A 133699-nucleotide genomic window follows, 5' to 3' on the forward strand; every position below is an offset into this window, starting at 1 on the left:
TGTATATGTGAGGAGGAGAAAGAAGAATTTGTTGTATCTGAAAAAGAAGAAGAGGAGAGAGGACGATAATGACGCTGGTGAAAGCTCACTTTACACACATAGCTGGAGCAGATTTCACATGACAATTCATTTATTGGGTTACGGACATTTTGAAATGACGCAGGTGACAATCAGAATACATTACTGACTCCATATAAAAATGTGCATAATCTCCCGAACCAATTGCCTCCTGTGAGACTCTTTTGTGATGCTGATTACTGAGGATTTGCAGCAGGTAATCAGTGATCTGCGTTGGATTATATTTTCAAACTAACCTCTCTGACCCCGCCGGCAGCAGCAGGGGGATGAGGGAGGGATAGGAAGAAGCATGTGAGAGAGAGAGAGAAAGAGAGGAAGAGGGAGAGATGAGTGAGGAAAAAGTCTGGATTAGAAGCTGCCAGTTGGATACTTGGGCAGCTAATGGTGTTACTTCCTGTCTTGCTGAGTGAGGGTGTGTGTCCAAATTAGGTTCATTCACACTTCCGTGGCTGCACAATCCGTTTTTAACTGATGGTGTAGTTACACTTTCACAAAGAGAGTCTCCTCTCAGCATGTGTGTGTGTGTGTGTGAGTATGTGTGTGTCTAAGTAAGTCATCATCATATTGATCGAGAGCACAAAGCTGCCCAGGAGCTACAGATCGAAAGGAAAGTAACACACACATTAACACATACAGTAGAGGACAGTAGAAACACACACACACACACACACACACACTGTGAAGCACTGCTGACGCGCTGTGTGCTCCCTCATACATAAAACGACTCCTGTTACAGGGAAAAGGCTTGAAGCTGCTTTCTCATAATGATACATCAAAGCAATAGTAATATAGTAATACGTGTGTAATTTGAGCGAGTGATGACTGACGTGTCTATTCCTAAAAGCCCACCAGGTTATTCATATTCACAGTCTGATGTATTTTTATTAAGACCAGTTATAGCTGCTGCTGCCCCTTGTGATTATTGTTAATATTGGTTTTGATCTCATTGGTAAATTGTCTTTTCTCTTTTCTATAGAGAGGTCAGAGGTCAGACTCAGCTGCAGAACAGCAATAATGCAGCTTAGTGAAAGTTCAATGACAGGGACAATCATTCAGGATCACTGTTCAGATTTTTCTTAAATTCACTTTTTTAATAACTCTTTAAATCCTTCTTTCATCCTTCTGTCTCTCATGACTGAAGCAGTGAGAGATCCAACAGCTACGTCTAATCTGTACTCTACAAACTTCAGGTATGAATCAAATACGACGTACTATATAGTTAATGCATGATATCCAGTTTGCACAATGCAGTGTGTATTCTGTGTTTTGTCAGTTTCTGAGTGTGCTAAGAATAAGTGTTTGATTTAAATACTGAAAATACACATTTGAATTTGAATTTCCAGATACAAGCTGCTGCTCCTCCTGCTTCATTGTTTGTCATATGATGATGATGATGATGATGAGGATGAGGAAGCATCTTCTGACCAGATCATTTCCATGATTACGTGAATATGATGTTTTTTCCAACTGATTCAAGTACTTTTAGACTACATATGCTTACATTTAACTACTTTCACTCATCCTCCAACTGATATTTATTCCTGCAGTGTGGAAAAGGCTTTGAAACAGCATTATTTCACTACAGTTACTGTAATTTCCTAATAATTTCACAGGAAGATTCCTGGAAAGAAGGATTTAATCTGGTGCTAATTGTATGAAAAATAAAGATGGTGTTCTAAGATAAGTCCTTTAGTTACACTTTAGTTGGTTGCATTTGTAAGACGTTTATTATCAGATGAACTTCCTTGAAAGACAAGATAAATTTGCATGCAGTGCGCACACTAAAATACTGTGCTGTAAGTGTGTAGTTTAAACACCGCAGACATAGCTAGTGTCTTGCTCAGTGGCACTTCAGTAAAAAGTGTGCCTTGCAGCTTGAACCCAGTTTCTCTGTCTCTGAACAAAGAGTGTGAAGGCAAAGCTGAGCCTTACATCTCTAGTCTGTCAAATTCAATAGACTCTAAACACATTATACAGTAAAAAATGTTAAATAATAGACGCTTCTCATTACAAATGAATGGGAGGCAAGTGACCAAAAAGAACTCTGAACATCACATCCATGACAAATGAACCAAAAGCAGGAATGAAAATGTTGCACCGATATGAAGTTTTGAAAGGAAAAGAAAAGTCACGGTACACAAACATTCTCTTTATCACAAAGAAAACAACACCAGACGAGGTTCAGCTCCTTCAGGAGGCTGTGCAAATTTATTACTGAATGTTCAGTCTTATACTAAGTAATTATGAAGTAACAATGAAATATTACATCTGGATCATTGTATAGTATTCCCTTTATATCCGACAATCATATACTGTACATATACAGCATCAGCAAAATATCTACGTATCTTGTCTAATGTATGTCGCATGCTGTCTTCTAGTCTCTCACTATCTGAAGTATACAAACAAACACGGCTGCTGCTTTTAATTAATTTAACTAATCCAAAAGTAAAAGATGGTCTCATTATTGGGGGGGAACTGGAGGGAAGAAAACAGGGCATTGGGGTAGAGAGGGAAAGCGAAAGAGAGGGAGAGAAGACATGACAGCCAGAAGCCTCAGGGTGGGCCTGAGGGAGACTAGTCGCACCAAATGTCTATTAAGCGTCAAGTCAAGGAGTGTTTGTATGTGTAATGCTGAAGTGAATGTTGTGTCAAATGGTAGGCTGCTGTGTTTGTGTCAGAGTATGATAGCGTGCACGTCTGTTTAAATGTGTGTTTTCAACATAAACAGGACAGAAATAACAGAGGTTAAAGCTCACGGCAGACAAGAAATAACCTCCGGGCTCCATTCTGGTGGAAGGAAAGTAGCTAACGGCGTTAGCTCTTACTGTCTGCCAAAGAAGCAGAGGCCAAAGTCTGAGCGTGTAATGTAGGAAACAAAACTGTCATGGTTAAAAATGGAAGTTAACATGATATCCAATTATGTTTCTAGGGACTATACTTGCTTTTTGAGAGATTTACCTCTCTTGTACAAAATCTGACAACAGCACTGACTCCAGGGTTAGGACCTTTGTGACTGTTGAATAGCACAAGGTGTACAAGCTGATGCTTTTTAGTATGTAGTATGTTAAGTAATGCTAGGTTGTCACAGATGAAGAGCATCATCCCAAAACCTTTTAGAAATCCAAATGTAGCATTGTTCTTTTAATGTATGGCAAGTAGCGCTGAAAATAAAATACACGTTTTCATCATTTGAGAAACATTAATTGATGTTTTCTACTTAGGGGCAGTGCAGCAAGCTGTAAACACAATACTGACAATTTCACCGCTTAAAAAGTTAAAGGACCACTTTAATTAACTTAATTTTTTTTATCTCTAGCTATTCTAATGAGGGATATAGTGTGAAAAACAACAGTAGTTGTTGCAGATGTTCTGTGTCTCTGGGGAGCAGTGGCTAAGTCTGTTGGTCTTCCAGCACCAGTGCCGTCATTTGACATGTAAAGTGACGTAGTTGGGGGCAAGAAAGAACTACAGGCTTCTTCAGCTTGGATGGTGCCTTCAAGGACAGTTAAAGGTGGGTCTCCCAAAACACTACCCTACCATAGGCAGCAATAGGGAAAAGCAACCCTAAAATATACTATTAAATACTTTAAAATATCAGCATATTTGGAAGAAAACTTGTTATCTGGCATGAGGCCGAATATCGCGCTGTGGAATCAGACACAATAGAGTGTGGAGGAGAAAGCGACCACTGGAGCTATAGTACAGCGGCAGCCAAAGGAGAGGCGCTGCAGCCAGGGGGGCTTTGCAACATCGACCGGGGAGGATCGTCAGAGATAATGGAGACAGAACTGAAAACTCCGTGCTGCAACAAACTTCGCAGTGCTTTGGTAAACCTGACTTTGTTTTCTGACAAAATATTATATCTGACTTTGCCAACTCTGAATACAGAACAGCACATCAGCAACTGTGTTACCTGTAACTTTTGCAGCTGCTTTCAGCTTCAGCATTTAATTCCTGATTCCTTGTCATCCAAAACAATAAAAGAAACTGTTTGCTTACAGTTTTTCACCCCTTCGTCCACGATTGTTTCCCAAACCACGCTGAAATGAGGACGGCAGACTCAGAGGTTTTTTGACTGTCCACTGGCAGCTCTAGCAGTATTCTGGCTTATGTGCAACTCTCTGTAAGTTTGCAATGATCCACATTACTAATTCCAGCACACCGTTTGTTTTTGATCCTTGCACACCACCAGTATGATATAACCAGACTCGATGAGGAGAAATGTTTTGTAAATGAAAATAAGCCTCAGTAAAGAGATATAATACTTTGACTCTGCTAACCAGCTGCTCTGGTGGGAAACATACTCGCCCCCTGCGTTCCGTAAACACACAACCAGTAGTGGATTGGACGGGACCACACGCAATGCATTCTGGTTATTGTAGGATTCCCCCTTAAGAGCGAAATGGGGAACCTACAGCCTTTTTCTTAGTTTTCTGTAGTCATAGGGCACCAATTTAAAAAATTATTGCACATTTCTACTACATAGGTGACCTAGTTTTAAGAAATCATCATATTCACAGTGGTGAATTTTACCTTTAAAAACATGTTAGCAAACAGTTGCCTACTTACAAATCCAGTAGACACAGCGTAACAATAGCGTTCATTTGGAGTTGTGTTTTTGGTCATTTGACAAGGCTCCACATTTTGGTCTCTGCCAACTCCTGAGAAAAATATTTGGCTTTATAGCTGCCCAGCACTTCACTACATGTTCACCAGCTAATTGCTAATTTTGTGTGGGCAGGTAGCGTACAGTGGGTTTAATAAAACTGTAAACAAACTGGAAGAGAGCAGTGAGAGTGAACCAAACCAGTAAAATTGCGGGCCACAAAACCAAAACAATGAGCTGAAAGACACTAAAACACTGAGGGGAACTGCAGAGTCGGGTGATAATTCTCTGTGGGTTCATCACAACCAGTGACCCCTTTCATATTACATGGAGTAATTTGATCCATTGGTGATATAAAAATATTGATTAGTGCAGTTTTACGTCTGATGTTAATCAACAGCTGAATTTTTTTTTTTTTTAAAAAGAACTTAATGAAACAAGCTGCACTGAAGGTCTCACAGGAAATGACATACCATGCCATTGAAAGTAATTTCAAATTCAAGTACTTTTGTGTATTTTACAAATCAAACTAGTCGTTATATCTTACTAACAATCCAGTATTAGAACAGCACTTTCAGATTTTATCACTACTTTATAGTCTCAGAGCTAACAGCTGCATGCTGATCCATCTGGTGTCAGTTAAACACCACTGCAGTCCTTTAACAATGAAAACATATTAGAGTGATTCAATCAAGACAGACAGTATCTATTGTACATAATAATACATGTAATTTAATCCAGCAGTTCCACCTGTAAACTTTGTTTTCTTTTGTCTCTCCTGGTATATACTGTAAATTTAAAATAAAAGCCACTGGCAGCGACCTACAACCAACATGTATTTCTACAGTAGAGTTAAGCGTTTACAGAACGAGGTTAAAGACTAAAAAACAGACTTGAAATATTTGAAGTCATTTCGGTATGTTCCACATGTATTTTTATATTGCTTTTTTTCCTTTTAGAAATGTATATATTAGATATTTTTCTCACATTTTTTGGCTTGATTACACTTTTCCTGACATGAATGCCTGTGGTATTAGTCTGAAACTGTGATGCACACTACAGTATATATAACTGTTCAGTGATTACACTACAAGTTTTATCTACATGTGCCAATTCTTGCATGACTTTGTTGAATTTGTTTCTAAAGTTCTTACATTTTGGTAACAATTTATTTATAAAAAATGTATCTGAGAAACAGGCTTAAGTCAGGTTTTGACATTAGTTAAGCTGTTAAAAGGTCTATGTGATGTAATGTCTTTTAACATGCAGTATCATCACAGGCTTTTCTTAATGCAGATAAAGTACCAACAAGTACAACGAAAACCTTCCTTGTGTCTTGTCAAATATCCAAAATGTGCTCAATGACTCTTTTTACACAACCTCGTAAAAAATAAACATCTATTGTAACAGAAAGTAAAAATCACTGGAAAGTGGTTGTATTGATGTCCATATCACAGGAACAAAAGATTTTTACAAGCAACAAAACAACGAGAGCGATAAAAGTGCATTTAAACATGAAAAGACAGTGGGAAGGGGTTATCGTAAAATCTCATACTGAACTGAAAAGAGACATTTTACCTCAAAAATAAAAATGAAAAACTCTTTGAGTACCAAATAGTAATGTACAAATCATATTTAAGGCGACAGAGAATGTGACTCTGAATACTTGCCACAGGACTTGGAATGGCTTGGACCGACGTGACCCTAAAAGCAGACCGCCTGTAAGGAATGTATCAACTATTTTTCTTTGAAAAATAACCTTTTGATTTGGGAAGACTGGAGCCCGCTGTATAAAGTAAATACTCTGACTTTATAACCCACTGTATACATTAGTGTCCAAAACAAATTGGCTGAGCATATACATTTACATACTGTGCTGTATGCAGTGTGGACAGCCAGAGGTGAACAAGCTGGCAATCTTCTCGGCCCACAACTGTTAAATTACCAGAGATCAAGAGGTCAGTGTATTCATTTGAAGAAAGTGCTGACCCCAGTGGGTGTATGTTGTTGTTGCTGCTGTCCTACTAATGACATAGTAGTTAAACAAACAGTGTCATTACTGTCTCTGGCTACAAGTTGCTGTCTTTATGGTGTCATTATGACAGGTTTGACTTTCATTAAAATTTCAGGAACATTAAAAAAAAAACAACTTAAAAACATGCACCTACTGAATTTGTAATGGAGACCTGATGTATGAAAACCTTTTACACTTTGCTAGTTGTTAAAGCAGCCTGAACTTTCACTTTCCTCCATCAATAAAAACTTAAATAACCACAAAAGAAAAAGTTGTTAAAATTCCATTTAAATAGGTGATAGTTTACAAAGGGTGTGTGTGTGTGTGTGTGTGTGTGAAAGGGGATAATCAGACAGACAGGCAGCCAGTGCTCATTGAAGGAGGGAGGTGGGAAAGGACAAGATCGGACTCACTGAATCTCAACTTAAAACTTAAAACTCTCGCTTCCTCATCCTCAACCTTCCTCGCCTTCTCCTATCCTCCATCTCTCTTCAGCACTTGTGGTCAGTAGTAAAATTCACATAAAACTAAAACATATACACAGAATACATATACACAGAGTGCCATCATTTTACCCCTCAAAGTGGACAAGACAGAAAAAAGAACATTTTGCTGTTAAGATCGAAAACAAAAAAATATCTCCAATAATGGATGACAGAAATAAATATAGCAGAACAGGAAGCAAAAACACAGATTTAAAGTACCGCTTAGTTTGTGCACCACTATCCCTCTTTCAGTATTTGGTTTGAATGGACACACCGAGGGAACCAGTGTGGGATATTTTCAAGGGTATACGCACCATAAAACATGATTTACAAAAGTTGCTCCTATGTTTGTTGATAACTCTAAAAACAACAGGACTAAACTACTGTTTTTCACATTATGACCCCAAACAGCAAGGAGAGGTAACTCTTTGAATTTTAAAGCTTCATCAGAAAGACTTTAGCAGACCTACAGCTCTGTGTTCATCTGAGTGGTCACTTTCTGAGCTCTGCCATGATTTTTTTTAAGCACATTATCTAAGACTAAAACAATAATAATTTGGTTAAATTGAGCAAATCAAATTCATAGTGCAGCTTTAAGTCTTAATCACAGGACTGTCTCTTACAGTGGCTTTGCTATTTAAACATATGATGTTCTCTTTTCTCCAGGCTGCCAAAGTGGCAAACTAACAACACCAACACACATGGACACACACAAAACACACACACTGAGCAGACTCTTTCCATTTAGTAAGAAGTATTACTGTCCCCAAAAGCAGATGTCTCATCAAGAGATTATGTTCTAGCCACACACTCACAAATACCCCTGCAGAGTTCGGTAATCTCTGATATTTGTAAAATTACTGCGGTTCCTCTCTGAAGTGTGTGTTTGTGAGTGTGTGCACTCTGTTTTTTTTTTAAACAGGGAGTAGATTGAATGGGATGGGGATTTTGAAGACTTTTGGCCTCTTAACCAATAAACTGTGACTGTGTATATGTGCTGTGTGTCGATAGAACGCATCATTAGATAATGCAGTGTCAAGTGTGTGTGTGTGTGTGTAAGAGAGATATATGCTTACACATACATTTAAAAAAGTGAGTGTTACATCACTACCTCCCTCCCCTTCTTTGACACTCAAACACACACACACACACACAGTTACACACTAGTTTCTAGCCAGATGGACGTCTGCTGACCGCCCCTCAACCAACCTTGACTGGATTTTGATTGGAGGTTAAAGGCCAGAGACTTTATTCAGAACAAGGGTGCAAATCCTGGCGAGACAGGTGTCTGTGTGTCTGTGTGTGTGTGTGTGTGTGTGTGTGTGTGTATGTGTGTTGGAGTACAGTGTAATAGGATAATCAGGCTAGATGATTGGACAGCTCAAAGCATATATTAAAAAAACAGCTAAGGCTGCAACACCACCTGCTGGTCAGCTACTGCAATTACAGCTAAAACTTAAGATTTTCAATATTTTCTAATACTCAACCCTTTTTTTCTTAATAATGCTCAAGTCTGTAAACTACCCTTCTTCTCTCTGGTTCTCATTATGAATGTGGATAAGAGTTGTGGCTTATATGTGCAGCACACAGACATTTCCACAGGTCATATGTTCATTATGAAGCAATGTAATTGCTCAACTGTTGTGTAAGCTACGAATAAAATATCGAAATTTGGTGAGAATTACTTTTGAAGTAGCTCAAACTCTACATATCTGCACAGCTGAAAGCTCTCAAAAAAGTTAAAAAAAAAAAGAGGTTAAAGTTGCTGTGAACAAAAAGATTTAACAATAACAGTGTTAGCATAAAGCTCATAGTGTGGTAAAGCTGTAGCAGAAGCTTACTGACCAGACAAAAATGGAAATGATGCAAAGAAAACAGTATGACATGACATTAAAAGCAGGACAAAGAGACAAGAAAATGTAAAAAATAAAAATAAAAAACAAGTTTGGTTGTGATTCTTATGAAATCTTCAAACAAAATGCATGACGTGTCATCTGACAAAAACACATCAGTGGCAAAATAAAAAATAATATAGCTCTGTAGACAAGAACACAGTCTGTAATAAAAAAAAAAGAATAAAATTAGTAAATAATTAATATCATTACTATCCCACATTGTAATCATTATAGACCCCAGTTGAATGTATGTATTTTCCTTTTTACAAGTAATTATTCTAACTGAACGACATCTCCCCCTCCGACAGGACAGGGGTGGCGGACGAGGACGTGGAATCGGCCAATGAGGCAGTGCTATTGTCCAGGCTCCTATTCCAGGTGCTTCGATTGGGCGTTGACGGGTAGGAGGGTGTGGAGCAGTTGGAGGGCGGGCCCGAGCCAGAGCTGGGGCTACTATGATTAGACAAAGATGAGAACAGGGCGTCCTTTCGGAGACCTTTGTTTTGGAGCTCCGACTGCAGGTGCTGGCAGATTTCCTCCGGTAGTCGCTTAGACTCCTCGTCCAGTTCCCTCTCCAACTGAGACTGGAGCTGGATAAGAAACACCAGGAAAATATCAGAAAATGTGCCAGGAATACTTTTAGGAAATACTGTTTCTATGTTTTCTAAGCAGGAGTTAGATGAGAAGACTGATACCACTCTCATGGCTGTGCGTTAAATATGCTGCTAGAGCCAGGAGGTGATTAGCTTAGCTTAGCATAAAGAATGGAAGCGGGGGAAACCGATAGCCTAGATGTCTCCAAAGCTCAAAACTATGCCTACCAGCAGCTCTAGAGCTCACTCTTTATATCTTGTTTGCTTAGTCCTTAAAAAAAACAAAACAGAAAAGCAGCCAAGATGACTATTTCTGGTTTTATGGGGAGTTATGTGTTGTAACAATTTCTTGGCAAACAGCAGAAGTAGCTCATCCGAGTCTTCGCAAGAGAGTCTTTAGAGTCTTCGCAACTTCCTCTAAAACCACAAACTGTATGGATTAAACAAACAAGATGAAGCAAGAAGCTTTAGAGGTGTTTGAACTTTGAACAGAGCCAGGTTAGCCGTTTCCCTCTGCTTCCAGTATATATGCTAAGCTACGCTAACTGCCTCCTGGCTCCAGCTACATATAAGTACAGATGTGAGAGCAACATCAGTCTTCTCATGTCGTTCTTGGATGGAAAATGAAAAGATGTTGATATTGTCACATAAAAACCCTATCTACCCTGTTTCCTAGTTCTCCTCACTATCAAAACTGTCCAAAAGAAGCCAAAATGCCCTGTCCTTTATCAATATAGTAAATTGAATTTACAATTTGATGCATTTAAATATGATTTAATGGTAGCTTAACCTCAACCCCTAACTCCTAACCCTTAACCCGAATTACATGAATTCAACTAGAGTCAAAAGCTAAGATGAGCAGCTGAGATCTGCTAAGCTAGTTAGCTTCTCCGTCATGCTTGGATTTAGCTGCTTTCTCATTTAGTTATGTGGAATAACAAACCAAATTACCAAGATGTCAGTTCATCAAGATATTTTTCATGTATAGGTTGGGACAGAGAGCAAAAGTATGATGGTTCTGTGTCGTAGGGCAGACTGGAGTACAACAAAACTGCTTCTGCTCTTAAATGGGTTCAAAAATGACAGGACTTCAATGTGTGAATGTGTTTTTCCTCACCAGTGGAAATTCCTCATCTATGTGTTGCAACACCTCCCGCTGCCTCAGCATCAGCTTATCCTGTCTCCTGGTCTGAGCCTCCTCCAGCTGCAGTGAGACAGGTGGGAAGGGAGGAAGATTTAAGAAAAAAAGGAGAATATCAGGAAAATTTGGGGGGTGGTAGGTGGGAAGGGATAGAAATAAGGAGGGATAGAGAGGATAAAAAGTGTAAGAGGGAGAATTAAGGGTTTTAGAGGAAACAAGTAAATAAAGAAAGTACAAGGATTGAAGGAGGGAAGGATGGCAACAGAGGATTAGGAGAGATAGGCAAATAAGGCAAGGGAAGGGAAAAGAAGATAATGTGGGAGAAGAGTTGATGACGATGGCAGAAAAATATACTATGAAGTAGATAAATGGACATTCTCAAGGACTGTTGGAGATAAGTGTGTGCGAGTGTGTGCAAGTGGGTACTTACCCTTCGGATTAAGGTGACAGAATCCTGAATATGTTTCCTGTTGATGTCATTCAGTTCGCTGCAGAGAGAGATAGAAATAGAAAGAGCAAGAGGGAGGGAGATTTAAGAAAAAAAAAGGTCAAAAGTCAAATGAAATATGAATCAAAATAAAGCCTGATTGCCCAAATATCCAACAATCATCTTGAATTCCACTCAAACACACAAATAAAACAGAAACCCCTTTATTACGTTTCAGCCTTGTCTTTGTCACGGCTCTTGGCTTCACTGATGCTGTTCTGCCGCTTCCTGTCTAGGATTTTCTGGAGCTCTTTCTTCTCCCTGCAGACACAGTTGCACAACCAATATTAGATCCAAACAATGGTTGTTGAAAGCAATTTCACATGTTTGTGAATGTTTAAAAAAAAAAAAAGCCTAAATGCTTCTGGGAGTCAAAAGTTACTTTAAAGAAAACAGATATTACAGCTAAAACTAACACTCACAATACTGCAATAACAACTAAAAGTTAAAACAGGATGTGCCACTTTTCACAGTGACTTCTGGGTCCGAGTTCCTCCTGTCCCAGCCAAGGTGAACAGCAGCACTTACTTCTCGCACGTCTCCCTGAGCTTCTTGAGCTGAGCTGCTTGGCATTCATGGGCCGTCTCCTTTAACTTCTGGAAGGCCTAAAAACACAGCGCAGCAGACGACGGCTTGTCAGACGACTGTGCTGCGTACCACCCTCCATGATGCTAACACAAAGTGCCAGTTTCTTAGAGGTCAGTTAGTAATGAGCGTGAGTGTGTGTATTTAAGAATTCATAGCAGGAAAACAATGTGATCGTGTGTCACCTTGAGTATGTATGAGTGTGTAAGGATAGGTTAGTGCAGAAGGTGCACTGATTCATACACAGGACTATGTGTGTGTGTGTGTTCTTGTTACCTCTTGCAGATGTGTTTGTTGCTTCTCTCTTTCCAGCGCGTGTTGCTGTTGTCGGAGCTTCAGCAGCTCTTGCATCTGCCATTCCCTCAGCTGGACCACCTGCTTCTCAAGCTCCTGATCCAACGCCGTCAACTCCTGCTGCATCGGCTCCGGAGGCTCGCTGAACACACACACACACACACACACATACATACACAAAACAACATAAACAATGAGTCCAGGTTCAGTCATCTGCAACCGTAATGTCCTCGAAGTTTAACGGGGACCATCTCTCTGTCATCCTCTGCTTCTGACTTGCGTTTACAGTTCCCTACTTTCATGTGTTCACACACTCAGTTCCATCTTTCTATCTTTACATCATCAGTCTATACAGATATTTTGTCACATATTTTCATTTCCCCCCTCCTCCTTCATTTATGAGGTTTGAAATTTCCTTACTTTTTCTTGATGCTACGTTTGAGGTGTTTCTCCATCTGACTGCGCCTCCTCTGGGTGTCAGATTGAAGCTGACTGTTCCGACTCTTCTGCTCCTTACTCAGATTCCACACCTGACACACACACACACACACACACACACACACACACACATATTCAGATGTACACAAGCCCAAACTAATTTCAAAATGCCGAAGAAGAGGTTTTTTTTGCAACTAATGCCAAAATATTTGACTTACACATCCAGTTTTATGCAGAGCTGCAGAAGTTCTAAATGTTGACTAAACAGTAAAGAATTAAACACATGTGGGCATCAATCTGTCAGTGTGTACCTTCTTGAGGTGTTTCTTATGCAGATCTTTGAGTTCTTTGCCATGTTTCTTCAGAAGCTTCAAATAGTTTTTCTGCTGCCTCAACTCCTCTATAGACTGGACCTGTATGTCTGAGAGACAGACAGACACAAAGACAGAGAGTTATGGCAATAAAGTATTTATGGAAGGGAAGAGGAGAGAGAGGAAAGACAATTATGAAAGAATGTGTTCCAACAGATTTCTACCTGTGTAAATCCCCCTACCCACTTTTAGCTCGTCAAATTGAAAAAAAATGAGCAATGAAAAGGAATTCTGTTCATGAAGCTTCGTGTGACACATAAATGATACAGAGAACATTTCTGTGTGGAAATGGATGCACTGGGATGACCTTACCTCCCAGAACTGTGGCTATGAGGTCCTCCTTCTGACTTTGTGCTACACATACACACACACACAGAAATACAAGAGGAGAAGTAGACAAGACAATATGTGTGAAATGGATGATGGGAAAACAAATCAGACACAGAAAGCAGAAAACACATTATGCCCAAAACAACCAAAAAAACAATGTACATGGCTTTAGTGCAGGTTTAACACCAAATGATTTTGTACTGAAAAGAACCATATTTTTCTTAAATTGGGTGAGCTAATAATTTTTTTTTTTTAATTTTAAAAACCTGCATCGTCACCGAACCTGAAAGTTTAAATTCATGCAAAGTTGACATTTTGGAGATTAATGGTTTGGTTTTAATGGTTGGCACAGTTAAGAAATGTTGTTTCTGGAATTTTCTGGAAGTGAAAAGATCTTAAAAATGCTGCTTGCAGTTTAAAAACACTGCACTAATTTATTGCACTAAACTAGAGTATAATGGATAATTGTGCATTGCAGACACACACGTGCACACATTACAACATTAGCATAAAGTGGAGGATAGTGGAGTCTAAATCCACCTAAATTCAGATTACTAACATTTTTTCTTCTCCTTTTTATTTACCTTTTATGCTGGTAAATTAACAGTATTAATTGCCGAGAGTGATATCAAACAAACATACTTCCAGGGAAAAAGATAATTAATACTGAACACATCACACTTTGCTATTTGTATGTGATTTCAGTGCTGCAAAAGCTCATTAAATAGAAAGTAGACAAAACGGTGCCTCTCCTGGTTTGCATTTAATTGACATGTTGAGACAACATTTGTGTCCGTGTGTATATCATGTGCGGATGTCTCTACCCGGTATAGGTACGTTGATGATGTCAGAGGCATCTTCCAATGAGCAGGGAGGGACGTTGTGAAAGGGGGAGGGGAGTCGACCTCCCGGAATGGCGTCACTCTCTCTCCTGGGCTCTCCCTCTTTGGGCTGTTCGGGGACATGCTGGATAAAAGATGAGACATGTTGTGACCTCTCTGATACAGTAACAGGAGATTTTTTGCTCTTTTGTTGATTCAACATGCATTTGTGTCTCACCTCACTGTTGTCCTCAATGAGAACAGCCAGCTGTGTCTCTCTCTTATCCAACTGACTGACGTGTTTAATGGGGTTGGTCAGGGCCTCTGCGTACTCTGAGAATACACACACACACACACACACAAATAAAAACAGAGTCCCTTGTCATGGAGTTTGTATAATTTCAATTTTGAATCTCAGTCTCAATCTCAAACAGTCCAAGTCAAATCTTCATGAGCAAAGTTCAAGTCAAGACGCAACTTCTTCAGGTCTCAGAATACCATATCATTTAATGGCCAGTATTCTAACATTTTCCTTTCAAAGTTGTGTTAATGGTGTCTTTTACATTGCTGAGACAAAATCCTTTTGATTAATATCTTGCGGCAGTCAGGTCTTAGTTTTTGTGAATTAAATTCAACTACAAGTCTAAGTCTCAAGTGTAAGGTATGAAATATGGGATTGTGGGTTGTGTTGTGCACAGCACTGTTGCTCATCTGAGGTTCTTACCCTGGTGTTCATTAGGGATGTAGTCCTGAGCCTCAGTGCACACCAGCAGAGAGGACAGCAGGAGAGGCTGGTTTAACTCATTCTTCAGGTTGATGTAGTGGTAGCCTAGAAGGAAAGAAGGAACACATAAATAAGCAGCTACTGTCCGAGGACTTCTTCAACCCACAGAATACAAATTCTCTGAATGATTTCAGTTAAGCTAGTGTGTGTTTAAGTTTCTTTTCATCTGTGTACTGACCAGGTCTAATGGCAGACACGGGGAGGATACGGTGTCCGATAAACTTCCCGTTTTCCTCAAACACTGCTATCCTTAGAGAGGCCAGTGTAGGGAGGACCACCTGGAGAGGGAGAGAGAGAGAGAGAAGTTTAGGAGGAATGATGCAAAGAGGACCGAAGAGGGAGGTTGAGAGAAAGAAAGAATGTGTGCACAAGTTACCTTATTGAAGACATACATCTCATCATCCCACACGGGGTCCAGCGAGTTCCCATTGGACGTTTTGGTTCTATACTTCCGTTTTGTATCTACAGGAAGTCCAAACATGTCCACTTCCACATACACGCCCACCTTCTTATCTGTCAGGAACTGGCCTGAGATCACCTGGTGGACGTTAACATATACATGGTCATTATAGATACTCTAAGAAAGATCTAGATGCCCAAACAATGAAAACATACAATACGTTAGCTTACAGAAGTTATGTTAATCACACAGTTAAACACAACAACCTGCGTTGTCCATACCCTAATTTTGACAGTATTGGCGACTATTCCATCCACGATGTTCTCCGTGAACGGGTCAAAGTGTTTGTCTATCCTTCTCATGAACTCCGGTTTCAGCAGGTAGCCACTGCGGCCGTTATACTCAAACACTCCCATGTTCAGCTGCATAGGGAGGTCTGAGAGGAAAGAGGGATGAGAAATAGACAGAGGGGTGGGATGAGATGGAGAAATAACGGGAAAAAGGGCGGCACAGACGGATTTAGAGGGATAAAGACTGAGATGCTTTAACTTGGCTCTAACTGAATGCTGAATTATTTATTAAGCTGGGGAGACTCTTACTTTATCATCTATACTGTCTCACTTGCCAGCATCAGGAAGCCAAACTTTAAATTTTTAAAGACATTATTTGTGTTTCTGGGAATTCAATTGAAAACCTAATTTAAAAGCACTAAAAAAAATGAAAATAATGAAACAAAAACTGGCAAAACAACCCTATTTATCATTTTGCAGAACGTGGGAAAGAGAGAGATGCATTGCATGGTGAAAAAAAACAATACTTCAGAAAACTGTGTTCAATTTATATATTTTTAAAGACTTAAATTGGTTATTTGAGGTTCTCTGGATGCTTCATACTTTATAGACCTTAGTTACATCCCATGTTAAGCCATCTGAGGCTGAAATAACAGGGCTTACCGAGGCTCTGGAAGTTTAGTGCCACCATCTGGCAGCCAACGTTCCAGAAGAGCTGAGGCATGTAGTTGGAGCTGTCCACCCTCGTTCCTTTAGGGTAGATTCGGCTCAGCTGATTCTTATTGTACCTGGAGGAGTCCTGTTAAGCATTTAACACTGTATACTGTATATGTGGCATATGTCTGCTCTGACCCTTTCTTATATGTTGTGATTTTCCAAAATCATGCTCTTATGTGCACACTGAGATTTAAGGTGAGCACAGAGAGACTCACAGTGAAGGTCAAACATCTAAAAGAAGTAACAAAAGGCAAAAACACATTTTTGAGAGGAGGAGGACTTTAAGTTCATCCTGAACTGTATTCCTCTAAAGAAGCTCAAGTTTTCAAGGGATGACAAAGCTTCCAAGGATACTCGACAAACTCGATAGGGGAGCTCTTTAGCGTGTCCACGCCTTTTGTTTCCACAAATGACGACATCTCAAAGAACTTCTTCCTCTCTGGTGGACAGAAAGACAGAAAACGACTCAGACAGATTGTAAATGTTACAAAAAAATGACAAAGAGTGACAAAAAAAAAGTACAGGAATGAAGATAATCCATGTGCGACATGTCTGTGACAAGACATCATTAACCATAAATGAGTCCACACAGCTAGTCTGTCATCCTAATGAGCAACATAAGTTATTAAACCCAACAAGGCTTGTCCACCTCCCCCCCCCCCCACACACACATTTTCTCTCTCTTCTCTGTACACAGAGTCAAGGCTTCTTCCTGTCTATGTCTCTCTCTTTATCGCTCACACACACACACACTTACTGTTTGCCACCTCGAAGCTCTTAAATTTGACAGGTTCGATGTAGTTGACGAGAGTCGACATCTCCTCTGTGGCATTCACTTCACTGCTGGCTGTACCCTGAGAGAAGCAGATACCACTAATCCATTAATCAGCCCGTCAGCCGGTCAAACACCCCACCAGTCTCTGCCCCGGATGACTCTTACCTCGTCAGAGTTTGGCTTTTTCAGTTCGGTCGATGGCTCATCATCTTCGTCCTCCTCGCTCTCTCCCTCACCTCCTGGAAGGATGGAATAAAAACACTAGTTATACAAAACCTGCTGGCCTGTGCACCACATTGACAGCTCTTCTAATGAATTAATCCATATCTCATTTGTACTCCAACCCACCGATGGACTTGCGGGGCTCTGAATCTTTGACCATCCTCTCAGCCAGCTTCTCCTCTCCGTTGGACAGGAGCTGGCTTCCCTCGCCGTCTGTCAGAGGGCACTCTACACGGACAAAATCTTATCTTAGTGTGTCTATGTCAAGTAAAATGTCAGTATCAATCTTACTTTTTGTTATTTTTGTCAATTCTCTTCTAAAAACAATGCTTTCTGCATATCGGCGTTGTCTTTGCGTACCGTTGTTGGGCGACGACTGCTCCTCCAGCTCCCTGCGTCGAATGCTGCCGCCACTGGAGGGCCTGTGATGGTGCTTCTTCTTGTTTTTGATGAGAATCTTCCCCAGCATTTCCTGCGGCGAGGGAAGCGCCTGCCCTGGGATTAGCTGTAGCCACATACAAGACACAATGGAAAACTCAGTCAAAGTTGAGGAATTTGAACAAGAGCAGAATAAAGCAGATCTTTGCACTGACAGAGAAAATGACATTAAAAATGTTATCTCACCTAAATGGTGTATTTTTGGTTTGTTTTAAGCAAATATAGCATTTCTAGCAATCTCAATGCTAGATTAACTTAAATGTGGTTGGAAGGATAAGCAGGACTAGAACAGAAACTAATCTCCAACCAGCAATGGAAAAGAAAACCAGGGATGTGACAAGGATATTACAAATCATCGGAAAGAACAGATCAAGGGATGAAAGAAAAAAATGTGGAAAAAAGGACACATCCCTTAATGTAGTTTCTGAGATGAATAACAGGACCAGGACTGATCATGAGGCGCTCAGAACAAGGTCACAGTAGATTGTGCAGTCTGGCAGCCACAACATATTATCAGAACTTAGCCCATACTGTTTCAATGTCACAGGAGTCACAGGGCCAACTGCAGTGTTTCATAACTTTAGCCCTCAAAGCAGTCTGAATCAACAACGGCTTTGCAATCTTATAACTACGGATGGTTGTCTTTTTGAAAGATGTCATTCTCTGCCCTGCGATTTACACTCCAACTGACTCATCCATGTAGTTCAAGTCGACCTCTTCATTACATAGGTCAAAGCTAGAATTGTTGTATTTTTAAGCTGCATTACGTATAAAGACATGAATAAATGGTTGCATTGGATTCTCAAAATATTTCTCCCTTGTGTCTGAGCTCCTAAACATATATAAATATATGTTTCATTCATGAGCACTTTCTCTGGAAACACTGCTTTATAATACAGTTATGAATTCTTGGGAAAACACTTGACTTGAAAAATATATAAATTTAATCAGTGTGGTGGGAACACAGATGATTATCTCTGTTTCTCTATTTGAAAAGCTTCTGAAAAACCACAGTGTTCCTCTTTCACATGTAATTATATACGAAATCATTGCACAAAATGTTTGTGTAATCAAGTGTGGTGCCATGAGCTTTGGTTTAAGTCATGAGTCCAAGACCATAGTTGTGAAAACAGAGAGGTTTATGAGGCCAGGAAAAGTGTGTCATGAGTTAAGTTTTCGTACCAAATCATCAGAAATCATGAGCTGATCTGCATATAACAAGCTGTTTGATCATATTTGATGGTTTTTAATGCGATTACCTCCATGACTGCAGGGTAAAAAGATATTAGTGTGTTGTTATTTTTCCTTAAGCAACGAGACATCATTTTCAAAACAGACTTTGAAACAGTGTCGTATGTAAAAGTGTCAAACAGTGTACATATATATATTCAAAAGAATACTCAAAGTTATTAGTATAACACATTGATGAAGTTCATGTCAGAGATCAGTATTACCGGATATTTCTCCAGTGGATCAATGAGCAGCGCGTCTCCAAATATGGTCCTGCAGTACTCCGCCATCTTGGCTTGCTGCTTGGCCCTGACAGAAAAAAATAGGTTTACGTTAACCTTCAATAAAAACCCACCATGCCATCTCACACAGTACATCATCAACTGCCATTTTAACAGCACGTCTCAGTGAATATTCTACTAGAGTAATAATCTTTTTTCATTTGAATAGATGTCTTTGGAGTCACTATCTATCACCAAATGAGGTAACAGAAGAGTGATTGAGCCTATGGTCCACTGATGAAAGCCCTTTGCATTTGCACTATTACGAACTGGGTGTCAGTAGCGACATTCTCTGGAAAAATGAAGGGAAGTGAGGTCCAAAAACACACCTGCAATTACAGCTTATCACCACAGAGAACAAAATGGAGATCTTCAAGATTGTTACTTTAAAGAACAGAATTTTGGTCTTGTCTGGTTGTAAATACAGCAGACTAAAGCAAGAGGACCAATTAACTAAAATACATCAAGACTGAGACAAACAAGTTTATTTAAATCCACAAACTGCTGAAAAAACTCACTACACATATTGACACAACTTACGAATCTACGTGGTTTTCGAAGGACAGGATGACAGGGTACGGCGAGGTCTTGAAAGCGCTCTCTGCTATCGCTTCAATCACCTCCTGCAGTCACAATAAAGAGAGAGATGATTAAAAAGAGCTCCACTGAATGAAATCTCTACGTACATGCTGTCGTATTGTAACAAACTTTCCCTTGAAACAAAAAATTCAGAGGAATGTGCCTGGGTCATTGAATGAGCAACAATATGGATTCCCAAACACACCTTGAAAGATATCTCAGTGGTCATGGTGAACCCATGGGTGATGTAAGGCTCCTCGTCTGGCGGTCGGCCCTTCCAGCAGTCCAGCTCGACACAGCGACAGCCGGTCAGCAGCACCTGCCTGTACATCTCTACTGAAGACAGACCTGTCAGCTGACCAACTGAAGATAGACAGACACACAGCAGGAGGGAGGGAGAGATTAATTCAGATCTAAAAGTTAGACACTATTGAAATATTGAACTTAAAAACCTTTGGTAAAAAAGAAATTGATGTGTGGTGTGAGTGTGTTTGTACCTGTGAGGTATGTGTTGTGTGAGGAGTTGATAAAGTAGTGAGACAGCGGTTGGTTCATATCGTCGATGATATCCAGCCTCTCTGGAGGTGTGATGCCGTTTTCCTCTCCTCCCAGATACCGACTGAAAGCCTGCAAACTGATCTGGTCTGCAGGAGAGACAGAGAGGGACGGATGTGTTCACTTTCATCATAAAAAGTCAAACTTGTTCTTAATGTTCAGTTTAAATGTCCGACAGGTGCTATATCAAATTTACATGATCTGCTATAACTGACCCAAAGAGCAAAAGGCTCCTGTTTTTGAGACAGGAGTCACACTGTGGGCGGGATAGTGGATCATCTTACAGATTTTGGTTTAACAGTGTCCTAGCGGAGCAGTGCATTGTCACCAAGGCTCTGCTTGTTCCCCCGTTTCATACATATTATCCACGGATGACCACAGAAAAACATTGAGGGACATTTCATCCGATTTGCGAATGATTCCCACATTATGGATGCAATCTGAATATTCTCAGTCCATGGCCAAGGATTTTGGAAGTCAAAAGTCAAGGAAACTAATTATACCTGTAAACCTATAAATATCTGAGTGCTGCTATTACTCATAAACCTCAAGTTGGGAGAAACAGATATTATCTAGAAGAGGGTAAACCAATCTGAGCCCTCAACATTTTATCTAGCAAAATTACAGCATCTCTTTTGTGGCAATTAGTCTGCAAATCAAATTTCCTTTATGTGTGATGTATGGAGATGAAATTTAAATCAGAAAACAAGAGGAAACGTCCTAAATGAAGATACTCATAAATAATATATATTCATCCTATTGCAATTTTAGAATCAATTCCAGTTAATAAAAAAAAAAACTGTAAGCAACACACACACTGAGCCACTCACCTCTCTCCAGCTGGCTGGTGTTGGTCTCATATTTCTCCATGATCTGTCGGACCTGCTCTCTTTTCAGCGGAGGGTACAGCACCTCGTTCAGTCTGGAGTCTCGCTGCCTGCGGTTGATGAAGTCCATGAGCTGGTCCAAAGAGATGAACGGCTTCCTCTTGGACCCACTGAGGAGAGGAGAGAAGCAATTTAAAAAAAAAAAAAAAAAAAGGGTAACCTCTTCAGCATATTGCCAGAATGACTCGGATCCTAAAAACATAACTAGAGCATAATTATGAAAGCAGCAACTCCTTGCTTTATGAAAGTATTATTTATGCATTTCTCATATACCTTTCTTCAAAGATGCTTTGTATCTCAGGCCGGAGACTGAGAGTGTCAAGAAACTTCTGGAAGGCCTCCCATGTGAAATCATCTGGCTTTATTCCCTCTGACTGCAAAAAGAGAGCAAGAGGTTAAAATGAAAGACAAAGAAGGAAGAAAAGAACAAAACGAAGGATGTGAGGAAAAGTTTAACACATGTAAATGTTGGGACAACTGGGTATTAGAAGGATCAAACATGCCAGTGTGTCAGTAAAATCCATTTTTTCTCTACAACTGATCCCACAAACATCCTGCTTTGTTGTTGAATTTCCTCAACAACTAAGTGGATGAAATGACTGCTATTTCCTGCCTCCTTTATAAGCTTTTTGCTTACTGAATTTGTTAAAATGACAGATTTAGATTGTCTGTGGTGAAGTGAAGAGGTCGACACAGTGACAGAGCGGCTTGGTGGTTACAGAGACAGTTTGATCCTGTTAACAGTCAAGTCAGCCTCTCAGCAGCCATCTGCCTCCAGCAGCACACTAATACACAACTTACAAACCCATAAGCTGTCAAAAAAACACAAGACATCTTTATACTTGTTTCTTAAATACTGTAAGCCCTATAGCCTGAAGATAAATGTGCTTAATAAAGCACCGCATAACATTGATGACACTGTCAGTTGTGTCTTTTTCCACTATGTGTTCTTCTTCTGTCTAACCAGCTGGAGGCACCAGAGTACAGCAATACAGAGAGAAATGCTGACAGTGCAGTTTGCACAATCTAGTCTCTTAATTCAAAAAGCAAAGTCTTGTGACTCCAAACTGATTTTTAGGAAAGATAACACTCACTAATCAAGACACAAGAGACCTTGTTTTACCTACCAAACCACAACCCTGCGGTACCTTAAAATGCAGATACAAGCAAAGATACTGACAATATAATAGATAAAAACACATGACTAGTACCTCTACTGGACTCCCAGGTTTGAAAGAATGAATGAAGACATGACTTTTAGTGTTTTAATAACTTTTACTCTTTCTGGGAAGCTACAGCATCAGGAAAAATCCAGTGACTCTAAAGATGTTGTAGCTAAAACCTATAAACTAAAATGAAATTCAGCTCACCTTACACTGCAAAGAGAGTCACTCTGAGCAATAACATTTAAAGGGCCACAATTCATAGTTTTGTTTTTATTTTACTGCTTCTGAGAGCTACATTTTCACATAAAAAAACCAAACAAAAAAACCCAATGTTGACAGTTAATTAAACCTGGACAAATAAAACTATCTGCATGGTTAGATACTACTAGAGATAAATTACAACAGTGGTTCCTGTCGTTTATTGTCTGCTGTCCCCCAACATCTTCATTGACCCCACCATACAGTTCAAATTAGGACAGAACGATTTTGAAAAAAATATCTAATTGCAATTATTTTGACTGATATTGCAATTGCAATACGGTTTGCAATACTAGCAGGAATGATCATTTTTACATCTTTATTCTCATTTTCTTTGAAAAACATATCAAAATGATTAATGTGTGATTTCTGCAGGGATCTGTACCAAACAAAGATGTTTTCTTAAGTCAGTAGAATATGATGTGACATCTCATCAGCACCATAATATTTTATTTAAAATGGTATTTTGACACACATTTTGCCTTTAACAAATATTATGTCTCCTGAGATTTGAAAATTGCAGTTGTCCATATAGTGATTTCTACAAAATTTTAATGTTGACCGCTACTCCCAATGTGTTCATTTTAATTACATCAACACTACATAAAAGTGGATATTGTTACAATATTTCTTTCATACAAATGATTTTTTTTTAAAGATATGTTTTTGAGCTTATTTTTTTGCCTGTATTTGACAGTTGACAGTGGAGAAGCAGACAGGAAACGGGGGAGAGAGAGGGGCATGACATGCAACAAGGGTCCCCAGGCGGATTCAGCCAGAGACATTGTGGTTATGTGGCATGCGCTGTAACCAGTCAGCTACCACAGCGCTCCTTTCATACAAATGAATTGTCAGTGTGTAGGTCAACCAACTATTTCTACTGTTTATCTATTACTTTTAGACAGTTATTTCAACTGTTTATCCGTTACTCTTAGAAAATATTTTCAACTGTTTATCTGTTACTTTTAGATATTTATTGCAACTGTCATAATTTCAACTGTTTAACCATTACTTTTAGATAGTTATTACAACTGTTTAACCATTACTTTTAGATAGTTATTGCAACTGTCATAATTTCAAATGTTTATCCATTAGTCTTAGATAATAATTTCAAATGTTTCTCAATTACTTTTAGATAGTTATTGCAACTGCTTATCCATTACTTTTAGATAGTTATTGCAACTGCTTATCCATTACCTTTAGATAGTTATTGCAACTGCTTATCCATTACTTTTAGATAGTTATTGCAACTGCTTATCCATTACCTTTAGATAGTTATTGCAACTGCTTATCCATTACTTTTAGATAGTTATTGCAACTGCTTATCCATTACCTTTAGATAGTTATTGCAACTGCTTATCCATTACCTTTAGATAGTTATTGCAACTGCTTATCCATTACTTTTAGATAGTTATTGCAACTGCTTATCCATTACCTTTAGATAGTTATTGCAACTGCTTATCCATTACCTTTAGATAGTTATTGCAACTGCTTATCCATTACTTTTAGATAGTTATTGCAACTGCTTATCCATTACTTTTAGATAGTTATTGCAACTGTCATAATATCAACTGTTTATCCATTATTTTTAGATAGTTATTGCAACTGTTTATCCATTACTTTTAGATAGTTATTGCAACTGTCATAATATCAACTGTTTATCCATTATTTTTAGCTGGTTATTTCAACTGTTTATCCATTATTTTTAGCTGGTTATTTCAACTGTTTATCCATTATTTTTAGATATTTATTGCAACTGTCATAATTTCAAATGTTTATCCATTACTCTTAGATAATATTTTCAACTGTTTATCCATTACTTTTGGCTAACTATTTCATCATTAAGTTACATTTATTAGCTAACTATTTAACTAAACTATTTAAAATTTTCTTTTAGCTCACAATTTCAATTTCTCTGCTCACTTGCTGACTAGTTTTCATGATGTCTCAGCAGCAACGTATGGCTTTAAAGGAATAATTTTACATTTTGACTTTTTTGTGGATAGTTAGATGAGAGGATTGATGCCATTCTCATGTACATACGGTACATATGAAGCTACAGCCAGCAGCCAGTTAATTAGCTTAGCACAAAGCCTGGAAACAGAGGGAAACGGCCAGCCTCCCTCTGTCCAAAGGTAACAAAGTCTGCCTAGCAGCACTGCTAAAGCTTACTAATTAACACATTGTATCTCCTTTGTTTAATCCATTCAAAACCAAAACAGAAAAACTTATACTGTAGCTCTTACTGGCAGTTAATTAAAAGTGTAAATTATCATACTATCCTATCAGTAGTTTCTTCCCTTCCTAGCACTGAAGAAGCATGCAAAGAATGCAGTGTAACACCCTGGGGAGAGAGACTGATCTGCAACTTTTTAAACCTGTTGTTGTCGTGTATGAACACATATCTTGAGTAGCCCTGTGGTCAGTGACTGCTTTTGATGATTACCTTGTTAACGACGAGGCCACACTGCTCTAGAGCCGTCTCCACTCTCTTTTTATCTGAAAACATCTTGAGAATACTGAAAGAGAGAGAGAGTTTGGTGAGATAACAGTCATTGTTCAAAGGCATTTTATCACCATGCAACATTTGCAGAGTCTGAAAGGATCAGATTTACATGAGTGACAGGGCAGACCAAAAGGGGGTCAAACATCAACAGTGAGCAAAGATAAACTAGACAAGACACAAGAAAGTGAAAGAGAGACAGAGAAGAGGAAAAGAAAGAAGAAGTGGCTTTTAAAATCCTGCACAGAGTTTAAAAAGTGGCTGGTGTGTGTTTCTCACTTCTTCACTGGAATCTTCCCGTCCTGATTCACCTGCAACTTTAACTTAGTGTACCTGTGAAAGACAAAGAGATAAAGAAGGAGGGAGGCTTTAAAAATAATGACCTAAAATCTGCAGCTGCCTAACGTCAAGATAAGACACACAAGTTCTTACGCTTTGAGGAGGAAGGTATTCCGCGATGAATTCTGGGAAAGTATGTTTGTGGCCAAAGTGAACAGCTCATCTGTCCAAATCTGGAAATACACACACAGACAAGAACGAGAGAATAAAACAGACTTGTTTGACTGTTCATCTGATATCAAAACTAAGTGAAACAGTTTCTATATACAATATACAGCGCACACACACAAACACACACAGAGGAAATAATCCCTTCTTTCAACTCCTAAATACACACATGCACATGCCTCTATGTCAACATCATAAAGTAAGTAATCAAGAATATGGCCTGAGGGAGAAAAGGAAGGCAGGACAGAACCAAAGATAGACAGTATGAAGAAAGAGAAAAGGACATTTGCAAGTATAAGTAATTTGAGTGTGTACAGATTATGGGATGACGGTGGTAGTGATCTCCATGGTTACCTTGGCTGTGTCTTCCTGCATAGCCTGGAAGTTGAGGAAGGAGATGTTGACCAGGTCGTTTCCATGGACAACGGTTACCAGCTTCCCTTCTACACTTTCAGCCTTACCGCAACCGAGTACATCCCGCACCTTGGGGTCCTGCCACACACGCACACACAAACACACACTTTTATACTTGTGTACTCTTAAGGACATTTTATTACATTCAATATGAGCACAACAGAAACAATACATTGACCCAAACTCTGCTTTGACTCTACAAACTAAACGTCATTCCCACTCTTTGTCCAGCTCTCCGTCTCCTGAGAACAGTAAATGTGATGCGTGTGGTGTAGCACTCTGATCTAATTAACTAAAAGACTCTTTCCTCCTTTTTAGACTTCTGTCGCTCTCTCATCCACCAACTCTCTCTAACACTCAATGTCTAGCTCTCCATCACTCGCTCTCTCCATCATTTCAATTAAATTAATTCATTTGGATGACTGTTGATGGAGAAAGATATTGCCAAACAAGTGCACAAAATGTACATTATCAGAACACAGGAAGTAAGTTTAAGGGGTTGGTTCATCTAAATTACAAAACACTTTATCATTGCGTTTCTAGTGGTTTCTGACCAGGCAGATCATTCTGGTTTGATTTGTCTCCATCACAATACAATAATGGAGAATGACATTTCATGTGGTGCTCAAAGCATCAAGAAAATGTAATTTAAAGAAACTAAAGAGAAAAGTGTCTTCCCAGAAACAGTGTGTTCTTTACTAAAGATAATACAAAGGGAATTTGTTGGCAAACAGTTGTTTGCTTACACATCCAGCAGGTGCAAAGCAACTCCCGATTCCCAACATTAGCATTCATTGGGAGTCATGTTTTCTGGCCAACTGAATGTGGTTTAGTTCTGTTTTTGGTCTCCACCAGTTCCTGAGGGAAATATCTGGCTTTTGCAGCTAAATGCTCCACTGTATTTACTAGCTAGTTGGTAACTTTGTCTGCTGTTTGCTAAAAACAGTGTCAGCCGTGGGACTGAACCAAAACAGTTAAGTTACGGGTCATACGACCAAATTCATGGGTGAATGACTAATAAATAAAAGACGCTCAAATGCTCTGTAGAGCTGAGGCTGCAATCAGGTGATAATTATAAATGGGTTCAACACTTAAGGTGATCACTTTCACATTATACACACTCATTTGATCCACTGTTAATATAGAAATATTGATTATAGCAGCTTTAAAATGAAATTCTCAATGCTGTGAGCAACACAAAGTTGTATTGGGATGGAGGCAGAAATCTAAGACGTATCTCACAATATGGGCAGATAAAACTAAAACTATCTGCATGACTAGATTCCACTATGGTGAGAAGTTGTTTTTTTTTTTTAAATTTAGATGTCCTGTCCCTTTAAGCACTCAAACCACTCTAATAAGGTGATTGTTTTTGTCATTGCTCTCCTGAACGCCACACAGCCATCAGTTTAAAGTCACATTTCATCACATAACAGTTCAAAAAACGACCCACCCCCTGATTTCACACTGTCACTACATAATATTCCTGGTTTTTTTTGTTACATAATGACTCAAGTTTTATTGAAGGAAAGGCATCTACTTTTAGGCAAACCCACCCATGTGTGAACCGTTTGCCACTCATATCAGGCTTCATGTTAGAGTCTCTAGCTACCAGATCTAGGCTCTTACACAACAACTTCCTTGCCAACAGTCACTGGTTATATCACTTCCTGTCTGACAGTCCATCTGTCAGCAGGCTCATTAGCACTCTGTCACCTTTGCACCCTCAGCTGAGAGAAGAAACATACACGTTCAGTACACGCACACATCTTTTGGTGACAGTAACACTTGAGCATCACATCTCAGGTCAGAGGAGACGGTGATCAACAGCAGGAGGTGACAGCGTCTTCCTAAATTTCAATTCAGTTCAATTGAAAAGGGCTTCACATACGTTTACATTGCACAATAAATGCACAAAAACAGAAGAATTGTGATTTTGCTGTTAAAAAACATATACGGATAAGATAACTTAAAATAAAATAGAAAAGTGTAAACATTGCAACATTTTTTTAAATAAATGTATCTGAAGATATGAGTACTGTATGTGTGTACAGTCAGGTGATTGACAATTGTGGTTCTCTCTCTCTCACACACAAACACACACATATACACACACACACACACACACACACACACACACATACACACACACATACACATTACCAACCTTTGGTAGCTTTGCATATTTTCCTGTTCGGGTGTCCCTGATGGTGCTGATGTCCAGAATCTCTACCTCCTAAAAGAGAGACAGATGTCAGAGGACTCGTGTCAGCAGCTAACATCACTTGTTGAGTAGTGAATATACAGGACAGAAATTCAACATTAATCAGTAACTGCTGCCTATATAATCTTATTATTTTGAAATATTCTTCAGTATCACTGTTGTAAATCAGGGAAAAAGGAAGCAGCAATTATGAAATGTTTATGAAGAAAAGTGAACAGGAAATGTATAGTTTAACTGATAACAGGGGCAAACATGTTCATGCGCCATGGTGGCGTCACCATCCAGTTTAATACATTTTCTGCTGTTTGCATTTAATGTAACAAGCCGTAAATAGAAATACCGAGGGAACAAAAGTATTCTTTTAGATGGATGAGGAACAAGAAGAAAACATTAAGGTCGGTGTAGAAATTAATTCCTCAGGCTAAAAGCTTCTGCTCTGTCTAGCCTTTCTCCTCCTTCCATTAAATCTTCTTTTATTTATCTTTATCAGACTCCCCTGCTTCTCTGGACATAAAACACAACCGGCTGACATACAAACTCTGTGTGTGTCTTTATGTGAGTACTGTGGAAAACAGACTGAGAGAAACAGTTGATATTTAGGGAGAACTTTTGAACAAGCACACAGACATAACGTTCACGGATCTTTGTGTTACAGCATCAAAAATGCAAATCTGCTCTACACACCCTCATCTATGCACAAACACGCATGCAAAACAAGCAAAACACACACACACACACACACACACACAGATGGATGACGTAGAGGAGACTGTCGTCTGGAAGTAGAGAAGAAGCAAGGGACGGGAATGGGAGGGATGGAGGGAGGGAGTGTGTGGTCATAAACCCAGCCATAAACACAGAGGAGCACACACTGTAAATATTTGTTTAGCGCTTCACTCATTCCCTTAGCTTTCTTACTTCATTCATGTCACTCATCCCACATCTGCAGCTTAATGTGGCACTTAATGAATATTTTAGGTCATACTATATATTTTTCTTCCTCCATTTTAAGTTGATTCACTAATGAAAAAACATCTAATGTTTACGTCTCTCTTCCTGTTATTCCCTGTCTGCAACTGTTTGTCAGTTTGTAAAAGGTCTCCTAGTCTGTGTTTTTCTCATGTTTGACTCATATTTTCTCTCCAAAAACAACAGGAAAGAAAGAAAAACTCACTATCCTGGGGTTTGGTATAAAAACTCACATCCTCCTCATTCCTTCTTTCGTTATTTCACTCTAGCTGTGATGTCGTCACCCTGCAGGCTGGCTGTCCGTTCCCCTGGGATAGGCTGCGAGTAAAAAAGGTCAAAAGTGTTCTACCAATAGGATTAAACTCTGTCTTAAACTTTGTCCTCTGATTGGCCTGTGGAGAATAACTTACTTCCTGGGGGAATAAACTGCTTCTGGGTCTGTAGGACGCACACACGCACAACCTCCTCCTCTCCCACAGGCCGTGGTTTCATTCTGCCATTGCCATGGTGACTCCTTGGAGACCACAGTAATGAGACTACAACTTTGTCTGCCGCCTGTGTGTGTGTGTGTGTGTGTGTGTGTGTGTGTCTCTGACAGTTAACATTTTCTAACTGAGACTACACACACACACACACACAAATGCAGCAATATGCACACAGGCATATCCTCGACATGCAGGTTTCAACTTGTGAAACATCCTGACCTGTTGAGCAAGACAGGGTGTGTGTGTATGTGTGTGTGTGTGTGTGCATGTGGAAAAGGCTTTTAAGTCGGTGCACATTAGATGCATGTGACACGGAAGCGTGAGCGATTTTTCACGGGCGAATCTTCACTCAGGACGAGTACAAATGCATTAGCATGTGATCAGAAAAGTGTGAGAAGTGATACGTGTGTGTTTTTGCCCATAGTTGTGTATCTAAGCACACGACAGGGTGCATGTGTCCGTGTGAAGGTCGGTCATCTCCGAGAGCACATTCCTAACATATTCCGGCCTTCTGCTCAGTTAGCGTGTGTGTATGTGTGTGTTTGAGTGTGTAATATTTAGCTAGTCATGGCAGCTGTACCGGTCCGCTCATCTCTCAATGCTAGGCCCAAACACAGCTCACTCCATTTATCACTTCAGACTCAGCTGCAGGCTCATTATTGCTCCAAATTACTCTGGGTGAGAGTTTTCCAGGAGTCATGTTGTGATAAACTGCTATAATTTACTTTAATTTACTGTTTTTGGTGGACTGAAGAACTTTCCCTCAGCCTGCCGTGGGTGCTTCTGCCATAGTTAGTCACTTCCTACATTTCCCAGAATGCACTCCCACAACCCTTTTAGTAATTGCCGTGAACTTGCTGCACTTGGCTCTAAAAACTGTATTTTAGCTACCTGCCCATGTAATCCACCCTTCGCTCACAACAAAGCATGTCTTACTGCAATGCATTCTGGTCTATTGAGCCATAAAGAAACTCGTCGTTCTCCTTCTTCCAAGGAAGACATACCGAAACCGCCACTGTTAATGTTTTAGATCTTCTTTAATCAACCGCAGATGCACTATTGCAGCCAAATAGTGGTATATTATATAATCTGATGAAACTTTCACTATTTATTTAGTTAAGCTTTATGCAATTCAGGGTAAAGATTCAGCTACTAAATGGACCTTATGGCGAGTTTGTTTTCTCAGCTGCTCTTTCCCAGATCAAGAATAAGCTGTGAATCTCAGCTTTTAAGTCAATATGGACAAGAAGTCTATAAGTGCTCAGAACAAATGGAATGACAATGGAAATTTGAAGACCCATGACAACTGGGCGAAGTCCAGCTACTGAAGAAGATCATGTGATATGATCGAAACGCTCCAGAACAGCTACTAACTAAATGGACCTTGTGGGAAGACTGTTTTCACATCTGCTGATTCCAAGGTCAACTTTAAAAAGACATTTCCAGGAATTAGTGTCACTCGCTGCTATGTTTGACTGCAAACTAGACAGCTTCAATCTTAAAACTCCACATCAGCACTATATGTTGTCCATCATAGAATGTACTTTTATACTGTGATATTATACATTTTGTGGAGCAGCAGCACATGTAATAACAAGATGGGAGTGTTTGTTTTTTGGCTAATCCACTCAATTAATTAATTACCTGACATATAAAGGTAATTAATCACAGAGTATGTTTACATGTACACTAGTACCTCAGTTTTGAGTCTTATTGTGGTTTTGGCTGTACTTGAGATGTGATGTTTACATCATTGACCTGGTTATTAAGATCTCTGTACATATGATTCTGACATTATCCAGGTTTCTGATCATCTGGTTTGTCTTTGACTCCTCAACATTTGTGCAAATCACTTATTTCTGCACTGAAGGAGGTACTTCAAAAGAGGATGAACCCTGTTTCTAGCCTTCATGCTAAGCTAACCGCTGGCTGCAGACTTACATTTCCCTGACTGATATGAGTGGTATCGATCTTCTCATCAGTAACTTCTTACAGTGCAGCTTTTCATTTTGTTTTGTTACTCCTGAGTTCATAAGTGTTTCTTGATCCAACAGCATTTATTAGGTCAGTCTATATTTAGGCACTAAATACCAGAACAGTGAATGTTTGTGCACTTTGATTAGTTCATCATACACTTTCACATACACTCCTTTCCTTCCTTCATTTCTTTGATTGACTCCCACTTCCCCTCCTCCCTCTTGCCCCTGCAACTCTCCTCCATTCATTTTCTCCAGATTGGTGAAATATGAAAGGGCAACAAAACAATCAGGAGAGCGCCACTCCTTTCCTCTGACGCTCTTATGTATGCGTCTGAAAGATCACCGCAGCTAAATATGTCTCAAATGACCAATCACGGCTCCTATCAAATGGCACAGGATGACGGCATATAGGAAACTGATCCTCCTGAACACACACACACACACACACACATGCATATACACACTAACGAGCACAGTGCCAGGACAGCATACGTCTCCACCCTCTGCCGCCTGGCTGTGACCCAACAGGCCAATCAGTGCTAAGAAATCAGGAGAGAGGAGAGGAGCTGAGTGGACAGAAGATGAAATTAAAGAACAGAAACAGTGTAGAAGTAAAATAAAGAGAACTTCAAACTGTTTTATGGCTGCGATGGGAAAGTTGACAAGGTGTTTAGAGAAAGAGAGGGAAGGGGGCACTTAATATCGCTGTGAAGCATAAGACAGCTCTATAACTGTCTCTATCTCTGTGTCACCTCGTAATATTTCCTCTTGTGTATATCAATAGGATCTCACTCTGCCCCTCATTCAGGTGTTTTGTATTTCTGTGGTCTGGAGAGGGAGAAAATGGGGAGAGTAAACAGGAGGGGGACTACATTACCATTCACATTTTAGCCACTTAGCCAAAACTCTGATCTGTAATCGGAGAAATATTAGAATCTCTAAAGAAGAAGAAGAGATGATGGATAGACTGAGAACAATAAAACATCAAAGAGAAATGAAGTCCATCTGAACGCAAAGGGAGGGAGGAAAAACATCATTTATGAGACGGAAAAGCAAAAACAAATTGGAGCATCAAGAGAACGCACACACACATAAATAAAGCAGTCATACCAAATGTCTCGAAGCGCTTATAAATAAAGGCTGGAATGGACCAAACACACTAGCACGCATGAAAACTCACACATAACAAAAATAGTTGCAGCGATCATAAATCTTTCACAAAACACAAACACACATAGATCAGCGGGAGTGAACTTCCAACACAAACCCACATGTGCAGCCGCCCGCAGCACACTAACACACACACACAGAAACACACACGGAAAGACAAAACATGAAACGTAACACAAGAAGGCAGTGGAGTTGTTTAAAGGAATGGTTCAACATTTTGGGAGTATGTTTATTCGCTTTCTTTCCTACAGTGAGGTGAGAAAATTGATAACTCTGAATGTCTGAACCTTAAATATGAAGCTGGAGCTAGCATAAATACTGGAAGCGTCACCTGCTAATTGCCTCACGGTTCCTCAATTGTCGTTCTTACACTTCAGTATTTGTGCGGATTAAATAAACAAGATATAACCTGGTAAATAGTGAGCTTTAGCAGTGCTGGTATGCAGATTTATTTACCTTTGGACAGAACCAGGCTAGCTGTGCTCCCCTGCCCCGCCTCCAGTCTTTGTGCTAAGCTAAGCTAACGGTCTCTTTTACAGACATGAATAGTGGTCTCATTCTTTTAACCCAACTCTCAGTAACAACGCCAATAAACATATGTCTTTTTTATATTTATATATATATATATGAATGTCAAACTACACCTTGAAATGATAGCTCCTGTTTATTTGGGGGTAAAATAGAAAGTGAGTTCACCCGAAACTGTGCGCACAAGTGCAGCAAGTACTGCTGGTGAATGTTGAAGCACAGAGTCAGTCTGTAAACAGTGATGGACGTTTTCAGCAGACAGTTTGGGTGATAATTTTACCATCCGCCTTCACTTTCTCTTTCTAATAAGTCAGGCTAAGTGAGGGGTTTGTTTAACATCTGTGTGATTGTTTGACTGCTCATGTTTCATGCCCGGTCAGACTGTGTCGTGTTCCCTCGATTTCAGCAGTTAACGTGACTACAATGTTGCTATTGCGATTGAAATGATGGCCAAAACTACGAAAATAAGACCCAAGTTGTAATAAACTGGACTTATCCTTTAAAGTTGCATGGATTTTCAGGCCTGCCACTGATACACACAAAGGGCAGTTTCATTAGCTAAGCAGAGAGAACAACAGAGCACTATGTAGTGTACACACACACACCCACATATAGAAACACACACATTTTGGAGGAAGCATCTGCGTAGGACAATGGATTTGATACCGAGTAGTGTCTCAGTTCTTCATACGGTGAAGAACTCAATTTCTAAGCTGTGTATGTGTTTTTACAGTGGTGCAGTGTAAGTGTGTGTGTGTGTGTCTGTGTCTGTGTGTGTGTGCAAGAGAGTGAGAGAGCGAGAGAGAAAATGAAGAGCGCTCTGCCATGTGCACTAACAGATAATGTCAACAGAAAATAAAACGTGACCAAGTGAAGTAGAGAAACCAAAAGAAAGTAGAGAGAGAGAGGAAGCTGTCACATTATCGACTGACACACTCAACTTCCCCTGTAATCCACTCACTGGCTGCGTGCACAAAAATGACCTACAGTGCATATATGTGTGTGTGTGTGTGTGTGTGTGTTATGTAAACCCCTTTTTCTGTTATGTTAATTTATTGTGGATGTTTGACTTAAGCCAGAGAGGTAATCTCTATTAGATCTATACTTATACTTGCCAACAATTGTGCCTTGATTAATTCAGCTCATTTTTACTCACTACACACACACACACACACACACACACACACACACACACACACACACACACACACACACACACACACACACACACACACACACACACACACACACACACACACACACACACACTCCAGTATTACCAGTTCAGTTGTGTATGGTTCTAGTGTGTCAAAGGAGGGCGGTGAAGTCATTCGAATTGATAATTACAAAGCAATGACAAAACATTTAGTCACATGTCAGAAAATGAGTCTATGAAGTTAGATCGAGTGAATTGTTTAATGCAGTTTATCAAACAGATAGACAGATATACATGTCTAGCTTATCAAAAGTGTGAATTTGCTGTTTTTCTGTTGTATATCATTGTGAATTGAATATCTTTAGATTTGTTGTACAAAATAAGCAAGTTGAAGACGTCAGCTGACATTTTCTACATTAAAAAGGAATAGTTTGTAATTTTGCAAGATACTAAATTGCTTTCTTGCCCAGAATTAGAATTAGATGAGAAGATTAATACCACTCTTATGTCTGCGCAGTGAGTGATGAGCTAGAGCCAGAAGAATCTTAGCCTAGCTTAGCATAAACTACTGGAACTACTTCTTGGCTGATTGCACTGATTTCCTGGAGTCAGGAGTCAAGGTAGCCATTTCCTCGTTTCCATATGAAAGTATTATCATTCTCCTACAATCTCATCCAACTCTCTGCAAACAAGTGTATGAGCGAGTCCATTTCTGTTTCTTGAGACAGTTAATCAAAAAAATAAATTACACATGTTCATCAATAATGAAAATCAAACAATAATCCTATTTGCAAACCCCAACCCACACACACACACACACACAAACAAATGACACCCACTTCTTCTCATATTGACTTAATACGGTTCAAGTCACTTCCACACCTCCAGCAACTCCAGTGACACACAGGATCTGTGACACTGGAGCAGCTCCCTCAGGTGTTTGTTAAAATCCCATCACAGGTAACAACTGATACACTAAAGCAGTGTTTGTTTGTGGTTTGTGTGTGTGTGTCCCGCCCCTCAATCTGGTCAAAGTATATGAAATCAATATCCATCCGTTAGAGGTTAAATTGGTGTTCTGTGGGGACTCAGTTGCTTCCCTGAGGGCAAATGTCTGAAAGCTCAGGTGCTATTGACATGACCTGTACACCTTGGAGGGAGGGAGGGAGAGAGGGATGTGAGCAAGGACAGAAGGACAGAGAGGGGAATTCAGAGAAAAGGGGAAATGTGGAGGAGGAGGAGGAGGAACAGGAGGAGGAGGAAGGAGGGGGGGAGAAGGAAGAGGGGCAACAAATTCCCCAGAACCCCTCATCTCCCCGTCTGAGCAACTTCCTGCCCACTTTCCCACGCCAAGAGAGAGAGTGAGGGAGATTAGAAGTGTTGTTGCAAGAAATTAAGGAGCAATAACTCTGAGGAGAGGGGACTATGTGAGAAAATGCTTTGATGAGATGAAGAAGAAGAAGATGAGAGCAGAGAAGTGAGACGGAAGGAAAAAAAAACAGAGATGGAGAGAAAATGAAGATAGCAATGTGGATGACAAAGGGCAAAAAAAGATGGAGAGCAGAGAAGGAGGAAATGTCATCCTTCAGTTTATATTAGAGGAACTACTTTTGCCTCATGTGTCTGACGGCTACCAGCTGCCCTTGACACAGAGTGAGACTTGGGGAAGGAAAGGGTGGAGAGAAAAGACAAATTGAAGGTGGATTAGCAATGTAGAAACAGGATAACAGCCAAACGGCTAAAGTGCAAAAGAGAGGATAGCCAAAAGTAAAACAAAGCGGCGGGGAGGATTAGCTGCAGAGCCAGGTGCATTTCAGATCATCCTGCTGTGGCAGGTGAGGCCGCGCTCCGCCCGGATCGGCTAAACAGCGCTACATCAAAATAGTTCCTGTTCGTTTATTGGAAACTACATTTTAGCTGACAAATCATGTGTGCTGGCAAAAGCGGTGTGGAAAATTTTTTGCAGAAATGTTTCTGAACAGGGAAACAAGGTGCCATGAATAATATCTGGCCTGGTTAACACTGTTTGGCTGGAGACCAGGCTTTACACTGTGTCTTGTTCTTTAAAACACATCACGCTTTTATGTCCTGTCTCTCTTCGCTGTAACACAGATATTTACTGTCCAATGAAGGCAGTGTTAGATGAAAGTTTTATTGACAAGAATAAATGGGAAACCACCGATCCAGAGCAAAGAAAATAGCATCATAATCTGCAACATAGGACCAGTATGAGTATTTAAACTTGAATTGCTTTGACATGTATCCTGCACAAGGTAGCTTGGGAAGATCTTTTTTAAAAAGGGCATTGTATGAATCTGAACTTTCTAGTTTTGAACTTTAATACATATTTTAAATTAGTCTTTCTTTCTGGGAGTTGCTCTTGACACATGACGGTTGAAGCAGAGAGCAGTAATGAGCTTTTCCTCTCGGCAGGTACGGCCACATGTGGCTCAAAACAGGCTAATAGACTATCCTGTGTTAAGTGAAAATCCTGAATAAATGAGTGGAGAAACATTACAAATGCAGACGTTTCCATAAAAGGTGCTGCATGGTACAACATTTAACAGTTAACATCCTCTCATGCTCTGTGACATGTATAACTGATGATTGATATTGATCAGTTTTGGCTAAAGGCAGTGATAGGAAAAGAAGCTCCCATCCACAGAGCACAGGGAGTCACTGAACGGTTTTGAGGAGTATGGAAATGATGTGAATAATCATATCTCAATCAAACTGAACGCCCATGGGAGATTGGGACCCACATGTACGACAGTGCTCACCAAATCATTTGGAAGAATTGCTATTCATCCCTCCAGTAGAGCTCCAGACACTTAGTTTAATATCTTTATCTGCCAAGACACACTGAAGTGATTCTGGAGGCTTGTGGTGAACCAAAACCTTTCAGTTGTTTTCTCCTTTAATTTGTCAGCCATCTGTATCTGTTATCTATCAGATTCACAACCACTGCTAACCTGAAAGGTGGTTTTTTAAAATGGCAAAAAAGAGGAGTTTCTATAGATGTTTTGAGGACTCTTGGAAGGTGAATCTAAGATAACAACAGCTGCCTAACCCTCCAAACCTATAGGAGTAATCCTTTAATAAACTTTTTTGATCAATGTGATTGATTGCCAGCTGTAGTTTAAGACCCATCTCAGCCCTTTCAAAGCCTCCTCTATCTGAATCAGCCTTGCTTTTACTTTACTTCCAACAATCTGCTCATCTGCTAGATACCTAAAACCTCTCATTTAAATATAAGGAGGAGTTGGAGAGGAGAGTTTGGCCAGAGGGACAGAAAAAAAAAGACACACACAGCGGGTTTAGCTGGAGGGTGCAAGCACACTGTATGTTGTAACAGATGTGTGGATCTGGGATGTGCGTGTGGGTCTTGTGTAACCCTCAGCCACTGGCATCCACTTTGCATTTCGCCTCAGCAGGCCTCAACCCAACAAAAAGTACTGAGGTTGTAGTATTAGTTTTCCTAACTGGATACCATCGGTCCTTAGAGGTCATTGAGGGGGTTACAGCAGTTCCCAGCAGGTTTTTATTGCTTAGATTTTCGTAAATGAACACAACAAGAGAACTGTATGTTAATGTGATAAACAGTTTCCTGTAGGAAACATCTCTACCAAAAGGGTTTCTATGGTCTAAATCATGTCAGTTCTGGGCGGCTGCTGGACATAAACAGTTTTAAAGTTTGGTAACTGGTGAAATATGCACTGTTTAATTAAAGCTACAGCTTGGAACAAACCTGCCTTCTAACAGCATAAATTAGCAATGTGGGAGTAAATCTCTCCAAGGTGCTAAATCAGACTGTATCAACCATGTTACACCAACACTCAGCCTAGAGGTTATGTTAGTGAGTCCTGCTGTCATTACTTTTAAATATTTTTGCTAAATTCATCCCTTGTGTACACTGCTCGATTTACACAAGCAGAACACCCAGGCGATAATACTGTAATAAATCACACGAGTGTAACTGCAAAAATGTGTTTTTTATCTCAAGGTGCAAATATTGGACAGATTTAAAGAGTCGGGGAAAGGAAAGGAAGAAAGAAAGAAGGACAGTGAGTGAGTGAAAAGGAAAGAAAAACAGTGCCGATTGGTGCATGTGGGGCGTGTCTCCCTCCTTTCACTGCCAAGCCACTGTGTGCATGTGTGTGTGTGTCTGTCAGCGACAGTTGGTTGTTATCGCCACTGACTCAAGCTTTATGGGAAATTCTGGGCTCTCCTCACAAACACACACACACACACACGCACGCACGCACACACACATCAGTGTTGTATGCGAAACCTTGTAACATTACATAAAGATGTAGAGAGAAAGATAACTGAGAAAAATGGGAGGAAAGGATGGAGACAGGAGGGAGAGAGAAGGAGATGTTGAAGATTATTCTGGAGGGATGGAGAGAAAAAAAAAAAGACATACCAGCTGACTGTCAGAGCAGGAAGAATATTGTTCTCAAGAGAGGAAGAGTGAATAATGTCTGAAAGAAAAGGTGTTGGGAAAGAGACAAATGAAAATATACCGGTAGAGATACTTAAAAAGTTAGGCCTAACAGGAAGGTGACACGAAACAGATGGAGGTTGGTGAAGAGAAAGAAAATGGACGGATGATGGGATATAGGGATAAGCAAAGATGAATAACTGAGGAAAAGGTGAAAGGACAGATAATCAGATGGATATACAAAAGGATGTAGGAGGGGAATGAGATAAACCAGATTTCAGAGTGGAAGGATGCTGGATGGAACAAGGAAAAAAGGCTGAAACCTGCTTAAACGGATATCAAGTATAACATTTACGAGTTTTTCCATTACGAACCTGCCTTTTGACAGGAGCTGGATCAACCAATCAGCTCGCTTGCCGCTCAGGTGTCGCACACGTCGTTGAGATATGGGAAACGTGCGGCTCAAATCACCTGTCTGAGCCTCTACAATCTAGGATTACCGATGATTTTCTTAGTTTCCTCTTTAACTTTATTCAGATGCTGGAGAAAAGAGAGTGTATGTATCACAACCACAGAGATTGAGAGATTGCCTCATCTTAAATAAAATGCTGTGTCAGTGCTGAGTCCTTTTCACCTTCCTCTTTATCTCCTAGGTCGAGCATCGCAAAAGTTCTTGTGACACATCTGAGTTGCAGACTTGTTGTTGTCCTTGCATGTCTTTGCAGAGATACTAAAAATAACTTTCAGTCCTACTCACTGATCGTCGGCACCCTGAATTTCCCAAAGCATACACGTATAGGTCTTGATCTCAATTGAATGGAAAAGAGGAAGCCGAAACCTCGTTTGACATCTTAAGTAATAAGCAGAGCAGAGCGGCGAAAATAAAAACTACACTGGAGATCAAATATTTTGGGTACCGCTATTCAGAGAAATGGGTTCCATCCAGAATACCCTTGTCATCTGTGTAAAAACGTATTAACTGTTCTCATTAATAATAGCTGGATATCTGTGTTGCCGTGTCCTCTTTCTTTTCAGCTCTGGTTCGAAATCTCCCGGGGAGCCATAAAGCTGAATTAAAGCTGCACTTTGGGAAAGCTGGAATCACAGACTTTGCTGCATATCTAGACATTCAGGTGTGCTTATTCTCTCATCGGATCGGTGTAGAGAAGCTTCAGGAGATCAGAGCGAGGTTTGAGGTGAAGCCAAAAGGCAGGTTTTTCCACTTCTACTGTAATGTAAACCTGCGTCATTGTCGAAACTTGATACACAGAAAAATTGAAGAAATGAACATCACAGCACTGGTCAGACGCTTTGAATGACAAGTTTCCTCTGGGAAGTACAGTTCAAAAACACCACGGTAGTCACTGACATGCTTTATTAACAAAAAAACTTGAAAGTGCTGATATGCAACTTTATGGACATCAACAAAAATAAACTCCCATTATCAGTTCATGCCAATCTCTGACTCTGTCTACAGCGTATGTCTAAATAATACCCACACTTGTCTGTAATTGGCCTTAGTTGTCTGGATGTTTTGAGTCATTCCATTTTCTGCGGTCAAGGCCGACTGTGAGCTGCGTTTTGGCTCCTGAAGTATAATAGTGGCCGTAGTCCAGCTCAGTCACGCCAACATTAACAAAGATGAAAAGCAGTAAGTAAGTAAGTAATGAAAGAAGAAACAAACATTGCGGCGCACAAGGCAAATGAGGTGGCACTGACGCTGTGTTTTTTTCTATCATTTCCAGGGAAGCAGACGGAAGTCGTCTTTGTAGTTTCAAGATATAATCTGACACGGCAGTATGAAAATCAATGATTTGCATGGCCGCATCCCAGTAAGCAAACATATCACAGTCACTTTAAGAGATGTGTCACTTAGATTTCTGTAATCACGCTCACAAGGGGTTCACAAGGGGCTGATGTGCCTCTGCAGTTCGGTCCCTCTTTCTCTCTCTCTCTCTCTCTCCGTTTCCTGTTCTCTTTCCTTTTGTGACTCTACGGCAAACTTGAGTGATGTTACCAATTAAGCAACCTCTTGTTTCAAGTTGCGTGTCTTTCTAAAACCATGTGCAGCCGGTGTGTAGAGAGGCTTCGTTGTCATGATGAAAAGATTTAATGACTGACGCTCTGACTCTTTGCTAAACAGTGTCACAGTTGTACCTCAGGCGACAAATGGCCTATTATCTCAATACCTCACACACACACACACACACACACACACACACACACACACACACGCATGCACAGGCAAGACACAGGAATTAAAGTGAGTATTTAAAGCCTCTGTCTGTTATGTGAATGCATGAACACATGCTGACACACGTGCAGACAGACAGAATGATATGTACTCTGGCCCACTTAGACAGACAACACCGCTCACACACACACACACACTCCAAAACATGGAGACACGACGCAGTGATAATATTGGCTATCAGCGGGTCATTCCATACATGCCATTTGGATAAATGGACAGCCAGAAATAAAGCGAGAGACGGTGTGTGAGAGAGAGAGTGAAGGAGAAAAACATACAGAGAGAGAGAGAGAGAGAGAGAGAGATTGAGGTGGGGGAGGTGGGGAGTTAATTGAGCTGCCCTGAAATGCCATTTGATCCGAGAGGCCTCACAAAATGATCACACAGATATATATAAATAAAGTAGATGGACAGACAAATGGAAGGATAAAAGGAAGATAACTATAGATAAAAACGGTAGAGAGGAGATGGGAGGATGAAAAAAAAAAAGAGAAGAGAGGCTGCTTTGTATATGGGATTTGTTTATGGAAATTTTTACAACTTCCTGATTAATATAATGATAATTTGATATTAAAATGAATGTTAATATGAAACACCTTTAATACATCCGCACTGCAGGACCACAAACCAAACAAATTCTAAAAAACGCCACATCCTGCTGACTCACTGCTTATTGCTTCTGGCTAATCATGTCAGCTAAATGCCTAAAATGTAAAATCCAATACTACCGAACTAATGGATTACGCACAGCCACCAAAGAAAGGGAGAAGAGAGGATGGTTGTTTGGAACGACAGATGTATAAATGATAGTGAATGAGTTGGTGGACTAAAAGGATGAAAACCACAGAGACATCAAGAAGGAACAGGAGGCAAAGACGAGCAGGACAAACCCATTTTGGCTGAACTAATGGACCGGATTAAAACCACAACAAGAGACAAAGAGATAGAAGAAGAGAAGAGGAGGAGACAACGGTTGAGAAAGAGAGATGGAAGTAGAGGGGGCGTGGCTATGTGGTAGACTTAAAGTAACAAATAGCAAGAGTTATATCCATGTTGGCACTTATGTTACATTAAAATCTATTGTGGTCTGCTTTAGAGTGGCCCATTTGTGTTTGATCATGTCTGTGTTTGTGTGTTATTTGTGAGATGGGTGACAAATTGGCCTACTTTGAGATTAACCTGTGTGTGTGTATGTGTGTGTGTGTGTGTGTGTGTGTGTGTCTCACCAGGTTAGACCCTCCAGTCCAGTAGAGGAAGAATCCATCTGGGTCAACTTTCAGTGTTACCAGGGTTGGGGGCCCGCTGTTAGGCTCCTAGATAACAACAGAAACACAGCTATTAGGAAGACGGACACACTAAACAATATTTATCTATCTATCTATCTATCTATCTATCTATCACACACACCACACACACGCACAGTTGCACGAAGAGAGATAAAGTGAGCATAAATTCTATAACCAGCAGCTGCTGAGGCCACTGAGCGCTTAAAGGAAAATTCCAGTTTATGCAAAAAAAAAAAAAAAAGGGCTTCTTTCTGCAGTTATGGCCATCATTTCTCTAAGTTATAATCACAATAATTGCAGAAATGGGAGAGGATGAAACAAGAAACAGACGACAGATGTCAGACGACCAGGCGGGTTTAAGTCAGATTATTTAAACCACTTTATTTGAAGGTAAAAGTGAAAGCGAGCACATCTGAAGTTCAGTAATAATTCTTCTGTGATGGATGTTTACAACACGGTTTGGGTTCATTCAAGTTCGGCTTAAAACCTCACGCTCATGTTCCTTGACCAGTCTGACCACAACGGTAAGAACAATGTAGGGCTGTTGATTTTCAGTCAAATTCATTCAAATAGACATTCAGTTAGTAATAATCTATTGAAGTTGTATAAACACAACAGGCCATGTAGTGTGCTCCGGTGGAAGGTGTTCCTAAAAGCAGTCAGTCCGTCTGGCCGGTTGTAAAACCTGTTTAAATTAGGCTATTGTTGTCTTCGCTAATGCAAAATGATGTAAACGAGGGAGGCGTGCTCAAAAGATAATCATGACACCAGATCATCTGAGAAGTAATGTGAGATAGTATTTAGGATTTGACACCACAAATGGAGAAGTTGTGCAAAAAAGTGTTTGCAGACTGTAAAATGCAGCTGCCTTCCTCTTACATTAGTTATAGTTGTCACTGGAACAGATTCAACGCTAATGAACAGAACAGCTATTCGACATTGCAGTTTAAGATTAGGCTACATGGGTTGCTTTAACATTAATTCAAATCCATTACATGTGTCTTCCAATTTGTTCAATCTATTTTTTTGAAAAATCAACAGCCCTAGTTTAATATTATTACTACAGATAGGAATATCACCAAACCTATGAAAACAAGACCCTGCTTGAATTGCTGGAATTTTCCTTTAAGCACTGAAGCTCTACCATACTGCCTCTGAAAACTACAGATTATGATCTAAATGAGTTGTGGGCTCGTTTCTACTTGGTCACCTTTGCCACCAATAAATTTAATTTGGTCTCCGTGTCACGTTCAGCAGCAGGTGCATCCCAACAGACATATTCAGTTTCCAAGCTGCCCTTAAAGAAAGAACTTCTGGTGTAAACAAGTGTTGTAGAAGTTTCACTCTTCACAGAAGTCTCATGGCGATATAGAAGGTCCGTTTGATATGAAATAAGCTGTTAATGACATGTTTTACAGTGTCTTGCCATTATGAGACTGTAGACAGACAGACAAGGATAATGTGTTTGTGCACACGTGTCATGCAACGGTTGTTTTGATGCTGCAAACCACATGGTTTGGCCAGCATGAAGATCTTGTTCATGTGCAGCTATAATGATGGCACAGGAGCCAGCACCAACATGTCATTAGCATCATCATTATGGGGTCATATGCAAGATACCATGATGGCAAACACACACATAACTACTGTAATTACAGCGGTAAGCGGTCATACTCATGGTCCAACAGACAAACAGACATCCTGGGAAACAACGAGGATGATCCAGAGTGTTTATTATTATAGTGACCGATGACTCATGTACATATGTCATCAATATCAGCATCATCATCACCGTCAGATGGGAAAAGAGAGAAAGATCTGCCTGGCAACCAACAGAAAACTTTCCCACTCACATACTATCAGAGGAAGTAGGTTTACAGAAACACGGCACACAAACAACTAACCGGTGACCACATACAGAAGGTATTTTCTAATGTGGGGTGGAGCAAATTTTAACACAGCTGATACATAAATGGTCAAAAGGTTCTTGTTTAGCGCATACAGTAAATATGCATGGACTAAGCAGTCAAATGTTGAACATATGAACAATAATTCAAGAGTGAAGGCTTCAAATTCAGCATAACAAACACAATCCCAGCATAAAATAATGGATGCTAATACATTTCACAGTGACCTCAATGAACTGGAACAGTGAAGCAAAGACAAACATATTAGCCAGTGTTACATTATTAATGTACAGAATTCCATAAAGGACTATCTTACTCATGTGCACTCATAATACTCATGCTTGCCATAAATGGATTTTGTTACCTTTGGACTGAACCAGGCTAGCAGTTTCCTGTATATTAAGTCTTTATTCTAAACTAATGATGCAGCTTCTCATATAAACAAAGACAGACTAGACAAAAGTAGTCTTCTTAGTTTTTACTTTTGCCCCATTCCCTGGTAAGTGTATCATACATTCTCATTGCATTTTTGATAGAACATACCTTGAGTTTAGGCTCCAAGGTCGGCTAACAAAGAAAGGGTTAGTAGGAGAAGTTAGGTGTTTGGATTAGGAGAAGGACAGAGAGTGGAAAAGAAAGAGGGTTTGAGAAAGATGGATAGGAGTGGGGTTAGAAGAAAGGGTGAGGGTTGAAAAAGAAAAAAAAACGCACAAGGAGAAGAAGAAAAGTGCATGAAATCAAAGTCTTGTGTCCAACCACATCATGAGACCTTGATAAGCAACAGTAAATTTAGTCTTTTTTTAAATGGACATCCTTAGCTTCGACTTAGGTGTTTATGAGACTAGTTTGATACTATTAAGCACTAGCCAGCGGTGAAGTGAGCAGGGTTTGTTGCCCTGCTTTCATGTAAAAACCCAGTGAAAGAATGACAGCTTAACTTTGACTTTAACTTCAAGTGTGCAGCCAACTCTGCACTATAAATTACTGAACTTGTGACCTTTGTTTACTCTTGGTACCACTGGAAAACTGTACAACTCCAATTTCACGGAGTGATTACCATCTTAAGGCTGTGACCTGATGTCAGATGCTCTTTTTCAGCGGGTGATTTGATGCCGCAAATGTCACAGCTGAACGTTTCTTAAAATTGCAGTGCAGCCTGAGCTTGTCAATCTGAAGACATAATGGTTAATGTCTGTTTATCTTCTGTCAGCGAGGTTGGATTTTCTGAGACAATAGAACGTGAATACAATACAAACTGCAGACGTTCAGTTTGGGAGGGTGTTTCCACTGCAAAAAAACAGGATATTTCTTACTGTATGTACTAAAAACACAACCACACTCCAACCTCACTGGCAGAGACATCTGTCCCTTCTATTGCATATATATAATATTTGCAAATCAAAACGCCTGGCCTGGGTGATGGAGGCAAATAAGCCTATTGTTTAAAATTCCAGGTACGCTATCCTGTAATCAACACACACAAAAAAGTGGTCCACATCATGCATACTCGTCTGACAACTTTAACCTCAAACAATTTGATGACAGCTTGCTGTGAACAACCTCACATTACATTTTGACAGCTGTTTGCTTGCTAAGAAACATTATAATCTGATCTTTACAATGTTGGATAAATACATTATGGAAAGCACTGCTATTTTACAGCAAACAGTTCTTTCTTGTTAAGACGACCCAAGTATATGGTGCCAACACACACACTCATACAACCTAAACAAACCTAAGTATCACAGGTCTGCTCTGCAGAGTGAGCACAACTGGAGATTCAAACAGGAAAACATAAAGCCTCTGTTAACTATGGCTGCAACTAATGATTATTTTCATTACTGATTTCATTCCTCGATTAATCAATTAGTTGTTTGATCTACAAAATGTCAGAAAATGGTCAAAAATGTCAATCAAAGCCCAAGATGAGGTTCTTTTTGTCCCAACCAGAACTAACCAACAGTCCATAACCCAAAGAATATTTAGTTGACTATCAAATAAGACTAAATGAACTAGAAAATATTCACATTTGAGGAGCTGCAATTGACATTTTTTCTTAAAATATGACTCAAAATGATTATTCGATTATAAAAATAGTGTATATAATAGCTGATTCATTTTTTGTCAATCGACTAATTGCAGCTCCTCTGTTAACTGTGTGATAATAAATATGTTTTCGTCCTGTGTTTGACCAATTCATACCAGAGAGTTGGTTATGAGTAGTCGCCACTCACACAGAACATGCTTCTTCTAGTGAGACATGCAAAATCCAAAGAAACGATACTTCAGCGTACTTTCAAATAACATATTAGGGAGACATTTCTAATAAATTGTACACAGAATAGCAGGAAAAAGAGAAGTGCTACAATGCTTAAGTTTATCCTGAAAAAGGGCTTGTTTTTCTCAACCCACAGGCTTTATCCAAGTAACTCATTTAAATGTTCTGTGTTAGTCTGTATAGTAATGCTACAGTTGGAGCAGAAACTTGTCTTCACCCTTTCATATAAGCCAAGCAGCACACTCTTCTGTCCATGTAAGGTCAGAAATCAGGGTCTTTTTCAGCAATATTAAGAAAGAAAACCAAAACACTATCATCGCTTTGTCTCTACTGTAGGTTTTTCAGTTTACATCGGAACCTGGGTGAGAGAGAGGACACGTAAGAGCAACTGCTAGCTCTGGTCTGCAGTACATTCCTCTCAAAATGCCTACCAGTGCAAACCTGGTCCATTGCGGGCTGTAAACCAGCTCCAGTTAGCACCAGTTAGTATAGATTTTTGCCAGTTTTGGCACCACAGATTCAAAGTAGGGCTTGTTATTACCCTGAAGTACAGTCTAGTGCATTGAGTTTTATATAAATGCCATTCACAGTAGTACCATTTCCAACCATGAGGGATCAAAAGGCCTCTCTTAATTTCTCAGTATCCCAACTACATGCTTGATTTCTGTCTACCCACTATATGTCACCTGGGTATAATCCAGCGTCAATACACACTTTTTTGCCGTAAATGGGGAATTCCATTGGGACCAGACACACAAACATACAGTACGCTCACATACCTTTACTCAGAGGAACGTGACCTATAGGCTCATGTGACCCGCAATATAACAACATTTCCTATTTATCTTTCAAGCAAACACAGGCAGGAGAATGAACACAGACACCACTGTGGTCAGATATATTTGCATGTTTTGCCAGTTGAGTTTTACATACTTGACAGTTGCTTTCTAGGAACGTCTTTCAGCGTGACACACACATCTCTATGTTACACTCCTCTCTGTCCTTCTCTCTTGCTTCCTCCATGATTCACTCACTCTTCCAGTCCGTCCACATGTATTCATAGTCATTTTGTGATCATCAGTGAATGGTTTTAGTCTTTCATCAAGCAAAAATGTTCAACATTTGCTTGTTCATGCTTCTCAAATGTCAGGATTTGCTGCTTTTCTCTGGTTTATATCACTGTAAATTGAATATATTTGGATTTTGGACTGTTGGTCAGTAAAAAAAAAATCATTCATGAATCATTCATCCATCAGCTTCATTCACTTTTTAATGTTCAAGGTCATTGTAGCTGCTCACTGTAAACATCTTTCATAACACAGAAGGTCACTTCAGTTTCCAGCTGTAATTAAGCACAACATTTTAGAAATCTAACCAGGAAATCATTAGTGCATACCCTCCACACACACACACACACACACACACACACACACCTTGTTTACCATAAACATGCGCCCCGTGGTGTGTTTTCTGTGTGTGAGTGGGTGTATAATTGGATATAATCGCCCCACTCCCTAATTAACCGCCATATGTAGAAACCTTCTGAAGACTTGCCAGGCTTTCTTTTCATTCTTTCATGTCTCTCTTTTGCTCTGTGTGTCAATCACCCCTTCAGCTCACTCTCTCTCCAACACTTAAATTCCTTTTTTTTTTTTTTACTCCTTAATTGACTGAGGTCTCTTTCTCCAGACCCCCTCCAGATGCCATGACCCTCTGACAAACACGTTCATTACCTGACCATAATGTCACATGGATGGACCACCCTCTGAAGAGACACCAGCTAATGAGCACCTCTTGAAAAATCACAATCTATTAAAGGCTCACACAGGCAGCTAGTCTGCCACTTTTCCCTACATACCGTCCTCACCACGAATTAACGAGAGCAACCATTAGTGAGAAACTGATAAAAGTGGCCGCTCCGAGTGCACCTTTGCTCTGCCATGCTGTGTGAGAAAGAAGGCTAGTGTGCACTTAGTGGGAGTGTGTTTGAGCTGCAGCTTTGGCAACATGGTAAAAGTTGATGACAGTAGGTAACCTTTGGACTCCAGCAAGAGAGGACAGGAAAGAGGGAGGAGTAAGGCCGGAGAGAGACAATAAGCTGGAGAAGACGATACAGGAAAAAAGAAATTAGCAGGTCAATAAAAATCATATTTTGTATGGAGGTCATTTAATTAATATTTATCCGAATCATCCATTTATCCAATTACATGCTTAAGGTGTAAACATATTGAGTATTTGATGCCACTCTGGGATTAGTTTTAATGTCTAGACCCTGAGTAGTCTCTATCTGTTCTATTCTTGTCCTGTTCTCAAGTGTGGCACCACCTTATTTCCCCACTGGAGTCATTTAACTTTCATCTGATCTAACACTCTACTAAGGAAATGGGCAGCTAACCCTGCCAGTAGTAATACAATGGTCTGCCTAGTGAACAATACTCTTGTGTATACAGGTTTTATTAAGCTGAATATGGTAGCAAGTTTCAGATTTCCACCCATTTTTTGACACAGTTAACTCAATCGCTGGTGTGGTGTGACAGTCTTTCTCAGATGGAAGGTATTCGTAACGTTGCAGGTTGTGCGCACGAAAATTGACAGAGATAGTGAATGATGAAAAAAAAAGAGATCTTGAGGGAGAAGTCCTGTTTACTCTCTCACCTCCGCAGTCTCACAGCCATCACTGTGCGAAGTGGGCATGCTTGTCGGTTTGAGAAAGTCACAAAAAGATTGTCGGACGCCGATACCGTCATCGGAAATGTGTGGGGTGAGGAGTTGATCTTAGAGTCTAATCTTTTTGACCAAAAATATCCTGCAATTATAGCACTCTCGCCAATTAGTCACTGCAACACACTGATTTTTGATCATCTATGAGCATCTGTCACAATACCCTTCAACTACAAAGGCCTGGAAACCGTGTTTTCAATAGAAGTAATACGACTATTATAGTATTTGCATGATGACGTCTTATCACTCCAGAAGATGTTCTTGTTTAATCTCAGTCTAATAAGCTGTAGGCAGTCAGAGAAAGAAATTAACTAGAACAATAAATAGATCTGTGAGAAAAGAAAAAAAGCAGGTCGGTGTGTGGTGACAAACAAAACCTTTATCAGCTCTACTGAGTCCCTGTAATGCTTTTTAGTGTTATATAGATCATATATAAGACCTTTAAAGGGTAGGAATGGACGACCTTTAACCCCAGCAGCATTAGTACACTAGACCGGACACAGATCGAAAAAGAAAGGGAAGAAGACGAGAAAGGAGAATGAAACAGAGAAGAAACAAAAGCAAAAAAAAAAAAAAGACAGGAAGCAGACAGAGACATAAAAAGGAGGAAGAGAAAGTGATGGAAAGTTGACAAGGAATGAATGGGGAAGAGATCATATAAACAATACAGCGAGGTTGCACGCATCGTAAATGAATGCGAGTAAAAATTATAGACAGAGTGAAAGAGGGGGGGGGGGAGCAGAGATGGAGCAGTCCAGATGTCAGTCCCACACTTCACATGTGGCTGTGGTTGACCTTCCACCTCTCTCTCTCGCTCTCTCTCCCTCGATCCATCCATCCCTTGTTTCTCACCACTCTGTCAGGATGTCAGCAGCGTTTCTCAGCATGGCGTCAGACCTTCACGCGATCCTGTTTTCCTCCCTAAATCATCTTCTTCTTCTTTCTCCGCTCTCATCTCCTGAAACCCCCCCACCACCACCACCACCACCACCACCACCACCACCACTACCACCATCACCACCATCTCATTATGACAAATTTGTGGTTTGCTGTTTCCGTGCATCAATCCAACACTAAACCAAGATAACCACTTTCTGACAATGCTGGCAAACAAGAACTGGCATGAAAGTAAAGCCCATTGTACTTTCTAATCAGATCATGATGACAAAGCACCTCTGTTTACAAAAGAGATCTGTTTCTCTGGATTTCATTTTGAAATATTGGTCATATTTCAGGTGTAAAAACGCTTTCCAAGCTGTTATGAAACCTAGGAGCCATGTCAGTATCCAATTCTGACACATGAACAGCACAGGATCCATTTTAAAACTACACTTAAGGATGTCCTGAAAATATAAATCACTTTTTTTTTTTCTTTACCATTTAATATTTATCATGCACTCTTCACTATTTGTATCCTGTTTACAGTCCACACCTGTATGTAGACATTCCTTGCGTATATTTCTGAAGATCGTTGTCAAATTCCTTGCATGTGTAAACATACTCGGCCAATAAAGATGATTCTGATCTTTTTTTACGACAGTCATGATCAGTTAAGGTTGCAGATCTTTTTTTTTTTTTATTAGTGCTGTGGCCTCGTAAAAAAAAAAAATTCCATGGCATCATATAGAGCGATTGTTTACCACGAAAGGAATGAAGCAAAGGTGAAAAGAAGTCAGGGAAAAAAAAAAAATTGTTGACGTTTTTATTGTTCAAGGTAAACGCAGTCCTATAAAAATGATGCACGTGGTTGAGAAAGATTCCTGCAAGAATTGAGACACACTCTCTAAATTTTGCTGAAAAATTAAGTGTCAAAAACATAAATCCATCATCAACCATGGAATTTATATTACTCACAGCACTGCATGTCCTTAGTCATGTAACAACTGAAAAATAAACCCTTAAAAGGAACAGTTTGACATTTTGGGAAATTTGTTTATTTGCTTCCTGGAACCTCCGCTGGTTGCCTGGCAATGTCAAACTATTCCTTCAACAAACTGCATTAACATCTGCAGGATAGACCTCATGGTAATTTAGGTTTTACAGATGCACTGAAAATCATCCAAACCACATTCAAGGTTAGTTGAGAACTAGACTATAACTATCTGCATGATGTAAACGTTCGTACATGGATCCAGACACGTGGATGCAGGCACTTGGGAGAGGATATATTAAGCCTACATGGAGGTAATGAAAACAGCAGCTCCAAAATTGCCAAGTCAGGATATTTGTGAATGGGGAGCAAGTGTCAGCTGTCAGTTTGGTTTGACAACACGGTACCGCTAAACACCGAAGACAACAGCAGCATTGAAGTGTCAACTGCGGCGCTGGTCTGTTAGGACTCGCAAAATAATGCCAGCCAATTCCAGGAAACAACCCCGAATTGTGACATTTTATGGTCCGCCGTGCTTCGCTCGAGTTACAGGGATGTGAAGCCGGAGCCAAGACCTCTAATTTCTAAGGGATGTCTCGTTCCCAAAACTCTGTCCAATTAATGAGCAACTTGTGATTCCGTGTGACTTTGTTTACAAGTCCTGGTCTGCTTGTAATTGCGCTATGTGAACATAAACAAATCAAATCCAAAAACGTGGGCTAAAAAAAAAAAAAAAAAAGCACACTTTTACCACATGGTTCTGACCGAAGGAAACATGTAGAAGTGCAGACATACGGTGCCTAATTTGACAGAATATACATGAGAAGGAGTGTGATATATCGGGAAGTGGCACAGTGGATGCATATTTGAATACCGGGTGCAAATTTAATCCTGCCGAATGAAGCCTGCAAACGCTGTGGAAGGGAGGCAAATGTAATTCTTCTGTGTAAAGATGATTATTTATTTCATTTTGTGGACTTTAAAGATTGATATCAAAGCACTCAACGGCACAAGCCTCACTGTAGACAAACTGTCTGTCTCTGTTTGTCTAATTGGTTGTTTGGGAGGAATTTTAACTGAATTCCAGTTGGAATTCATCTAAATTGAATTGTGGCCGGGGCTGCAGAGGGCGGAGCGGCAGAGGCAAAAACAGGAGGGAGGGAGAGAGAGAGGGAGAGAGAGAGAGAAAATGGCTTGGCTCTGGAGCCTTACAACAAGCTCGAACAGGAAGTCATTCAACGTGTAACACACACCCAGAACAAAACAACCACACACACACACACACACACACATATATGAGCACACGTGTGCACAAGCCGAGACGCAGAAGAAAGAAGGTCAATTTGGAATGCATTCCTCCTCCTCCTCCTCCTTCTCCTTCTCCTCCCCCCCCCCCCCCCCCCCATTAGTCAGTGTGTGAGTTTGTATGTGTAACTTTCTGTGTCATTTGATGGGCCTACAGTAGAATTCCCAAGGCCATTGAGAAACAGAGGTTTTGTTGTGAGAGCAAAAGATTTCCCCGAGACAATAAAACAAGTAAGAGACGGCGGCAGCAGCGGCTCAGTGACAGATGAGTACGGAGCTGAAGAGAGGGGGAAGAATGAAGGGAAAAGGGAGGCTGAGGGATGAAGGGACGGTGGTAGAAGAGAGGACATGAGATGAGGGATGTAGAGGGACGACAGTGAGATGGAGAAGGCGGGAGAAAAAGAGGGAGAGATGGGGTCAAAAGTGGGATTTTCATGTAAACAAACTGCACCGCCCTCAGGCACTTTCTCTGTATGTGTGCGAGTGTGTGTGTGTCCCAAATCTTTTTCTCACTTTGCAAAGTCCTTCAAGGAAGATTTTTGGGACAGCGGTCCATTAGTCAACTTGTTAGAGCACAGACAGGTGCTAAAATAACCCGCGTGTCCCCTGTAGACCGTTCATCTCTAAGCTTCACCTGAAAACTTTAGAAAACTTTGCTTTGAGACAAGCAGATGATGAAGAATCAAGCTGCTTTAAATAGACAAGCTCTCTCAGGTCATATGTTATTGTGCTACATGTGAATGTTGTAAATGAATTTTCTGTGACTTTACGCAGCCGGATCATGTATCTTAAAGAGACTTGCTGGTAAAATAAAGGTTGAATAAAATAAAAATTCAACAAGCTGCAACAGATGTACCTTCAACTTAAACTGTGCTTTGTTCATTTTTTAGCTAAAAGTCATGAATAGGTTGATTTGGGTGCAATCATGACAAAAGTGAGCAAATAAGGCGATCATTGAGAAGACCGATGGTCTTCACTTGCCTTGACACTCCATTTACATTGTAGGTTTGGCAGGAAATTGTACTCCTCCACTCAAAAATGTTATTGCTGCTCGAGTTGGATGTTTGAGCTTCACTGTGCAGAAATGATGAATGTGCAAAGTCTGACAGCAGACGTCTGTTTTCACATTGCGAGTTTCTCCGTTGCTCACCTTAAATCCGAGGTGAACACGTGCGTGTACGAGTATGATTTATGACATCACAACTCATTTGGAAGCCAATCCTGGTCCAGTATGCAACTTACACAAGTGTGATGTGGAAACTTAAAAGCCTCCAATGCACAAAACACTGAAAATGGACTTTACAGTGAAGTAGGAGACATTGTGTGTCCAGCAGTTAAACTTTTCAAATGAAAAATATTTGGGCATATTTATAGACTTTTGGATTTTTCAATGGAAAACACGTTTGGAGTTGATTTTTTTTTATCTGTAAAACGTCAGTTATTAGTGGAAATGGCTGTCACAAGTTCCTAGAAGCCACGGTGACATCTACAATTTGCTAATTCTGTCAAACTAACAGTCCAAAACCAACAGATTTTACATTTATATTAAAGAACACAGAAAGGCAACAAATTCTCGCCTTTGCAAAGCTCAAACCAGTAAACGTGTGGCTCTTGCTAAATCACTTAAACGATTAATCAATCATCAAAACTGTCACTGAATCATTTTCTGCAGATCAACTAAGAGTAACAGGCTGAGCGTTTTAGCTTGAATGTGCACCGAGTCAACTCAGCTCTTTTTTAGATTAGCTCAGTTTTTCTCTTCTACTAACGTCATCCCGAGATCGTGAGACAGGCCTCTGGGCTTAATTTGGAGGGATCACTATTGATTATCATATTTATACACAAGTATCACAATTACTTTGTCAAGCGCTGCTGTTTAACAATGGAGCATCTTTGACAGTTATCTCGCCGTCAAACACAAAAGTATTCTAATAAATATTTTATGAGAAAGCTGGATTTCTTTCGCTCCCTCTCATATCTCTCCCACATTCCTCCTCCTCCAAACTGTGTTATCAGTCAGCCATTTATTCTCCATAATACATTTGTTGATTCTAGGGGGAAATGGCAAATGAGGGGAGAGGGGATGAAAGAAGGACAAGGAGAAAGCATCCACATGTTTTTAAGTGTTCACACACTTAATCGGCAGCATAACCATTTCCTGGGAATTCCCTTTGAGAGACAGAGAGAGTTAGTGTGTGAGAGAGGGAGGGAGAAAGAGAGGAAATCAAAAGGACATGGCATTCACTGTTTGCGTGACAAGAGCCTTCTTCGGAGGCCAGACACACATCCCGTCATCGTTCCAATGTGTGTGAGGCTCTGTTGCTGATAAGTTGTTCTACTTTCAAACATGTCCATTTCTCTGTTAATGACTCTTAGCAGCAGGTTGCATCTTGTGTGTGTGTGTGTGTGCACAAGCGCGCCTCTGTGTGTGTGTGTGTGTACACAAGTGTCAACATCACACCTGATTTCATATCTGCAAAGTACACTTGTGATAATGATGACTTATTAGAAGAAGGAACCTTTCTACCATGCAGGATTTTGATGACACACACACACACACGCACGCAAACACACGCCTAGCATGTAATTCTGTTATAAATCCAAGATGAGGGTTTTCCAAATGACACAGGCCTGCAGTTAAAGCCTATCAGTCAACAGCTCGGTTAATCATTGATGGCCTACTTTCTACATGGAGAAGACTAGAGAATGGCCCTGCACTCTGCCTCAGAAAACCCCAAACACACACACAGACACACACACATAATTATTATGGTCAATGACACGGGCAGGCACATGCCAGCGTTGCCAGACACGCTGCTAAAGAAATACGCGGAAGAAAGAGCTCAACTCAAGCAGGGAAAATAATTAAAACCTTTTGCGTTGACATGATTTAAAAGAGTCTCACGGTCAAATACCAAAACAAACATGTTAACTGAGTTCTTAAAAATGATCAAGGTGACAATTGAAAGTGTGATTTGCAGCTCAAGGTGCACTCAATGCTCCTAAATCACCTCCAGGAGGGGGCAACCCCTACTGATTCCCACTCAAGACAGGTGCTTTCTCCTCTAATCCACTGAGGGAGGGAAAGGTACAGAAAAGGAAAGAAAGAGAGGAGGAAAAGGGAGGAGAAAAAGGGGGTGTTAAGAGGGCTGAACCTGAGCCTGAGGAAAACCGGCTTGACAAGAATTCAGCACAACACAACACATACATTCAAGCCCTGCTGCCTTCTGGCAACTATGGGGGAATTTTCTACTTGAGTATCTGATTAAAACACACACGCACAGATAGTGGTCTTCTGTGTTCAGGGAAGGATTGTGAGGCTGTGCACACACCTGCACTTTACATACACACCTTATCTGACTCTGTATATCTCTAATACACACGCTAACACACACACACACACATACACACATCAGTCTCGTGTGTCACTTCACAACAGTGGGCCTACTGTCAAAACCAGGCTGTCATGTTGTCTAGTTGATCCCATCAGAAGGAAGGAGTCTTATCTAAGTTATCTGTCATTTACCTCCACACAACATTCCGATTTATTTCACTTCATGGCTTTAATAGCGACAATGCTGTCAGGGCAGAAAGCAGATGTCAAACATTTCATTCTCACCTCGTCCCATTTGATGAATTTGCCCCCCTTCTTCAGCGCTTCGTGGACGGACACGGGTTTGAGCTGCAGCGCGTGGACTCCCGGCTTGGCCCCGGCCATGTCGAGGGACTCCCTGTCCGGGTGCCAACGCCTAAACCCCGGCTACGGCGAGCTGCACTCCTCGGAAGGCACAAAACAGCTCTTCCTTCCTCCACTTCCACCCCGGAGCTTCTCTTCTTTTCCGGGGAGAGTGTTAATTGAAAGGACGAGGGGACAAGAAGTTTTTCTCAAAACTTCCACCAAAAGTTAGTGAACCTCGCTGCGAGTTTGGAGAAATAACATGAGGAGTGAAATCCAGAGAGAGAAAGACGGGACTTTGCTGTTTCAGCGCGCACCGCCGCTGTCTTGTCCGCGTCCACGCAACGCGGTGGCGCGCCTATAATTCCTCTTTTTTATTATAGGCTTTGATTCATTTGATTTTGTTTATTTATGCAGAATCCTTTAATCGCGCACTTGAGCCCGCCGAGAGATCCTTTCCTTCCTTCCTCCCATCTGGTCGACCCCTCACTTCTCTCCTCTCCTCTCGCCCTCTTGCTCCTCTACCAACTTTCTCTGCTTCCTCTCTCTCTTGTCGCCTCCGACGCGTTTCTTCTTTTCTCCTCCTCCTCTCCTCCCTGCATGTTTTCTGTGAAAAAAAAGGGAGACGATTTTGAGAGGAGAGAGTGAGGGAGAGGGACAGAGTCAGATATGAGAAATGAGAGAGCGGAGGGGGAGTCAGGGAGAGTTTGTCTAAAAGGGGTGTGTTTTAATTCAGTTCTACTGCCTGCTTGTCTCCTAAAATTTACAGTTTGTATACATCAAAAGTGATATGAACATAATAGACTGTGTGCTCAATGAACATGAGGTTTTCTTTTTCTGAAATAATGCTCATTTCTCCCTGCAGGCCATTTTTTGGGGATCATCACTACAACTTTTTTTATTTACTTCATCTCTACTCGATATTTCTCCAAATGCAGTCAAACTGTCTGCTGGAACTTAAAGGTGTACTCCAGTGATTTAACATTGCACATCCATAAAGTTGGGGGACTTGTGAGAAACAGAAGCATCGCCAAAATCTAAGCAGCCAAAACTGAGATATCCTGACATTTAGTTTCAAAAATGCCAGATCCTGCACTTCTCACAATACAGCTCTACAGCTTTCATTAAACTCTCTTGAATTCCTTCATTTTTCATGTTAACACAGGCTCTGTTGAAAAAAAAAAAAAGAAAGCCAAGATAACCCTGATGACATCACTGGGGTTATTTTATCAAAGCTCCCTACAGAACCAAAACAGCCTTCAGACCACAACTGTTTTCACAGACTGAGTGCTTCTCATGAAGACTAAACTGACCATGATGTGTAAAATTGGTGGAGTGCTTCTTTAATGAGCCCTTGACTGTGAAAGTGAATCAAAATGGAGCTACCAGCCTGTGATAAATTATAGCACAATGATTTATAAAGATGTAAATCCATACTTTAAAAAAAAATAGATTATACATCCTCATATAAGCAATTTCATAGCGTAGACCAGAGGAAGGCAAATCCGTCTCTGCAGCAAAAATATTTGGCCCTCTGATGAAAGTTTTGACTTTCATAGTTTACATGAAAACTTTTACATAATCATAATCTACTGTAGATAACAGGCTCCTGTAAACCCCAATTATTGTAATGTAACCTAATACTGCCCCCACATGAGGAAAGGCATTAAAAACATGGTTGTACCACATTATTTGAACAGTGAATGGTGCTGAAATTAACTCTAATAAACCTACCAGAAATGAAAGTTTAATGTGTGACTTCCACAACTTTAGCCCATGTGACTGTTCTTCACAAACACAAATGGTTGTCAAATAGAAACAGTTTGTTGACGCCATTTTCCCCCTCAGATACAGTCCTTAAAAGTGTTATAAATCCTTTTTATTCTAAAATGAATAAAAATACATACACAAAAAATATAGGCCTGCACTTCCACTGCACCAGTTAACGGGCCCTGCGATGAAAAATCCTGAAAAAATTGGCTTATGGTTGAATGTAGCAGCTGATTCCTGGTGTATATGGTGTTTCCTGATTTGGGGGTTAGTCAGGAACCTCCAAGAGATCCCCAAAATAAATCTGAAGGGGTTACAAGATGACTGAAGGAATAAGAAAGAAAAAAAAGTTAAGGAGGAGAGCATCTAAAAATCCTTAAAATACATAAATGCTAAAAATGAAGCTACCACCAGCAGCCAGTTAGCTTAGTTTAGCATCATGAGCCAGGAAGACTGGCTAGCTTGGATGAAACAAACAATATGTTAATTATATGTTATTTATTAGTATTTATTAGCGAGCTTTAGAGGTGCTGGTAGGCAGATTTTTTACCTTTCGATAAAGCCAAGCTAACTGTTTCTAATCTTTATGCTAAGCTAAGCTAACTGCCTGCTGGTTCAAGCTTCTCAAGAAAGTGGACAAGCATATTTTCCGAGATATCAAACCATTTCTGAGAAAACACAAGCCAAAATAGTCAGTAACCACTGACACAGGAAGAACAAAAAAATGATGTAATGATGTAATGATGTGATGTCTATTTAATACTACAGGCAGAGATAAATGCATATATGAATATTAGAGTTATTTCCTGTTTATTGAATTTCACTGCAGGAGCAAAAGTATAATTAAAGGGCTATTTTACTATAATAACCTTTGCCCTTAATTGCTTTAAATGGGTGTTGACAGTGACAGAGTGCTTGTGGGAATTATTGGTCAGTGGCCTAATATCACTGAAAACATGGTTACATTAATCACAGTTATTATTATTAGTCATTATTCACAGTAATCAGATCACATTGGAGATAGTAATGGAGATAAGGTTCTTACTCAGGCAGTCAAGGTCATGGATATATTTTATAAATGATTGCATTAAATCTGCGTTATATAAACAGGAAACAATAAAGGAGTCGGGGGTAAGGTAATTTAAACCACTGAAAGTCATCAGGTAACTTTCCCCTGCCTCCTCCAGCTCAGTGGCAGCCTATCATGTTTTAAGAAGCGTGAGAGCAAACGAGGCTGCACAGTTACAGTCCAATCCCGTCCAAATCCTGCTGCCAAGCAACATTACAACTTGGACTTCTCATAAAAAAAAAAAATGCAACAGAGCAACAGATTTTTTTGGCAACCGTTGCCATTCTCCAACTCCCTAACTACACCCGGCAGGAATGTCTGCTATGCTGTAGCCTGCTGACTGACTGACTGACTGCCGGCGTGTTTGTGCTGAGTGTTTTTCCTTTACCAAACCGTGGTGAGGAAGAGGAAATCCAAAAACTGTCCACAAGAATCAATCAGAAACAATTTATTGTGAACATGCAACTCCACATTTGTGTGGAGAAACTGCCGGAGTCAATGTTACATGAACCTGAGTAGGTGCACACATCTAGTACGAGATACATTGTTTAACAATTCAGCAGCTAGACAGACTGGCATTGGTGTGTGTTTGTGTGTCCTTGTCTGTGGGTATATCTGAACTGAGTGTGTGTGAACTGGGGCAGTAACTGAGTCCAGGCAGAATTGTTGATTAATCTGATCTTGAACCACCACACACACACACACACACACACACACACACAAACACACACAAACACACACACACATACACATGACCTCTCAGATGACCACAAACAAAAACAAGATGGACACATGCATATGCATTCTTTCAACAGCACAGCACACATGCAGGGATATTGTGTTTCTCTGGCACATAACAAGATGCACGCACACTTGCGCGCGCACACACGCTCTCCTCTCTCCTGTCTCGTAAGCATAAACACAAATGAATTTCTTTTTTAGGCAAACGCTGTTGTGCAGAACGCTGCATTTGAAGTGCAGCCACCTGTGGTGTCAATAGACTGCCTCCTCCTCCCTCCGTTTCTTCCTGTTCTCCCCCTCTTCTCACAAATACATTCTCTCTTTCCTCATGTCATGTCTCGCTCTCTCATTCTAACAGGTGTCCAGCTCCCATTGGTCACTGGGACATGCTGTGCTGTACATGGCGCTCATCTGAATAAATAAGGAATCGGGCAACAAAACATTTTAAGTTCTGTAACAAGAGTGAGCAGACTGTTTGTCTGTTTTTCTCTCTTCTCATAACTTTTTGAGTGAGTGAGAAATGTTCTCAGAACAGAACCAAGAATTAGAAATATTTCTGGTGGTGAGGTTGCTTTGGCCCTGTTCTCTGGAACGAAACACCTTATGACCTCTCACTACTGTGTCCATTTTAAAAGTGTGTCTTTGTATGACTTCATAGATCCCCTGACTTTTATATCTACCAGCAGGTCATCCAGTGAAATGTCTCAACATCCACAAGATGAATTGGTACAACATTTCGCACAGACATTTATAGTTCCCAGATGATGTATTTTAGTTGCTCCAGCACCACCATGAGGTTGACATTTGGGGTTTTGAGTGAATTCAGATCTCAACAGGTACTTTATCGGGTGAGTTGTTAATATTTCAGCTTTGCCAATTCTTTAGCTAATGCCAAATATCTACAAAACTCATGACATTGCCTCAGCTGTTCTTCCCTTTTGGTGCTGATTAGTGAATGTAGGCTAAACTAAAACAGTAAAAATGTCAGCATTAAACCTGCTAATCATTAGCATGTTAGGATTGTCATTGTGAGTATTTTGCCATGCTGACATTAACATTCAGCTCAAAGCATTACTGTGTCTATGAGTAGTCTCATTGAGCCGCTGTAGACGTCTTGGTTTTTTTTTTCTTGTTGTTGTATATTCTTGTACTGTATTTGTTGTGATCTTCTGCCTGCGTTGCTTGTTGCTCGGTGCATTTTAACATATCCGGCCTTGCATTTCTCACACAGCTGCTGTGTCACACAATGAAGGGGATAAAACTGACAGGCAAGATGGAGCAAAAGGAGACAAACAGGAAATAGAAGTATCATTTAGTACAAGAGATACAAAAAAAAAAAGGGGGGGATTTAGAGGGAGATAGAGCGGAATGAAAGCGAAACAATTTCATGAGAACCTCATGAGAAATGTAACTGAAGTGAGTGAGAGATCTAATCATAGTCAGACTGTTCTTTTTCTTATGTATTCAGCGCAACAAGGAAGAGAGGAAGATATTTAAACTTTCCTGCTGATTTCCATCTCTGTTTCACACAGTGATATATGGTACTGTAGAAAGAGAGTAAATAGGACAGAAAGAAGGAGAGGAAGAAAGGTAGAAGGGAATAAAGAGAGAAGGAAAGAAAGAAAGAAAGAACGAAAGAAAGAAAAAAGAAAGAAAGAAAGAATGATAGAAATAATGATAGAAAGAATGATAGAAAAGATACAGGGAAGTAGGAAGGGGTGAATAAGAGTAGGCGGTCAGATAATGACTTGTTGATAAAGAGGGTTATAAAAAGAGACAAAAGGGGGGGAAACAGAGGTTAAAAATGGAACAAAGTGAGGGATAGATACACATGGAAAAGATGTTGTGGAGAAAGGGAAGACCCCCAACCAGTCCTCTCTCTCTCTCTCTCTCTCTCTGTCTAGTAACAGCCAGATCTTTCTCCCCAACGCAAAGCCAAGGACTCACAAAGACACATTGTATACAGACACACAGGCAGATTCTGTCTCTCCACACACTGACCAATCCCCGACACACACATAGGCTTGCACACAGAAACACACACAAGCATGTAAGCCTACATTATGTGCGTGCACGATCACAAACTTTAATAGGAAAGGCCTGACTCAGTCAACAGTAGCAATAAAAACTCGATCAGATTACTCTCCACAGCGATGCAGAGATTTTGGCCTGATGTAGCCTAGACGACTGCTCACTGGAGACTGGTCTCCATAACATCGCAGGGTTATTATTGATGTGTTTCTGGAGAAAAGCTGTCATGTGGGTGTGTAGGCGAAGTGCTGATTACAGTTTTTTTTTTCCCCCCCAGATGAGTAATTCACACACAATGCAGACAGATATAACCAAGACGAACCAAGTGACAGCACCTTTCATCACAGCCAATCTGTCATGGTTAGTTTAGCAGCAGCTGTCAATCACTTCCCCTACATCCTCAAAATCCTCCACATGGGGAACTGAATCCTAGTTATCCATTCATTTTTTCTCTTCTACGTCATCGTTGCTCCTACACGGCTGCTATGTGATCCAGTGCTGCTATCTAGTGGCTGCTTGGCAACACTTCCCTCCCCTCTGTCCAGCGCTGGCTCGGTTGTGCAACAGTTAGGAATGTGGGCGCACAAGTTTCAGCTCTGATTCACTTCCCTGTTTTGAGAATACTGGAGGTGTAGCCTGTCTGTATGTGCACACCTGTCTGTCACAACAATCTGCACTGCCCGTGAGTTTATTTGCACAAATGAATCAAGGTTAAGAGCACTTTTTTTTTTCTTCGAGGGAACGCAATCATGCAGATAGAGAGACTGATTGAGCAAACACAGCCTACACATTGAGCAAATACAGCCTACACATTGCCACCCAGATTAGTGAGTGAAGAAAATATCATACTAAAGATTAAATCATTGGAAAATGACACATGGGCCATTTAATCATAAATTCTGCGATATCACTACACATAAAACATTACAGCAACATCTATATTAACCCAAACTATCTAAAGGTCAGAAGATTACAGGCAAAATGCCAAATTATCATGAATCTTACAATGATATATTTATTAAACATTACAGCACCATCCATATGGCACCAAAGTAGAAAATGACAAAGCGGCCAATTCCTAATAAATCTTCACAGCAAAAATTTATATCATTTAGAGTATAAAACATGTTAGAAAAGACCACTACTCTTCATATATACGTATATTTTTCCATACAAAAGCCACACTGTCCAAGGAATAAGAGAGAAATTAAATATAGGCATAAGAATACAAGCACAACAGGACAGGCTTTCCTCTGACACACCTGTCACATATTCAGGCGTGCAGAAACTTTATTAGTTTTTATGCGGACAGATAGACTTCATAAATCACATTGTTGCTGAATTAATTTTGTTTGTTTCATCTATCACATGCTACATGTCAATTAATACTTGAAGAAATTCCACTCAGACAGAAATGCACAATTTTTAGTGCAACAAATTGTGTTGGTGAAGAGCTCTGGAAACTCTGACTAGATGACTCTGACCTCCCTGTGGAGAAAGGAAAGAGGAACAAGACTGGTTCTACAATATAAGTAAAGTAGAACCTTATTCTATCCTCTGGCAGGGAAGTTCAATGAACAGAAACTGATTTTTTTTTAGCACACAGTGGACACAAATGCACTTTGAATGCCCCAAAATGCCTCCTTCAAGTGTCCTTTCTCTGTATCATCTAACAAAGCTTGCAACGCAGGGGCTCGACAGCTCCCTCCAGTGGATGGATGACTTCTTTAACCTCTGTCTTCTTGGAGAGATGTCTGCATTTCTTAGAGCAGCTCTCTAAATGAAGCTCGAGCTGTCCATGCAAATACATAAATAAAAAGTAGGCTAAATCTGGTTTAGCTGGAAGTGGTGAAAGTTATCTACGGTCACACTATAGAGGAGGAAGTAGAAAGTGAGAGTGCTAAATGTGTCTCTTCCCCAAATGTTCTCATTGTACATGTCTCGGTAGTGATCAGCTTGTCTGGCAGTGGTAGAAAGTAACTAAAGACATTTACTCAAGGACTTAAGTATATATTTGACGTACTTTATTTGAGTATTTCCATTTTGTGTAACTTTATACTTCTTCTCCACTGTAATTCAAAGGACAATATTGCACTTTTTACTCCACTACATTTATTTAACAACTGTAGTGACTTTATACATTAAGATTTTACATACACAGACATATAGACGTACTATATATATTAAACTACCCAACAGTGTATGAAAGACCACCTCAACCAACTACAACAGTAGTAGCTCATTATACATAATTGCAACAGTAATAATAATCTAATATGCACAATACTTAGATTTGACTCTAAATACAGTTTGCTGATAATATTTACACGCTTTTACTCGAATGACAGTTTTATATTGAAGTATTGCTACTTTCACGTATAAGGATCTGAAAACTTCATCCACTGTTGTGTTTTCAGCTGCACAGAATCGAAATCCATGCTTTTTGTTTCAAGTTTTTTGGATGCTTTGGGGAAGGTTTTTTTGTTTGGGGTTTTTTTTGTTTTTTTCCTCTGAAGTTGTGTACTTGCACAATCTTGAAACTTTACTGAAGTTAAATGTGGGAGCTCCTGACCAGATTCCAATGACCAATGACCTATGGACTATTTACTGCTTTATGAGTCAGTTACAGAAGTACATTGTTATGCAACAGCAGATCTGTCTCATGTATGGGCTTCCCATGGTGCTTAAGCTCCGGTTAGCGATTGAAGTTATACCATCATGCAACACACAAGTAACAATGTCCACTCTTTATTCTCAATAAGCTCAGTTGTATGGCTATTTGCAAGCTTGAGGGTCTACGTGAGATTAAATGAGCTCATGACATTTTCTCACGTACCATACCATATTATGTTATATACACTGGCTGAGTTCCTTACCTCCATGTTTTGAACACTCTTCTAGGCCACCGCTGTTTTTTAATATTACATGCTAACATTATGCTGACCTTCTTCTCCAGAGGTATGTGTCTGTCTGACATGAGGATGAAAGACCCAAACATCAGTGATAGCTCATACAAGTCCATGTAGCTGGTACACTCATGCAGATAGTTTTTTTTTAAAACAGTCTGCATATACATTTTATTCTTTTACCTGGTAACGCTTTAAGTTTATAATAAGTATTCTTATGTGTGAGTATTTTTATAAGCAAGCATGCATGAATGTTTAAGTTAGGGTGTGTGTGTGTGTGTGTGTGTGAGTGTGTGTTGGTGTCTGTGCTTACTCAACTGTAAGTTTCAGACATGCTCACTGAATAATTCAGTTTTTTATGTCTTGTTGCCATGGCGGTCTGTGAAATGGTTGCTTGGGCCGGTATGACACGCACACACCAATATCACACACACGGACACACACACACACACACACACACAGACATACACACCAATATGAGCATGTTGACAGATGTGAACACCCCCATACACACTCCAAAGGAGGGAGAGAAATCGACATTATGAATTCGCCCTCCCTCTCTTTACCTCCCCCCATCACTTCACACTCTATTATTATTAAAACTCTTGTTATTAAGCAGCCTAGCTAGGGGGTGGGGTTCCCTGCTGTTAGCACACAATGGACAGACTGTGAAAAAATGTGACTGGTTTCCTGTTAATGGAACACCTTCAGTTGTTTTATCTCTGTCGTAGCCTGTAGAGGAAGCATAAAAGTTAAAGTGGATCCCAAACTAGAAAAGCCAGCAGCTTTCCAGTAGTGTGTAACCTCAGAGGATGGTGCAACCATGGCATACATACAACATTTTTGTACATTGTGAAATATAAGCTCATCTTTTCACAAGCTGTGAAATCTAGGTGTGAAATTAAATCGGTATACATTTCACACGTTCCAACGGAGACGTTTTTACTGTTGTGAACTAGTCAGATGAGTATTCAAATACGGATGTTTGAAGCAGTTAGACCCCTGGGCAAACTGGTAATTTGTGTAAATACTGTGCAAGGACAAAGTGCTGCATGATGCACTGCAGTTTAGTAGGTATTTAGCACACAATGGTTTGCCTCTGGCAGGCTAATGGTGCACACAATGACAAATAACAGGCCATTTGAAAAGTCAGAAAAGTTTTTCAAGGGTTAGGCAATTGAATAGGTCACTATGGACAATGGGTGTTTTGAAGTGGGGGTTAGAAAGCGTGCACAGACAGAATGAAATGTGTCTTTGATGTTCATATTTGATGATGTTTTGGCAATAGAGCATATTCTTCTTGTGTGAAGTGAGTTTAACCGTGTTAAAATGAGAACAGTGGGCTTCAGGGGCTCACATTTGAAAGTTAAAGATCCCCTCCAGACATGTTTTAAGATGTATGAATGCTTTACTTTGAATAATAATGTGTGTCTGATGTGGGTTTTCTACCAAAAAAGTTCAATTATTTTGTTCAAATCCTTAAAATGACATCTCCTTCTCCCTCATTAAAACATCTGAATCTCTGAATATGTAAATACATTTCATTTCAGAAGTTTAATTGCTGGACACAAGATGTCTCCTTGTTCACTATAAAGTCCATTATCAGTTTTTGTGCACCGGAGGCTTTTAGTTTCCACATCACACTTGTGTAAATTGAATATTGGACCAGAATTAGCTTCCAGACTATTTGTGGTGTCACAAATCATGCTCGTAGGCCCACTTCTTAAAATTGGGGTTTAAATGAACACAGAGGAACTTAAATTACCGAAAATAAACTCTGCACATACATCATTCTGCACAGTGAAGCTCACACATCCAACTGTGGGAACAAGAAGAAACATTTTAAGTGGAGGGAGACTTAAAGGGAAAACAGGGGGTGGGGAACAGGATGTATGGGGACAGAAGGAGTAAAAAAGAGGCTGAACGCTGTTTGAAAGTGGAAAAAAAATCAACATTTGTTTTTTCTTTTTTTTTCAGTCGCGCTACGTCTGATGCGCTCGAGTCCAGTCAGAGTGCGCGCACGCAGCTCTCGTGGGGACCGAGAGAAAGAGAGAGAGACGCGTGATTTCTCTTTGTACTGAATGAAGAGTTGAGGCCGGCTCCGCTACTGCCGTCTCTTTTTATATAAGCAGAGTTTGCATGCTGTAAATAGCCCAATAAGCCGGTTACACTTTACGTTTCACCGTATCCGTCGGTCTCTTGTTTTCTGGAGGCGACCCGACCACTGCCAATGTCCCTTTGAGCGGTTCTGGACAACAAAAGCATCAGGTCCAACGTTGTTCTTCGGGGGATTTCAAGTCACACATTTCATCAGTCAGGATTTTTTCAGTGCGGGAAAGCGAACCCCCGCACGTCCACAGACCGCTTCGCCTCCTTTTCGTCGCCCCTTTCACACTTCCACACCTCCGGGGGGGGTTGGATTTTTTATTTCCATAGCGAGCGACCATGGCTGCTGTAACAAGCCCGGAGACGAGCCCTCAACCCCGGGTATACTTCCAGACGCCGGCCGGCACCACGGAGGAACCGGAGACACCCGTTCGGAAGCAGGGACGCGTTACCGTCAAATACGACCGTAAGGAGCTGAGGAAGAGACTGAACCTGGAGGAGTGGATTATCGACCAGCTAACGGACCTCTACGACTGTGAGGTAAAGACCCTAACAATGACCGGCCTCGAAACCGATCGAATGTATCGATTAGGCGGCTCTGCTAAGTAATAGGACTCTATGGTATAGCCTAATAAGGCAGTTTATCAGCACCGGGACTTGTCTGTCTGTCCAGTCCAAAAGCAAACTATTGATAAAGAAACATTAATAGGCCCTTTGTCAGAGCTTTTGGCCTAGCTTCGCTTGTTCTATAGCCTATAGTACTGGGCCATATGCTGGAAGATGAAGTAGGCTAATAAAGACAAGAAAAATTAGGGAACAATGTAAATAATTAAAGAAATAATTAATTCACATTAGACAAGTAAATCAGTCACATCAAATCTCTGTGGTTAAACTTCAGCCGCCCACCCACAGGTAGGCTAATTGTAGCCTATTCAGCTTTATAGCCAAATCATGAAGCCTCTGCTCTCTGTTCTGATTGGCTGAAACTGTTGCAAAGCACACCTGTGAATTCATTTCATCCAATTTTAATGGCAGACGGGAAATTACTCATATCAGTACTTTCGACATCATGTAGCTGCTGTCCGAGAACAGTTTTGGATGGAAAAAACAAGTTAACAGCATCACATTTTAACAGTATAATTCAATATAGAAATTAAGAGGAAAAACAGAGTTTTTGCCAGGTTGTGTCTTTGGTTCATAGCTGGCTGTGACCTGTGTTGCATGCCCCTTTCAACAGAGAGATACTTTCTCTCTGGAGGTGGTGGTGGGGGTCATACAAGAGATAGATGGGGTGATACTGATGAGTCTGGGTAGGGGGTCCGGTGATACATCTTGTCAGGGGTCTCCAGCTGTAGTGATGACTGTGCATAACAGTCAGTGGTAGATAACTTTAGAGTCCCCTCTGCACCGGCACACATCAAACCGTCACGGTCATGGTGACACATGGAGAGCCCTGCTGTGATAATGTAACCTGGCGGCAGCTGTGGTGTGGCTGCTGGCGTCAGTAGTTGGTAAGCTCGGGAGCTCATGTCGACTCTACTGAGCTGGCATTGACCCACATTCTATTCCTAGCGTGAGGAAAACGACGACTTAACAGGTCTGGAGAATTCCTAGTAGGCTAGCGGAGAGAAAAGGCGCGACAGTACTTACACCAGGTTAGAGGATGCTTTTTCCTTTTTCTTGTCACGGAGGTACAAAAGCAATATGTATAGAATTTTTGCTCCCTTCTCCTTTTTTATTTGTGATGTACAGTACTGATCCCTGTCCCTGCATCTCTCCCAGTCCCTGATACCGAAACTTTCTTAACACCGGAGCCTCTTCAGGACGTCTGTCTGTAATCACATTTACACCTGCAAAGTCCATCCCACTGGCAAACTGTAATTAACCACATATTAATGCAAGCCACAAGTTCAAATAGACTCAGGAAAGGTTGAAAATTGATCATGCTTTATTGAGATTTCACAGCAGATGTGAGTGAGATATCCTCTAACAAAGTGGCAGGGATACTACAGAGACTCAAATGCCAGTAAAGGTGATTAAATGGCCCAGAGAGGATTTTAAAATCAATGTGCTTTGATTGTCTGCCAATTGTGGATTAATATGCTATGTGTTAGAGCCCTGCTCAGTCAGAAAAGTATGAGTGAATGAGTTCAGGAGAAAATCTGTGTAGTATGTCGTACTAGTGGTCTGTATATGCCATCAGAAGATGATAAGAACATCAATCCTTTTAGAATCTGTTCTGTGCAGCCCTTGATTTCAAGGACAAATATTTCTCTTTCTCAATGTAGATTCATTCTCATTCCACATCCATCTTTCATTCACTCATCTACTCATCTGTCAGCCATGCATGCTTTGATGTACTGATACTTTATAGTGAGTGAGCTTTTTGACAAGAAACCTCACAAATGGACGCACAGTGACAGTGTCTGAGACCCGGACTGTAAGGATTTATTATAATCAGATCACGGGAACATAAGATGAATGATTTATTTTACATTTTTGGACACACATCTCCCATTCCTCGCTAATGATGACGCCTATTTTGGGGTGTTCAACCACAGTAGTTCCCCTCTTTTCATTGTCCCGATCCTGCCCTGCCGAGGCTGTTAGACAACAAAGAGATTAATTTACAGTCGGTTCACTGATGGAGACACATTGGGCTCATTTAGACGGGAAAATGTGGAGCACGTGCTACTAAACACTGTAACCGGAGAGGCAGCTTTAGCCGGTCAGGGAGCAGAGCACATATCGGAAGAACCCTGTTCTCTGACAAAAGACGAGGAACATGTGGCGTGGGATTTCTTTTACCTCCCCTCAATCCTTTCCTTTCTCCACTTCTCCCTCCTTTTCCTCCCGCCATGTCTTTCTTTTTGCTCTGACTCATGTCTTAATCCATGTTTTAAATTTTTACCCTTCATTAATTTCCATCTCTCTTTTTTCTCTGCTTTCTTGGTTGCATATTTCTACTATGAATAAAACCACATGGAGTTGGTCCAACAGGGAATTCATAATGAGTTATTTTCCAATTAATATAATCCCTTTAAACATGCCACAAGCAGTCAGCCAGTCATTTCTGCCGGCCAGCTTGTCAGACATTCATCCAGTCGCTTTAGTCAGCCTATCAGTCAGAGTTGCTATGGGTAATAGTGAGGAGCGGAGCCTTAGTATGATTCCATGGCAACAAGGCTTGTCAAATGTTTATGTTGGATTCACCTCATTTCGTTGTGGATTCTGTTCTTCTTCAGTTAAGTGACAGAGATAATTAGACCTGGTCAGTTAATTGATATCATATTATCTTAAAATATTGCTGTTATTACATTTTGCAAGCAATATGTTTTAGACTTTTCCAAACATATTGATAACAATTGATCAAGAGCATGTTTTGTTGTCAGTTTATTCCATTAGACTCTTATACAAGAAAGATATATTTCAATTGTATGACTTTATTGGACAGCAACAGCTGAGAAATGACAGGAAATGAGGGGAGAGAGACGGGGGATGACATGCAATAAAGATCTGCTGCCAGAATCTATACATAACCACGGATGTCAGGGTTATATGGCCTGCGTCTTAACCAGTAGGCTACAGGGACATGCCGTGTTGGATGGTTCAAGAAAACAGGACCCTGAAGGGCTGGCATGCAAGCAGATATCCTGGACCCTGGCCAAAGTGTGACCCAAGACATGAAGTCACCCATAACCGCTTATCTTGTCTACAATGTTTCAGAAAATAATTTTTCTTCTTAAAACTGAATGTAAGTGGATGTAGTGGTTACTAAATACCCACTTTTCATTTTGACGGGCTCCTTGGCTGTTTGAGCATGTGTCCACATATTTCAGTGTGTGGACATGCTAGAGTGAGAAGTTAAACCCATGGGGCCCTGTTAGAGGGTTAGAGGCCTGGCTCCTTCTCCACTGAACACAGTTCATATGCTTTCAGATAGAGATACTATGGTAGACGTATGTGTTTTTCATATGACACCATGTAAGTCCAGACTGTCCTCCAAAGAAAAATGACACAATAGGTTGTAATGTCAGGCGACCAAAAACGACATATTACGTTTGAGTGACAGATGCCATCTAGCTGCCATAGTAATCATGACTGGAGTCGTGGCACAGTTGAGATGATGTGTATATACAAATTTCCTCATTTGGATGCGGTGGGTTGGGTGAATGGTGTAACCCAGTAGTGGACTTTAGTGGACTTTGCCACAGGAGACCGCAGTTCATTTCCCATTTCCAGGGACAGTTTTTTAAAAGTATAAGTACAATTGTCCCTTAACGCCATGGTTATTTTTGTTGCCATGACAATGAAGGTTGCCTAACTTTACTGGAACGGACTTGGCAGAAATGGAATCTAACGTTCATAAGTATGTTTTAATTAGTGTATAATCCCATTAAAATAAGATTAGTTGTGTTTTGGTTATCGTAGAATGAGCTCTTTATATCTACATCCTCTTCCACAGAGGCCGCCGTGTTGCACCGCCATGTTTCTATAGTAGCCCAGAACGGACAAACCAAACACTGGCTCTAGAGAGGGCCATTCGCATTTTTCGCGAGTTTCGCAGCCATCGTAGGTTCTCCTACACACTTGGAAGGGGAGGTGTATTCAGTTCTGCAGCCTCACTGCTAGATGCTACTAAATCATCACATTGGTCCTTTAAGGAAGTAGTAACTTTAACCCACACCACATGTTTCTCTAACTTTAACAAAGTGATCATTTTAACCCAAACCATGTTCTTTCCCTAAATCTAACCAAGTGGTTTTTGTGCCTAAACTAGACACATCATAAAACATTAATATGTTTTATTTCAATTTGTAATAAAAACGTTGTCGGTTCATGATGATTTCCTGCCAGTTACTGGCGATAGAATGGGAAAATGCTCCAATGTGTTGTTCTGGAGGACATTTTCAAACAACATACTTACTTGTTTAATGTGGAGAAGTTGTTGTGTAAGACACACTGTTTCAGGCATCTTCTCATGAGCTTGAAAGATGCTGATGCACCATATGGACGGAGTTACCCTGCCACTCCAGTACACACCAGCCCTCACATGAAAGTGGTTACAACTAGCCAGCCTGTTATTCTACAGTACAGGTTTCTAACCAAAATGTAGGCTGATGTGGAAAAGATTAATCTAGCTGCTTAACTGTTTTCTTCCTAAAGTCTTCCCCACTACCTTTTTAGTAGCACCCCTATTGACCTGACCTAGTAAAAATACTGAAGTTAACAACAGCTCTTCCCTTATTATAACAGTTGTTGTGGTTACTGGATAATTATTTAAGCTGCAGGTATACTTTTGTTGTTAGGGAAAGGTTCATTTCTGAGTCTAGACCAACCAAGAAGAGCTTTCATCTGTGGACCCGACTTAGTCACACATAATGTGTACTTTTCCCTCACTGAGGAGAGGTTACTAGTTCTATAAAGAAACCCTAAATAGAATATTGTGAATATTGCTGCTCTACTCACAACCTCCGAGGGTTTTGAAGAACAAAGCTGGTAACAGGAAAAGTCCAAAAATTTCAAAAATTGGTTCCATTGCTGCCCTTGCTGTTGTTTGATGATACAGATGAAAAACAGCAACAGGTGTTTCAGTCCCATGTACGAAAGGCCTTCTTATCCTCAGACGCCCTGTGCTGGATTCAGAGGCCCTGCTGGGTTGAGCTGAGCTGTTCCCACTTTCAGCTGCTCAGCTCAGTCTGTGTTCTTCAAAATGAAACGTAAACCTGGCTCTTAGAGATGTATTGGTTCCATCAAAGTGATTCAGTCTCCTTCAGCCATTGATAATGAATTCCTTTACTTCTCTAACACATGGGAGTTTTATACTCTCTTTGCTATTCCTATTTTTCACAGCCATCCGTGTCCACTCTGTCTCCTTGATACTTCCGATCAGCTCTAAATCCCTGTACTTTGCTGTTTTTAACAGTTTCACTTTCCCTTTAAGGTCACTTGAATGGTTGAACACTACATCTACTTAAGCTCTTACACTTGGTCATTCTAAGGCAACTTTGATCATAAAACTGATTCTTAAACAGTAATCAACATAATCATAAAAAGTGTTTAACTCTCAAGTCAACATTTTCAACTATAGTCATAATAAATCATACATTTCCATTTGAGTAAAAGCCACAGAAATGCAGGCCAGAAATCAACATTGCTGTCAAACCTGTACATAACAGAGATACAGTTGGGCTTGTTTCTGTTGACCAGTCTGAGCCAGATTTGGATATATTGGTGCACTGCAGTGTGACGTCTTCACCAGGCTAGACCTCTACAATCTGAGACTCAGAAACTGAGACAGAGATCCAGCCTGGGACAAAGAGCAGAGACAACAAGAGATTTAGTCATTATAGGAAGATAAATGATACCTCCTAATAAATTTAACAGCGAGTATAAGTTTCAATTCCGTCGGCTAAACATAGAATAACAAATTTGCAATGAAGATGAGAGTAATTCAATGCCAACACTCACTAATGCTGCAGAGACTAAAAGCTCTTATCAAGGTAAAAGTTCTTCATTGTGCTCCAGGGAGGTGCTATCAACATAAACAGGCAGGATGTTTTTTTGTTGCTTATCCTGTTGCTCAAACTGACAACATTAACGTTTTCAGAAAAGGCATATTGACTCAGACGATAAGCGTTTTTTCAACTGAAGAAAACTGCTGAGGGTTCTCTACTGCATTTTGCTATTATTCATAGTTACGCGGCAGCCTCTCCTCTGCTCTCTGTGTCAGTGTTTGCCTGAGGGCGGGGCTCAGCTCCTCCACCACACACGCGCTCGCACACACACACACACATGCACAGAGAGAGGACAGCAGAGCAGAGAAGCCTCAGTGGAGACAGTGAACCAGGTGAAGTTTTACTCGAGTTGACGACAACTGTGTTCCCTACTGAAAGTGCAATAAAACTTTTGCAAGTAAAAAGCCAATAGGAGTAATTTATAAAAACACCTGTTCAATAAGCATAAACATGTAGCAAAGCATGCTGGTCGAACTAGTAGCGAATTGTTATGCTCAAGCTAAAACCAAAGCTGTCTGTATGTAGCCTGTTTATCTTAGTTTGCCACGTATCTTAAAACTAGTCGAATTCTTGTAAACTACTGGCTGAGACAGCAGCCCCCCATTCAAACCACCTCCCCCTTACCAGCAGTACCTGCAGGCAGTGAATCCACATCAGCAGTGGAGGGAGGAGGACGTGCTTTTTTCGTAAGGGTTGGTTAACCATGCAGTGGATAAATGTCCGTTTTATTAGAAAGAAAGCACAGTGAAAGAACATCATTTCCGAAAAGCCCCTGTTTTCATTACTCTCTTTCCATGCAGGATTATAATTAGGGGCATTCAGGTATTGTACTATTGGGGCTGTAAATACCTGCAGTAGATGTTAATGTGGCATTTCCATTGTTAGAGAAAAACTCCCTGGTTTTGTGATGGTGGCCTCCAAATCCCACAATTCCCAGCCATCTTATTGTGTTTAGTTTCAAAAGAAACACTTAACTGGCAGGAAATGTTGGGATTGGGAGGCTTTACTGGGCACATTTCAAAATCAGTGAGTGTTTCTTTAAATTGAGTACAGTTTCGCTCTCTGTTGTTGAGCCTACACTCTATTACTGGCTTTATATATGAGGTGATAAGTGAGTTTGAGCTTTACTCTAGGGAAAAGAAAAGTGGAGGTTACACTCATCAACTCTACAGCTCCGCTTCTAGTAAAAAATGCTCAAATTTCACTCCAGCCCTGGTATTATTTCCATGGTAACTGGGTTGTTAAATGTTTATATGCCAGTAAACTGACTTAGCTTCAGTACACTTGGTTTTCTTCTCATACTATACCAGAGCTGACGAGAATCTACACAGTTAACAGTAGAGCGAGAGTGGGCAGACCAATCCCCGAACTCCAGGGTCCTACGTGGCCACACAGACACACATACACACACACACACACACACACACACACACATAAACACACACACAGATGGGGATACGAGTGGGAACAGAGGCAGAATTGGTGAGCAGGAATGCAATAAACGGGGGGAGAGAGGGAAAAGAAAACTAGAGGGGATGGAAAAAGTAGTAGGAGTGGACAGGGATGCCAGAAAGGGAGAAAGTGTTTTTGTAACATGTGTCCTCTGCTTTTTCACGCTATATACACTTAGAAATGATAATAGATGTGACAAAAGTTCCCCTCCCTAACTGCAGTAGCACCGGATCAGGCATTGGACACAAGTCAGTGACTTTAGTCAGCTGAATAAACAAACATAATTACTTTTCCTCACCTTGGGTTGAAGATGTTGTGAAGCAGTAAAGTAGTTTGTGCACCACAAAGAGGACAGTTTGTTCTGTGTTTTTCCAATTCTGCTTTTACAGTAGATTATTTTCCACAGCCTAGATGGTTTGAACATGGTGTCACACTCATCACTCAGGGATTCCCCACATGCATCACAAGCTAGAGGCCAGTAGACTGTATATCCTGCTCAACAGTGTTTGACTCGACTTTGTCAGAAAGTTAGTTTAACCTCATTAATTATTCATTAAATATGTAACTGAACACTGATTTTTGACCTGCTCAGTATCAGTGAAATACCAAAGATGAACCATAATGAAACCAATTTTAATATTTAGGATTTTTCCATTGTGTCTCTGATGAAATATTTTTGCAATTTTGTTATTATGTCACCATAAATCAGCCACTGGATCTTTCTGGTGCTGTTGGTAGTTTTCCACAGACTGTGTCTGAGAAAAATATATGCTAATGTAGCGGGTTAAACATCAAGAACTTTTGTCTTTTAACGATTTATTTCAAGGCACCTCAGATGGCATCAGGTTACTACTAACTAATACGTTCCTGCTGACATTTTTACTCTATTCCACTAATGTACAAGTGTAAGAAAAATAAGGAAATATAACACCTGAAGTTTCAAGATAAAATTCTCAGCTAAATCCACAAAGAATTTTCAGTGTTCATATTTTTCACAACAACATCATACACGCTACTACACAACACAGTTTTAACAGTACAGTCCTCTGTGACCTATATAGTCCCTATGAGGAAGTAAGTGAATAGCTAATTCCTTAATTATGTTGCCTCATTTATTTTCACTCTGAGTGTGTGGTCGTCGCAAACAACAGACAGATAATGAAGTGATGGTTACAGACGGGTCAATAAAAACACAACACGCATCCGGGTGTTGTTGTGCGTCTATGCAAGAGAGGCACTGAGAGGGAAGTGTGTTAGGGGGAAGCCTCACTGTGGGAACAGCTGTAATTTCATAGCTTTGGAAAAAGTTGGCCTCCTTTGCTGACACACATGCGCAGAAACACACATGAAGCGCGCGACATTCGCTTAAACCTTACACTTAAAGGTCTGAATACCAATCAGTATTACCCTGTTTCACTCAGTGTGTGTAAGAGTGTGACTACAAAGAGTGGTTGTTACACAGCGGGAGTGAAAGACTACACTGTGTCTTTGTAAACACCCCCCCTACACCCACCATACGCGCACACACACACACACACACTCACTCACACACATTCACACACTTTGCGTTTAATAGGTAACATGTGGTTCTATGTTGAACACACAGTTCTTTTCGTGTTTGACGGGGGGTGAGTCAGCATGTACTGTAGTCTGACCCACTGACTGATCATGTGAATGTTTTTTAAGACGATGAGAATAAATCAACCAAGTTAGGGAGGAGGAAGACTGCCAAGAATATTGGGAGAGAGGGAGACTTAAGCGTTTGTTTTTGGTTGGTGTGTGTGTGTGTGTGTGTGTGTGAGTAAGATCGGAAGGAAGTAAAGAACGCCAAGTGAGAGAAGGCATGGATGGAGAAAGAGAGGGATGTAGAGACAGAGAGAGAGAATGAGGGATGTGAGTCATTGAGAGGAATGTTTACGCATGTTGTCACAGGAAGTGTGTGAGCAAAAAAAGGGAGTCAGACAAAGACACACAGCACATAGAAAAATGAACAATATCAACAACTTTCCCCTAAAAGCACACTGTACACTGCAGACACCTGTTGATTCACACAAAGACGCACACACACCCACATCAGCTATTAATAAACTTAGGTGTCTATTTTAAACATGTGAGTCAGATTTAATGTTAGACAAGAGTTAAAGGAATGTTTTTTGGTGATAGGTCTGTTCTGCAATTTAGCTGACGAGACACCAGATCACCCTTTTTTTTGTTTTTTAAATTATAAAAATTGTTCAGATCAGTATTGCTTTAGATCATGCTAGTAATCTATTACTCATGCAGCTCTGGAAACAGTCTATAAGCTCTTACATAGTGTGAATGTCTTCGGGTATACAGTATATTCTCGTTACTTCAATTGAACGGTACCCTGTGGAGTTTTTGACCATTAGTAGCACTATGGAGCAATGTCTTTAAGTGCGGGTTCCTGTTTTGTTTGTGTCTCATGCATGCACACAAGTATGTGGGCGACTTGATAGAGCCTACATTCCTACAGATGTTTCACGCTATTCTTATGATCGACTATTGGTGTTGGTAGTGCACCAAGAAACACTGTAATGTGGCAGAAAAAGGCATAAAGCAAAACACGGATGTAAACGATGCAGGCTCCAAAATATCCCAAAATTGGCTTTGCAAATGTTTTATGAAAACTGAAATGCAGTCAACATATTGGTTAGGCCTCAAGGACAACACAATGTGTTTTATGTTGAAACAGTGAATGTAGATATAACTTTGTTTGAGTGTATAACTTTAGAGGTTTACATGTTGGGGAGTGCATGTTGACAGTTCGCTTATATTTTTCTTAGTCATTTGTCAGAATACTTGTGTCATGTGTCAGCCGGTGTAGCCTGTACATACTGATTGCCTAACAACTTCCCACCATGTAAACCTTTCAGTATTGTGTTTCAGCTCTAGCTAAGCTCAATGAGCTTGTCATTCCATCCTGTGTCACAAAGGTTAGGATGTCGGCCAAGTGTGAAGGTTTAAGAGAAAATGTTTAAACATAACCATTGTACCTTTTCAACATCACAAGTCAAGCGGGGCATGTTGGGAGTTCGATTACGAAACTTGGCTGCTTGCAGCAAATCAAATAGCAAGCACTAACTTGTTCAAATATTACGAGAAAAGCCCTGAATTTCTTCATATTCCTCTGCAGAACAAATGCGTTTATTGTTCGGACATTCAATAGGCATCCAGTAAATGTCCAAGCTGTTAATATCTTTTCCTCCATAAACATAATGACTGTGATGTGATTTTAAAAGTACCCCTTTGCTTCCCCGCTCATTACTTTAATTGGACCTTCAATGTATCATACGGTTTGTGTCAGACAAGCACTCCTACTGGTCCTAACCAAAGTGCTATTTACTGTTTTTTTTTATTAATGCATTTGAAGATGGTACACATGCTTTTGATAGCTGTTTTGTGAAAGCTCCAGCACCCTTAGGGAGGCTTTTTAAAGTGAACATGGGTATAATAGTGATGTAGTACACAGACCGGTGTTATTGCTCTATATGTGGCTCCTGGGTGCTGTTGCTATAATAACGCTTTTAAATGAAAAGATGGATATTAGTTTTGGCAATGGATTATTATTGGTCCCCATGCTGAAACCATGTTCAAACGAACATCACTGTACTAATATTTAAAAGTGCAATATGTAAGAATCAGAAATCCCTTCTCATTAATGACACCGGTGGCCATTAAGTGAGCTGCAGTCAGCATCCTGTTGCTTGTGCTTGCGTGCGTGCTCATACTAGGTCAGCATGAGTGAGCAGCGGCGCTAACATTAGCCAGCTAAAACCACAGTATCACAATATATTTCACATGCTTTGCAGTAATGTTAGCTTATCTGTCCAATAGGAAGAAAGCCAGCTCAGAGTCAGACGTTAGCGGACTGCATTTTTAAGCTAACGCTGGCTAGTGTTGCACCTTGTTGGCAAAACTGTCCCGAGTCCTTTACATAGAAATCAGTCCATAAGCTGCCGCAACCGAAAAAGTCAGAGAATGTCTCATTTTATTATTTCTTCACAATTTTAGTTAATTTTTGAATGTGTTAAGCTAAAATTTTTACATAGTTCTTATATATTGCACCTTTAACAGTTGGGAGTGGAGCTGGCAGCAGCTGGCATGGAAGCTCGATATGGAGTCATTATCATCGTGGAGTCTCTTTGTAAGTAATGCCAACTGCCTGCAGGTAGAGTTAGGTAACACAGATCCACTCAGGAGTATATTTAGTCCCAAGAGGTGCATTAGAGCAGACGCCAGCTGAGAGGTTAACTGCAGGGAGGCATATGTCAGTTCATGGTTTTATTCACTCTCAGTAAATGTCTTTTCTGTATAACACATCTCATAGCTGTGCAAGAGCAGTCCACAATGACTTCCCTCTTACTGGTTTAAATATTGTATATGTAGACAAGTTGATGGATTATGACAGACTGTGATTTTGAATTTTAAGTACGTGTACTGCTTGATGGCGCTGATAGCATTCATCAGGTTTAGAGCACAGGTGCTATGTTGGCTTCATATATCATCCATGATGTCACCACCATGTGAAACCTAATTTAAGCTTTCGTGGTGTCACAAGTCATGGATGAAAGATGTGTTGACAGCTGGACAGACAGCTGACAGGAGATAAGACAAATAGACTGGCAGCAAACTGCTGAATGAGGGAGTCACCTCTGTCAGATAATAATAATTATTATTATAGTACAAAAAGGCTAATTAGTGTGTTTAATATAGTTCATTTCAGTGGTAAAGATAAATACACAGACTACAGTTTGTGTTGTACATGTGTGACCTTTTGAGATTCTTCATTTCTGTGATTTAGTGACTGAGCTGGGAGGAACAACGGGCCATATTAGGGCAAAGAGTCTGAAGGACAGGATTGATTACAAGTTGCTGATTCATCAGGAAGAGAGTCAGTCAGTAGACTCTCTCATTCTTTCTCTCACTCACACTCTCACACACGTTTTCATGATGTTGGAATTAAAGAGTGTTGAATGAATGAATCAACACTAGTTGCATCATTCAGACACGACCCTCTAATCCTTTAATTAGTTTCTTATTAGGTTCACTGTTTTAGACCATTTCTGTTTTTGTTTCTCAGAAATAATCTACTGGAATCTTCCACATTGTGTGTATTTTTATCCTGTAAGCAGACTGATTAAATGTGGAAACAAACCAAAGCATTAACTGATTAGAAAGGCCAGTGTGTTGAGTCAGAGGTTGAGCTGATGATTGATCTGCATGAAAGAATTAAAAATGTTCTCTAATCCTTTTTGAAATCCATGCAGATCATATTTCAGTACTGGCAGAATGAATTAAAAGTCTGAACAAATAAACATGGACATTTCTGTGGCAAAGAGTGGGTGAAAGTTGATGGAAAAATATTTTTATGGCACCTGAATGTTCACTTCTGCCTGAAACTGCTAGAATAGAAGAAGAAGTCATTCAGTGAAGGACGTGGCAAATGAACAAGTGAGTGTTGGGCCAAGTGTGACATAATGGTAATCTGCTGTAATCTATAGCCCCTTTTTATACAGAGATCCTGAAATATTGCCCCGGTGTGTGATTTTTAGATAGCATGCCGGCGTTCTGTTACGAGGCAGCTGGATTCGCAAGATCACACGAGAATCAATCTTGTCGAGTTAGCTTCAAGTTATGCGCTTGTGTCCAAGCCACCGGTGGTTTGGACCAATCAGCGTCTTATGAGGATTCTCGTGTGAGCTTGTGTGATTCCGTGTGATCTCGTGAATGCAGCTGCCTCGCAAGGTTGGACGGCCAAGTATTTTTTGAAAGTGCCTGCCCTTTTCCAAACACTTTCCAAAGACGACCTCTCAGAGGCATGACGTGTAATACAACAGCGTCGGCGTCTAGTGTTGACTGTCCTGCCATGCCGACTCTCCCTTTTACACAGACGTCGGTCAGGCAATGTGACTATCTCCTCTGCCGCCTTAATGGCAGAACAACAATGCACCCCCATTTCATATTTGTACGTCTTATACAGAACAGTGAAGCGGAATAACGGCGCAACATTCCTGCCGTGAACAGGCTGTGTTAAAGTGGTTCTTGTTTGTATCTGCATGTAATCTCTTCTTTCATTCCATTTGTAGTGGTAATGACTCTTCTGGCCCGTGGAGAGGTGTGTGTGTGTGGTCCTCTCTTTTTATTTTTCTATATCTATCTCTTCTTCTTTCTCTTTCATCCTGTCTTTCTGTGTTCTATATTTTTAGTAAGTGATGGAATTAGAAGTTACAACACCCCAGGTCACTTGTTCATGACGCACATGCATCTACATCCTTCAAACACACACACACACCGATATCAGTATGTCCATGAATTTGTGGAGCAGTCCGATCTCCTCCTCAGATCTGCCCTCTGCAGAAATGACAGAGTCGAGAGGAGATGCAGAGTGGAGGTGGAGGGTAAAAGTGGGCACTTGAGATGCTGCCTGGTTCACATATTTCAGATGGATGTGTGAAGGGATTTTGTAATTAGTGTGGGCTGAAGAGAGAGAAATGGATATTGTCTGTGTGAGACAGAGAGAAAGAGAAGGACAGATACAATCTGGGTTTTAAAGTATTTTCTATGCAAATCATGAAAAGTGAGATGGAAATTACATCCAAAGGTTAAAAGTTAGCAGCCAAAGGTTGTCTGTACACATTCTGTAATCCCAGCAGTGACTGTTATATTTACTGTATGCATTGAATTGCATTTAATTTTTAGAACATTTCAAGACTTTGCTTAAATCATTCTAAAATCTTAAGTTGTTGCTACAATTTTCTGCCAACCACTTGTTGCTGTGCTGTGACAGGTCTGCTGCTTTTTTTCTCATGACAAAGTTTCTGTAGCCTGCTTGCAAAACTATGGTGGTTATAGCAGCCTGAATCATTTAGTTCTTCTATTAATTCCAAATAAACCACTGTGGTTTAAAGTGTAAAAACCACTTCCAGTGTGCTGTCTAACTGTGTTCAGAACAGTGCATGGGAACTAAATATTTTCTCCATTAATGGATTAATCACGTAGTCTATAGAATTTAAGGAAATGGTGAAAAAATTCACATTGCAATTTCCTGAAGCCCAAACAGATGTCATCAAATTGTTTGTTTTATCTGACCAACAGGCACAACCTAAAAATACTCAAAGTATTAAAAATAGCAGCAGATCCTCACAATTGAGAAGCTGAAATGACACAGTGTTTTTGCTACACTAGTAGTATGGATCTAGGGATGTCAGTGCTGTGTTTTATCTCAACAGCTATTGGATGGATCCATTGTAAACATTCATGGTCCCCAGACAATGAATCCTAATGACTCTGGTGATCCCCTGACTTTTCCTCCAGTGCTAATTAGCAAATGTTAGAATAAACACACATTGTCATTGTGAGTGTGTTAGCATCCTTTTGTTGGCCTCATAGAGCCACAGTCCTCACAATCTTGGGTGTTTCTACAGTTTGATCCATCTATCAGTGGTGTTAACCACTTGTTGCTGTGCTGTTCATGCACAGCAACAAGTGGTTGCTGTGGTACAGTGATGTCTTTACACTTGGGATTTCTTTTGACAAACATCTCTGTAAGTGATTGCAGCCCAAACGATTTAATTATTCCAATAATTCCAAACAACCAACTGCGGCTGAAAATATAGTGTGGTAACACTTTAGTGTTAAATCACTACTGTTGTTCTGTGTTTTGGAGTATCAAATGATTTATGTCAATGTGTTGGAGATTTTTTCTTAAAACTTTGCTTGACAGATGGACAGGTACTGCTCCTGAAAAAGCGAGTGAAAGCGGGCAGCAGTACAAACTGTTGCCCTCATGTAGCAGTTAGTGAGCGTGATACAGCGGCAGAGCTCCAGCCTAGCAGCATGATGCGGATTGCCAGTACAAGTCTTGGCTGGAGGGACCCTGAGGGGCCGGCAGAGTGTCTCTCCGTGGAGAGGCCGCAGCGCAGACATGTCCAGTCGACACACAGAAACCACTGAACCGTTCAGTCAGGCCAAACAAGCTGATGTGTGAATCATTCAACCATACAGCAAGCAGCTATGACCATGGGCAGCTTTTGGGAGGGTCAAGGTTGGGTGACAGTCTACATTTTAACTCTCCAAATAGATTTTTAGCAAAGCATGTGTGTGTTTGTCTGTGTGTGTGTGTGTGTGTGTGTGCGCGTGTGTGCTCTGGGTGGAGTGAGTGAGCATTTAAATTGAACTCTGTGATGTGGTTTGAGGCCGCAGCTGCTGTTAAAGTTTCATCATGTGGCAGTTTATACTTAAGAAACTTCAGATAGTGATGATTGCTAAATAGCTTCTGTTTATAAGCAGATATCTGATATGTTACCTCATCGAGATGATGCTGATTCTAGTGAAAAAGCCAACTAGGCCAAGTCATGTCTATCTGTAACTCTGGTTTCAAGCAAGCCATTCCCTTCCCTACTAAGATATCACTTTACTCTATATTACCGTGCATATCTTTGACTCTACTTATGCTATATATATAAATGCTATTGTCACCTAATTACAGTGCAAGAACTACCAAAACTACAGCGCTCGCGTCCTAATTATAGTGATGAATGTTTCCTGGCATCCTATGAAGATACGTTCTGTGTACTTGGAGCCTGTTCGGTTTGGAATGAGTCTGAAGCAGCCCACACAGCACTGGGACACAATATCATGCCCACATCACATTACCACCACCGGGCTCTGGAGGCTCTGGTTCTTTTTACTTTACATGACAGAGAGTTTGCATTTTATCTGTAGTGAGATAAGAGGAAGGCTGACAGGGCTGCAGAGTCAAAGCAGATGGAGGCTCTGGTAGGATGGACTAAACAATAGCGTTTAGGAGCTAAATGTCTCTTCTTTTCAGAGAGTTGAATATAAAAATGAATTCACAAGCTGATGTTTTATAAATAAATCCAGTATGTCCTGTTTGTAATAGTCTCCTTCATCATCGGAGGAAGAATGTAGATTATCTTGCAAAGGTTTAAGATAAGAATATATGACAAACGTTACTCTAGTTGTTGTTATTCTGGCTACTAAGAGGCTACTTAAGTTCAGTTTTGCCTGTAGCTCTTTGTTTCATCTCTGTTTTTCATACGATTCAAAACAGGACATCATATTCTTCCTGGGAGGAAGTACATCCAACTGATTAGACGTGCAATATAGATGAAGATCAAGCGCACACACACAAACCAAAGGCGCACAATAACGCACACAAAATCTTAGATGCACACTCCAGGCTGGATTAAGTACATTGCATTGTATTGATTATGGATCGCTGTGGTTTATGGTTAATGCGTGTGTGTGTGTGTGTGTGTGTGTGTGAGGCCACATATTCATTACAGCAGCAGCCACTCACCACTTATCTTAATTGTGCACGAACAAACACCGACGAACGCACAATTCCTAATGTCATTCTGTCAACTTGGCCTTCTTACAGTTTCAACTCTCTGGCACACACAAGCACACATTCTCTCAAACACACTCTCAGCCAGCTACTTCCCACAGATATCGTTCAACCCTCCCCCCCCCCCTTCTATCTCCCAAGGTCACGTGTCCAGACAGGAAGTAGCCGGGTTCTCTGGCGTTTTTTAACCCCTTCATTGCTAAAGAGGATTAGAGAGGAACAGCCTTTTTTTCTGGAATTCTGACTTCTGTTTCTGGGAAGTGTTTTTGTGACCCAAAACTGTTTAAGCCGGAGGGAAAAAAAAAAAAAAAAGTGAGGCTGAATAGGGAAGCTGACAGTAGTGATGTGCTTGTTGTGGTAAGACCTGCAGATTCCTGATAAGCAATCGTGTGCATGTGTGTGAGACACATGGAGATGGAAAGCAGCAGGCGATGACTGACACAATGCATCCCTAATCCCTGCACCCCTGTTGACCCCACGGTGACTCCGTCTCTTGTGTTCTCTCATTTTCTCATAAGTGGTATCATGTCTGCAGCAAGGTAGCCCACATGCTATAAATCTATGGGGCTTTTTCCTACCTTTATTCAAAAGCATGGCCTTTCAATTTGAGAGCGTGATTTATTGATTTCACCTCCAGATTTTGTAGCTCTCTCCCTCAAACCTCGCCCTCGCACAAATAGCCCTGGCTTACGCTTAGATCTGCTCAAACTGTATGCTTGCACTCAGATCCTTGACTTTGGCGATCTGCTAGATTCCCGCTCCTGAGTCATGAAGGTGATGTTGTTTTCTCCTCTAACACACCAACAGGAGGCCGGTGTGCTATACGGCTACTATTATGTGTAGTTATTATTGTAAAAAGTGCGGATACTGGTATGTATATTAACTGTCTTGTCATTCAAAAAGTCGTAAACAAAGCAATGGAAGTACATTTGATAAAGCCCTGGTGGGTGAGATGAACCTGGTTAAAGAGTAACCACCCGTACAGGACGCCGTAAAAAGTAAAGCAAACGCGCCCGAAAGGCGACAGGGATCGTTTCATTGGTCAACACTACAGCTGGCATTGTGTTAGTTGGGGGGAAGCGCACAGAAGCAGCCTGAGTGCGAGGAGAAAGGCTGAAGCTGGAAATCCGTGCAAGCATCAATACACGAGTTTAAGCGCACACTTTGAGTAGAAGCAGAACAAATCTGCGCACAAGCAGAGGCTATTTGAGTGTGCGAGGGCAGGGTTTGAGGGGGAAAAAATTACAAAGTCTAAACGTGAAATCAATAAATCACGCTCTCAAATTGAAAGACTTCACTTTTGAATAAAGACAGGGATAAAAAAAAAACCCTGTACGAATTGCCCCTATTACAGACGCACAGAGGCTGATTTATAAGAGAACAGCGCAGAGCGTTAATGCCAACCAGAGAGGAAGGGCATCAAAGGAGACATAAAGATAAAAAGAGAGAGAGAGAGAGGGGGAGAGCAAGACAGGAAGCAGGTTCAAGCCCAGTATTTTTCCACTATTTCCATACTGGCCTGATCTCTTTGTGTGTGTGTGTGTGTCTGTTTGTCTGATTTAATCAGATGACAGTAGACCAAAAGCCAGATCAGTCACAAGGGTGTCATGGATTACCACCTCGAGATGTGTTGCAGGCAACTTTTTTAAAAATAATTCAACTTCTTTCTTGTTATTTTGAAGAGGAAGGTTCTAGCGGCCATCATCATCATGTCATACTGTGTAGAAATATGTTTCCATTTCCGCATGTCCACAGATTTACATATTGTCCGCCAGTATACAATACATGCATGTGGATTTTTACCTTACTGTAACATTTCATATATGTGGAAAAAGTCTACTAAATAAAGGAGTTATCAGATTCATGTTGGGTGTTTTTTCAGCTGTATTCAGCTCCACTTCTATTGCATATCCTTCCTCGCTCAATCAATCAGTGTTTATTTAATACACAGGCCTGCGCATGCATACGATGTGTGAGTTTGAAGGTGTGCTAATCAGCTCCTGTGTAAGTCTTCGTGAGCTGCAGTTACTTGTAAAGCCCCTCCTGTGAATCCGTCCTCAAATATAATTATGCAAATCTTTGCATGAGCGTGTTTCAGCCTTTAGCCGCCACCATCCTGGACTTGAACGGTACAGAGATGTGTGTTTTTAGAAGTGTATGAATGATAGGAAGTCGTACCTCCTTATTTTTCTCTTTTTCTCCTGTGAGTATGGGCAAAGTGCTGAATGATTCATCACTCAGTCTTTTTCATTTGGATCATAAGACAAAGGTGATAAAAGCACACTTCAGGTTTCTGCATTAAAGATCTTTTTAATAGGTAGAAATGTAACCAGCTTACTTTGGTTAAAGAATAATTGAGACTGTAATACCAGCACCTTTCTTGCTCCAGTGTTACTGTTGCAGAGTTGTAAAACGGGTGTGTGCTCATATTTGGACAGTCTGTTCTCTCAGCTGTGAGAACTGAAACACACTAACAGTAAAACAATCTCAGCTATGCCTTTTGCTCACATCACCCATGGATGGTTGTGTGTGTGTGTGTCTTTATCTTGTCACTGTGAGTGTTTACACATATTTTGTACCTGTGTCATTGTGCCAAGACAATCAGCCCGGGGTAATAGTTTTAATGGAGCACTCACTTAACTCACCCACTCTGTAATATATACACAGACACACATATATATATATATAAACACTCAGCAAAAACACTTTGCTGCTTGGACTGACCTCAATACAGAGAGTCCCAGTGCAGATTGAATCAGAGAAGAATTAAATTTGTTCCATGTAACATGCAGATTTATCACAGGTCAGCCTCTCTCTCTCTCTCCACATCTGTAGTAAAGGAGGATGAGAATAGTCGAGAATAAAGGAGTACATGATATATATTCCGTTGTGATGGATGCATGAAGTTTGCCTGACAAGTCAAAACAAACACACGGAAATCGGAGGGAACGGCGGCATTGTTTAGTGGCACACGGCCCTACTTTTCCTACTTCTTCCTCCTTCCTCCATCCTGTCTGCTCCAGCCATCGCTTCCCTATGTCTCCAACTTCCTCCACCCCCTCCACCCCCCCTCTTTCTCCCCTGCATCCCACCAGGTCAAAACATCGCTTTTGTCTTTTACAGCGATCGGCCATCCTGAAGTCTCGACTATTTTTATCCCCGTTTGTTGCTGAGGCAGAAGGAAAGCAAAAGTGGCAATTTATCATCCATTCTGAACCTGGTTGACCCGTAGCGTTTGGTAAAACAAAGCATTTCTGACGTTCTTTACGTTTTGACGACAGTATTCCTCGCTGCTCTCGCTCTGAAAGTCTTTCCCACACTCTGGTACACAGATCCTATCAAATAAATCAGTTATGTAGTGTGTTATCTCTAGAAGACATACTGTGTAATCCTCATAGGTGGCCTCTGTGACCTACTTACACATCGACACTCAAACATGAAGCTTCCCACACTGATCGGCCATTGGCTTGCATCCACTTAATTACACTGGATATGGAGCTTTATTGTCGTTGCATTAGCCATGTGTCTGAATTAGACATAGTCCTGTCAGCATTTGACTCATGACTGTTGGGAATTTCTCCGATTTTACACTGTTTTCATATCATATGCATAGTTCATCTTTCACTGTGAGTAGCCTGTTAACCGCGTTATGTGTGCCTCAGCTGTTTATAGACGCAGAAGAAGTAAATCACAGTTGCAGTGTCAGGCCTTTTAGGATATTGTAAAATGAATTCGGGGCTAAAATAGATCCTGTCGACACATGATTAGTCTTTTACAGCAAATCTAGTCTCTGACCAAAGTTCTCTGAAGAAACCCCCTGACTTTGCTTCATCGTCTCGCTCATCAAGTCCAGAGATATTTACGGTAGCCGTGATGGGCCTTTTTGTTGCAATATGAGGACACTGACCTACTTGTATTTGTGTGTGTGTGTGTTACTGTGTACAGTATGTGTGTAGCTTATGTTTTTCCGGTGAGTGAGCTGTATCTGGCATTTGATCTGCCTGCAGCCGCTACACAGCCCCCTGTGAGAGAAATAGTACTAGGACCTACACATACACACACACACACACACACATATATATAATACACACAAAAATGCTCTCATACTGTCACATCTCATTCTGCTGTACTCTGCAGGCAGCCTCCAGACAGACAGCGTGTCTGTCTCAGCCTCAGCGTGGTGGCGTATGAATCATATTTGCAAGTTTGTCAGGAAGAGTATAATTAAATTTTTAAACCGCATTAGAGCAGGTCGATATGCAGCCAGTTAGGGCCGTGCAATATGACGATATATATATATTTATATGGCGTGATGATTGTTTGATGTTGTGCTCTATAGTTTATTTTGTTGCTTTTATTGCACTCACAGTAACGAGCGTACTTGTCGTCAACTGGAGCGCTTCACCTCGTTCACTGCCTCTCCTCTGCTCCGCCGTGCGCGCAGCCCTCGCTGAACTACAGAGAGCAGAGGAGTGTAGCGTCGCCATAAATCAATCTCTCTCTATCTCATCAGTCAAATCCCTGCATGGTACGCCTGTAAGCATGAGTCAGATTTGCCTTTTCTTTCACCTTCCACACCACTTTAACTTGTTTCACACTACACTGCGTTGTTTACAAACTCGCAGCAAGTGCCAATACCTCGTAGCCATCTTTTTTTAAGTCCAGATCACATCTGCAGCCAACAGAAACCCCCCCTCCAGACTCCAGACTAGATCAGCAAGTCAGTCTGCAGGATTGTTTTGGAAACCCTCCCTCGTGATTCCTCGCTTTTCTTTGTGTCTCCTCTCTGAAGCTGTCTTCCGGCCTTTTTCAACATCCCTCCCTCCCTCTTCTCTCCCTGTGTCTCTCCTCTCCCCCTCCTCATCCTCTCTCTCTCTCTCTCTCTCTCTCTCTCTCTCGGGCTGCTCCACTCAGCTGCTCCCTCTTCTCGATATGCTGCTTAACCTCTTCCCTTCCTTCCTCTCGGCGTACCCCCCCCCTCTCACGAATTTAACGCTCTCAAATCATTTTCAAGTAAGCCGTATTAACACTTTTCAGCACATTGAACAGCAGGTAATGCGTTACATTTAGCTTGTGGCTATTAGCCACAGATATGAAATAGGAATGAAATGCTTTAGTTTGGGGCCTGTAGTGGTACAAACTTAAAAAGGAAGAACATTATAGAAATTCAGGGGAAGTATGTTTTCTTTCTTTCACCCCCTGCAGCCAAATACATTCAGAATTAGGATTTGGAAGACAAAAATCTTTCTTAATTAACTCACACGACTGAGTAGAAGTAGTAAAGAAAAGTCTTTTTTTTATTTACACAGCTTCTTTGTCCTCTTGTCCTTTCTTTCTGGCGTTTTTCTTCTTCGCTGGTCCTGTAGTAGCACATGGAGCCCACATGTCTTTGTGTCTGCAGTGTAAGCATGTGTGTGTTTTGAGCGTATGAACACTTTTGTGTGTCTGTCGAAGCTTTAATTTTGCTGTTCTGTAAGAATAGCAGGTTGTGCGTGTGTGGTTGCATGTTATAAGTGTACTTTTTCTACCACTGCTGCTTAAACACATCACATCTAGTGTGTATGTCAGGTTTTTTTTTTTGCACATTTTTGTCTGCCTTGCTGCTTACAGTATGTCTGTCTGTCGGCTTTTTTCTGTGTGTGTGTGTGTGTGTGTTAGTCTGCTGACAGCAAGTCTGTCTGTCACCTTCAGTCTCTATCTCACGCACACAGGCTGTCCTGCTCAGAATTAAATCCTTACACCCCGCCCTTTCCACACACACGCACGCACACACACACACACACTCTTCATCCAGCTCAGACTTATTAATGCACATTTTGTAATTCTTTAATCCACATGTGTGTGAGGTGTGTGTAACAGCGAGGGTGTGTGCGGTGGTGAGTTTTCTCATTTCCAAAAAAGTACCATTCGGTTAATGTGACACACACAGCATGCTGTGCCTGTCTGCGTGTGTCCGTTTGTGAGTGTATACCGTGTGTGTGTGTGTGTGTGTGTGTGTGTGTGTGTGTGTGTGTGTGTGTGTGTGTGTGTGTGTGTGTGTGTGTGTGTGTGTGTGTGTGTGTGTTGGGGTAGGGGGCAGTTGGGCAGGTGCAGAGACAGCTGGTGTGGGCAACTCTAACCAAGGGGGAGGTTGAGAGCGAGAGAGAGATTCCTGGAGAATGACATGAATATAGGGTAGCAATTGAGCTGCAAAAGAGGGGAAACGAGTGATTGTACGTGTGTGTGTGTGTGTGTGTGTTGTCGCCAGTGGTGAACTGCTTTGGTAGCACGCACACAATGAGCCAAATGTGTGTGTGAGTGAGACAGATGGAGAAAGAGAGGAAGACTATTAAACGGCTTTTTATAGAGCGACAGCTTAATCGAAGGAAAAAAAGGATTGATTGGATAAAGAGAGAGAGAGAGAGAGAGGCCCGGTGAGAAGGGAAGAAAGAAACAAAGACCAACTAACAGCGAACCAAAATTTTATTTATTTAATAAGCAATATATCTCTACACTAGAGGCAACTGCACCCATGTACTTCATCGTAGGGGTCATCTTATCAGTATCAAGCAATAATTGCTTTGCTTCAATTAAAAGTGCATAAGTGTGTGTTTTTATCTAGATTAAAACTGACAAGTACAAGCCTGTCCTGAATGGAGAAAGTTATTATCTAACTTTCTGTGCTGCTCTTTAAAAACATGATGAAACTAAAGAGAGGATTTCACCCTTTTTCAGATTTACATTTGCTGCCAAAATAATTGTTAATAAGTTAATTAGTGACTCAACCGGTGGAAAACAGAAACTAAATGTTCATCGTGTCATGTGATGTTGAATTTTTACTGATTCATTTGTCTAAAAACCTCATATTTGGTAAGAAAAAGTATTTACAAAAAAGTATTTGCTAATAAAATCAATAACAAGCTCTAGGTGGTTTTGAATGAGAAGTGTGCAAAGATTGAAGTCATGTTTTAAGATTTGTGGTTGTCTCATTGAGTAAATTTATTCAGACACACACTTACTCTGAAAGGTTTCAGTATTTGCTGTATGACTATGGTCGTGCTCTTCTTCTCTTCTTTGTTTTACCGTAAATTTTTATGGGCTGCATCTTTGTCTGTCAGTCTCCTATTGTGCTTCATTTGAAGGTAGCAGCCTCCTGTAGAAACGTTTTTTCGTTATGTCCTGTTGGATTTAAACATACATGTGGAGCTGTGTTTTGTATTATAAAGTCTGGAAAAGTCACAAACCTTCCATATAGGCAAATAAATTTAGCGTTTAAATCGACATTTCCCTTCTTCAAAAAAATCAAATAATCTCTTGATCAAATTTCCACATTGATGAAAACGTGTGCTCGCTCGTCGCTCTTTGTCTCTCCTCTCTTTTCTCTGTCTTGTACAACACGTGAGGTGATGGACGGACATCGCCCTCTAGTGTTCAGACGTTCATCACTCACTCCACCACATCATACAGACGGAGACAGAAATGACTGTGCTGATCTATTTCCAGACAACAACCGCAGAACATAAACACAGGCTAAGCTAAGAATAGCAATGATGAGGATTTCTTTCCATGTGCACATGAAAGACTAATGTGTGTATGTGTATGTGTGTGTGTGTGTGTTATAGGAGGAGGCCATTCCTGAGCTTGAGATAGATGTGGATGAACTGCTGGATATGCCCAGTGACGTTGAGCGGGCAGCCAGGGTCAAGGTACGTAATAAAGATACACGTGTTTGCAGAAGCGTGCCTACAAGCAACAGCAGAAAGCCACATTTCATACTGTCTTCTGTTTTTTTTTTTTTTTTTTACAGGAATTGCTGGTTGACTGTTTTAAACCTACTGAGGTAAGAAATCTTCCTTTCTTCTTCCTCCTGACTCTCTAACACCCACATTTTTGGAGTTTTTTTTTTCATGTGTTTTGTCCCTTCTCTCTCCCCTTAGGACTTCATCTCAGAGTTGCTCAACAAGATCCGAGGGATGCAGAAGCTCTCCACGCCTCAGAAGAAATGATGGCGTCCATCCTCCTCCTCCTCCTCCCTCCCTCCCTCCCCTCCTCTTCCTCCTCCTCAGCCCTCACCTCTCATCTTCCTGCCACTTCCCATCCTTTAATTTTAGTTTTTTTTCCATCTGCTCCTTCCTCCTTGTTAGGCCCTCTTCTCTTTCTTATTTCTGTTTTCATCTCTTGTTGCCTGGATACAGCCCCATAAATCGTCCTTTCTGAAACTATTAGTAAAAAAGAAGAAGTTTTAAAAAATGCGTAATTACTAGGTGAAATCAACGCCATGTGATTCATCTTAAACCAGGCCCTCTCCTTCCCTCTCTGCCCCCTCCTTCACCCTTTTTTATTTGGCTTTTTACTCCTCTTCCTCATCCAGCTCTTCTTCCTCCCACCCTCCTTGCAACCAACCCTCCATCTGTCTCTGCCCTACAAGAAGAAGAAGAAGAAGGAGAGGAGCTGAAATCACTCCCATAATTACTGAGAGCAGAGAGGCCAAGAGTGGGAAGAGGAACAAGAGAAAGAGTCTGCAACAGCCAAGAAAAGCGTGGAAGGGTGAACGCTGAAAGAGGAGGACGGAGCAGCCAATCAGCTCGAAGCATCGCTCACGTCTCTACCAATGAGATTTGTCGTTTTGTTATTTGTAAAGGGTCTAAACTTGTAAATGATCCAGCTACCAACCATCATTCTTCTGCTGTTTTCTGGTTCTGTTTGAGGGCATGGGGATATTCACTTGACTTTTTTTTTTAATTATTATTATTATTATTATTATTATTATTAAATAACTTTCAGATTTTTGGGGATCTGTACCATCTTTGTCTGCTAATTTCCCCCTCCATTTAATCAGAGGCATTTGCTACAGTGGTGCATTTAAAGGCTTTTTCGTGTGTGCGTGTGTGTCTGTTGAAAAATCTGCACTATGTCATTTTGGGAAGAAAGTCTGAACCTCTGACCACAAAGAATAATGTATGGTATATCTTTAGTGCAGCGTAACTGTCTCCAGAGGAAAATCTGATCCCTGGAAATGGTGGTTGAACCTAAAAAAAGAGTCACTGGTTGGCTGTGGTGGTCGTATGGTCCAACTAATTTTAGACAGAAAACACTGATCTTCCTTCGAGTAGAAGTAGGTCCTCTTAGGTCGGATGATGTGCTTGAAAATAAGTTTTATTTTTTTTCTTTCCTCAGATGTGTGTAGTGCAGTGGTTAAGAGAGGCTCTGTAGAAGCCACTGCTGTCCGGCCTGCACATACATGTGTAAGTCTGTGTGTTGCTAAATGCTACGTGTGTATGTTGCTACATAATGTACAGCAACATTCATAATAGGAGTGTTTTCTTATGGCCTGTATATTCTGCTGTTCTGTACGAGAAAGAAGATTTTTAGTATAGGACTGGTTCCTGTTTAGGTTTTTTTTTTGTTTTTTTGTTTTTTTCTCTCTGGATGCATTTTGTCACACACACTCTGACAGTCCGACAGGGGGACCCAGAACAAAGCTGCCTTGTTTGTGTCTTTTTTTTCTTTTTTTTCTTTTTTTTTTCAATTTTTATTATTCCCCCTCTCTTTGTCTCTTTCTCACTGTTTCTCTTTTATTTAGTCCACCGCATTCTTTTGTGTTTGGCAGAGGTCAGTTCACAGTGGTCACACGTACATGGAAACTCTGAAAATCTCTTTGGAGCTCCGTGTTGGTGTGGAGACTTTTGAAGCGTCCTCTGCCTGTCACGTCAGTAAGACCCACCAATGAGACGGCCGAGTGGGCGGGATAGAGGGAGGGAGGGAGGCCGCTGTTTCAAATTGAAGCTCTTCTAATTGCATTCAACCTTCTTTTTTTTTCCCCCCCTTTCTTTCTTTCTCTCACTCTCACACACAGGCCACCCTTGGGACGGAGGAAACGGAAACACGTTAGCAAACACAGCTGCCTCTCACACACACGCACACACACACACACACACACACACACATATATCAGGCACTGACAGAAAGAGAGAGGGACAGGCCCAGAGCTGTCACAAGATGTGTGTGTTTCCGCGCTACAGCTGCCAGTCATCTCTAAGAATAAGTCATCTGTTTCTGATCCTGAGCCAATCAGATCAGAGGCTGAAGCCCATTGGCCAATAGGAGAAGCAGTAACACTTGCTGTGATTCCTGTGACCAATTGTGAACACCTGCGGTGACAGCAGACCTTCACCGTCTGTCTCTCTCTTTCTGTCTCCACACCAACAGACACACACACACACACACCCAAACTGGCCCATTTTCATCTTGCTGCTCTGTCATTTCTCCCTGGCATCCCCCTCTCTCCTCCACCCATCCATTTCCATCCTTCTGTCCATCCACTCTCCCTCTATCCTTTCTTCATTTTCCTTTTTTAAAAAAAACAGATGTTGCCTTAGGTATTATTTATGTTACATAAACCAAATAAACGGGAGACATTCATTTTTAAAAAGGTAACGCAAACTGTTAAAAACCTGCGTTACTAAGCAGAACTGCGGCATGTGGAGAATCTTGGATCTTCTGTCGCTCCTTTTTTTTTTTTCTTTTTTGAAAAACAATGAGATTCTGTTGTTTTGGGGTTTTTTTTAGAAGTGAGTGTTTAATACTTAGGCCTTGATACAGTGATTTTGTTTAGATAAACAATGTTCTTTACATTTACCATTTGAATACTGGTCTGTTTTTATTGTGATCATGACACTTCTTGATGCCAGGCCTTGGATTAACATGTAGTTGAACAAAAAATCCATTCAGATACATTTTGATGCGATTGCTTTTGCCTTCATTGTTGGGTTTCCAAATCAGCTGTCTGCATATTTTTGGAAACATCGTGATTGGTCGGATTGTACCAGGCAAACTCAATCAGTAGCTGAATTTGAGTGGATTTTCATTTCTAAATCCAGGTTTGGATTATACCTTATTAGACTGTTATTGAGAAGTCTGTTTTTTTACTGTTGGGGAAAATTGCAAAAAAAAATATATACTGATTATTATCATTGAGGCTAAATACAAGAGCTAAACATGCAGATTGGAGGAGTGGTGGTGTTTTTTGGACATTGATTAGATCAAACCAACAAACAAATGTAGCAATATCAACAACAGGTCTTGTTTTTGCCCAATTTTGTTACACTTTTATGCAACTTTAATAAAAACATGTAAAATGGACATATTGTTTCTCTTTATTTATTGTGGTTGTCAGTTTTCTGCTTCAGAACACCTTATATGGATCTCTATAGATTATTATACAGCAGTTTATTAGCTTATATATACAGTATGTATATATTTAAATTTCATATTAGTGTATGATTTATTAATTTGGAAAGACTTAAAAAAATAACCCTTTACATACCTTTTTCATAGCAGGTAAAGCATGTGTAATTACTAACATAAATGATGACTGTTCAAAGTGTGCATGCCAATTACCAGCATACACGATATCAGAACCCTGAAACTGGTGTAACTAAGTTGAATGCATCCATTATTTATGATATTCATTCCACCTGTGGGTTTCCTGCTGTGACAGGTCAAAATGTCTGCCATTAAAATGTTCAAATATGAATTACAACATTATCGCTTGCATGACCCTCTAGATATTCTGCATTACTTTGGCGCCACTTTGTGGTTAATGACTGTATGACAACTGCATTTATACACACTTTGGGAAGAATGTAGTACAAGTCAACATTTGGACACTTTAGGTTCACTTCTGTTGTATCCACAGTAAGTTGACATATTAAGATATAGTCACAATCTGCCTAGATTTCTTTGCTATTGGAATGATGGGTCATGTATGTTTGATCCACCTAGTGGACAGTCAGCAATAGAAAATGTTATTTCAATGACTCATGTTTCCAAAATAACTTCTCAGCAGGATGTTAGCAAAAAAAAAGTTAGACATGTTACCATATATACTATACAAAACTATATTCAGTACCATACATACTACTGCATTACTATCCTACTATAGTGCATAGCATACTATTGTGAAAGGAAAAACATGTCTTTACATCACAGAGGCTTTGAATCACAGTAGTATAATCAGGTCAGCTGAGGCCACTACATATAAAATGAATAGAAACTCTTAACCTACTTTTAGGACTTTTTTGTATTATTTAAATATATTTACTCTGATTTCGTTTTTATAGAGAATACCTAGGCCATTGTTTTGTAGTGATCTTTGTATTAATACAATCTACTGCCGCAAATAAGCTTTTAATCACAGTATCTATTGTTTTCCAGGTGTTTCTAATATGTATACATATTACATCATTATATATTATATTATATTATATTATATTATATTATATTATATTATATTATATTATATTATATTATATTATATTATAATGAAATGCCTTTGAAAACAGTGAGATCCGCGGGTTTTGCAATAAGTCCGCCCTATTGGTTCATTCCAGAGGCTTTGGGGAATAAAGTGGAATATGATTGGATGACTAAACCTCATTCAGCGTTTTGATTGGACAGGGCGCGTTTAGGCTCACTGCTGGTTGGCTAAGTATACGGGTTGTGGAGTCCGGCAAAGTGTCGAACTGGAGACAGAAGTGAAGAGGAAGTACTTTTTAAAATGGAAATATAACGAATATATAGTAAAACTGATAAGTTAAAGTGTCTACAGGCCGACAGAGGGAGAAGGTGAGACTATACGCAGAGTTTCCTCTTTACTAACAGCCCCGCCGGTTAACGGTAGTAACGTTAGTTAATCCGGGAAGATGAAGGATGAAAGCTACTCCGGCGAACATTCAACATGTTTTCACATTTAACTGCTAATAACTTTGCTTTTTAATCACATACTAAAACATTTAGACGTCATATCAGTCAGTGCAATAAATAACAGTTTAATAATCAGCAGTCAGTCTCTCGGTGCGTGTGGTTAACGTTAGCTTAAGTGTTGCACTTGACTTCACTGTGGGTTTATCTGCCGCTGGACTGGAAAAGAAAATGCGAACAACGAGACTGAGTTTCATTTATTTAGTTGTTATTGAAGTGGACTGACAGTGTAACAGGTTTCAGATGCAGTTCTGGTCTTTATTTTAGTCAAAATGCCACCGTTTATCATATCCATCCAGGACATCGCGGAAGCTACTAGTGGTCAAGCTCTGCAGATTTAAATGAGACTTCCGGTTATGAAACAAAATAAAAGCCGTATGAACTGTATATAGCGGAATCCTGGAGTAAGTTTAACTTACATTCCGCATGTATTTCTGTCATAAAACGTGGTCAAGGCAGCTTTATGTAACTTATTCTGCTCTATGTTTACTTTTTGCATACAATCGAAATAGGATAATTTCCGGTTTTGTTCTGTGCTTTTGTAGCTTGACAGAACTACGGAAGCCGTACGAGACCAACTGTGTGCCACCGTCCTCCCGATGTTACCACTGCTGTTTATCTAAACAAACAGTTAAACCACAGATAGGTTTCTGCTTTACAATAATAATAATAATCAAAATCATCATCATCATAATAAACTTCTCATCACTTTATTTGTAGAAAGCGTCACTTTACAACATGTGTGCAATAACAGAAAACAATTAGACATCATAATGAAACAAAGATAACATAAAGGACATGACTTCACTTTCAGTTTGTTGATACCGTCAGCATGGTAACAGCACAAAGGGTCAGAGTAATATAATAATATACCAGTAAAATGAATAAACTGACTGAGTCCTTTGAACTTTCTGGTTTTGCTTTCATAGTGTAGTATTACATCTTTGGCTTCCAAGTTAATTGAATAGTTGGTTTGAGTGTCAAAATAATCCCCTTTTTTTTTTTCCAGAGTCCTGATGTATACTGACATACATAAAATAGAGGTTTAGCTGTGTCCTCTCCATTTTTTACAAAAAACACATATGTTATCGATATCCACAAATCTCAAGATAAATTAGTTGGTGGGAAATAGTCTTGCCATTACTACAACCCAACATCTTTATTATCAGCGTTAGTGAACAGGTTGTACGTATGAGGTGTCATTCATCAGCACCCAGAGCACCAGAGCAACGTTAGCACAAATAAATAAACAAATGACACTGTCGGAGTTTAAAATGAAAGTTGCGTTTTACACAAAGTGGCTCTCTGTGCAGTAAAAGCGGAGCCTGAAAGAGTAAATGCATTTACTAAACATCTGGTAAATGGATAACACAGTTTAAATAAGAAAAGTAGACTGACTGTAATTACCTCCACATTTAGTCATTCAGAATTTTATACCTGAGTTTATGTACTTGTTCAGAAGTGAATACATATCATTTAATAATAATAATTTGTTATTGTCATAATTTGTTGTTGTCCCAAATATTGTAATTGTTATATGAATCACAGTGCATCCATGATATTTAACATTACGTCCTTTTCAGCACATTAAAAAAATGTGTTTAGTTGAACAACAGAAAATTGTTGTCTGAAAAGCAACTATTGATAATCAAAGCATCGTTTTAGTCATTTTTAAGCAAGAATGCCAAAAAAAATTGCTTGTTGCAGCTTTGCAAATGTGAAGATTTGAAGCTTTTCTGTGTCATACATGATAACAAACTGAACATCTTTATAAAAATAATTGTTAGTTGCAGCCCTGATGCTAATGCTCAAGGCTTCATATGTGTGTGCTGTGCGTCTTTTTACCCAGCGTGTACACAGACACAGTGTATATACCTGTGTGTGTGCCTGTGTGTTTCCAGCCAGCCATGCCCGCCCAACCTCCTGTGAGGGAGCCGGAGGAGGAGATGGAGGCAGAAGGAGAGTCCCAACTCCCCGAGGCCAACGGAGAGGTGGAGGAGCCCAGAGAGAACGAAGGAGAAGGAAGAGGAGGCGGAGGAGAGGAGACCATGGAGGAGAGTATGGAGGAGAGGGAGAGTGACTCAGAGGAGAGTGATGAGGAAGAAGAAGAGGAGGAGGAAGAGGAGAGTTCAGGTATAAATCTAAGTGTGCTTATAAATTGTTGCCTGATTGTATGAAAGGAAACAAAGAGAAATAAAGATACGGGCTGTTTGTAACTGTTTCGGTCTTTCTCTGGCTGTCCTCTGTGAAGAGATGGATGATGAGGACTGTGAGCGGAGGAGAGGAGAGTGTCTGGATGAGATGTTGGATCTGGAAAAACAATTCCAGGAGCTGAAAGAGAAGTAAGTTGAAACAGGAGGAGTACAATACTACCACCACTACAGTTTTAAACACTCTTAGTCATGTAAAGCTGATTTCACCGCATGTTCGCAGGTTGTTTCGGGAACGGCTGAACCAGGTGAAAGTGAAGTTGGATGAAGTGCTGACAGGAAAAGCTGGAGAATACAGAGAACCTCTGGCTGCACTACAGAACAGCATGCAGATACGAACACAAGTGGCTGGTCAGTAAAACACACTTCCTGAAGGAAAGAGGACTATGATGATGTTCCTCATGTCCTTTATGTTGATGTGTGTTCTTTCAAATATAAAGTAGCTTCTTTGGTTAAGAATAATGTACATAGTTGTTGTGACTGATGATGTGCCTCCAACAAGACCAAAAATCCAGATTTGGGATGTTTCACACTAGAAAATCACACTACACAACATTCTGGACTTTGCATGGTCCATGTTTGGACAAAAACATATTTGTTGTTTTGGAAAAATCTGCTTGTATAGTGTTGCTGTCTTTAAAACAAGATTTTAGTTAGTGGGAAGCAGATGAAAACAAAGAATATTCAAACATCACATAAATAAAAACCTTTCCAAGCAATGAAAAAAGAGAAACCTCATAATAAGTATAATCATATCTCATGATGACTGCCAAATCTTTAATTTTAAATATGTCCAAGGATTATTTCTGTCTACTAGGTTAACCATTGATTTACTATCTAACATCATAGCCCTGTTGAATTCCTGTCTATTTCTTTCCACTTAGCTTCTTTCTTGGAGTCACACAACAATTTTTTTTTTCATTTTATTTTTTTAATTTATTTGACAGGGACCATGATCATTAATCAACATAAACGATAGATAGATATAGATATACTTTATTGATCCCCAAAGAGGAAACTACAATAGTCACCACATGCCAACACATATGACAAGAGGAAAAAACATAAAAACAAAGGCAATCAAAGCCAGGATAGAACCGTTAAAACCATCAGAAAGACGGCACATATGGAAGTAATGTATTTGATAAAAACACAACAAGGCAATAAAATCTCCTTAAAGTGTCGACACAGAGCGAACAAAGAATAGAAAAGACCAAACAGCAGTAATAAATAATCATAAAGGCCACTTAATACTCTTGCATGTCACTGAAAAGCTTCACTGCAGCAGCACAAAGGACCTTCTCAGTCTTTCTGTTGAACATCAGGGGATGAGCAGCCGTCCACTAAAAGAAGTGTCCAATCCACTAACGACACTACTGAACGTGCCAGAGTTAAACTAAAAGGCTCATTTTCATCTGCTTTCTCTGGCAAGAGGCAACCTAAAATGAGAATAGCATGTCTTCTTGTAAAAGTCATGGTACACAACACAATTAATAGGCACAGACTGAAAACAGTACACATCCAACAATCAAACAATGTCTCAACAACACAATAAAGTTAACAACAATACATACTAAGAAGTAGTACGTAGTTCAGTTAACAAATAAAACGTTCAGGAAAAGGAATAACTGAGCCTCATAGAAATAATCTCTTAGACATGTGAGTGGAAGTTACAGTGTGTGTGTTTCTTCCCCAGCTGCATATAGTGAGAAATCAATTTATACCACTGTGTGAACTGCTGGTTAGTGATATCTACAGGGAGAGTTTGATAACATACTTCTGAAAGTAACCAAGGACACGAAGATCTAAATATACCGACTGTATGTATCGTCTCTCTGTCTTGAACGTCTCCCTCTGTCCACAGGAGTGTACAGAGAGCTGTGTCTGCAGGTGATCAAACACAAGCACGAGTGTGAAGTACAAGGAGCGAAGCAGCACCTGGAGGTAACAAACACACATGCAGTATACTACATACTTACACAGTGTTATCGAACAAAATAACTAAAAAACTCTATATATGTGTGTGTGTGTGTGTGTGTGTGTTACAGAGTGAGCGGACGTTGCTGCTGGACGCCATGAGGTCAGAACTGCTGGAGAAGATCAGGAGACTGGAGGAGGACAGACAGAATATAGACCTAAACTCAGGTACACACACACACACACTAAACATCATTTAACTTACATATCCCTCCTTTGTCTTTATAGTCTAAGAAATAAACTCTAAATCCAAACAGTGAGACAAATTAAATGATTAGTGTGATATTTTCTCACACCAGAGTGGAGCGATGAGATGAGGAGCAAGAAGTGTAAAAGAAAGAACCTGCTGGGTCGGTCGGACAGGAAGAAGAAAGTAGCTCTGGTTTCAGGTAAAAGCTCATCATCCTTCTTTTATCTTTCTTCATATTTTAACTGTTCTTTGTTTAATTGTATGTTGTAGTTTCTCTCTCTCTCTCGCTCTCTCTCTCTCTCTCTCTCGCTCTTGCTCTCTCTCTCTCTGTTTTTTTTATTTCTGCCACATGTCTCACATTTTATTCCCGCTGACTGGTAAAATGGAATTTGCTGCTAACAGATGGTTTAATAACACTCCCTCTGTGCAGGACCGTTCATCGTCTACATGCTGAGAGACATCGACATTCTTGAGGACTGGACTGCCATCAAGAAGGTGATAAATCAGTAGCTACGTTTCCATTCCAGCTCCCAAATCTCTCTCAGATTATAACAATATTTTCATTTATTTAATCATTTAAAAAACATGTCACAGTTCTGTTTTGATTTGTGTGCTTTTCAGGCAAAAGCAGCACTGTCACCACTGAAAAAGAAAGTTGAAAGTAAGTCCGCCTGCACGCACACACGTACAAACACACCGACCCGTGAAGGCTTTGTGTCTAACTCCTCATCGACATTTCATCTTTCAGAGCGGTGATATCAGGAGCATCTTGTTGAAGACTAGCGGCAAAGAAACCAAACACACACACACACACACACACACACACACACATTCCCAGCTGATTCCACCAACATTTGCTGTTTGACGAAATGAAGAATCGGCTGTTAAACCTCAGCAACCAACCACCCTACTGCTTGTTTGTTATCTATTGCTATTTAAAATAAGTTCTTAATGATATGAAAACCATGTATTTATAGAATGATTTATAATGAGTGATTAAAGTTTTAATCTTTTATGACACAAAAGGTTTTTGTCTGAGCGTTTCTATTTAAAATATTAAAATAGTTTCTATTTTACTTCATGTCTGCTACTTGTACTTCATGGCCATGAATCAGCTTATTGTTCAAGCTCACAATATCAAAGTTTTCTTTAATGATTAATGAACAGCTGTGATATTGTTGGTAATATAAGTAGCAAGGTGATTCAGAAACTTACAGGTAAACGAGATAGTTTTTATTAACAGAAAAGTGTTCTGCATCATGATTTAAAATATGCTGTAATTAATTATTACTGTAAAACTGCACATAGAAATATTACTGTGATATTTACCGAATATGATGAGAATGATGGGACTGTCCCATTTGAGTCTTACCAAACTGCTCATTTAGTATTTAAAAAAGAAACAAGGCCTAAAAGAGAAATCACTTCTTTTGCTACCTTTTTATAATAAATGGATAATAAGTCCTCCTATGTGAGGAATATTTCCCTCCCAGCAGAGGGAGACACTGCAGTGGACATAAACAGTGTTGGTATAATTAGCTTGCATGTCATTCTAGCCACCATAACGTGTTGAAATATGGCTCAATACCAGTTATCTTTGTAAGCAACGATATGACAGAAAACTGATATCTTATCAATATACAGATAATGTGACTAATAATGTGAAATATATGAGCACACTATTGATCAGTTTTGGTCTCAGGTTCTAATTTCAGTGTATTTAAAACACACCTACTGTTTCTAATCAACCTGCACATCAGTTGCACCGGATGTTTAAAGAGGCACATTATGACTACATCTACACTACAAGAATGGTGTTCACATGTGATAACAGCGTGCGTCCACACTAGTGTTTTCAGGTCATTTTTCTAACAATCTTCACACACTAAACACATATTAGACAAACTGCTGAATTTCTTCTTTTTCTTCTTTCTTTCTTTTACTTCAGTTGGCAAACAACTGCCAAAATCTGGTACAGACAGCCTGGTTACTCTGCTGAGTCTTAACATTGTTAAACCTCTATTCTGTCCTCTGCTGCTCTCTCTGATCATCTGCACTGACTTTTAATACAGTAACTGTTTACTGTTTGTTCTCATGACATATGTTCTGTCTCTTATTAGGCGATTAAACAAGCATAAAACAGTCATTTGGTTACAGGTCATAAATACTACCTGTTAGTCATTCCTGTGCTGTCACATCAATCAAGTCACTATTTTATTATTGCAAAGACATAAAATCAACAGAAATACAGCTTGCCGTGTGTGTGTGTGTGAGTGTGTGTGTATGGTCAAGTTGATCTGAGCTCCTCTTTAAAGAGAACCATATTTGAATTAAAATAATAAGAATACAGAAACTGAATGTAAAAGCAGGAAGGGAACTAACTGTGAAAGAACATATGTAAACAAACAAAAAAATTGTGATTTCATTTTAAATGTTTATTATCAATTCATTCCTGTCTAGTACAACTTGGATCATATTTTCATAGGTTTGTCCGTCTTTTTGTCAGTTATGATAACATTGTTCTCACAAGCAGCCACATCGATGGAAAGAAGTCCAACAGGGCAAGAAACATCAGCAGTCAGATTTACTTTACAAACTTATTTGGACAAGAAAACAAAGGTGAAGAGTTGTTGGCTGTAAATCACCACCACAGTTCACACACTGACTTTCTGTGCTCTGAACATGTGTGTCTCTTTACAGCTCCTTAACAACTGAAACTCTTCAGGAACATGTGGCAGCAGTTTGGTTTTGCTCATTCAGAGCATCCCTGACTGGCTGGACCATCTCCCACATTGTTCACAGTCGCATGGTTTCTCTCCTGTGTGAATTCTCCGGTGCATCCCGAGACGCATGTTCTCACTGAAGCTCTTCCAGCAGAACTCACACAGGTACGGTTCCTAGAAAGCTTTTGTCACACACGTTGCATTGGTTTGGTTTCCTTCCTGTGTGTCTGCAGGCGAGACAGCTGGTCGACGCTCTTCTTGCTCTGGCTGCAGTGGTAGGGTTTCTCCCCGTGTAGATGCACTAAGACACTTTAAAGTAGGATACTGTGGTGAAACTCTTGCCACATTGGTTACAGTGAAAGGGTTTCTTAGCAGGTGTGTCCTCGGGTGCTGAGCTCAGCTGAAACTCTCCCCACAATGCTCACACTGGTACGGCTTCTTCACTGTGTGAGCCGGACGATGTTTCTTTACTCAGGTGGCAGCACGACCAGCATCTGAGGATTGAAAGAAGACAAAATATTCACCTTAGAGCATCTTCTGATGACCAGACGCACACATTTTCTTTAAACCAAATCAACAGATCAATAAATGCGAGACAATAAATTATCATCAGTCATGACTGAGAGTGAAAAAAGACAATACAGGAACTTTCAACTGTAGCTGTTTTACATTTAAGTGGAAAAGTTTTTATACTGTTATTGTCAAGAAGTCCCCATCCAGGAGTCACATGATCGCACCTGAAGCAAGGAGGACACAAGTACTCCTGCCAGGAAAGGAACCGCCCACCCTCGAGTGTGATCACTTCACCTTGATGAGAGGTGATATATATACTGCCTTCCTCCCTCTGTTCTGTCTTTTTGACCTCAGCCGTGTTGTGTGCATCCTGTAAGTGAATTTCCTCCTTAAACATTTGCTTTACCTTTATTGCACACAATTTCTATTGAAATTTGATTTAATGTTAGTAATTGTTGTTCTCTCTTTGTAGAGCTTAAACCACACACACATTGAAAAGGAAATCCACAGAGAAATTAAAATAAAATGAAAGTGTACTGCACTGTTTTCTTGGAGTTTGCTTCATCTTTCTGCCACAGGTCTCTCACAGTCACTTCAGCTACCTAAAGGTTTAAAAACTAAATAGTTATTATAAAATAAAAAAAAATACTGTTCAGGGATCTTCTAATTGAGTAATTTTCAAGATAATATACAAAGCAAGTTTTGGATGCACTCACTGTATTATGAAATGTTCCTTGTTTGGCATCAAAATGTAACTTACAGATTGTCTTGGTGGTTTACTGTCATTATAATATAAATGTTCAGTGAAAAACAATATAAACTGTGACTCTGTGCTTTGGCTCACAGGACTCCTCCTGTGACGGGCTCCTGCTGTCCTCCGCAGGGCGGGATCTCCTACATCAGTTTAATGTACTTCTTTTTTTTTCATGCTAATCTATGATTGGCCAAGACACGTAAAATGACGCTCCAAGGGAGGCTGTCCTCTCTAACCAATCAACAACCAGAATGCAATATTGACATCGCGTTGTTCCAATGATAGTTTCCAGATTTCATCTTCAATTCTCTCCACTGTAGGCAGAGTAGCAGCAGTAGATAACGAGCAGTAGATAGCTCCTTGCGTTAGCCAACGCTACAGTTAGCTTGTTGTAGCAGCCTGAAGGACTCTTTACACATCCATGGAGGACTGTTAAGGACTGTTGTTAAGCTAACGGGACAATAGATCTGGACGCCGGGGAGGCTGGAGAGAGAAGCAACCGGAGAAACAACCAGGAGAGTTAGCTTGTTCGTCATTGTTGCTAATGATATCAGACTGGTTAAGCAGCAGCCATAACGTTCTGTAAACTAACAAACAAGATGACTAACATCCACAAATGACATGAATACTTCATCTCCATGAAAGAAAGAAGAAGACATCAGATAACGTGAGTCAGATACAGCTTCTCTCTCTCTGTCTCTTTGGTCGCTAATTTCATCTCTGATGGTTAAATGTCTCTGTGGATGTTGTGTGAATTTATCTCCTTAACAAGAATGCAGCAGAGATGATATAATGTGCTGTGGGTAGTTTGCTTGTTGAAGTTACAGTGAGTTACTGTCTGGACTCATTTATTCATTTGGAATTGATCCAGTTTTTAATCACCTGTTGATGTTGTGTGATTAGTGCAGGAGGTCTGGCTGCTTGTTGTGACAATTTCTTCCGTTGGTTTTTAAGCTGAGTCGTATATTTAGTAATAAGCTTAAAGTAACTAGAATAATAAGTGTTGACATGTCAGCTTTGTAGACTATATGTTGAATGTTGTGCATATAGATAATAGTGTGTAAGTCATGTATTTGATACATGCATTAATACTTTTTTAGATCTGTGAATGTTTTTAGTGTTCAGTCTTTCTAGTATTCACCACTGATCTGTACCTGTATCAGATTATAAGCTTTGTGGTACTTAATATATTTCTGTACACTCAGAAAATACACAGGAAACACATGTGAATCATGTGATATGTTGTCTGTTTTTGATGAGAACATAAATCTGTTGTCACAATAGAACAATACTATAAATTTGAATCTTTGACTTTGAGACCTGGTGTGGGAGCCCTCCTTTGTTACAGCACTGTTTGAGTATGACAGCTAACAAAAGTCTGGAGATGATTGTATTTCAGTTGAAATCACAAAATAAGACAAGCTGTTTTCCTCTTGTGATCTCAAAGGCGCTGGTGTATTTTTATAACATATTAGTCCACATTCTTAAAGGATTTTTATTTGTTTTAATCCATTTTGGTACCTGGAGTTGGATTTTTTTTGTCCACACTCTACACATGAACCAAGACATATTTTTTTCTCCTCAAAATGACTTTTCCCCCCTCAAGGAGCACCTTATATCCTTATATTAATTATTATATTCTTGTAATACAACCATGGTTTTATCACTCTTTTACACACTATCCTCACAGGAACAATTACAAACCTACTTTACATAAAGTGAGAGTACAAGTGAGGAAATAAAGCTAATGAAGGGGTGAAATATATGCTTGGGAATTGCAAGAGACATAAGGAGACAAGAGTTTATTTGGAACATGTTTATTTGACATAAAAAGTGAGAGAGAGGAGAGGAATCAAATTCATGTGCTTATTCACATGTGTATCTGTTTCACATAGCAGCAAGAGGAACAAGAAAGAGCTGTAAATATTGATAAAGTGCTTTTCTCTTCCGTGTTTTTATTCCCTCGCTTGCTTTTCCCTTCTCTCAACACCCTGACAACACACACACACACACACACAGTTTTGTTTTTTCTGGCTTCTGTGTATCATTTTTCTTCAGAAAAAGACTTCAAAAAAGTCCTTTTCAACTAAATGTTAAAATAAATGTTCTATCTTATCTCCTCCTCACCCTCACTTTCCTCCTCTCTCATGGGTACCAATCACTCAGGATCTCAACGGGAGCCTGCGTAACAGTTCATGACATGGGTACATAGGATGCTGCTCCCCCTCTTTCTCATCACTATCCCTCCTCCTCCTCCTCCTCTTCCTCCTCATTTCCTCACAGCTGCTTGCTGAGTTTACGCGCCTGCCTCTCCCGGGCTTCGAAGGCGGCTTTGGTGTCCAACAGCTCCTCCAGCTGCCGGCGGATCCGGGCCATGTCGAGCTGGGTGGCCTCGCACTGCTCCCTAAGGGCGGCCGACTCCACCCTCAGCTGCGTGGCGGCCAGGGAGAGCTGCTCGCTGCGTTCGCGGCACTGCATCTGCATCCTCTTGGCGTCGCTCAGGAGGGACTCCACGCTCACCGCGACTGACTCAAACTGGTCTTGAGACATGTTCTGAACAGAGACAGAAGGGGTGGATGGAGCCGGATGAGACACAACGATTTGGCTCGAGGACATTTAAGCAGACAGATGCTTGAAAATAAAGCTACCTAACATATGTTTGTCCAGTTGAAGGGCTTTCTATGATTTCAATTTGAGATTTAAGGACTGTGTTCTCTCTTTTATGGTTTTATTGCTGCCTGATTTGGCAGTAAACTAGAGCTCTCCTGCCAGAAATACAGATAAAGTGAATTGGTAGCAGACGTCCAGCACAGATCAACAGGTTTAAAACAGAACATTTGGTCTGTGGGGAGTGAAGTAGCTTAAAGAGGCTTATCATGGCTTAGCTCAGTCTACAGTGTCCACTGCTCTTCTCTGTGTTTCACTTTTATCCCCATCCTACCGCCTGTATCTCTATATCTGATGCAGTTTTTCAAGCTCTACTCTGTTTCTTTTTTTGTCTCTCAGACACAGGTTGTTTTTTTTATAATCAGTAGCCCAGTAATGACCAGCCAAGCAAGATGTGAGAAAGTCTTACCATAGATTCCAGAGTCAAATCTATCACAAGCTTTTTGGTCGTCTTCTGAGACGCAAGTTTTAAACAGTCTTCAGTCTTCTCCAGAGTGCTCTTTCCTCTTTGTTGTCCTTTACAGAGTTCCTGTAAAAAAAGCACACAGTAGCTGCAGGTAACAATTCTACTTCAGGTATAGATGTAGTTAAACTGGCTCTTGCAAGCTGACTTACAGTTTTTTCTCTAAAATGCTTTATTTCTCTCCGTCCCCATCCGTCTCCTTCTTCCTAGTCCCGTCACTCCTTCCTTTCTCTCGCCAGTGAACATTATCTTTTACCTCAGGGCGCAAGCCAGGTCACTTAATCCACAGAGATTAGACAGTTCAGGAAAGAGAGTAGTCGTGTTGTAATGGCAGCATTAAGCTCATTCCTTCTATTTTGATCTGTCAGGGAACTGCTAGTATTTAATTCAGTCATGCTTCATTCCCCTTCAAATACACATTAACAAATGCTGATATTTTACTGGTGGCCGAGTAAGGAATTCACATTGTCGTGTTTTAATACAGGATAGACTTTAAAATGTATGTTTAATAATGTGCATTTTGAATAATAATGATAATGTAATGATGAGGTCTGGATTAATGTTTGGGATGATTTAACTGGATGAAATAGGCCAATATCTTAACAGGTGTGATGAAACTGATTCGTCTGACTCAATAGTGAAAATCAAAGCCAGTCAGTGGTCTGTTGGGTTTAACTGTTTTAAACAAAATGAATTAAATTTGATCCTATTAGTTTTGTGAGTCTATAACAGAAACACTCCTCTGATGGAAGGGAAGAGGTATGTATACTACATACATGTTTTGGACACAATGTGCTGTTTTGGCTTAAATTACTGCTGTTTATTACTTGGTGGCACTTTATTTGTGTTCATATGATGCAGAATAAAGACCGCCAGGAGTTTTAGTTGTACGTGACATTGGGCTTCAAAAAAATAACCCCTCAGGACCAGTGTCCTTAAAGTCTGTAGAGGTCACTGGCTCAATCAGTCATTACATAACTTCACAGCCACAATAATAAGATTATGAAGTGTCACACAAAATACAGGTTTCACCTTTGTAAATGTAAGTCAAACGACAGTGAACTGACATGAGAAAACACTACATTTAACACATAAAACAGGCACTTGCAGTACAGTACAACTGTATCTCTCATACAAGTGAGAGTCTTCACTTCAACCAGCAGAGGGAGACACAGGTCAACATATCTACTAGCATGTCTCCATTACCTGTGAGGGACATGAGCAATGAACAAGTTTGGGTCATTTTGTTCAAACTCTTTGGTTTATTGTTTTCAAAAGGCAGCACACCATGTGCTCAGTAGCAACACAACAAACAGTCATGTGGTTGAGATGTTGACATGTACCCATTTGAAGTTCATACACTCATAATGCTCAACCAGCACTACAGATCAGATGTTTCAACATTTAGTCAGCAGGTCTGAGTGAACCTGGACTGGATATTAGATGTTAGGGTGGGATCACATACTGTATATCATGCCTAAAATTAAACATCCATTTCAATGATTTGTAATATAATGTAACATAATGTTTTTCTTGTTGTTTCAATCTGTAGCAGATGTTTCCTCAAGCAGGAGTGTTGTTCACATGTTGAGACTCAACTACTCAACATTAAATCACATTTTAAAGATGAGTGAACTTTGGCCTCAATGTCAAATGCATCATAAATAAAGAATAAAGACAACGTACAGAAAGAAAACTGGAGTAGAACTCACAATACCACCTTTCAGGAGGGTTTTTTTTTGTTTTTTTTAACTTTAAGCCGTTTAGTTTTGACATTTTACAAGAATGACGTTAATAATTTGTAAAATAGTTGTGTTTTACACATAGGAAACATCGTCATCTGCCAGTCACATCAAACATACAAAATCTGAGCACAATGATGACATGTAAAACGAATGCCTCCAATTAATATGTTAATATGTTGGTTATGTAAACATACTCAGAAACAGAAACAGTGGGAACGAACAAATACACACTTCCGTGTGATTCAGTAGTCAGACATTTGGAATGGCTTTGGTTAGTGAGATGTGGGAAACGGGTAAATCAACATGTCAACAGGTAAAATCTTATGAATATGAGGTCAAACTGTCAGGCTAACACAGCTTCTGCACAGTTTTTGCTTTTTATTGGTGTCTTTGTGCCTGACGAGGTGGCCGAGTGGTTAAGGCGATGGACTGCTAATCCATTGTGCTCTGCACGCGTGGGTTCGAATCCCATCCTCGTCGAGGGGAAATGCTTCTATTGTATCTATTTGCCGTAACACCCTAAAACAAACAAAGTCAATCGCAAATTACTGTGATTGGTATTGTCAGAAAATGTGTAATTATGCACTGGAATACCAGAAATACAATACATCTATGTGTATGTGTATTTACCCTTTTTCCACATCTACTCCCACATAATCATTTTGTGCTACTTTATGTGTTTTTGTAACTTCCTCTGTGACCCCTCCTCACTGTGGTCTTGGAGGACGGTTGAAAAATGGCTCCGTCTCTGCAGCCGTCACTCCCGGATCGCCGAAAAGCCCTCCGGCCGGCCCGCCGTAGTCTCCGAGCACTCCCGCGATCAGCTTCGACCCTGTACTCTGACGCCTCTGAATGACCACCAGAACCCCGATGATGAGCCAGAAAAAGAAGTTGACCCACACGGCCGTCTGCCAGGAATTCAGCGAGTAGTCAACACATGAAACACATGAATCGAGGGCCTTTCATCTGTGAATCTATCTATCTAGTTAGTGATGGACACACCCTCTACATATACAGTACGCTCCTTGTTTTAAAGAGGATTTCTTGACTAAATGATGATGTATAGCAGCACTAATGCTTCTTTATAGCTATTTAAAGAGTTAAAAGTAACGCCAAATGAATCAGTTGCTCTACATAGCAGCTGTGTACAAATCATTCACACACATCTTGTAAAAATTAATATTCACTTTCCTCTTAAAAACTCTGATTCTTGCGAATGTTAGGAAATGTTTTTAATTATTAAACTGGATATGTAGTCAACTGTATACGTGTACTTCATTTAGTTATTTGCTAATTAAGTCTGAGATGAATATATGAATAAGAGAAATGCTAGATCCCTGGGAGACCTGGGTGCTCATGTGGCCAATGTGATTCTAGACATAAAATAATACAATAAAAAACTGAATGAATGTTATACTGACCTCTGCTTTGTGTAGACTGTTGTAGAACCTTCCTCCTTTAAGTGGACTGACCCACTTTCTAGTCTGGGCGTCTTCACATCTTGAGAGACAGAAATAGATTTGCATGTAAGACACTTGGAAGAAAACAGATAATTAAGTTTCATGTCCTGTAGGTGTTAACAGTAGCTAACAAACAAGATATATTATTTCAGCTGCCAAAATCCCTTCAAAACCATCATAAAATATTCAACACATCCACTCATATTCGCACGTTGTACAGTAAGTGCTCCGTGGGTGATGGATTTGTCTTTAATCTAATGGTGTTTAATGGTCATTGAGTGTGCAGCTAATTTCTCAGTAGATGAGGCGTGACAAGCGACAGTTTGCATAAATAACATCAAGGTCAGTGGAGCTTAAAACAAGCAAATACAGATAATAAATGCAGAACTGATGCTGGCGTTTTCCCTCTCTTTTAAGTTTTGAATGTCAGTATATTATTATTTAGGTTGAAACTTTGCAAAATGAAAAGATTTCTGCGGTTATTTGAGTTGTTTGCAGGCTGCGTAGTGCTGATAACATTTTAAAGAAGAAAAGGAGATGTTAAAAGATGCCATGAAACCAGTGTAACATGACTACAGGCGCAAAAATAAGTGACATCTGCTTTCAACAACTTCAAAGTTAAGATGAAATCAGAAGCAAAACACTGAAGTAAAGCTGACTGGGTTTTAAATGTCACTTTTAGTTTCATTTATGAGTTGTTTGTGGAAGGTTTTCATGACTTGCGGATGCGTCTGTGTCACCTGGTGATGTTGGGAACGGTTTGTATAACCGAGGTGCAGAGCGAGTCGCGTCCGATCTTCAGCATGCACCCCGTGATGAGCAGGAAGAACAGGAAGACTCCGCACACAGCCACGATCATGTTCATCCACACGCGCTCCCTGCGGAGAGAGAGAGCGAGGTTAGAATAAACAGAAGGAGCGTGAGAACGACTGTTACACGCTGAGTTTTTATGAAGTGAGGGGAAAAAAAAGATATAAAAAGTAATTACATGTTATTTAAACCTCTGACCTATCGAGGAAATGACGTCAAACTGTATGAAACAGTTTTATTGTTGAGAGTTTGGCCGGTTGTGGCTCTTAAGACAGGTATATCTGGAAAGCTTTTTGTGCGCCTGCATGTTTTTGTAATAAAATCCTATCACACATCTCTGTGTTGGCTGAAATGAGAAGGGAAGATACTGTGCAGGATACGAGTATCAGCTTCAAACCATCATATTATGCATTATTGCTTCCCTATTTTGAGAGGAAACATTGATAAAGACTAAACACAAAATATCAGCCTTTTTCAGCTTTAATTTCCCTGCGTGTGATCAGTAAAGTGGATCTTTTCTTACTTTTAATCCAAAAATTAGCCCTCATATGTTGACATCTGATACATCCCAGTTGAATATTTACATTCAGGTTGTCTACAAGCTGTATAAAACTGGCTTCCACATGGCTGACCAGTAGTAAAGTTCAAGAATAAGATGAGGAAAGGCCTGTGTTGGCAGCTACATTTTGTTCTCCGACTCAAAACTTTGTCAGCCAGCGCATAAAAACACTGATAGTAGCTGTAAACAAAGGCTGCTGCCAATTTTAGTGATATGGCAAATATCAGCTGTACAATGGAACAATTGAAAATAAAAATGACAACAGAGCAGTCGGCCATAACCGCCAATAAGACTGAAGAACACACACACAATTATTTAATGATTAACACAAACTCAACAGACATCACCTTCTGATTTCCCCGTCGATGCAGAACGTGTACATCCAGTACAGTGACAGTGAGAAACACACCACTGCCACCATGACTGATATGGCCGACACAAAGTAACACAGAGACGATGAGCTGGATGACTGCACTCCGATGGCGCCTGCTGTTGCATTGTAGCTGACAAGTCCATACAGCATACACAGACCTCCAAAATTACCCTGAGAGAGACAGACAGAAAGAGAAATTACCAAAAAAAAAGAAAGGACATTTGTAATCTGAGGTGCTTCCCGGTGTATTGTTTCAATTTTGTTATGTAGTTTCAATTACTTTCCTTGTTGTAACATTGTTGGCACTGCAACCACAAAACAGAAGATTTCACTGAGAAAACACACACACACAGTCATGTTTCCATCACTTCAGAGGACATTTCATTGACTTACATTCATTTCCTGGAGACATATTCTAACCTTAACCATAACTACCACATGCCTAACTCTAACCCTTAAACTAACCTTAACATAACGCTAAACTAACCTTAACGTTACCCTAAACTTACCTTAACTTTAAACCAAGTCTTCACCTTAAAATGAATGATTTACATTAAGAGGACTTAGTTTTTGTCCCCATAACATGAGGAATACCTGATACACACGCACACACACACACACACACACACACACACACACACACACACACAACCTGCAGCATCTGACTTTCATAAAGAGGCGGGGAGAATAATTAGGCACGAGGACCAACTGGTCACATGAGCAGTATCTGAACACATGACTCAGTTATTAGGCTACCCGCGCGCGCGCGCGCGCACACACATCCACACGCGCGCATTTTCACACGTTCACACATTCCCCTGATTAGTTAAGAGGAGAAAGTTATGTTAAAAAGGATTTTAAGCCGCAAGATAAATGTTATTCTCCACAGTGTCTTTATGTCAACGCGTATAATGAGTGCAGCTAATGAAGAGGAATGAGACGACTAGTGACCACACTGCGCGTTGTTATGTTCCTTATATGGTCCTATAAGGGTTCTATAGGCTGTATAGTGGATGATGGAGGGAACGTGCTACTGTGTTATACACTAAATTGTGACGTATAGCCAAAAAAACAAAGATAAAGACAAAGAAATCCACATGTGGACTCTGTAACACTGATAGTCTTTGCGGGAAATCGTAAGAAAGTGAAAGCGCAACATCAATAAGTGGTAACATCTATATGCGACTGTATGAAACAATGATTTTAGATGTGCCAAAGTGTAGAAAAGCCACAAAAAGTAGTTTAAACAGCCCACTATAACTCTCATTTCAATATAATTCAACACAAAGGGTGCCACAAACATATGGGGAAGCCTTTTGCTTTTTCACACACGCACTAAAAAAGTGAGTCCACCCGGAAGAGGATGGAGATGATAGAAGCTTATAGTTCAGACTAATTTGTTTGTTTGTTTGTTTGTTTGTAAGTAAAGTCACCTGGACAATGGTGATGGACGCGGCGGTAACGATCCCGCAGACGAAACAGCTGGCGTACAGACCCAACTCCAGCAGCAGCAGCCCCGTCAGCGCCATCATCCAGCAGCCCGGTCCCCGTCTGCGCGTAAAAGGTGACCACAATGAGATACAAGGCTTCCGCTTAGTTGTTTCACAATCATTTCCGAAACTGAAGAGCCTATTCGCTGCAGCGTTAATTGAGTTGGTGCTTAATTAAAACAGGTTAATGAATAGTTATTGAGGAATACCTTGTAGACAAGACGAGTGGCAGGTTCAGCTGGATAAATCTATATAATCAACGATATTTATTTCAATAAAACAGAACATAAGTCTATATAGGCTAGTAGGCTACATGTTTCATTTAGCTTCACTGACTGTAGCTGGTATTTTAGTCAAAGCTTTTCATTTTCCACTGCGTAATCCTTTAGGAGGGAACTAACCAGGATCATTTCTAAGGAAGAAATAATCCAAATTCAGGAAAAACCTGCTGACACACCTATGTTGAAAAAGACAAAACCATTATGATCCCCACAACAGTCAACTCACCTGCCTCTTCTTTATGCAATGTGACAAATGCCACGCTGAGATTTTAAAGGTTAAAATGTTTGATTTCCGGCTGTTCCTGCTGGACTTCACTCAGCTCTCAGTCATAGTCCAGCTGTGACTCCCTCCAGTTTTAAGAATCAACTCTGCTTTTCTTGAGCTCCACCAGATATGCACGTCCGCTTATAAATGCGTAGAAATAGTTTATTTGTCACAGTGACGGGTGGATACACTGAAACACTGGATGTCATACAGACCGATTTTCTTCGGGTCAGAGGCTGGTTTCAGCTGGATAACCCAGAAAGATAAACTAATAGCTGTGAGAAGCAGCGAGAGGGGGACTGGAAGGTGAATCAGCTTTTTATTTAATAAAGTTCACAGTAAAAGTGATGCTCATCAGGAGGTATTGACTGCAAAATTCATATTTATTTCTTAAAAAAGGGTATCACATGTAGTTTGTGTGTTATCCTCCATGCAGCAGATTATCAGGTGGCCAGTGTGTGTGTGTGTGTGTGTGTGTGTGTGTGTGTGTGTGTGTGTGTGTGTGTGTGTGTGTGTGTGTGTGTGTGTGTGTTGGATGGCTGCAAATGGTATTTCCTTCCCAGAATGCCTAATCAAACCTTGTGACTTATGTCATATGATCATGCTATTCTGAAATATATGTAACACAATTTTCAAGTCTGTTAAATTCACGTATGTGGTGGAAATGATTTTACTCATTCTTGATACACATCCATCCCCGCTGGGAATGTGTTACATCATTCAATTTTTGATATAGATTTAATTTCAATAAAATAAATAGGTATTTAGTTGTTTTTATGATTTGTCATATGATAAAAGGTTCTAAAATTTTAATGGAGCGACTACATTGTTGAGTTTCCCTTCATAACTAATCAGTGAGCCTCAATAGAGCTCGTTAAGTTAACATGCAAACTTTAAGTCAAAGATGTGTCAGCTATGAATGAGAGCACCGCTGATTGCTTCATATGTTTGATAGAGAGGTGCAGAAAATATATGTGAAATTGTTGAATTTTCACACAATTTGAAAGGCAAAAATACATAGAAATATATGTGCAAAAACATCCATGAAAGATAAAAGTTAGGAGAGGAAAACATGGGAAGTAGGTGAGGTAAGATTAGAGAAACAAGAAGCTTTTGGTAACAAAGATGCATGTAGGAGACTAAAAGGATGGAGAGATACATCAACCACGGCTAAATTTCACCTTTGAAAGGTGTAAAATCTATGAAAAACTGTGAGTTTTGAAACTGAAGTTGGGTGAAGCAATGAATTAGTGCCACAAAGTTTTTACAGATCTCAGATTTTTACAGAACATAATCAAATAAATCACAAATAACTAGATAGCAGGTAAGAAATGTAAGAAAATGTTGATTTTGAATGGCTGAAATTCATCCATATTAATTCTACAAAGTAGACAAAGAGTCCAAAAAGAAGTTAGTTAGGGGACATTTGCATTTATATACTGTTATATTTCTGTTGTTGTTGTTTACCAAGTGTGACCTCATCATCCTACCTAAACGTACCAAACCTTAACTAGAGTCTGTGTCTTCGTTTAACCAGGTCCAGACTTGTTGGACAAACTTGTAGGTCAAAAAAACACAGCAGCTTTATCTCGAAGACCCCTGTGGTTTAGATAAATTGCTGGCATACCAGAGAAACTGTGTGTGTGTGTATGTGTATGTGTGTGTGTGTGTGTGGTGCTGTCTCAGGTGGTTAGTCCTCCGCTGAGCCTCTTACAAAGCCATCATCCACATATTAGTGCCAGTGAGAATGTGTGTGAGTTTGTGTGGTAGTGTTGTTAGATTAAAGGCTTAAAGTATGATGGTATTAGTGTTGGCTACCAGGACGTGAACACCAGAGAGCATGTATGTGTGTGTGTGTGTTTGTGTGTGTGTGTATGTGTGAGTGAGATGTATTCAGACCCAATAACTCAAGCCTGTTATCACTTTAATTCACTGATAAGTTTAAACATCAAAATTCACCAAAGTTTGAATGAGGCACGGATCTAAAGAATACAATATGTACAATATAAAAGAGAGACCAATAAAAGCAATGAGAGAAACATAAGCCATTACAATACAAAATGCAAATATAGGAAACATGCAGTTGAAAACACGTCACAATTAGTTTACTTTACGGGCTCGGTTTCACAGACACAGCTGTGACTGAGCAGATCTTATCTGGAGCAGAAATCCAACTTTCCTCCAGATAAAATACTGTCAGATTTAGATAAATGCCGGCCTGATCAGCTTAGAGTGAAAGTTGCTTCAATATGTTTGGGAAACAAATGTAGATATACACTAATTGTGCAACCGGCCTATTTAGTTTAGCATCACATTAAAGGAAATCAAAAACATAAGTAAATATTTCATCAACAAGAGTACATCAAGGAAACAACCAAACATTAATTTTACTATTTTAAATTCAATATAGTGTCCCTCTTAACAGCATTTTAATTACATTTCGATTACATTGTGCCATCATGTACAAAAAGCTCCATAATAATTTAATGTTAAACAGAACAATGGATATACAAGCAAAACAAATCCACTGACTGAAACCACTGTCCTGGTGTTTCTCTAAAACAAGGGCAACGTCATTTTTTTTTTCAAATCCTACAATTTACTGTAACAAATTACATTATGTAACATTAATTAGCACTGAACGTAACATTTTCAAGCCCGATTTCTGTAATGGATACAAAAAACAATGTATGATGAATTCAAACACAGTTTAAACAGCCCGGTGTTGTTTGGGGGGGAAAACATTTGGAAAGCATCCTCACAGCTATGCAGAAATAACTGTGTCTAAACTGTAAAAGCTGTGAGGCGTACTTAACAAAAAAAAAAAAGGTTGTTTTCACCCTCCAGAGCAGCACACACACACACATACACACACACACAAAGCAGCGTAAGAGTCCATTTTAATTAAGGGCTAGCAAACCACAATTACAACTTGATTTTCTGTCTTAATCTTCGTAGGCAGAAGTCTGACTGTGAGCACCCCTGACGGAGAGCAGCGTTCAATTTTTAGGTGTGAATGTAAGGTGCTGTTTGTGCAAGATCATTAATGATTACACAGCAATATTTCTTGTTCATCAGGAAGCTGATTTTCCATTTGGCTCCTGACCTGGCTGGGCTGTGTGTGTGTACTGTATATTACATCTTTTACACTGATGTATTTTTACATTGATGTGCAAATAAATTAGATAAAACATGAACAATACATTAAGCATGGAAAGTTGGTTGTAATCTCTCTGTGTTGGAGCATTGTTGTCTGCGGAAAGAGAAAGAGATAACCCCCGAGAGACTTGGTATGTAATCAGGTTCTGGACTCTATCTGAATGTTCATTATTTGCTTCGTGCTTTTGCAGCGTTCATGCTGAGTAAACAGTTGTCAGCAGTCCATTTGATTACTGAATGAATGCATAGTGTGGCTTTATTTGTAAGTATTGAGGACTAGCAGGGAATGTATATATTTTCATGTGAATGATTGATGTGTGGAATTTAAACGACACATCTGAAACGGTAAGTATCCCATGGCAACACACCAGTCCATTCAAGTCCATTTTTTTTATCAGACCTCTGTAGCAGCACTGTGATTTCACAAGTCAACATACTGCTGAAGAATGTTTCGAAAGAGAAGTCTCTGCTCTGTCCGTTTTTATTCAACGGTAGGGTCACGTTCTTCGATAAGTGCAGTCACAAGACTCTTATCATGGCACTGAGTGTGTCAGTCTGCTATTGACCCTGTATGTGTGTGTGTGTGTGTCCATTTGAGCCTGTACATGTCTTCCCCTGCACACTGTCAAACAAAATTATTTTAGTTTCCTAAATAATCTTTTTTTTTTTGAAAGTGGATGAATTATGAATCAACCAAATTGTAGAATCAGATGTCGTCAGACCAGTTTCTCACAGTCTGTAATGGTATATGTTTGTATGTTTTCTTCAGTAAGATTGTATGCGTGCATGCATTTGTGTACATGTACCAGATGAAAGCAGTTTGACGTCAGCCGACAGGACAGCCGGGCAGTCTGAAGGCATCTGGTACAGGACTATCAAGTTTACAGATGATTTTATATATTCCTTTCTTCCAGCAGGGGTCGCTGTCTCTCCCAGTCCAAATGGCAGAGTAAAACTCCCTCAGAGCCACCTCTGACACCTCGATGAACCTCTCCGGGACCTGCAGACAGAAATCTGAGTGTCAAAGGATAAAATACTTGCAGGTCTGCAGAATTAAGTCCTTAAAATTCTGGACACTTTTGGAAATGGGCTCCACAGTTTCAAAACCCGGGTAGAATGTTGGAAATTGTGTCACCCATCAGATGTAGTATAATCCAAACAAGCAAAATATAAGATTCATAAGTCACATGACCAACAACCAGTTCAAATCCTAACTGTAACTAGCAATTTAATCATCGCTTGTTGTACTGAAATGTTCTTGTTATAACAAGAAACTTTTGTCATTATAATAAGAGAGTTTCATACAGTATGACGGAAAAAGGTCAAGTTAAAGCTAAATCTAAGAATTGTATGTGTGTGTGTGATAGGTAGAAGCTTCACTTATCTGTATTTGTTTGTTTGTATACTATTGATGAGATTTTGCATTTTTAATGAGATTTACTGAGCAGTGACAGGTTTTATAGCCTGAATGGGAAGCACATTACAATGCACGTTAAGATAACTGTTCAGCACTTCCCCTACAGTACAATCACACTGCTGTTGTCACTTCTCCTGCCTGATTGAACCTGTTTGAGAATATATATTGTGTGTAACAGATATTTCCCTGATTATCCTGTTGTTTTTTTTGCACCTGTTAGATTTGACCTTCATCATTGCATGGAGTTTGGTAACCTCATGAAATAGGCCTTTTGATAGGCATAGATTAAACAACAGGTTTTAATAATAACTTAAATAATGATGCTGCCAAAGAAAGCCATGCCAGTGAGCCATCATGCACAATGGCAGGGACCTGAGAAGACCATAAAACCATGGTCTTTTGACCATGAAAGTCAAAACTCATCGCTAAAATGTTTTTGTTTTGTTTGTGAAGTCAACTGTCTGTCATTAGGAAAAACACAATGACTGTGCTGTATGTAACAGTGTGCAAGTCATTATCTGTTACGTAACATTCATGATATTTCATTCATTTCATCATTTCATCAGTGCGCTGCCTATCGCATCTGTCATATCACTACTTCTCCGTTGCTGCCTGCAGCTACACTTCCTCTGTCCTCACGACTGCAACTTCTCTTTCTTTTTTAAAAAGAAAAGATTCAGAACAGGAAGTAATATATATTTCAAAAATAACTACATATTGTTTCTAGAGCAGCAATAGTAATGTTTACCTCAAAGAAGCACTATATAAGCTCAATAATACCTTACTGGAAACAAATCAAGTCAGTTGACTCACTATGTTTATACATAGCTCACTTAAATTTTACAGCACATTTTTTCTCACATTTTCATGTTGAAACAACTGAATCAATGATTCAAACAAGTGGCTTCATTTTAACTGTCAGAGGGATTCAAATGTAAAGAATAATTTGGAGTAACATCAGACTGTAACTCTGATCATTTGTTATTAATATTATGAGGATCAGTTTGTACAGATGGATAAAACAGCGAGATAGATGGATTGGCTCTGAGGATGATATGATGTTTGCATGGTGACAGGTATGTTACAGTCATTTTAAATGTCTGTTCAGCAGCTGAGATTGTCATTAAGCTGTAGGAGCTTACAAACACATTTTTTAGATATTTTTATCACAAATTCCTCCCACAGTAGCGGCTGCACTCTCCATCATCTGCTTTAAAACAGGTCGAGTGACATCAACAATCTGTTATTTATGATAGCCTAATCAGTGCAATAGCCAAGTAAAAACACATCAATAATACTCTTACATATTTTACAAAAACAAACAGGACATTTAATAACTAAAAGCAGGAATTATAGCCTATATCAGTGATTTGATCAGAATATTTTCACTGATTCAGAGAGTAAAAAAATCTATTGAGCTGCTAATTCATGTAAACTAATTGATAATTTAATGAAAGGGTTCTCTCATTTGAATTTAGAGTCTTCTTCATTTTATCCTGGTGTTAGCAGCAGCTCGTTATGTTATTAATTATTCATGACAATTTGGCAACGCTCCAAAAGACACAATACGTTCATTGCAGCATTTTTCACTATTACAGTGTCACCAAGTCGAGTCTCACAGCCATACATCGTTTTAGCTTGTTCATTCATATCTACTACTGTACTATTATCTTAACAGATGATTTTCGGGACAAACAGGACAGGATTCAGGATTTGGAATTCGGACAACTGCTCGTAATCTGGGACTGTCCCGAATTTTTCGGGGACTCTGGTCACCCTAAGCAGAAGAGCACATTTGATAACTAATTTGATAATTAAAATTTGTTGTAATATAAACAAAGAAACGACATTATCACCCTTCATGTCACAGAATTTCCATCCAATATTATGATAGTATGTTATCAACAAAGCCAGTTAGGTCAGTTGGACTTCTCAATGTGGCATCTTGAAACAAAATGAAGTATTAACACTGATAATGAAAGAAAGAAGAATCAAAACATGGCCAGTAAATACATATACATGGACATACAGATCTCTTTTAGTCCTATCAGTTTAAACTATTGATACAGGTCTAAGAGTCCCTTGATATCCCAACTGACAATGTATTAGCAGCTCACAGGTGACACCCATGGCCGGTTAGCTCAGTTGGTTAGAGCGTGGTGCTAATAACGCCAAGGTCGCGGGTTCGATCCCCGTACGGGCCAAAGAAGTTTTGGGGCTCAATTCAGAAGAAGTATAACAGAACACTCGTCATCTCCAGCAAATGTGTACAGATTTGTATGTATAGAACACGTACTGCATTTAAAAGGTCTCAGCTGCTATTTAAAGATACTCTCACTTAGCACAAATATGCAATCCCTACCCTTGCAGAACAAGAGAACTTTCCCCTCCATTTGCACATACTGTTTATCCTCAATAGCACCTCCATCCTCACACATGCAAGTGCACCAAATCATTAAAACACAATACAACTGATTACCTGCTTCTCCATCATGTTGGTATTACAGTAATTACCAAAGTATTGTCCTGACATCAGCTCATCAGCTATTTCACATGATGAATATACAACAGCTCTCTATCTGACAGAGCACAGGTCATCCTGCACCGGACCAACCAAGGCCATGTCATCACAGAGAGCAGGCAGAGTTTTAGATGTACATCCTATTTGCATGTTATTGTATATATTATACAATATTGATGATAAAACATATATGTAACCTTGGGATGCTCCTGTGTTTACAAAAAATGCTCCGCCATAGTGCCAATAACAAAACCTGGAGCCCATTAGACTGAAGGTTCCCAGTCCATATATATATATATATATATATATACATAGAGAGAGAGAGAGAGAGAGAGAGAGAGAGCACTATAAGGGATTGCAACATCCACCCAAGGACTGTATACAGTTATACAATTAGCAAACCGAAAGCTATAGCTAGAGTTCAAAACAGACTTTACTGAATATTCACACCCTCCTTACCTGGTAGACGTTACTTTTATTATAGTGCATGTTCAGTATGCGATAAAGTTCTGTGTCTCGACCCACTCGCAGCTGACTCTCTCTGCCCAGACGAGGTGCACCATCCCTGGGTCACACAGACAGACAAAAAGATTCATTTTAATTCAACTACTGCAAAGGGCCTGCTGTCAATAGCATTTATTTGTAGCATTTAGAACTAATTAATATTTATTTTTGACAGTTAATCTCCTGAACATGTTCTAGCCTTGTATGATGTCCAGTAAGAATAAAAGGGGTATTTGTTTCATCCATAATAGTCCAGAGGCTGCACAATGCATACACCGGGGCAATTTTTGACCACTTGGAATGAAATATTCATGGACTTAATACATACATTCACGTTGTAAAACTAATCCAGTACCTGCTAAGTATTAGACACTAGTAGAAGTATTATTGGTAGTAATAAATAGATCTAATAATTGCCAGAAAAAATGTCATTTCTGTAAATGCACACTTAAGACAATATATGATCTCAAATCTATTTGTCACAGGTATCACTACTTTTCCATCTTGTTAAACATTTCAGGCAATATAAAAAATACTACAGTTACAATGGAGAATATGAATCTGTTTTTAAGTACCAGCAGCTAATTTGATTATAACAGCACTGAGAGGGAGGAAACCACGATGCTTCAAGCTGCTGCATAAATAGGAAAATCTGGATCACAACACCAGTTATGTAATGAATCTGCAATTTGTTATTATTTCTGCAAATGACCAAATCTGCAAGACAACATATGCACAGCATCTAATGCATGAATCAAACACAACGCAGCAAATGTAAGAAATGCGCGCAAACTTCCTATAAGCTCCTATAAAAAGCATGTCAAACATGGCAAGTTTTGTAGTAAATGAGTTAAACATGAACCGGTGCAAACCCAAACTGACCGGATGAGAGCCTCGCGGACAGCCTGTCGTGCAAAGCGCTCCATCTGGATGTAGAAGAACTCTCTGAAGTTGCTGAACCATTTAATCATCTGGGAGGTCACACAGCGGTTGAACTAGACAATGGATATGAAAACAGCAGGACAGGAAGTGAGCAGGTGAGGACAGCGAGACAGTGCAGCTTATTAGATGATTTAATTGAGCATTTACTATGACTACTTTAACTTAATTAAGAGCTTTACCCTGTGTTTTACCGAAAGAGAGACAATGTTTTGGTGACTCATAATGGAACATTTTGTTTTTTATCCCTCGGTAATATTCATAATAATACATGTTAGAAACTTTTTTTTCTCTGGTTGTGGACTACATTTTACGTATATATGACCATTATTTTCTTACACTTCAGTGTATTTTTGTTGTTTGCATTACTGATTTTTATCATTTATAATGACTTTATAAAGTAAGTTAACTTTAGTGTTCAGAATTTACGGTCATATACAGTTATGTACAGTGATTGCTATCTATGATAGTGATAGTAAAGTTTTTTGTTTAACTATGTTGTTTTGTGTGATCAGAACTCTTTAATAACCACATTTAAGTAATTATATAATATCATATTAAGGTTCATTATTGATAAAGAGGGCTTAATCCATCTGAGCCAGTTTCAGTGAGAGGAATAACACAAATTCCCGAAATCATCATTTCTGTGATTTAAACCAAATATCATAATAATCCTCCATTTGAAATTATTAAATATGACTTGTTAGCTCAGCTGGTTAGAGCATGGAGCTAATAACGTCAGTGTAGTGCGTTACATCCCCACATGGGCTGCATTAATTTACCATCGACTCTTGGACATCTGAAATTGCGCACATCGCCAAGACCATGACATTACAGAATACGTTGCATTCACTAACCGCGAACTATGATTGGAAAACAACAATTTATACCATGAACCACATACCAGGTTATCGATTATCGGTAAAATAACTGTCTGGTATCAAGAGCAGCATGGCCGGTTAGCTCAGTTGGTTAGAGCGTGGTGCTAATAACGCCAAGGTCGCGGGTTCGATCCCCGTACGGGCCACGGTGCTTTTGAGAGCGCATCAAGCGTCTGCAACTTCAAATTGCGCACTTCTCTAGATCAAATGAATTACAGAAACTACACACTGTTTCCACAGCATCACATGACTGGTAAAGCACAATTTCCCATACCTGTCCCGTACATAAATACAGTTCTGAAGTATTTGTACTTTATTTCAATAAAATCACGCTGCCCTATACTTTTACTCCACGACATTTCAGAGGGAGACTTTACAGGTAAGGGTTTTTGAAATACAGCCTATAATAACAATATACAATACAATGTATTGTTATAAAATAAATTAAACCACTCAACAGTATATTAAATGGGTAAAATTAAATCTACTGCAGCCAGCTGCTGCATGAAAATCCTGCTTATGTGTGTACAGATCAGTAATAATCCACCAGTAAGATATATAACACTGACAGCCGGTACTTTTACTGTTAATAATAATTTAAGTACATTTTGTTGATAGACTTCTGTACCTTTACGTAAAATTTTCAATGCAGAACTTTCACCTGTAACAGATTATTTTTAAATTGCGTAATCACTACTTTTACTTAAGTAAAATACCTGAATACTTCTTCCAACACTGAATGTCTCAGTAAACCCCAAATAAACCTCAATCCATTTGACTTGCATGTAATTAATGAACACTAAAAGTTGATTACCTGGGGATGAGCGTGAGGAAGAGTTGGGACATTTCTTCAGTCATGCTTTGGTTATGGATATACAGTATAGTGTGCACAAAATTTTCAGTTTCGCTCTTACTGTATCTTTGCACTGGTTAAAAGTTTGCAATATTTTCATATTTATAGTTACTGTCATCTTTTAATAGTAAATGTCATTATCCAACTGTAAAACATCCTACATTAGTATATCTTTCACTTTTTAATGACCAACTTTGAGTGACCTTTTCCATGATATAATTTCATCAAAATAATGCATAAATCATTTGTTTGATCCATTCGATCATGTAAAAAATAAACATTGACTGACATATTGTTGTCAGATTTTGAATTTAACATTGTTCAATATTGGACAAAACTTTGATCCATCACTGTGATGGGGTACACACACCTTGACATCAGGGAAGTACGTCTTGAGTGTGTTGGAGCTGGGATAGCGTGCGTAGAAGAACATGAGCTTGGCTTTCTTCAAGTGACAGGGAGACAAGCCCTCCTGGGTGTATACATGAGGTCAGTTAAGGCAATACACGTTACACACACACACACACACACACACACACACACACACACACACACACACACACACACACAAGCACACACACACACATCTCCCTCATTCCTCCCTCCTTACTGACAAAAGGATATTCCCCCAGCTGTCAGGTAGAGCTCTCCTCCGTCCATCCCTCCCCCTCCTCTCATCCCACCATCTCCCCTCATCCCCCTCTCCCTCTCTCTTCCTCCGTGAGCGTGGCGTGCAAGGGAGGGGTCCAGGTGACCAAGCAGGGGGAGCGGGGGGAAGGAGGGGTGAGACGAGAACTCCAAGAAAGGGTCGGAGTTCAGATAGTCCTTGCGCGACGGGGGTAGGTGGGGGAGCTGAGGGTGATGGAGAGAGCGGGAGAAGAGCTGCTGCATGGAGTAGTGGAGGAGCGGGAGAGGGAGTGGAGGGGGAGGGGGAGGAGGAGGAGGGGGAGGCGCAGGGAAGGAAGATGAGGAGGAAGAAGAGGAGGATGAGGATGGGTGGAAGGAAGCGGAGGGGTCCTTGGATTGTGAAGCTGGCGGTAAAAGGGGAGGGTGAGAAAGAGGAGGAGGACGTGGCAGAGAGGGGTGATGCAGGGAGAAGTTCGGGTGAGAGGGATTCAGGTGAGTAGAGAGAGGCGGGCCGAGGAGTGAGTGGGCCTTTCGTATGTCAGGTGACCTTTGAACAACCAGTGGCATCGCCAGATCTGATTGTTCAGCGCGGTGTGGCTGTTCAGGAGGCAAGCCGCTTCCGTTGCTCATCTTCTGGAACTGCTTCTCTCTTTCTCCATCCGGCCCTCCCATCTTCTCCTCCTTACCTCTCATCTTTTCCTCTCCTCTTCCTCTTGTTAATAGTCCCATCCACATCCCCCTCTCCCTCCCTCCGTCGTTTCCTGTGTCCGACGGGAGGAAAGAGATGGCGGCGGGAGGAGAGGAAGGAGTGAAATCTGATGTTTCCGTGTAAAGGCGGAGGACACGGTCGATGACACGGGCCACAGCGCTGCCCAGCTCCAGCTTCAGCGCCTGGGCAAACTTCTGCCCTCCCTCCTCGCCCTCATCCTCTATCCCTCCATCCCAGTCTCCTCTCACCAGCCCGCCGCAATCCAACCACAACCCCACTCCCTCCATCACGCCCTCCAAGTGCAACCCTCCTCCTCTCCCTCTCTCCAACCTCCCTTCTCTGTCTTTTTGCTGCTCTTCTCTTCGTTTGTGGTTGTGGAAGTTGTCAAAAGGGGAAGTGGAGAGAAGGGAGAAAGATTCCTTTTCCATCTCTCCCCCATCAATGTCCTCTTCATCATACATCCCTTCTGCAATGTCCTCATCCTCTATCATCCCTACATCTCCTTCTCCCCCATCTCCTCCTCCTCTGTTTCCATTTCTGCACCTCCCTTTCTTCTCCTCCTCTGCCATGTGCTTTTCCCCAAAAGCCCTCCATACTTTCTCCTGCAGGGCCTGCAGTCTCTCTCTTGCCTCCTCCAGCTGCTCTTTCAGCTCCTCTCTCTCTCGTCTCCTCCCCTCCCTCCCTCCCTCACGCTTCCTGCCTCCCTCCTCTGTCTCTCCATCTCTCCGTCGACTCTCAAGCTTCATCCTCTTCACTCTCAAGACGTCTTGACTCCACTCAGCCGCAAGGGCGGCATCACTGTGCCTCTTCTTAACCCCCAACAAGTTGTCCTCTCCCTCCATAACTCCCTCCTCACCTCCTTCCGTCCCTTGCTCCACCCCTGCATCCCCCTCTCCTCCATCTTCATCCACATTTCTGTCTTCCTGATGTCTGTGCATGCTGAGGTTTGCATTATGTGTGTGGAGTTGCCCTCCAGTCCTCCTGGGGGCTCCACCTGGCTGGAGGAGGTGGTGGATGAGGGGAAAGCCAGGGGGTCTGAAGGTCGGAGGTGGGCGACCTGCACTTGGCTGAGGATGAACTCCAGACACATCTGTGGAGCAGAGAGGGGGGGCAAATGTGTGTATCTGGGGAGAGGACTCATCGAAAAGATCAGTGGGGGAATCCATCACTGCAAAAGAGACGGAGAGAGAGAGAGAGAGTAATGATTAAAATTGCTGAAGTTTGTGTTGTTTTGCACAGGCAGCAGGTGGAATAGAGTGAAAACATCACTAACAATTTAACAACACATTCTCAATGCTTGGTTCAAGGTCCTACATTTAAGCACTATTAAAGGGTCAATGCAGCCAAATTTTTAAAAAACTACGTATTTTATCACTTGGTGGTATCAAGCCCTGCAGATAGTTTGGTTTTGTTTGCTGTTGAGATGTCCATCTCTGAGATTTCTGCTGCCCCCCCAATATAATGAAGATGAATAGAATTTGTCTCAAATATTTAAAAATTAGCATTTAAAAAAAAATCAACAGCAACCCGTCTCTCCAAAAAGACAGTGTCTGTTATTCTGAGTAAGTTCTGACAACAGTTTCTACCAAAGAAATAGTCTATATAAAAACTGTTGATTTCATGTTTTTTTTGTTTTATCCAGTAACAGAGGAATCTGAGAGATGCTGCTTTTTTGAATTTCCTTATGGTTACATTGCATTTTCTATGTTGTGAACACCACAAACAAAATTCCATTCACCTCCATTGCATTGGGGTGAAGGCCAAAACCTCAAAGAGGGATATCTCAAAATCTGTAAGCAAAAAGTATTAGTTAGATACTTCTAAAAATGTGAATTAGATAATATATATTTTTGTAATTTGGGTGAATTGACCTTTTCAGTTGGTTTCTACACCCAAGTGCCATGTTATCCATCACTTAGAAGTAAGGTCACATGATGTTTATGTCCAGCATTCATAACTAAACCATGTTGGCAAATGAATAGATGCACATCATGATGTAACTAGCACATGACTTCAGCTTACCTTGACAACAAAACAGGCCACCGGTCTATAACAGGACACAGACTCTTCCACTTTGATTGTGATAAGAATGAGCTGCACTGTCCTCGCACAGAACTGCAAAAATATAAGGATACTTTGTAAGAGTGTAGAAGAGAGTAAGTGCAGCGACATGAAGAAGAGCTGAATTCCTAAATAATTTGAATTCCTAAATAGTCCTAACAGCTGTTCAAAGGGTTGATATTCTCCTCCATGGCCTTCTAATGTGTCATATGAGGAAACAGCAGACAGCTCTGACTAAAACCCGATGGAAGACATGGAGAAAGAGGGAGTCAAGGCGAGTCAACACGCCAGGGACCAGGCTATGTGCTGCTGGTGCAGTGGGTTAACATCTGGCTCATGATCTTTGTCACATATCACCCGCCTCTCTTCATGCTATCTTTTTCCTGTTGCTCTCGAATGTTTGCTGTCATATGAAAGCACAAATGTCATAAAACACATGTGACAAAATGGAGGGAGATAACTGTATTTGAATGTGGATGTTGGCATATGTCAAAATAACAAAACAGTGGTGAAAAATGGCTTTCCTTTTATAACTAGCTGGAACAGTATATAGCTTGAGTTATTTTTTAAATCTGTATTCTGCATGGCCTCTCCACAATACCTGGAAAAGCTGGTAAAAGTGAAGAATAGTGAACACCGGGCTTATGAATAACAGTACATTTTGCTATTTAATCAAGATCAAAAACACACATCCCCATTCCTTTTTTTCACTATGTAACCTCCTCTCCCTCCCAATGCCCCCTTCCCTTTTTTCCTTCCTCTCTATCCCTCTCTCATCCTCTCTTCCTCTCCTCTCTCTGTTATCAGTTCAGGCAGCTTGTTAAGCACTGTTTGATCAGAGTGTTTACCGTCAAACACACTCTCTCACACACACATACAGATTCACACAAAAGTGAAAGAGGCTTGAGAGAGGGCTAACAATGGTCAATGGTCCTTGGGGAGTGAAATGGAGTGAGAGCACTATGTACGTATGTGTCCGTGTGTGTGTGTGTATGTGTGTGTGTGTGTGTGTGTGTGTATGTGTGTGTGTGTGTGTGTGTGTGTGCGCGCGCGCATATATGTGAAAGTGTGTGTGAACAGTAGTCCTACTTAGCTTTGATAACACCCCTAATCCACTTCAGATGGATACACTACCACTCACTGAACAGAAAGATGGACGGATGATAAATGGACAGATGTAAAGACAGACTGAGAGAGATACAGAAAATACAGAAAATGTGAGCACACACACACACACACACACACAGTATTTAAAATTTTTGACCTATTGGTGTCACTGGTCGCCATTAGATAGATAGGTAGATATATAGATAGATAGATAGATAGATAGATAGATAGATAGATAGATAGATAGATAGATAGATAGATAGACAGACAGACAGACCAGTGCAGAGGTCCCCTGGTGCAACATGAATAGAATAATCCTCCTATAAATAGCTAAATATCAATTATTCAAATGCCCTCTCCTCGCTACTATAATACAGCCCAGATGGCAAGCAAGCCAATGCGCTTATATCAGGGACAGATTAGCTTTTCAAAGCCAGCGGAAAGCTGCACAAAATATGAATACTGAGCAATGAAAATGAAAGCTATTAACCATTAGATTAGACTTAAAAACGGTGCACTTGAAGTGCTGTAGCTGTGTCTGGGAACACTGACAGGAAAGGGAATACATACTTAACAAGGTGCATGCAATTTACTTGTATCAAATATCAATACAATATATATTTGGAAATTCTAATCTAGATGTAAAATTTAAAAAAAAAACAATTTCACACAGGTGTGCAGTTTACATCCTCTATATATTTCAAATGTTCAGAATATTTCATACATTAATTGGGTCAGTTATTTTAGTTTGTTTGGGCCTTTTCTTTTCTTTTTATTTATCTGTCTATGTTGGTGTAAATAGCTACTTTAAATAATTTATATAATGTTTGAAGCTTATGTTTGAAGCCTCCGCGTGGCAACATCTGCCGGTTCTGCCACGCGAGAGAAATCCGCTTTGGCCATTCTGACGCACGAGCTGTCAGAGTGTGTGTGTGTGTGTGTGTGTGTGTGTGTGTGTGTGTGTGTGTGTGTGTGTGTGTGTGTGTGCGTGCGCGCGCGCGCGTGTGTGTGTGTGTTTGTCCTGTGACTAATTGGCAGCGGTGGACTAATGTCGCAGTATGAAAAAAAAAATAAACACACAGATAGACCAGTACAGCTGACACTGACTCTCCTGGCGAACTAAGCGTGATTTTCTTTTTTTTTTTTAAACATTAGCTTATGTTGTGTTTGAAGTTTTTCTTAAAAATGTACTCACTTTCAGTCACAGAGAAGAGCTCCAGCGGTGTCCGTTCAGCGGAGCTTTCCACTCCAGTGGCCGTTCCTGTGCGCTCTGCCTCGGTCGACTGTCTTCAGCTGGCACCGGACGGGCCTCTGACAGAGGTGCAGCCAGAAAGACACCAGCCAGCAGCGGGTTTCCGGCGTTCCCCTTTCCTCTTTATTTGTCCTTTGTTCCGTAACTCTCACTGTTTCACTCTGTTATCAGCCGCCTCCTCTTTGCTCTAGTTGTGTGCATGTTTTTTTCCTCCCTCGCCAATCCATCTATCTCTGGCTGGCATCATCCTCACGCGCTGCTCCCGGTGTGGAGTGGCGCGCGGTGGGCGGGCAGGCGGGCTCGAGAGCTGCCCACTTGACGGTCCGGTCCCTCCCATGTTGGAATGACCCCCAGTTTGTGCACACTCACACGCACATGCACACACACACAAACAAACACACACACACACACGCACACACACACAAACACACACACACAAAATCTGCTGGTTTTAATATTCAAAAGACACAACCGATTAGCTACTTTTAATTTGTTTCAAATTAATGCAATTGGCCTACATTTTTCATTTTTTAATAATCATGATATCAACAGTTTGTTGGAGATGGCTACTAGTTCTCATCATACAGACACACCCACAGATGTGTAGAGCACCTTGACCGGGCATCTGTCAACACCTGGCAGAGGAGTCACAGATTTACGGCAGTGTATTCTCACCTAGCGTAAAGGCAATTGAAACTCAGGTGGTCACTCATTAACAGTTTTATCTCATCACAGGAATTTTCTTTGAGACCAAGCACAGAAACTACAACGGGCAATTATTGTATCTTTACAAGGGTTTTTGTAGAAACTCTATATTTCACATAAATCACATACCGTAGAAATAATCTGTTCCCAAACAGTTCATTTTAATAATGTAAAACAAATGATGGAAGTCAAATATGTGTGATACTAAGAGAAAAGATTAGATTAAGGTCTAAACCTAACAAAACTACACTGACTTCAAATAAACAGTGTGACTAAATATTTGATGATAATGTAATGTAACCAGAGTTTGGCAGAAGAGTAATCCTGAGCTGATTATAATTAAGTATTATAAGGTTTAATATTTGGAGGCGAAAGAAGAAAAGCACCCATCATCACAGCCTTTCAGCACTGTTTTTTTAAACTGTCTCTAATGATTTGCTTCAACCTTGTTGTTTTAATCATGCAGGAACATCCTGTTTCCAGGAAAACATTAAAGTAGATGCTTGACCTTGAGCAGCACTTTGTTACCTGTTGCTGGGGAAGTGAGGATGTTGCCCACCTAAACCCGCCTCTGAACTGTTCTCCAACATGAGACCAGGGCCAATTTTCATTCCTAATTTTATTCTGTTGCTTCCTCCTTTTATCTCTTTTTGCAGAGCATTTTTTTTCCCCTTCCCATCCAATGCATCACTAACCTTCCCCTTCCCAATTCACTCCCTCATCTCATCTTCTTCTGATTAAAAATGGTTAGGCACTGACTGAAAGGTCACAGTTGTTATGGAAACGAGGCTGGTAACAAAAGCTGGACACACGGGTACGGGGTGGGGTGTGGGGAGCGGGGGGGGGGGACCGAACAGAAAAAGAGAGAGATGTGTCTGAATAAACATAAACATGCAGAGAAGAGGAGAGGGCAGGAAAGAGAGACAGTGAGAGAGGTCTGAACAAATAAAAACATGCAGAGGGAGGAGGGCGAGAGATGGCGAGGTCATGAAATGATGGCTCCATCTGCAATAATAAATAACAAAAGATAATACCAGGTTTTTGTCATTCTAGGAAGGCGGCCGAGCCACAAAGGTGTGTATTTGAGTGTGTATTGGACACAGAGGCAGAGTGGGAGAATGCAATTGATAGATGGATCTGCGGCACAAGCAGGAGAATACTAAAAAGCACAAATTGTTCACAGAAAGCCTACCGAAAAGCCTAAAATTGTGTGTGAGTGTGTGAGTGAGAGAACGTCATCTCTCTGAGGGCTCATATTATGTTAACCACTCAAACACCCTCTCTCTCACTCATACACACACACACACACACACACACACACACATACTCCAGTACAAGCATGAAGGTGCCAGCCATATAAATA

At 40.3% G+C, this 133699-nt stretch overlaps 5 protein-coding genes, 2 long non-coding RNA genes and 3 other non-coding genes across 12 annotated transcripts; 6 read left to right on the forward strand and 4 right to left on the reverse strand.

Annotated features, from left to right (window-relative positions):
* Nucleotides 1-5693: 5693 nt before the first annotated feature.
* Nucleotides 5694-56984, reverse strand: plcb3 (phospholipase C, beta 3 (phosphatidylinositol-specific)). The gene is made up of 34 exons (XM_042400959.1): nt 56340-56984; nt 42580-42666; nt 28315-28383; nt 26088-26225; nt 25659-25738; nt 25506-25559; nt 25170-25242; nt 21573-21673; nt 21243-21409; nt 20355-20501; nt 20063-20220; nt 19819-19901; nt 19222-19306; nt 17690-17834; nt 17456-17557; nt 17273-17346; nt 17090-17186; nt 16687-16771; nt 16279-16403; nt 15607-15761; nt 15302-15463; nt 15104-15203; nt 14866-14970; nt 14380-14474; nt 14145-14286; nt 13303-13344; nt 12931-13040; nt 12602-12711; nt 12164-12323; nt 11831-11907; nt 11474-11563; nt 11246-11303; nt 10792-10878; nt 5694-9671 (listed from the first exon to the last, which is right to left on the reverse strand). The coding sequence occupies exons 1-34, from the start codon at nt 56436-56438 to the stop codon at nt 9360-9362; spliced, it is 3774 nt and encodes a 1257-aa protein (XP_042256893.1). The 5' UTR covers nt 56439-56984; the 3' UTR covers nt 5694-9359.
* On the forward strand, nt 9531-11857 carry LOC121889196. The gene is made up of 3 exons (XR_006093456.1): nt 9531-9602; nt 10795-10892; nt 11776-11857. It is a non-coding gene; the product is annotated as an uncharacterized LOC121889196 (long non-coding RNA).
* Nucleotides 56985-66863: 9879 nt separating the features above from the next.
* Nucleotides 66864-95501, forward strand: ppp1r14bb (protein phosphatase 1, regulatory (inhibitor) subunit 14Bb). The gene is made up of 4 exons (XM_042400855.1): nt 66864-67559; nt 91982-92065; nt 92167-92199; nt 92297-95501. The coding sequence occupies exons 1-4, from the start codon at nt 67359-67361 to the stop codon at nt 92363-92365; spliced, it is 387 nt and encodes a 128-aa protein (XP_042256789.1). The 5' UTR covers nt 66864-67358; the 3' UTR covers nt 92366-95501.
* A 1338-nt stretch (nt 95502-96839) lies between these two features.
* brms1 (BRMS1 transcriptional repressor and anoikis regulator) lies at nt 96840-102523 on the forward strand. The gene is made up of 10 exons (XM_042401101.1): nt 96840-96986; nt 99023-99254; nt 99373-99463; nt 99555-99682; nt 101196-101275; nt 101380-101476; nt 101608-101697; nt 101929-101993; nt 102120-102159; nt 102247-102523. Exons 2-10 carry the CDS (start codon nt 99029-99031, stop codon nt 102252-102254), a joined length of 825 nt encoding a protein of 274 aa, XP_042257035.1. The 5' UTR covers nt 96840-96986; nt 99023-99028; the 3' UTR covers nt 102255-102523.
* Nucleotides 102524-105028: 2505 nt separating this feature from the next.
* Nucleotides 105029-105568, reverse strand: LOC121889441. The gene is made up of 3 exons (XR_006093520.1): nt 105451-105568; nt 105277-105336; nt 105029-105104 (listed from the first exon to the last, which is right to left on the reverse strand). It is a non-coding gene; the product is annotated as an uncharacterized LOC121889441 (long non-coding RNA).
* Nucleotides 105569-107770: 2202 nt separating this feature from the next.
* Nucleotides 107771-115641, reverse strand: tmem179ba (transmembrane protein 179Ba). 3 transcript variants are annotated; one of them, XM_042401400.1, is made up of 7 exons: nt 115563-115641; nt 114999-115116; nt 113540-113736; nt 112564-112701; nt 111785-111863; nt 111075-111271; nt 107771-110882 (listed from the first exon to the last, which is right to left on the reverse strand). In XM_042401400.1, exons 2-7 carry the CDS (start codon nt 115095-115097, stop codon nt 110780-110782), a joined length of 813 nt encoding a protein of 270 aa, XP_042257334.1. In that variant the 5' UTR covers nt 115098-115116; nt 115563-115641; the 3' UTR covers nt 107771-110779. The 3 variants fall into 3 exon arrangements, 2 of the variants coding, with proteins under 2 accessions (XP_042257334.1, XP_042257333.1); XM_042401399.1 differs by lacking the exon at nt 115563-115641 and having other exon boundaries at nt 114999-115123; XR_006093519.1 differs by lacking the exon at nt 115563-115641 and having other exon boundaries at nt 110809-110882; nt 110994-111271; nt 114999-115123.
* Nucleotides 110762-110843, forward strand: trnas-gcu. Its single transcript has one exon. It is a non-coding gene; the product is annotated as a tRNA-Ser (tRNA).
* A 1867-nt stretch (nt 115642-117508) lies between the features above and the next one.
* Nucleotides 117509-131950, reverse strand: prox3 (prospero homeobox 3). The gene is made up of 7 exons (XM_042401398.1): nt 131575-131950; nt 129234-129326; nt 126500-128379; nt 126246-126353; nt 124085-124197; nt 123158-123263; nt 117509-119760 (listed from the first exon to the last, which is right to left on the reverse strand). The coding sequence occupies exons 3-7, from the start codon at nt 128375-128377 to the stop codon at nt 119587-119589; spliced, it is 2379 nt and encodes a 792-aa protein (XP_042257332.1). The 5' UTR covers nt 128378-128379; nt 129234-129326; nt 131575-131950; the 3' UTR covers nt 117509-119586.
* On the forward strand, nt 122308-122381 carry trnai-aau. The gene has a single exon. It is a non-coding gene; the product is annotated as a tRNA-Ile (tRNA).
* On the forward strand, nt 125095-125168 carry trnai-aau. The gene has a single exon. It is a non-coding gene; the product is annotated as a tRNA-Ile (tRNA).
* Nucleotides 131951-133699: the final 1749 nt, after the last annotated feature.

The sequence above is a fragment of the Thunnus maccoyii genome, chromosome 22 (assembly GCF_910596095.1).
Source record: "Thunnus maccoyii chromosome 22, fThuMac1.1, whole genome shotgun sequence".
Taxonomy (NCBI): domain Eukaryota; kingdom Metazoa; phylum Chordata; class Actinopteri; order Scombriformes; family Scombridae; genus Thunnus; species Thunnus maccoyii.

What these genes read in the sequence shown, in the direction of transcription:
- plcb3 (XM_042400959.1), bottom strand. Translation starts at nt 56,438, where the DNA reads ATGGCCGGGGCCAAGCCGGGAGTCCACGCGCTGCAGCTCAAACCCGTG. An exon ending in GGGAAGATTCCAGTGAAGAA is followed by an intron (nt 25,243 to 25,505) that starts GTGAGAAACACA and finishes TCTCTCTTTCAG; the next exon opens with TATTCTCAAGATGTTTTCAG. An exon ending in ACACAACACATACCTCACAG is followed by an intron (nt 20,221 to 20,354) that starts GTACAAACACAC and finishes GTCTATCTTCAG; the next exon opens with TTGGTCAGCTGACAGGTCTG.
- prox3 (XM_042401398.1), bottom strand. Translation starts at nt 128,377, where the DNA reads ATGGATTCCCCCACTGATCTTTTCGATGAGTCCTCTCCCCAGATACAC. An exon ending in TCTACCTGACAGCTGGGGGA is followed by an intron (nt 126,354 to 126,499) that starts ATATCCTTTTGT and finishes CCTCATGTATAC; the next exon opens with ACCCAGGAGGGCTTGTCTCC. An exon ending in ATAAAAGTAACGTCTACCAG is followed by an intron (nt 119,761 to 123,157) that starts GTAAGGAGGGTG and finishes TTCTGTCTGCAG; the next exon opens with GTCCCGGAGAGGTTCATCGA.
- tmem179ba (XM_042401400.1), bottom strand. Translation starts at nt 115,097, where the DNA reads ATGATGGCGCTGACGGGGCTGCTGCTGCTGGAGTTGGGTCTGTACGCC. An exon ending in CGTCCATCACCATTGTCCAG is followed by an intron (nt 113,737 to 114,998) that starts GTGACTTTACTT and finishes TGTCTCTCTCAG; the next exon opens with GGTAATTTTGGAGGTCTGTG. An exon ending in ACAGTCTACACAAAGCAGAG is followed by an intron (nt 111,272 to 111,784) that starts GTCAGTATAACA and finishes AATTCCTGGCAG; the next exon opens with ACGGCCGTGTGGGTCAACTT.
- ppp1r14bb (XM_042400855.1), top strand. Translation starts at nt 67,359, where the DNA reads ATGGCTGCTGTAACAAGCCCGGAGACGAGCCCTCAACCCCGGGTATAC. An exon ending in AGCGGGCAGCCAGGGTCAAG is followed by an intron (nt 92,066 to 92,166) that starts GTACGTAATAAA and finishes TTTTTTTTACAG; the next exon opens with GAATTGCTGGTTGACTGTTT. An exon ending in ACTGTTTTAAACCTACTGAG is followed by an intron (nt 92,200 to 92,296) that starts GTAAGAAATCTT and finishes CTCTCCCCTTAG; the next exon opens with GACTTCATCTCAGAGTTGCT.
- brms1 (XM_042401101.1), top strand. Translation starts at nt 99,029, where the DNA reads ATGCCCGCCCAACCTCCTGTGAGGGAGCCGGAGGAGGAGATGGAGGCA. An exon ending in GATACGAACACAAGTGGCTG is followed by an intron (nt 99,683 to 101,195) that starts GTCAGTAAAACA and finishes CTCTGTCCACAG; the next exon opens with GAGTGTACAGAGAGCTGTGT. An exon ending in ACTGGACTGCCATCAAGAAG is followed by an intron (nt 101,994 to 102,119) that starts GTGATAAATCAG and finishes TGTGCTTTTCAG; the next exon opens with GCAAAAGCAGCACTGTCACC.